Source organism: Diabrotica virgifera, chromosome 3 (genome assembly GCF_917563875.1).
Source record: "Diabrotica virgifera virgifera chromosome 3, PGI_DIABVI_V3a".
Lineage (NCBI taxonomy): Eukaryota > Metazoa > Arthropoda > Insecta > Coleoptera > Chrysomelidae > Diabrotica > Diabrotica virgifera.
Window position 1 is genome coordinate 207,084,985 of NC_065445.1, and position 133,046 is coordinate 207,218,030.

The 133,046-nt window shown below is 32.0% G+C and overlaps 1 protein-coding gene across 1 annotated transcript; it reads left to right on the forward strand.

Annotated features, from left to right (window-relative positions):
* Nucleotides 1–25,555: 25,555 nt before the first annotated feature.
* On the forward strand, nucleotides 25,556–108,785 carry LOC114329465 (uncharacterized). The gene is made up of 3 exons (XM_028278581.2): nucleotides 25,556–25,851; nucleotides 95,224–95,346; nucleotides 106,041–108,785. The coding sequence occupies exons 1-3, from the start codon at nucleotides 25,769–25,771 to the stop codon at nucleotides 106,177–106,179; spliced, it is 345 nt and encodes a 114-aa protein (XP_028134382.1). The 5' UTR covers nucleotides 25,556–25,768; the 3' UTR covers nucleotides 106,180–108,785.
* Nucleotides 108,786–133,046: the final 24,261 nt, after the last annotated feature.

Consider the following 133,046-nt stretch of genomic DNA (forward strand, 5'->3'; position numbering starts at 1 on the left):
ACGGACTATTGTGGAGTAATAAAATAACAAAAGAAAATAAAAGAAGAATGTATAAAACAATAATAGAAAGTATTGGGTTGTACGGCGCTGAACTCTGGGAAATCAACCAAAGAAACAAGTCAAAAATCAAGGCGATGGAAATGAACTATTGGAGACGATGTTGCCGACTCACTAGACTTGATAGGGTGAGAAACGAAGATATTAGGAGACAAATGGAAATCGATCTAGATATAATAGACACAATCGAAGCCAAAAGACTTAACTGGTATGGACACCTTCAGAGAATGCCTGAAAATAGATGGCCGAAAAAAATAGAAAAATGGACTCCACCCACAAGAAGAAAACGAGGTAGACCAAGACGATCCTGGAGAGAAGATGTCGAAGATGCAATGACCGCCAGAGACTTAAAAACTGAAGATTGCTTCGACAGAAATCGCTGGAGATTAGGATGCGAGAAGCGGCGAAAGCTGTAGAAGACTCGCTTATTATATATATTTGAAGTAGAACGCGCCACAAAAGAGTAAATTTGATACAGTTTGCAATTTGAGGCAATTTTGTGGCGCGTTTTACTTCACATTTAGCAACTATTATCGAAAAATATTTTAAAATAAAACTAAAATTTTATTTTGCATCAAAATGAAAATACATTTTCGCGCCAAGCAATATTCATATCAGATCTTTTGTTGCTGGAATATTGTATGCGCCACCCATTTTTACGGCGTTTAGCGGTTTTTTTTTCTTGTTTTTGACAACAACCATATAATTTACAAAATGTCAATAAAACTACAATTATAGAGTCATGTCACCTAAAACTATAAATCATTTAATAAATGCTGTTTTATTAAAAATAGACATAGTTTTATTTTTACAAGATTATGCTGAGACGGCATTATCTGAGTGTCAAAAATGAGGCTGGAATGAAAATTAGTTCGGACACGTTAAGGTGACACTAAAAATTTAAGCGTTCAAAAATATTATCCTGATGTAATCTCCTGAAAGTTTCTTTATCCCTGGTTCTCCTTGATATATTTTGTTCTTTATTTAATAACAAATAACTATGTTGATTTTTTAGATATCAACAATTTTGCCTTATTTCGTCGTTTTCGAAGAGACAAATTTATTTGACAGCTTTCAGAAATCGCCAATTTTAAAGCTTTTTTATGTTTTGTAATTTTGCCTCAAATATGAAACTTTTTGGTAGTATGCACAAAATCGGAAAAATTATATTTTTTTACACCAAATTGCTAAGAATAAAAAAAGATGAAGTCCCAATATACGAAAAGTTGAAAAAAAACATGAAGAATAACTCATTACATACATGTTATTACAAAACACACACATAAGATCACTGTAACTCCAATGACTACAAACAAAAAGTTTAATTTTGCCCCCACAAAACACTTGAAAAAGTGAAACGTTAGTGGCTCCTATTTTTTAACTGAAATATCTGAATGAAGTCAATAGAAAAGATGTACCGTCTCGTGGGTATCAAAATTTTTACTTCGTCATGGTTTTTGTTAACATTTAATAAATGTTCATCAAAGACCGTTGTATTATATCAAATATTTGATTTGAAACTTTAATATTATAAATTCATTTCAATATTGTGAAAACAACGAATTGTAAATACTTGCTCTTGAAAACGAGATTTTCTAAATAAAAAGGTTCATACGGAAGTGTGAATTTTTCAATGATTTATAATTAAGTAAATAAACATTAGAAACCTTTAACGATTATTTCACAATGTGAGTTTTTATATAGTTACTATTAGGTCTGGATCCCGCGTATGAAAAAAAAGTTGATTAATAGCAAGCTGAAAATTTGTTAATAGCTTAAGGGTGTCTAGTTGGACAAACTTTGATATATGGGAACACTGGAACAGGGGAAGTTTTAATTGTGGAACAGGTTAAAAATTTGGAACGGTCAAACCACAAAAACGGCACATGTATTTTGTCCGACAGAAAAGACTTAAACTCTGCGAACAGAGATTAAACTCTCATGCAGAAATCAGACTGCTATTTATCACCAAATGGGCGTTTTAATGAGTGGAACATGAAGAATATGTCTAATGACAGGAATTATGACAGGTGATATATAGCAGTCTGATTTTTGCATGAGAGTTTAATCTCTGTTCGGAGAGTTTAAGTCTGTTCTGTCGGACAAAATAAATGTGCCGTTTTCGTGGTCTGACCGTTCCAAATTTTTAACCTGTTCCACAATTAAAACTGCCCCTGTTCTAGTGTTCCCATTTATCAAAGTTTATCCGACTAGACACCTTTAAGCTATTAACAAATTTTCAGCTTGCTATTAATCAACTTTTTTTTCATACGCGGGATCCAGACCTATATATTTATGTATAAAAGCTTGGCCCGATCAGTTGAGTAGTTTTTAAACAATTACATATTTGTTTTTTCCCAGTTTATTAAAAAAGGTAATTTTCAAATTACTGTACAGTAGGAATGGGAAAAACCTACCGGTTATAACCTAAAACCGGTTTTTTCCTCGGCAATAATCGGTTTTTCCGGTTTTTCTTTGGTCCCGGTTATAACCGGTTTTCTCTTTTTAAAGTAATATCCGGTGAAAACCGGATAAGTGAAAAAATGCTGAATTCAGAGAAAAAATGGGAAAATTTTTCGCTCGTCGCGCAAAAATGTGAAATTTTCAGCTGACTGAAATCGATTTCACAACACTGATGACTGATTTCTATACTAATATAGACTGATATCGATTTTAATGGAGAATCGCAAACTAAAGCGCAATGTAAATATAACCTATTGGACATTGGCTATGAATAAAAAAACCGAACATCGTTTTATAAATTAACCGGTTTTTTTGACCGGTTATAACCGCCAGATTACACCGAAGATAGAAAAACCAGTATAACCGTATAGTATTAAAATTATAGAGTAAAAAACTATATATTAAAACTACTATAGTAGTAAAAAACCAGTATAACCGTATAACAGTAACCACTGTGCAAGTGTTTTGTTAATATCCATAAATATCCATAATATAAAGGCTCTTTTGATCTCATTCTCTTGTTAACATCTCATTTTTTTTATTTTTAATAAAATTTTGTACTAGAAAAAAATTTTTCACACCAAGTTCTTGGGAATTAAATAACCTACAATTTCATATTTAAACATTTTTTCGTATCTCTGATACTAATCTTTCTATTCTGAAGAAAATGGCACTTTTCACCAAACTACAAAAATTCGTTATTCGCTTTTAACTCCAGTTTTTTAAAAACTAATCATTCTAAGCCAGTCAAACTTCTAGAATCTATTAATAATACATAAATAAAGAATACGGAATAAGGCCAATGGTTAAAAACACCGATAACTTACGTTATTGTGCTTCAAATTGGATTTCTCCATTTTTTTTTTCAAAAAAATATTGATTTTTTAACCGTAACAATTTTATTTTTCATCTTAGAAAGTTGCTAAAAAAGAATTTTGTAGATTTTTATAAGATCTATAAGGCTATTAATATTAAATCCTTTTGAAAACCTTAGTCGCAAAAAGAGGTGACTTTGAAACGGTTAGTAAAGGTGGTGTTTGCATGTTATTATAAGTTTTAATTGTCAATAGCCCACTCAATTTTTGGCGCAGAAAAAGTTTTCAAACAACTATCTTGGGAATTAAATATGCTACAATTTCATATTAAAACATGTTTTCGTATCTCTGATGCTAATCTTTCTATTCTGAAGAAAATGGCATTTTTTACCAAACTACAAAAATTCGTTATTTGCTTTTAACTCCACTTTTTTAAAAACTAATCATTCTGACCCAGTCAAACTTCTAGAACCTATTAATAATAATGCATATAAATAAAGCAGACCAAACAAGGAAAATCACTTATTTTAATTAGGGTGGAAATTAGGAGGTTATTTTCGATCACTTTTTCGCTGAAAAAAATAGGGACTCCCTTACTTTTCATCATAAGTCGCTTAATTTTTGAGCCAGATACATTTTTTGTATTTCTGGAGATAAGTATTTTTAAATACTTTAAATTAGTTTAGACAAGTTATCCTCGAAAAATGCATAGTTTATCCGTCTTTTGACTTTGAAAGTACAGTATTTAGCATTTGACGAAGACGAGCTAACGTAATATAATAAAGCAGGTATACCTCGATTACCATTGGCCTTAAAGATAATTAAAAAAAAATCCTTTTGTTTATTTTTTCACCAGGTACATTTTTGTTAAGTAAATTTGTTTCGATAAAACGAAAACTTTTTGAGTTATTAGCAGAAAACTGATTAAAAACATTGATTTTTTCGATATTAAACTAACACTTTCGATAGCGAATAAACAAAAACTATTAATTTTTTCAAAAAAATGTATATTACATTTTTTTCTTAGAGTGAATGATTTTACCAACTTTTGTAGTTAAAATATAATAAAAAATTTCCACTCACGAGATGGGGTGGCAACCACCCCCATGGTAAAAGCGCCTTTCAGCATTATGTAGATTATGATCCTTGGACTATCGGCTACTTAGCCTCAAATTTTCAAGCAAATCGATTCATTCTGTAAAAATTGCGAGGTTTTTTCCTATTTTAAGTTTCATTACTTGGACTATATTTTAAACTAAATTATTATGTAGTTGCCATCAAATATAATAAATAATATTCAAATATTACCAGAAAATCGCTTCAAAACAAATTCTCAAAGCAAGGTTTAAATAAATTAAAAAAGACGAAACATTCGTACTGCAAATTGTTTTGTATCTTTTCCAGATACTTCTTTGAAGATGTTAACAATTGTTTATGCAGCAAGGCAAATATAAATTTGACGAAATAAATAATAAGATATATAGTATAATTATTTTGAAAAAAAAATAAGGACTTCAACAAAAAATCAATAAAGAACAATTAAAGACACATCGAGAACCTCATTTTAACTATCAGACTTCATTTAAGCAAACGGAAACTTTAATTTTACCCCAAGAAGCAAAGCCTAAAATTTCCTTGAAAAATTATCTACTGGCTGCTATTTTTTAAATGTAATGTCTGGAGGAAATCAAGAGAAAAGGTGTACACTCACGGGCATATCAAAATTATTACAGCGTCATGGTTTTTATTAACATTTAAGAAAAAAAATATGAAAAAAAAATATTTTTTTTAAGAAACGCTTTTCTTTAGTTACGAGTGACTAAAATTAAACATATTATAAAAAAATCAACTAAAAACCAAAAAATAAAAAAATTTTGAATAAATCTAACACATTCGTCAAAGAAAAGCGTGGCGCGTCTTCATCGAATAAACGGTTTTCACATCACGCTTTTCTTTAACGAATGTGTTAGATTTTTTCAATTTTTTTATTTTTTGCTTTTTAGTTGATTTTTTTATAATATGTTTCGTTTTAGTCACGGGTAACTAAAGCAAAGAGATTCTTAAAACTATTTTTTGCATAATTTTTTATTTTTTACTTTTTTGTTTTACACTTTTCAAACAATAAAATATATCGTAATGTTTATTAAAATATGTATAAAACATATGATGTACAAATATGAAAAGTAGTCGGAATTGACAAAAAATTTGAAACTTTATTGTTTGTTTATGAAGCATAACGTAAACAATTAACGTAAACAGTGAAATTAGGTATAGTTCATATAATTAGCTACAATCTGTAAAAGTTTCAAATTTCTTCATTGTAAAAAACAAGAGAATTTAAGCATTTTCCGTTAAAATAATTTTTTTATTTAAACAATTAATAAATAAAAAAAAATTATTGATTATTCGTGTATTGTTCTCGCGAATGCATATGTCTGCAAATTTTTAGTCATTTGCATTAAAGAAAAGGCAGTCAAATTAACGTCCAAAGATTTGACCCAAACAATTGAACTGAAGAAAAGCGTTTAATTAATTAATACGACAAAACGGATTCAAATGTTAATTGTAGAACAAAATGTCTCTACCGGTGGATTTTCTAAGACTACGATAAAAACACGATTTTTTTTAATTCGAGTGTTGGTTGAAGTTTTGTTTCTTATCGTATTGAAATTTGACACGAATAAACGCCGATTTATATATAAACAAATATATGAGCATTCAAAATTTAAAACTTTATTGTTTATTTAGGAAGCATGACGTAAACAATTAACGTAAAAAGTGAAATTATGTATAGTTCATTATCATTGACTACAATCCGTAAAAGTTTCAATTTTCTGCATTGTAAAAAACAAGAGAATTTAATCATTTTCCATTAAAATCTTTTTTTTTTACTTAAACAATTAATAAACATAAACATTTTTTTATTGACTATTCGTGTATTGTTTCCGCGAAAGCAATGTCTGCAAATTTTCATTTAATTGCGTTGAAGAAAAGTGAGTCAAATTAACGTCTAAAGATTTGATGCAAAATATTGAAGTAAAGAAAAGCGTTTAAAAAATGCACATCTTTTAAATTTTTTAATACTGTGAAAAAACTACGCATTGTGTATGAAAACAATCAACAAAATAATTGCTATTTTGAGTTTTGCTAATTTAAAAAATGTAAGTAACCAAAAACGTTATTGCTAAAGCTCGGATTATAGGCAAAATATTTTTTTTTTGCCTATTTTGCCTATTATAATTGTTTTTTGCACTTTTTTCGTAAATTCCGCCTATTTGTGCCTTTTTTAAAATTTCATGGTACTACCCATGATTACTAAACCATTCTATAATAAAATTTTGGGTCAATAATAAAATATCAATGGTTTGTTTATATAACAGATTTCTAGGAAAATGTACCTTATCGAGATTTGAGGGTTTTGGAAATCCCTAAGCTTTATTAGTTTATTATCAGTTGTACAGTCGGTTACTGTATCAGAGTTTAGTCACAAATTGCTATATCCTAGTTTAGTTTTGTTGCGTATACCGAAAAGCAAAGAACACGTTTTAAAACGTTTTAGACATTTGTGTGAAAAGATGACATCTAAATTAAGGCTATGGATCGCAACTTATTCGGAACTTTCTCTAGAAGGAGATGGAGCATTTTGTAAATCATGCGGCAAATCGGTAAGTTTTATTTTTTCTCTTTTTTTCTCGTCCCACAACATAACTAAATTCTAAAGCGGTTTTATAATTCTAATTATTTTTTTTAATTCTCAGATTTCAAGTAGAAAAAAGTACTTTATTGACAAGCATTGTGGAACCCCACTTCATAAACGTAATTTGGAAAAATTAAATTCCTCTAAGTTAGCCCAAATATCTCTGCGGGACAGTTTAAGCAGTTCAAAAAGAAGGAGGAAGACGCATTTAAATTTGATTTGTGCCAGATTATGATTGCATCCAACATTCCTCTATATAAAGTTAATAACCCTAGTTTTAAATGGTTTTTCGAAAAATATCTTAATAAATCCTTACCGGACGAGAGTACATTGGTACATTGAGAAAACATACTGTGGAAAAAAGTTATGTGGAATGTATTTCAAAAATTAAGCGGGAGTTAGAGGGCAATTTTTTGTATATTATCGTGGATGAAACGACAGATGTATGCGGCAGGTATACAGCTAATTTAATGATTGGAATTTTGAGCGAAAACTTTGCGAGAAAACCTTATTTAGTTGCCGTTAAAGAATTGGAAAAAACAAACAATTTAACAATAAGTTGATTTATACAAGATAGTTTAACAAACCTCTTTTTACCCAACCCTATACCAGTGAATCTTTAATGCTTTCAGATGCTGCGGCATATATGTTAAAAGCTGCTTTTAATTTAAAGATTTTTTATCCTAATTTAATTCATTGCACTTGTGTAGCCCACGGCGTAAATAGAATTGCTGAAGAAATAAGGAATCTGTTTCCGTTGGTAAATAATTTTATAAATTTTATGAAAAAAGTTTTGTGTAAAGGCTCCGTTGAGGGTGCAAATATATAAAAAAAAGACTTCCCGGTGTCCCTTTGCCACCTAAACCAGTAATTACAAGGTGGGGAACCTGGCTCAAAGCAGTTTTTTTACTTTGAACACTGCAATGAAATAGAATTAGTTATGTCAGAATGTGATGATGATTCCATTCGAGAAGCAAAAAAAATATTAAAAATCCCAAATTGAAACAGAAACTCGCTTATATCAATGACAATTATAAATTAATAGTTACCACAATTACCTTATTAGAAAAACAAGAGATAAATTTATGTGAGTCAGTAAAATTAATAGATAATTTAAAGACGAAAATTAAATCGGCACCTGGAAGTAACGGTCAATTAATTTTTAAAAAAGTGAAATATGTTTTCGACAAGAATGAAGGTTTTTCGTTTTTATCTAATGTTGCTAAAATTTTGAATGGGACATTTTCCGAGGAATTACAAATTATGCCAGATTTATTATCCGCTCTGAAATATGTTCCAATTACATATGTCGATGTCGAACGTTCGTTTTCAATGTACAAATTAATTTTAATTGATCGAAGCCATAGTTTTAAGACCGAAAATATTGAAAAACATTTAGTTGTTTCTATTAATGATAAAATTTTAAGTGGTTATAAATAATAAGTTATATTCCTTTATTGCCTACATTTTGTCTAAATATTAATATTCCTGCCTTTTTTAATAAAAATCTTTGCCTATATAGGCGCTTTTTTCTTCAATATTTGTTGTCTATAAATCCGAGCTTTAGTTATTGCAAATTACACCCGAAAGTAGGCATATTTTCAACTGTTTATAATTAATTAAATAAACATTCTATTGGTCGTAGGATATGTTTTTTTAAGTCTTTGTCTTGACTTGGGCCCCTAGAATCTATAAGTTTTAAATGTATGTAATATATAGGAAGCATTGTAGCTTAATTAGTTTAAAACGCAAAAGTCGACTAAGAAGAGAATCCGTTTAGAATTAGATCTACCTTTATAAAAAATTTCTGGCTCTGCAAAATGTATCAACATTTAAGAATTTTTATAAACAATTAAAAACGTATTTTTATAAGGAATTGACCTATCGGATCTTACGAAGTTTCATTTGATTTGTAATTAAAATAACTATAATATAATTATTTTTGCATAAAATAGAATTTTTATAAAAGTTAATGTAGGTATTTAAAAAATTAAAAATCTCGAAAAATTTACAGTTTTTAACATTTATCGTTCAAGTTTCATAAACATTTGGCTCAAAATTAATTTAACCTTCGGATGACTAAGCGGGGGAAATTGTGACCCCAGCGTATGTTTTTCTTTAATAAATTCAAAAGTATTTTCAATTTTTAACTCATTATTTTTTTATTTAACTTTAATATCATTCTAGATATCCTCATATTTTGAAATAAAAAAATATTCCCTATATTTTACGAATAAAAAATATATTCTGAAGTTGATGTTTAGTACAATACCGTCTATTATGTGTAATTCCAAGTAGTTTCACGCTAATGACGTCGATTTTGCAAAGTAACAAGACACTTACTCAACATTAGGGTGTATCATAATAAATACTCAAATAATGAATTTTCGAAATTCAAACGTTCAAGTTGATAAAAAGTTGCCTCTTACATTACTCTTTTAGGGAAAAAAAGTTTTGTTTTAATTAAAACATATGTAGGTCTCCCGGAATCGACTTAAACTTTAGAATTTTTTCTCAAAAATACGATTTTTTATCTTTTTATAAATTTTATATTTTTATTGTCAACTTAAAAAAAATTCAAACTTTCAAGTTGATAAAAAGTTGCCTCTTACATTACTCTTTCAGGGAAAAAAGTTTTGTTTTAATTAAAACATATTTAGGTCTCCCGGAATCGACTTAAACTTTAGAATTTTTTCTCAAAAACACGATTTTTCATCTTTTTTTTTTATTGAAAATTAAATTTTATATTTTTATTGTCAACTTAAAAAATATTAAGTACGTGATAACAGTGAACAATAAAAATTAGGATAATATCTATAACTAAGCATAAAGTCACCCGGAATCTTTATGAAAATCTCAATTGTCACAACGAAAAATCGAGGTACGAAATTTATTAAAGAAATACAAAAGTTTACTTAAATATTACAGATAAAAAGTTGACAAAGAAAAATCTTTAAAATGGTTCTTTATTTCATCTTGAAGGATGTTGGCTAAACAAATCCAGTTAGCCTTCAAAGCCACAGGTATTGTAATGCTTCTTCGATCTGGAACCAAGGGAATTTGTTAGGGCGAGTGTCAGATTGTAATTATAGTACTAATACTAAGTTACTATTCAAAATAGAATGCTGTGATGTAATCCTAAATAAGTATGAAATAAATCTTACCTGTAATTTATTTTTGCAATACAGCTGTAGCAGATGTGTACTGTCGCTTAGTTTCAAACGTAGGAAGATACTTTCTGTCCAATATTCTTGATCTTATAAAGCCTTCTCGTTCTTGAACACCACAAACGTGCTTAGAAGCTGCAGTAACTTCCTTTACAACTCGTTCTACCGCTTGAGTGTGAAGTGGTATTTTGAACTCTTTTCTATCACTGCTTCCTGAATTAACAATTATCTAAATCTCTTCTTTGCTGAAGTCAGCTATAAGTGGTGGTTCTCTAACTGTGGTGGATTGCCAGTCAATGAGATCGATGTAGTCTTCTGCCTCAAAATTAACTTGTGGTGGTTTGAAGACTCGATGTGCCCTTGTTTCTGTCTGTCGAGCTTTTTCTATCCGTTTGCCTGCCAAAGCTCTTATATGTTTTTGAGAGTCAAACAACATCCCTAAAAGGATGTGTTCAGGATAAAGGCGTTTCTTTGCAAGCAATACTGAGCCACAGCCTTCAGTTCACTGTCTAAAAACTTGGTGCGCTGTACGATGAAGAAAAAGTGTTGTGATGCGTGGATAATTTTGGGACGACATTTTATGATAAACCATGAGGTAGCATAGACTTTCATGACGAACTCAGCAAGCTTTCTAAGTTGTGGGGTTGGTTCAATAGTTGAAATATACAGACGTAAGATTCTATTTGCTAATGTCAGCCACCGGGCGTGGGACAAGTTTCCGGGTTTTCTACTGACCAACTCAGAGGGACATTCACCTTTGACTCAGCCTGACATATATCCCAAAGGTATTTCTGGTCCGTACTTAAGTCTTTACTATCGACTTCTGGGAAGGTGCTATCTATTTTGTCATAATTAACAACCGGGAAGTCTTGGCAGTTGCTCAAACCTTTGCCTGTTGGCCCACTGAATGATGTTGGTCCTGTGGTTGGACCGTCAAGAGCAACAAAAGCTTTCCTCAGAGGCAATTCGTTTAAGTGCAACATACATATTACTACTTGGACCGGATGTTTCAATGCGCGTTCAAACAACACAACTACTGCTTGCGATGTTCCAGTATTCGTTGCCGTACCATCACATCCAAGCGCTTTGATATTTGAGTTATCAATGGAGTTATTTCTCATGTAACTTAATATTGATGATACTATATCTTTCGCAGATACACTGTTTGGAGTTACATGACCGAAATATGCTGAACCTGGTTCCTCGACCAAAGATATGTGTTCTTCTTGTATGGTTTTACAGACAGATTTCCCACGTACAATTTCTTTGATTATGGTTTCATCCTTCCTACCATCGAAGTAAAGAGCAATTATTTCGTTTGTGCGAGTTGAATTAATACTTCGGCGTTACTTTAACCTTTCACGAAAAATCTTGGACTTGTCAATAACTGCGGCTTGGTTTTCTGGTGATATGACATTCAAATCTTGTAGAAGAGCACTTGCTAGTTGAGCACCTGCTCTGTTTGAAATGCCTCTGCGATCACATGCCCTAGAAAACAATGACAGATTCACTGGCAGGCCTTGTTTTACTTTCACGCTTGGACTTTCAATTTTGTTTCTTAGAGGAGTTATTTTAGAACCTTGAACTTTTTCATCAGGCATACTTGATTCTTCTTCCATGGATTCATCATCAGAATCACTACTAAGAATATCCACATTTATTAAATCAGGTGGAGTAGTTAGTTCCACATTCCTACTTAATTTAGATTGCAGGGACTTTTCCTTCCCTTTGTTACGTTTTTCAATTTTTTTAGTCTTTGCTTGGTCAATACCTCCGATAATCATCATCCTCAAGTTCCGTTGGTCTGTCAAGAATGCATGTTCTAATTTTGGTACTTTTCTTGGAGCTGGGCGCAAACATTTGTCTAGTTCACTACATTTGCATGAACAAATATCAAAAAGACTGTTATCAATGTCAGATCTGAACTTTTCAACTGCAACTTTAAAACTCTTGGCATTTTTTGTATTACAACCTGAAGATTTTTTAATCTTTTCACACATCTCATGCAATTGTAGAATCATAAAAACAATATTGTTAGTAGATGAAACAGGTATTGATGATTTTTTCCAAATTTGCTCTAACTTATGTGTCACTCGCATTGCAATTAACTTTTTCTGTGGTTGGTAGCATCCTTTAGATTTCAACTGACTTCTCACCCATTCAAAATACCTCAGCACGTCACTTTTAGTAGGTAAAACATTAATATCACTAATGTCAAGAGGCTGTCCGACTATAGGAATTTCAGTGCATTTCCTCGTTGTTATAGTGTTTGTCTTTTTACTCATGATAGAAAAACAACAAAACCACACGGAATTCACAAGTCATAAACCACACGCACTAAACAAAACACACTGAAATACATGTAATAACGCGCAAACCACGTGCTGTCAGATTGAACGGTGGAGTCAGACTAACAGAGACAAAGGATGTGAGTGAGTGGTGGAGGGGAGCCAGACGCCAGACATCCGGTGACTCACAAGTCAGTGCCAGCTGCCCGTCTCATTGACCCATTGCATTAAAATACAGCACTGTAATGATTGTATTAGAATTTTTTTTACTGTTTCTGATTCATGTCAAACTTGAATTAAATATGAAAATTGTGATATATTTAGGGTAATTCCGGGTTACCTAAATAATTTAACTCAGAACCAAAATGTTTACTATGGATAAATTAAATGTAAAAATACACATTTTTTAACTTGATTACATCATTTGTCATTTATAAACTGTGTAAATTATTTTTTCAAAAACGTATTTTTTTACAAAAAATTATAAACTTTTTGTACATTCCGGGAGACTTAAATATTGTTGGAATTCAAAAAGATTTTTTTTGGTAGATCTATGATGGTAGTAACAACTTTTTATCAACTTGAAAAATTAAATAATAAAAAAAAATTTTTGTGATACACCCTACTCAACATACACACTACACATGACACTAATACTCATGTTGTGACTGGCTGAATGGCATAAAGTCCATGCCATAAACAAAATAAAAAAAAATAAAAAAAACTTAATTTTTTTGTTAATTTTCATTTTTGACATTTTTGACCTGGGGTCATTTCCCCCCCCCCCCCCTTGGTCATCCGTGTAACAAGAAAAGGCTGGTCATCGGAAGGTTAAAAGAGCTCAAACGAAAGTTTTTTTATGTATTTATCCATAAGTGTGGTCATGTTTTCCTAAAATAATGATTTAATTCAATAAAAATAAAAATAATCAAAGTACACCGTTTTTTGTACCTTAAAAATGCCATAAAAAATATAAACAACAATTTCGAGTTTGTCTATTCAAAATTATTCAATTTGGTCTAGGGTTAATGACCAAAAACACCAAATGAAACGTGAAATATTTCAATTTTTACCAAAGATAAAATGGGATAACGCAAAAAACTAAAACTTTTTCATCAAGTTATCACAAAAAAGGATAAAATGTTAGATTTTTTCTAACTGCGCGACTGCTCGCGGGTTAACAGCATTATCTGTGAGTATTAAAAATGATATTTACAAAAGCAGACAAAGGTAACACTACTATTGCTATCGATAAAAGTGACTATAATAACAAAACAATAGAATTTTTAAATAACCAAAATAGTATAACACTAAACAAAGACCCCACAGAAAAATACCGAAAACAAATTAAACTAGCCATTGAAAATTCAAAATCAATACTAAATCCAACAGAACAGAAATACCTTAATATTATGAACCCACAACCCCCTAAATTATACTCTTTTATTAAACTACACAAACCTGACCACCCAATAAGACCTGTAGTTTCTTTTTATACAGCTCCGTCATATAAACTTTCAAAAAAACTGTCAGATATTATTACAGAATACACTAAATTTTCACCTAAATTCACCGTAAAAAATACACTAGAACTAGTTAATAAAATACAACATTTTCAATTGCCCAACAACTCCAGACTAATTTCATTTGACGTAAAAAATCTTTTTCCTAGTGTTCCTCCTACAGAAACTTTTGTTTTAGTTAAAAACCTTTTAAAACATAATAGTACAAATCGGATCATTGCATCTGAAATTTTACACCTTCTTGAAATTTGCATAAATCAAGACTATTTTGAATTCAATAATCAAATTTACACAAACAACAGTGCAGGACTTATTATGGGTAATCCTCTAAGCCCATTACTATCAGATATATTTATGAACCAACTTGAAACAACAATTTCTAAACACCCCTTATTTAAACAGTTCTTATATTGGTGGAGATACGTGGATGACATACTAGTCTGCTTTACAGGAACTAACAGACAACTTGACCAATTTCTATCATACATTAATTCACTTCATAGTAATATTGAGTTCACAATAGAAACAACAGAATAATTTCATAAACTTTCTAGATGTAACGATTACCAGACTACACAACAAACATGAGTTCTCCGTATATCATAAACCTACCCATACTGACACAACTATACACAATTCATCATCCCATCCTACACAACACAAATTAGCAGCCTACCATAGCATGATACATAGACTGACAGAAATTCCTATGACAAAAAATAATTTCGAGACAGAACTAAATATCATTAGACAAATAGCAGTAAACAATGGCTATAACGAACAAACAGTTAACAACATTTTAAACCAAAAACTCCATAAGAAAGCCTTGAAATTAGTGTATCCACCACCACAGAAAGAACCCAGTACCTTCTGCTCTCTCACATATACTGGCAAAATAACAACAAAAATAGCCAGATACATAAAAAAGAAAGGAATAACATCAGCTCTCAGAACTAACAACAACTTAAGCAAACATATTAAAAACAATAAAAGCCGAAAGAGAAAGCAACTACAGAGTGGTGTGTACAAACTAACTTGTGGTGACTGTCCGAAAACTTACATCGGTCAAACTGGCAGAACTTTTGACAAACGGATAGCAGAACACAAAAGGGCTTTCAACAATAGAAAAACAGACACTTCTACATACGCACTTCACCTTCTAGATCATAATCATTCTTTCAATGAAGAGTTTCAAATTCTACATATTCAAAATAAAGGCCTTAAGCTATCACTTTTAGAATCAATGGAAATTAATAAATTGAAAAATACAGATATAATTCTGAATGACCAACTCGAGACAAACAGCTCCCCACTCCTCAACCTCTTCAGTTAAAGACTTAAAAAGGCAAACACATTGTAAAATATATCACTTGAGAAAGGCACTTTGCCGAAACAGCTGTAGTAATAACATAGTTGTAATAAATTTTGTGGAAGTATAGAAAAACAAACGTTTTTCAGTGTTTTATTGTGATATTAAAAATGAGGCTGGCATGAAGATTTAATTAGTTGGACCGTGTTAAGGAGGAACTAAAAATTTAAGCATTTAGTAATTTAAAGTAATTAAAAATACTGTTCCTTTATCTCCGGTTCTAGTTGATAGATTTTGACCTTTTTTAATAACAAATATCGATGTTGATTTTTTAGTTATAAATTTTTAACGATTTTGCATTATTTGGTAGTTTTCGAATAAATAAATTTATTTTACAAATTCCAGCGACCGCTATTTTAAAGTTTTTTTACGTTTTAAAATATAAAGTTTTGTAATTTTACCTGAAATTTTAGCTTTTCCAATAGTAAGCAAAAAATCAAGAAGAAAATACATTTTTACACTAGGTTTTTAATAATTTAGAAAAAATCGCCGAAATATCTGCAGTAAACGTATAAGTTTCCGTTATATAGGTTTATAATAACTAAAAAAATAAGATACCTGAATTTGTCAAAGTCTCGAGAAAAAGCTTATTGTCCCGGGCTAATACTGCAGTTTACCTGGGATGTTCAGATTTGTTGTGTGAGAATGATTTTCGAAGTGAAATTGGAACTCTCAAAATATCCGGAATTTAAGCTGAAAATTTAAACTGGAAACTTTGTTTTAATTTTTATTATAAGACCTTTAAGCAAAAAAACCGCCTTTTTTCAATATTTCAATACTGTGAAAAAACTACGCATTGTATAAATATACTAGTGCAGTCATTAAGGGTATTTGGCTCAGAATTCCATCCTACTGCATGGATTCTAATGGAATTTTGGGAGTAGCCTCTACTTATTAGGGATGGCGGTTTTTGACAAAAAACCGGTTTTCGGTTATACCGGTTTTTTGCTTACGGTTTAACCTGGCGGTTATAACCGGTCAAAAAACCGGTTTTTGAATAAACCGCTTTTCGGTTTTTTTTAATCCTATATGTTACAAAGTTACATTTATAATACACTTTAGTTTGAGCTACTCCATTCGACTCGATATCAATATGATCAAAATTAATACTATCGAAAGAACATGTATTACTTTTAACACGTTCGTATATTTGTAGAATAGGTACATTTTAACTCATTTAATACTTCCTGTATGAGTGTATCGTTTTGAAAACGTAGGGAAATTCTTGGAGATTCGTATTCGTAATCAGTAATTCGATATTCATAGTCAGAGCATTATTTTTGCTAATCAGAAAAAGTCATTCACCTACTTTAAATGTCAAGAGTTAAGTGTGAAAAATAGATGAGGTTTGCGTCTAATTCAACCAGATCACTTCTTATGTAAATATTATGATTACAAATACCTTTTCAAGGAAATATTATAATAAAACTTAATAATTGTTTCTGGCTGATGTGAGATTGCACTTTCAGTTTGCTTCTGTATTTTATAAAATAAATAAAATTTGAATTATGGTTTTGTTTGGAATAATTACTTGAGAATAATAATTATGATTGGGATCCAAAATAATACCTAACCTAATCCTAACCACCGTAAAAACCTAATAACCGGTTTTTACTTTAAAAAGAAAAAACCGGTTATAACCGGGACAAAAAAACAACCGATAAAACCGGTTATTACGAAGTCAAAAAACCGGTTTTACGTTTAAACCGGTAGGTTTTTCCCATCCCTACTACTTATCTCCTAATTCAAAGCATACCCTAAGCCGATGTGAGCTTTTGTCTTGGGGGTGGTTCCCACCCCTTCTCGGGGGCGGGAAATTTTTTGAATCTTATAGAATCTAATTCTAAGCAAAAAATGTTTCATATTTTTTTTTAACTTATAACTTTTTAAGTTATTCGTGGTTGAAAATTTGCATTTTTATCGAAAAATGTCACCTTTCCGAATGGTTTTTTGCGAATACAGAAAATTTTGAAGAGAGAATTTTGAAAAAAAGTATAGAAAACATTTTTATAGATTATGAAGAATCAAACAGATTCATTTCTTCATAAATCTTCTAGTTATTACACAAGAAGAGATATGGTAGGTGAAAAATGATTTTTTGGTGCATGGCCAAATCAGTGTGTTCAACTTAAAATAACAGAGAAATGGCCGATTTTAGGGGTATAATGCTACAAATACCTTTTGTGGAGGTTGAAAATACCTTTAAAATGAGCAATGTTAAATGTCGATTACGTTCAAACTAAGCGAGATATGGTGTAACAAAAATTGATGACTAATGTATTTTAAGAAAAAATGAGAATTATATTCAACCCCTCATCTACTAGAATTGAAATGCATCGGTTTCCTTCTACAATACCTGTTATTATAGTGTTCTTTCTACGTTCAAAAAGTTTGGACGGGTTTAAAATGAATGGTTTTTGAAAAAAATAAGATCAAATTATCGAGCGCACTTTCAATTTTTTTTATTCTTCATTTCTCTCCATGTAACTCGAAAATGATAAGAGATACGAATAAAAGACAAAAAAACAAAAATGTAGGTTTTTTCTGGATTATAATTTTGTTTTGTCTTTCATTACTGTATCTCTTTATAATTTTCGAGTTACACGGAGAAAAAGAAATATTATTAACCCGGCACCTGCCACGTGGCTTTGCAAGGCATCAACTGCCACGTGGGGTGCTCACAGCACCCCTTAAAAATTTTCTGTGATCTACTTGTTTATAAACAAAATAATGTGTTGAGTTACACAAGAATATAAAAAAACATGTTTTATTAACTTATTAGCTACTAATATATTATAAAATTTAAAAAATAAAATTAAAAAGGTGTTATAAGCAAATTAGCAAGTACTAACCCATAATAAATGAAGTGATGTAAAATATCTAAGAAAATTAAAATTTATTGAGTATAGAGAATATATTAATAATTTAGATCAGTTATTACAATAAAAAAATGTAAATCTGACCTGTTTATCAAAAACATAAAAAAATTTTATATATGCGCATGCGCTCTATATTTTATTCTTATTTTTTTCAAAAACCATACATTTTAAGCCGTCCAACTTTTGGAACATAAAGATAACACTATAATAAAAGATATTATAAAAGAAAAATTATGCATTTAAATTCTGGCGGGTGACGGGTTAAATATACTTTTCATTTTTCCTTAAAATACATTAGTCATCAATTTTTTTATCCATATATCGCTTATTTTGAATGTAATCGACATTCAACACTGTTTATTTTAACCCGGCACCTGCCACGTGGCTTTGCAAGGCGTCAACTGCCACGTGGGGTGCTCACAGCACCCCATAAAAATTTTCTCTGATCTACTTGTTTAGAAAACAAAATAATGTGTTCAGCAACACAAGAATATAAAAAAACATGTTTTATTCACTTATTAGCCACTAATGTGTTATAAAAGTTAAAAAATAAAATAAAAAATGTGTTATAAGCAAATTAGCAAGTACCAAGCCGTAATAAATGAAGTGAAGTAAAATATCTAAAAAAATTAAGATCTAGTGAGTATAGAGTCTATGTTAATAATTTAAATCAGTTATTTCAATAAATAATGTAAATTTGACCTGTTTATCAAAAATACAAAAAAAAATTAAAACTTAAAGTGCCAGATGATGACACCCCAATTCGACTTTAGAGCTACAAGTTCAGAATGACACTAAATAACCACTTTAAACGCTAACACGTCTATGCTATATAATATTACAAGAATAAAAAACCGCTAAACGCCGTAAAAATGAGTGGCGCATAAAATATTCCAGCTACAAAAGATCTGATATGAATATTACGTGACGCGAAAATGGATTTTCATTTGATGCAAAACAAAATTCTAGTTTTATTTTAAAAGATTTTTCCATAATATTTGCTAAATTTGAAGTAAACGCGCCACAAAATAGTAACTTTGATACAGTTTGAATTTTGAAACTCTTTTGTGGCGCGTTTACTTCAAATTTAGCAAATATTATGGAAAAATCTTTTAAAATAAAACTAGAATTTTGTTTTGCATCAAATGAAAATTCATTTTCGCGCCACGTAATATTCATATCAGATCTTTTGTAGCTGGAATATTTTATGCGCCACTCATTTTTACGGCGTTTAGCGGTTTTTTATTCTTGTATCAGGAGTTTTTCAAAGTTATTTATAAATTAAATGTGTGAAGTTGAATGCAATGTTCCTCTATTACACGTCAAGCTTTATAAATGGTCACCTTTGTTGCATTATCTCCCAAATGATCTAGTGTCCATCGAATGTACACTAGATTTTTTTTTTATTCGAAATAGATTGAAAAAAAATTGAGATGGCCGGTAAATGAAGTCGGATTGCCCGTTGCCAGATCAAATTTAGCGTCGTAACCACTACAACTACATAAACCATTTCGGGAATAATCGTAAATTGGATTATACTTTTGTAGCTTAAAAACTTCTAAGCGGCTTAACCGATTTTGATCAGTAAACATGAGTTTGAAACGTATTGACCAGTAGTATCTGATGGATCTAAGGTCAAGTATGAAAATTGAAGCTACTACAGGAATTATTGAGCTTGAGAAACCGTTTTTCCCGCAGGAAATAGATTATATCATACTTATGAAGCCTATAACCTAAAAAATTCAAATTTTCCGGGATATGAGGTATACACCGTTAAATTCGTCTGGTGTACTTCTATAAACGCTAAGTTATTGGCGCAATTTGTAGGTTGAAATGTTGAGTAATTGTCGAAAAACCAAAATTTTCAAAGTTTAGTTTTTCAGTTTTTCGGCTATACTGAGCCGTGTGTATGTCTGATTCTGACGGCTTATACACCATTTGAAAGCTTAAGTCAACACTATTAATTTGATGTATTTGCGGTTCTCCTGGCTCTTCTTGATCCGAATATATATACCCCCAAAACATATGCCGTTTTGTACTTACCAAGTCCTATAGCTGGCTTATGGGTGGTCAAAAGTCACAAACTACACCGGTTCTAAATCGGCCCTGACCCCCTCTTCAAACACAGAGGAAAAATATCAAATCGGTTTAACTTTCAAACACACATACATATATATCCACAAACATTTTCCCTTTTTTAAATAAAAATTAAGTCACATTTCTAAGCTCTATAACTTTTGAATGGTATAACCGATTTTCAAAATTAGACATGCGTTGGAAAGGTAATGATCAGTACTGTTAGAAGCCGCAAAGGTCGGACTTAAATTTTTGAAGTTTTTGGGAGTTTTGGGGGCCAGAACGAAAAACAGACCTAAATAGGAAGGGCCGTAAAATCGACACCCTTGGACCAAAATGGATGGTTGTCATATGAATGGGTGAGTCTTTTTCTAAACTTGAAGATGGGAGTTGGCACAATTTTCAATTCAGTCAGATTTAGAAAATTGAAAATTTCGGGTATATAATAGTGTCGCGTGTAGGGGGGCGTATTTCTGCGCCACTGGCGAGAACTGCCGTTCTCTGGTAATTTTTTCGATATAAAACTAACAGCTTCGATAACCAATAAATCGAAAACTATTAATTTTATCAAAAAAATGTATAATGAACATTTTTTGCTTATAATTAATATTTTTACCAGCATTTGCGGTCAAAATATAATAAAAAATTTCCACCCTCGAGATGAGGTGGCAACAACCCCATGGTAAAAGCGTCTTTCGGCATCATATAGATTTTGATCCTTGGACTATCCACTACTTATTGTCAAATTTTCAAGCAAATCTATCCATTCTGTAAAAATTGCGAAGTGAAAAATTTCAGTTCCTGGACTAATTATACTTTTGGAGCTCTATAACTTCTGAACGGTTTACCTGATGTTGATCACTAAACATGAATTTGAAACGTATTGACAAGTAGTATCTGACCAGCATCCAAGATCGAGTATGATAACTGAACGTATTACAGGAATTATTGAGCTTGAAAAACCGTTTTTCCCGTAAGAAATAGATTTGATTATACTTATGAAGCCTATAACTTAAAAATTAGAATTTTCCCAGATATGATGTATACACTGTTAGACGCGTCCTGAGTCCTTCTACAAAGGCTCAGTTATTGGTGCAATTCGTAGGTTGAAATTTTGAGTAATTGTCGAAAAACCAAAATTTTCAAAGTTTAATTTTTCAGTTTTTTGGCTATGGCGAGCAGCGTGTATGTCTCAGCTTGATCGCTTAGGCGCCACTTGAAAGCTTAACTCAACCCTATTGATTTGTTGTATTTGCGATTTTCCTGTCTTTCCTTGAACCTAAGATATATACGCCCAAAAAATATGCTATTTTGTATCTACCTAGTCCTCTAGCTGGCTTACGGGTAGTCGGAAGTCAAAAATTAGACCGGTTCTGAATCGGCCCTCACACCTTCTTGAAACACAGAAAAAAAAATTCAGATCGGTGTAACTTTTCCACACACATACATACATACATACATACATATCCACAAACATTTTCCATTTTTTAAATAAAAATTGAGTCATGTTTCTGAGCTCGATAACTTTTGAATGGTATAACCGATTTTCAAAATTAAACATGCGTTGGAAAGGTAATGATCTGTGCTATCAGAAGCCGTAAAGGTCGGGCTTAAATTTTTGAAATTTTTGGGAGTTTTGGGGACGAGAACGAAAAACAGGCTTTAAATGGGAAGGGCCGTAAAATCCACACCCTTGGACCAAAATGGAGAGGTAACATATGGATGGACGAGTCTTTTCCTAAACTTTAAGATGGGATTTGGCCCAATTTTCAATTCAGTCAGGTTTAGAAAATCGAAAATTTCGTGTATATATAGTGTCGCTTGTAGGGGTGTTGTGCGCCACTGGTGAGAACTGTCGTTCTCTGTGGATGGAAAGCTACTATGACGCACAGCACGGCTCCCAAACTTGAAATACCAAATATTTGATAAAAATGTGTTATGGGGTGCTAGTAGCACCCCACGTGGCAGGTGCCGGGTTAAAAGTCTTCTCAACCACCATAAAAGGTATTTATGGCATTATACCCCTAAATTCCACCATTTTCTATTATTTTAAGTTGAACACACTGATTTGAACATGCACCAAAAAATCTTTTTCCACCTATCATATCTCGTTTGTATTATAACCAAAACGTTTATGAAGAAACGACTCTGTTTGATTTTTCATAAGCTATAAAAATGTTTTATATAGTTTTTTTCGTTGGATGCATAATTTTAAAGGTATTCGCAAAAAACCGTCCTGAGAGGTGACATTTTTTCAATGAAAATGGGAAATTTTCCACCACGAATAGCTCAAAAAGTATTAAGTTTTGAAAAAAAAATTATAGAACAGTTTTTGCTTAGAATTAGGTTCTCTAGCAATTTCCGTGGTTATTTTGACCAAAAAATTTTCCGACCCCGAGAAGAAGTGGGACCCACCCCCAAGATAAAAGCGCACATCGGTATAGGGTAGACTTTGAGTTAGCAGATAAGTAGAGGCTATTCCCAAAATTTCATTAAAATTTATGCAGTAGGATAGAATTCGGAGGTAATATCCTGTTGTTCCTCTCACTGACCGGCGTAATATGAAAACATTCAATAAAATAATTGCTATTTAAAATGAGCATTTCTTATTTAAAAAATATTCGTAACTGAAAACGTTCTTGCCAATTAAACCAGAAAGTAAGCATATATTCAATTGTTATTAAAGCAATTAATATTAAAATAAACATTCTATTGGTCGTAGACAATATTTTTTTTGACTTGAGCTATAAGAATCAATAAGTGCAAAATGTTTGTAATGTATAGGAAGCATTGTAGCTTAATTATTTTATAAGGCAAAAGTCGACTAAAAGAAGATAATCCGTTTAGAATTAGATTTTTATCTTAAAAAAATTTCTGGCACTGCAAAATATATCAACATTTAAGAATATTTATAAACAATTAAACGTATTTCAAGAAGCAACTAACTTATCGGGTCTTACGAAGTCTCATTTGATTTGTAATTAAAATAAGGTATAATATAATTTTTTTTGCATAAAAAATGATTTTTACAAATGTTATTTAAAAATTAAAAACGGCGAAAAATTTACATTTTTGGACATTAAATTGTTAAACTTGCACAAACAAACTTTGCTCAAATTTAATTTAGCACAGTTCATAGCTTTTTATGTACCTATTATAACAGTGTGCTCATTTTTTTCCTAAAATAATAATTGAATACATAGTACGTTCTTTAAAAGGTAATATTGCAAAACCTCTAAATTTTAAAGAACCGCTTGGATTGACATGAAATTTGCCATACACATAGCTAACAAGTCAAAGAAAAAAAGTGATATTGTGCCGATGTGTGCTTTTGCCCTAGGGGTGAGTTTCATCCCCCTTTTAGGGGTGAAAAATATAGGTTCCAAATAAGTCCGGAAATGGATAAAATAACTAATTCTAAGCAACTTTTGTTCTATAAAGTTTTTTCACCAAGTTAATACTTTTCGAGTTATTGGCGAGTGAATATATTCATTTTTTTACAAAATAACCACGTTTTCAGACGGTTTTTCGCAAATGACTCAAAAAGTAAGTATTTAGTCGAAAAAAATTCTTATCAAAAATATAGCACGTAAAAAAGTGAAAAACATGGTGTATATATTAGGTCACTATACCTAGTAGAAGCAGAGTTGTAGCTAATGAAAAATAGGTTCATATTCGTCAAATTCCAAATCGAATATTTTAACCTGCCATAACCAAAAAATGAAGCACTTTTTTGGGCAAAACTCATTTTAACTTTTTTAAAGTGTATAAAAAATGACTATTTTTGTTTTTAAAAAAAAATTTTATCATCAAAAAGTTTCATCGGTTTAAAGTCCTTATTTTTGAAAGATATCTAGTAAAAAGGGCTTGAACGAGTCACTTATCACGGTTTTATGTAAATTTAGAAATACCGAATCTTAACCAATTTTCGTCTTAGAGAAAAACAAAAAATACAAAGTATTCAAAAAAGCAAAGCCGACTTTTTTATTGTATAAAATTTTTGGTATCTCTAACAATTTTTAAGTTATTTCGAAAAAAAGCAATTTTTCAAAACTAAAATTTTTTAAAATTTTACTTTAAAACTAAATTTTTTCAAAAATAAGCACTTTGAATCGATGAAACTTACAGATCATATAAACACAACATAAGTAAAGTGACTTGTAAAGCGGTAACGATTAATTTCATTTAAGTTGCTAATTGGGGGGTGATCTTCCTGATTTTTTTTTTGCCAAAAAAAAAGGGCCAACTTTATTTTAAGCGTAACTTGGTTACATTTGATACTAAATTTTTTTTTATAAAAACAGAAGTAGAGCTTTTTTTAAACACTTTAAAAAAGTTGTATTGTGTTTTCCCCAAGAATGCTTCCTTATTTGGATATTTCACATTAAATTATTCTATTTGGAATTTTTCGAATATGAACCTATTTTTCATTAGCTCTGCTTTTGCTAGGTATAGAGACCTAGTATATACACCGTCTTTTTCACTTTTTTATAGGATATAGTTTTGGTAAGAATATTTTTTTCGACAAAATGCCTACGTTTTGAATTATTTGCGAAAAACCGTCTAAAAACGTAGTTATTTTGTCGAAAAATGAACATATTCACTTGCAAATATAGAACAAAAGTTGCTTAAAATTAGTCAGTTTATCCATTTCGGGACTTATCTTGGACATATATTTTTTCACCCCCGAGATGGGGTGAAACTCACCCCTAGGGCAAAAGCACACATCAGCACCATATCACTTTTTTTCTTTGACATGTTAGCTATGTGTATGCCAAATTCCATGTCAATCCTAGCGGTTCTTTAAAATTTACAGCAAAAACCGTGAAAGAATGTACTAACAGTAAAAATAAAAATAATCAAAATACACCGTTTTTTGCACCTTAAAAATGCCATAAAAAAATATAGTCAACAATTATTTCGAGTTTTGTCTATTCAAAATTATCCATTTTTGTCTCTACAGCTTGAATTAACAGGATTAGGTAATGACCAAATACACAATATAAAACGTGAAATATTCCAATTTGTACCAAAGATAATGTAGGATGACGCAAAAAACTAAAACTTTTTCATCATTTTTGACTTTTCCCGAGTTAATTCTGTAACCGAATCAGTGATTTCATAAGCCCGTCCCACACTCTCGTTTCAAGCAATCTCCTAATCCACCGCACTACATCCAACCAGCCTACCGCTCTGTACTCAGAGTGTGCGCTGCCCCATATCTCCGTTCATATAAAATAAGAAAGCGCGGGCCAGTTTCATCATTCAAAAAAGCTGCCAGTGAGAAAGTGTTAATCTGTATCAAAAGTTATCAGTGAGAGCGAGCGAGTTTTGTCTTTATTTTTGAGAGTGGCGTTGATTGGCGATAGAGAATTTATTTTTTGCGCCTGTAATTTTTTTTTAATTACAATATTTTGATTTTTTTATTTACGATATGAAGTCAGTGGTAGCCGTTTGTGCCGTGCTGGTGGTCATGGTTTTTGGTTTCAACCACGTGGTGGCTAGACCTAACAACAGGTAAGTCGAGTATTTGATTACATTTATAAATAACAATTTATTGTTGAAAGGTGAAAACTTTATTTTGCTTTAAAATTTACAAAATGTTCTATCAAATAAATAAGTTTATGGAAAAGGCAGTTTAAAGTAAGTTTATATTTTTCTATTCGATATAGTGGTAGTAGAATTTTTTCTGCTTTTACGTATTTTAAGTTACAGTTATATACAGTTTTTATGCCCTACTGTGCAATTTTTAAAGGTTTTTGCAAATTTTGGACAATATTTGTCAATATATTTCGTTGATTTAAAAAAGAAATTATTATGTTGTTTTGAAGCTACTTCCTTATTACATTTTTATAACTAACTATTTTCAATGGGAAATAAGCCACAATTTTACCAAAAAAATGATTTTATTAACGTTTCGACGCCCAAGTCGGGTGTTGTTGCCAAAATAAAAATAATACTAAATTAAACTAGAATGTTGTTGCTTGGTAAAAAATTCTTCTAATAATTTATTTAATCTGACTCATTTATATCGGCAATTCAGACATTTATTATACATTTTAAAGTAGAAGATTTTAGAATGATATTGCCAATATTGATGAGTTGCGTTCCTGGGACGACTTTACTAAAAGATAGTGACATTTGATTAAATATAAGATAACTTTGTTAAAAGGAATTATATCTAAGAGCTCATTTTATTACATACGCATTATTTTAGAGACTACCTAATCATTTAGTTAATCATAATTTTTGATAAATACTCTGAAATTTTGAACTAATGTGTCCAATTCAGTGTTATTTATTTCACATGTCATTTGAATATATTTTTTTCTTATTTAATGATTCGTGTATTATTTCACCAAGTAGGTACATATATTATATAGACCTGGATCTCGCATACCAAAAAAAGTTTATTAATAGCAAGCTGAAAATTTGTTAATAGCTAAACGGTGTCTAGTCGGACAAACATTGATCTACAGGAACACTGGAACAGGGGAAGTTTTAATTGTGGAACAGGTTACAGATTTCGAACGTCAAACTACGAAAAGGTCGGAAAAAGGTATTGTGTCGGACAGAACTTCGAATTGATCTGTTATTTTTCATTAAACTCTTATGCAAGAATCAGATTGCTATTAGGGTCGGTAGACTAAAGCACATAAGTCAAAAACTATAGATTTTCAGAAATCGAATAAAACTGTATTAAAAAATAATTCAATATTTCTTAAAAACATTTGTTGCATTTATGAGAGTGAGTATAAGATATTTACTAGTAGCTAAGTATGACTATAAAAAAGTATGGAAAATTATTTTTCCTGACTTATGTTAAAAAGAACAAAAGCATGTATGACTTATGTCTAAGAGCACAACTAGGTATTTTAGTTTGTTACAACACAATATTTTCTTCCATCAATCCATATTAGCTACATTTTCCTTACTAGACAAATCTATATAAAATTTATGGAAAAAATTAATTTGGTATTAATGTTAGTAGAGAAACTAAGTCATCTTTTTTTCTTTTGGTATAGGTAAAGGCAATAGTGATACAATTGGAATGTTACTAGGTAAAGGGTGGGTGCAGCCCAAAATATCAACTATCATCAATACGCCTAACTTCACGCTCAACTTTGATGTATCCAAAAAGCATAGGCACCAAGTTGGATAAGACCTATCATATTCACAGCAACTCGGATACATAATATATTGCGCGTGAAGTTCAGCGAGTTGATGACATTTGGGATTTTGGGGGTCACCCATAAAGGATGCCCTCCGTCTTAAATGTATCTTGTGAAATTCTGATTCCATTTGTACGGTGTTTTTGTAGGATACCATTCCAAATTTCGTATCATAGAGGAGCCACCTTTTATCCAACCATTTAATCTGCTTCCCATCTACATCTTTGTTTCTTAATACCAAAGTCAAAAGTCCAAAAATTCAGTATTTCCACAACTTGAAATTTGTTACTGCTGGCATAATAAGTTGACTCCAGTCATGAGGACAGTATATTTGGATTTCTGTTTACTTTTTCTTCTTTTCTATTATCCCATGAACTGTTCAACTTCTAAATGGCTATGTCCGGGAACCCTAAATTGATAGTCGATTCTCTCTAACTGTAAGTTAAAGCCCACGTAAACATAGAACCCACGTGAGAATTTCTATTCTGACCTCCACCACAGGTATTAGAGTCAAATATTACACTTCTTGTGTTATTAGGTAGGTTTGTTTGAAGATGTTTAAAGAGACAAGCTGCAATCTGATTCGCTCCTCTAGCAGAAGTAGATTCATACCACACATATCATACAGCTTTTCCGGTCTTATTGTCATGTATGGTCAAATTGAACGTCCACAACTGACGTCTATAAAAAGCTACCTAAGAAGTCAATGATGGAGTCGGTAAATACTGTTGTAAATCACATGTATACACTAGTACGGTACTATCATTTTGATACATCTGTGTGTCGTTTTTTTTTTAGATTCGTAAGCTTGATCTGCTGTCATTTTATGATGATCATGTTGCGAAGTTATTTCAGTTTTGGTTTGCTCATCTTGACAAAGTTGAATTTGTATTTTAAGCTTATCACGCATCAACGCGGGGTTTTTGAAACACTATCCTAATTTGTTAAATTCTTGGCTGTAAGTTTTTATTGAAGGGGGTTTGATAGACAAATAGTTGATATATTTTGGTAATTGTTAGGAGGGAAGGCAAATACTTCTTTGATGTATTCTTTTGTGACTTTCTCACGACGGAAGAAACAAAATATGGTTTTTTATTTCCTTCCTTTTGTCATCGGATATTTTATTTTTAGGTGCAATATTCCACGCATATCATTAAATTTTTGTACCACCTACTGAAGACTGTTTCTTCGTTGCCACCCCCTACAAATAGGCCAACGCAGTCTATCTATTACAATAAAATATGTATACGTCATCATATGAAATTTCTGTTTTTCAGGGTCTATTTCGCGTTGTCTTTGACAAGCTTTTTCTTCAATCTCTATCAATGATGACATGTAAGCAGACTTTTTTTTTAATATGTACCCATTAGCCAATATTCATTGAATATCGCTTCTATTTTAGCCACGTTATAAGTATGTACCTAAAGTTAAATATCTCTATATCCTTACACAAGTAAGACCACAACGTCAAGTACTTGAGGTACCTGGCAACTTAAGTCATACTTATAAATCAGCAAAACTGAATATATCAGTTTTACTTTTTCACATAAGTCAACTTATGTTCTTTATAACGTCTAAAGATTTATAGGAATTGAAAAGTTGAAAAAGTACGCTACTTAAAAATCAATGTGAAATAAACGTACCTATATGAGTTATTTGCTTGAGTCAGACGGTGGGGAAAAAATATATGGACATGTGCATGTACAAAAAGAAAAATCGGATTTTTTGACTTATGTGCTTTAGTCTGCCGGCCCTAGTTATTACCACCATAATTCCTATCATTTGATAACATATTATTCTACGTGTAGAATTTATTAGAATATGCAATATATTTGTCGAACACACATTTTTTTATATAATATACAGTCGGAAAAATGAAAGAATACCCATGAACGATTACATCAATCACATGTTTTGTATTTGCTGATTTTTTTCCATAAATAACAAACGAGGGAGTTAGATTATTAATATTGAGTAATACGTGATTGATGTGATCGTTCATGGGTATTCTTTAATCTTTCCGACTGTATATAAAGTTTGCTATTGAATAAAGTTCAACACAACCTGCTAGTTTTCACAATCCTAAACTTGTCAGGATGACAAATTCCACAATTAAAATCACGTTTCACAATAATTAAAACTTCCCCTGTTCCAGTGTTCCCATACATCAAAATTTATCCGACCAGAAACCGTTAATCTATTAACAAATTTTTAGCTTTTTAGTAATAAACTTTTTTTTGTACGCGGGATACAGGCCTAAGATGATAACTTTGTTAACGAGATTTTCTTAAATCAGTTCAAATATAGTATGAGCACATGTTCGTAAGTTTATGTTATATAAACATGCAATTGCTTCCGTAATTACTAATCGTTTAAGTTTGACTCTTTGATCCTTTGATTTTATAATAAATTATTAGTTACGTATTGATAGAGATATATATTATATACATTACAGTTCAAGTTGATTCTGTTAGAGTTAACTATTCCTAGTTCGAGTCAACTCCAACTAAAACGAGCAGTAAAAGTTGATTTGAAAAATTTAATTCAACTTTTACCAGTTTGAGTTGACTATTCCTGAATCGATTCAGTAAATGTTGATTATACGAGTATAATCTCACATGATTTTTTGGTGACAGTGAATCTCTTTGTTTTGACCGTTTCAACTACTTTTCATGATTTAAACATGTTGGCCAGGAAATGAAGCTGAAAAAATAGCAAAAGCTCGCAATTTTTTCGTCCAGCATCGATTTGTACAAAAAATATAAGATTAGGCTTATTTTACCCTCTAGTTCATTTTCTATATTGAGCTGTTGTACGCTTTTGGTTTTTTAAGGGTGATAACTACCCCAATTTTAAAAAAATTATAAAATAACATTTTAAACTTTAATATGGTTGACATTTGGTTTTTATTAGTTAAATAATGATTATTTATGCTTTAGGATATATCATATTTCAACTTTTAAAACCACCCTTGTTGGAGCTATATATAAAAAGTTTATTTATCCTAAAAAAATGATTTCGGCTTGCACCAATTTGCATAAAAATTTGGGATTAGGATCATCTCACCATGTACTTTATATTCTACAGGGTGTAACAAAATGCAGGTCATAAATTAAACCACATATTTTGGGACCAAAAATAGTTCGAACGAACCTAACTTACTTTAGTACAAATATGTACATAAAAAAAGTTAAAGCCCTTTGAAATTACAAAATCAAAATCGATTTTTTCGAATATATCAAAAACTCTTAGATATTTTTTATTGAAAATAGACATGTGGCATTCTTATGGCAGGAGTATATTAAATAAAAATTATAGTGACATTTGTGCAACCCTTAAAAAATTTAAGGGGGTTTTGTTCCCTTAAACCCTCCCAAACTTTTGTGTACTTTCCAATTAAATTATTATTGTGATACCATTAGTTAAATTAAATATTTTTAAAACTTTTTTGGCTCTTGGTATTTTTTCGATAAGGCAGTTTTTATCGAGTTGCGGCTACTTTTTTAATATGTTTATATAAAGATTTTATGGGGGGTGTTGTTTTTAAACCCCCCAAATAGTTGTGTCCGTTCCAATTAAACTATTACTGCGATACTATTAGTTAAACACAGTGTTTTTAAAACTTTTTTGCTTCTTTGTATTTTTTCGACAAGGCACCTTTTATCGAGATGTGGCTTCTTTTTTAATATGGTTCAAAATATACCTAAAAATGTAAACCTTAAATAAATTTTCCTATTATTACTGTCTCCATAATCGTACTTAACCATATACAGTGCTAGTCAAAAGTCCGTACCCCCCCTCTGATCTTTTGAACGGTTATACCTATAATAGTGAAATTTGGAGGGAGGAAATAAACGGATGTAAGCTTCTTAACTAGTCATGACAGGTGACGTAATAGTGACAGATGACGTTACAGAGCCACTGTGACCGATAATTTTAAATGGGACCTTATGGCAAGTGATACCTTGTTTGAGAGGTATTCAAAATACCTATTCAGTCATACTAATTTTTTTGAGTTTAAGTTGATTTTGATTTTGGTGAATAAATTAAATAAACATAATATTGTAGTTTCGCATTTAATTAATAAAAATTCAAATGTCCGCCTATGGTTTTTTTGTCAAAAAAGTTGATGTTTTTGAATTCTCTAGTAGTTTTTACGACCACATCAACCTTTTTGACAAGTAATCATAGGCGGAATTTAGAATTTTTATTAATTAAATGCGAAACTACAATTTTATATTATTTCATTTATTCATCAAAATTAGCTTAAACTCAAACAAAATTAGTATGTCTGAATAGGTATTTTCAATACATTTCAAATGATGTGTCACTTGTCATAAGGTCCCATTTAAAATTATCTGTCACAGTGGCGCTGTAAAGTCATCTGTCACTATTACGTCACCTGTCATAACTAGTTAAGAAGCTTAGGTTATTATAGGTATAATCGTTCAAAGGATACGAGGGGAGGTACGGACTTTTGACTAGCACTGTATATACAAATATGTGGTGGATTTGACAAATATTCAACATATCTCGATAAAAACTGACTTTTCGAAAAAGTACTGAGGCAAGAAAGTTTTTCAAATAGTGTGTTTAACTAATGGTACTACAATAATAATTAAATTGGAACGTACACAAAAGTTTGGGGGGTTTAAAGGAACAAAACCCCAATAAAATTTTTACGGGGTGTCTACATTTTACTATAATTTTTTCTTAAGATACTAATGCCATAAAAATGCCACATGTCCATTTTTAATAAAAAAGCTGTAATAGTTTTCGATATATTCGAAAAAATCGATTTTCATTTTGTAACTTCAAAGGGCTGTAACTTTTTTTATGTGCAAATTTGTACTAAGGTAAGTTAGGTTCAATCGAACTATTTGGGTCCCAGAATATGTGATTAAATTGATGACCTGTATTTTCGTTACACCCTGTATATCTTGCTCAAGGGCGTTTATTATTTTTAGGGGTGTAAAATACCCCTTATGTTCAAGAATTATATATACACATTGTAAATCTTAATATGGGCATTAAAGTATAATTCAGTTTGCAAAATGGGAAAAATGCAAAGTTTTCCCGTTATTTGGCATTGAATATTTCAAATTATACATTTGTCGAAAAAGCTAACTTTTAACATGCCATATCTCACTTTGTATTGGTTGCAGAAAAATTATAAAAAAGGATTTTGTTTGCGTTTTTAAAAGATAAAATTTTTAAAGCTACAGTTTTTTGATTAAATGTATATTTTTTGAGTTATTCTTACCCTCTAAAAGAGTCGAGCTCCTCGTCGAAAAACTGTTACCTTCAACCGCGAATAACTCGAAAAATATTAGTTTTACGAAAAAAACGTAAAGAGCATTTTTTTCTTAGAATTGCATTTTTTATCGATTATCATGGTCAAAATATAATGAAAAATTTCCGCCCCCGAGATAGGGTGGCAACCACCCCTAAACTTTTAGCGTACAGCGGCATGATATAGAAACTGATACTTGGGCTACTCCCTACCTTCTGTGAAAATTTCAAGTAACTCCATGCTGGACGAAAAAATTCCAAAATGCTTCACTTCTTGCCTTAATATCCAATAACATTATGTATTTAATTTCTAGAATCGGTTGTTTGTGTGAATCAAATTTTACTAAATGGCATTGTAGGCCGGGGTAATAAGACAAAAATATACCCTGTTCGTGACACTCGAGCAGCCAGGGTACTGAATCGTTTTTTCGACAAGTAATACCTATAGGAACAAATTGTAACTATTTCCTGCGTAGGATCTGGCGGCCATTTTTATTTATAAACAATTAACTGTCAAAAAATGGCATTTTTCCGTTTTTTTCAAATCAATGGAAAACAGTGAAACTTATGATTTTTTTAGTACAAATATCTTTGAGATTATGGAAAAAGCTTTAAAATGACATATTACAAAGTTTGATATACTCATTTATTGTTAATATAATTGCGAAAAAAGGTCGGAGTTGCAAAAAAAATTATTTTCGCAATAACTGCTGTAAAAATTAGTGTACAGGTTTGAAATTTTTGTCAAATGAGGGTTCTTTGGTGCTTAATATGTGATAAAAATTTCAAAGCGATTCATTCAATTGTTTAAATTTTATTCGAATTGTTTATCTCAGTGAGCATTTTTTTTGCACTAACATAAGTCAGAAAAAAATGACGTTAGAACCATTCCACAGATGTCAGATGGAAGAGCATGAACTATATTTTTAACTTGGTTTAAAAAAAGCGAATAAAAAATGCATTTATTAGTAATAAATAATTGTGCAAAAGTATCGTAAATCTTTCCTTATAAACTTTTTGAATAACTTTTTCAAAAAAAAATAACTTTTTTACCCTGTTTTAAGTGCACAACTACCAAGTAATGTTATTTATATCATAATTGATAAAAAATTGTAATAAATATATATAATTTCTTATATAACAAAATAAAAAGTTTATAAGGAAAGATTTACGATACTTTTGCATAATTATTTATTACTAATAAATGCATTTTTTATTCGCTTTTTTTAAACCAAGTTGAAAATATAGCTCATGCTCTTTCATTTGACACCTGTGGAATGGTTCTAACGTCATTTTTTTCTGACTTATGTTATTGTAAAAAAAATGCTCTCCGGGATAAACAATTTGAATAAAATTTAAACAATTGAATGAATCGCTTTGAAATTTTTATCACATATTAAGCACCAAAGAACCCTTATATGATAAAAATTTCAAAGCTGTACACTAATTTTTACAATAGATATTGTGAAATTAATTTTTTTTGCAATTCCGACCTTTTTTCGCAATTATATTAACAATAAATGAGTATATCAAACTTTGTAATACGTCATTTTAAAGCTTTTTCCATAATCTCAAAGATATTTGTACTAAAAAAACCATAACTTTTACTGTTTTCCATTGATTTGAAAAAAAAGGGAAAAATGCCATTTTTTGACACTTAATTGTTTATAAATAAAAATGGCCGCCAGATCCTACGCAGGAAATAGTTACAATTTGCTCTTATAGGTATTACCTGTCGAAAAAACGGTTCAGTACCCTGGCTGCTCGAGTGTCATGGAAAAAACCTTATTACCCTGGACTATTGGGAAGAGTATACTTTTCCTAGTTGGAGTCTACTTTTACTAGTAAATGTTGAATATAAATCTTCATTTTATATTTATAATCAACTTTTACTGAAACCAGATGTTTGAGTTGACTCGAGCAAGGAACAGTCAACTCCAACTGGATAATCAACTTGAACTGTAACATATACATGCAATTTACTCTTTTTTTTTTGGGAATAAACCACAATTTTACTTTAATATTATGTTTGTTTGATGTTTCCATTTCCACTTCGGAAATCGTTATCAAAACACAAAACATTACTAAATTAAACCAGTTTTGTTTTTGTTTCTTGGTAAAAAAATTGTCTAATAATTTAATTTTATCTAAACCATTCAGAGTGGCAATTCAAGTATAATGTTTTATAATATTTTAAAGTAGATGATTTTAAAATTATATTGCCAATATTTATGAGATGCGTTCCTGAGACAATTTTATTTCAAGATAGTTCATTCGATTACATGAAATCAACTTTAACTCATGAAAATCCGTCACAAAAATCCTAGCATTTGATTTATTTTTAAAACGAACTATAACATGCAATTATGGCAGTAACACTCTACTGTCAGTGATTCCATAGTAAAACATGAGGAAAGCAACTCATAAATTTGGCAAGTCATCTACTTTTAAATATTTATAATATTATCTCTGAATTGTCATTATGGATGAGTTATATAAAATTAAATTATTAGAAGAATTTTTTAGAATGGAACAAAAACAAAGTTTGTTTAATTTATTAACAATTTCCGAAGTGGAAATCTAAACGTCAAATAAACTTACTTCTTCTTCTTCTTATTTTTCTTCTTCTTCTTCTTTTTCTTCTTCTACTTATTATCATATTATTATATTAATATTATCTCTGAATTGTCATTATGGATGAGTTATATAAAATTAAATTATTAGAAGAATTTTTTAGAATGGAACAAAAACAAAGTTTGTTTAATTTATTAACAATTTCCGAAGTGGAAATCTAAACGTCAAATAAACTTACTTCTTCTTCTTCTTATTTTTCTTCTTCTTCTTCTTTTTCTTCTTCTACTTCTTCTTCTTTTTATATAGACATTACTCTGTCTGTTTTTCAATGTGCCTCCAGTAAGTTGTCATTCCATCTTTTTCGTGGTCTTCCCACTGATCGTCTTCCTATTGGGGAACCGTCTCTCGCCGTCCTTACTACTCTATTTGTTGTCATTCGGCTTATGTGGTCGTTCCATTCTACTCTTCTCCTTTTCACCCAGTTATTAATGTTGCCCACCTTGCATCTCCTTCGTATATCTGCACTTCTAGCTCTATCCCACATCGTCTTACCATCGATTTTTCGCAATGTTTTCATCTCTGCTGTTTCTAGCATTCTTTTTGTCTTTTCTGTATCAGGTCGTGTTTCTGCCGCGTATGTCGTTATTGGTCTGACGACTGTTTTGTAAATTCTGCCTTTCACTTCTTTTCCGATGTTTTTATTTCTCCATATTGTTTCATTCAGGCAACCTGCGGCTCTGTTTGCTTTATTCACCTGATCTTCCACTTCTGTTTCGAGCTTTCCTTAGCTGCATAGTGTGATTCCTAGATATTTAAACTCCATTATTTTAAATAAACTTAGTTTTAAAGTAAAATTATGGCTTATTATCAACAAAAATAGTAAAATCCAATTATATAGACTGTTTTTTTATTTCAATTTGTTACTGAAATATTAGGAAATGGTATATTCACAAAAAAACATGAAGAAAATTGCCAACGAAATTCACAAAAATGAAGTTATCGTGATAAATCAGTAGATTTTTCTGGCATCTCCATTGTGCAGCCTTATCATATCCACATGCCTTGAAAAATGTATTTTAGTATTACTTAAGAAATAAAAATCTTCCCTTGTAAATGGTATATAATTTATTTAAAAATTGTTTCTAAAAAACATTTAAGTTGGACTCAAAGTAGGTAAATCACAAGTACATCACAAACAAACATATTCGGACTAATCATTCCATTATCAGGTAGACTCCAGATGAAAAGCTGGTGAAACTAGCTACTGAGTTTATTCGAATGACCTTACAAATATAAGATTCTAGCCATCTAGGCTACATTTAAAACAACAATAAGTCGATGTTAACAGAATAAATTATTTTAAATCAAAATGGTGTCTTCATCTTGTCTTTAAATTTCATGGTTGGGTTGAAGACAGGAGGAAACAAACTAACTCAGTGGCTTAACTCAGTAAACTTCATAGTTGGGTTGAAGCTAAGATGGGAAACCATGTTGATTTAAAATATTTTATTTAACATCGACTTATTTTCGTTTTCAGTGTAGCCTAGATGGCTAAGATGTTATATTTGTAAGGTCATTCGACCTAACTCGGTTACGAGTTTAAACTGCTTTGGATCTGAAGTCTAACCTGATGATGGACTGATTAGTCCGAAAAAGTTTGTTTGTGATGTACTATGTACTTGTGATGTATCTACTTTGAGTCCAATTTGGATCTTTTTTAGAAACAATTTTTAAATAAATTGTATACCATTTACAAGGAAAGAATTTTACTTATTAAGTATATTTTATTATGGCATACAGCCAATGAGAGGGATTCATTTCTTTTTATAGTATTTTAGTATCTTGAATATCGCGTGGTGATTCAATATTCATCTGAAAATAAATGTCATGGAAACTATTGCAAATAACATTACTTATTGCAGGAATTGCTTGATTTTGCCACTAATCCTAATTACATTTATAAAACAGTACCAATAATAGTAGTACTGATAATGCGTAAGTATGTGCAAATAGTAACGTTTGAAAAACCTTTGATTTATATATTCTGCGTCCATGTGAGATTTGCATAGTTCCAATAGTACCTAAATATTATCACGAAAACTGCAAATTTTGCAGTTTTCGTAATTAACATTATCCTTTCATATACTTTTATTTATTTATATTTTGGAGTACCTCTCGCATTTTTGGTTCCAGTAGATTTTCTACTTTCGTCATACCTTCAAAATCTACCTTCAAAATACTCATCAGATCATTCCTGAAATATCGGTACTTTATTTATAAGGATGAAATTTAGTTTTACATTCTAAGAATATCACGAACTAAATTCACATTGACATAATCTTCTAATGTAATTTTTTGAATAACGCAAGAGTTTTCCACAAATGTTTGCACAAAATGCAAACGTCAATTCGTCTTAACTAATGACGATTGTTCTTTATTAGTTAAGACTTTTAGAAAGCGATTTTAATTAACCCACTTTCTCAAAAGTTTCATAATTTTCTAAACAGCAATTAGTTAAGATTTGGATACATATTAGACACTTAGCCATCTCGTTATGATTATAAGATCTTGTTAAATAAAATCTTCCCTGTTAAATATATTGAAATATTAAAGGTACATAAAAGCAATTATTAAACCAAAACTCCTCTTTTATTTTTTCTATGTTCTATAGATTAGGTATTTGTTGCCTTTTGTGACTTTTTTTGTGGCCAAAAGGATTTATAACAGTCACAATTAAACGATTAGGGTGGGACTTAAAGGGTAACAATATGGATGACCAGAAACTAGACCATCTTCGATATCTTGATAACATTGTTCCGATAAGAGACGACTTCGGAGAAGCCAAAGTTATATTAAAACAATTACAGCAAGAAAGTGAGTCGGTATAAGGATAAACCATGGAAAAACAAAAATAATGACCATTCTCATTCCCAATGAGCTTACGAAAAATCAAACGATTTTAACGAAATTAACGCGAGAAAATCAAACATGTGAGCTACCCAAGTAGCGCCGAAGAGGTTTATTAAGTATTTTAAGGATGCTTTAAAACTGTAAAATAAAACTAAAATTTAAACCATTTGGTTTTTAAGTATAACTTAAGGTTGCAATAAAACCGCTTTCAGCATAAAAGGGCCCACTCTGAAAGAGGTCAATAAAACCAAAAATAAAAACCTTCTTAAAACTTTGTTTTCTTAAGCAAATGGTTTTAAAGCTACTGTGAAGGTGCTTTTAAAACCATGTTAAAAAACACTTTAAATGCAGGCAGTTTTATAGCAAACTTAAAAAGGCTTCTTAAATGGAGACCTTTAAAGACAATTTACTATATTAAATAATTCTTTAAACCCATATACTCCATATAGGCCAACAAATTAATACATGTCTTATGATAGGGAGATACGCATTTGTAACCATAAAATAATAAAAAGTACTTGGTTATTTCGGACTGTCAAGGTAGAAAAACAGTTGCGCACCCAACTTTATTGATAATGTTAACAAAAATAGATCTAAATAACTCACGCGCCCTAAAATTTCTGATTTTTGGCGATTAAAAAATAAAAAATAAATAAATCCGAAAAATATTAATTTGAAAGAAAATAATTTTATCTGCAATTTTAGTGTTTTAATGTTAAAATAAATCGAATTTATGTCTTTAAGACGCTTATTTATAATTGTTATGTAAGCCTTATATTGTAATCTATCATGGCTTTCAGCATCTCCAGAAAGCAATATGGCTGAAATCCAAATAAAACTTTTTGGTCTATCAACAGAGAATTGTTAAGATGAATTAGTTTTATTTTATACCTTTCCAAGAGCATCTATCCTACATAAAAGCAAGGTTTCCTTGAATTAAAACCGTTTAGTTTCAATGCTGCTGTCAATAATGCCATTCGGTTATAATGTGAATCTAACCTAAAATCGAGGCGTCGTAGTGCTCTGTGTGTTGTATTTTTCTTTTAAAATGACCAGTTCGTTTATATTTTAAGTACTTGCGACTTATTTCTTCTATATTAACTGTACTTAAACTTTACAACACACTACACCATTGTTTCGCTCCAAAAAATTGGCCGACCATTTTGGACATGAAAGAAAAGGAGATGAGTTTAGTTTTATTGTTTCTAACAAGAAGCATAGTTTAATGTTTACAATAACCAAATTGATTCAGTTAAGAGCGTTTGGTTTTAATATCGCCTACTAATTGTTTTAAGAAAGCATTTTTAAAGAAAACTAAAAAAATACTTTTAAGGCATATGTTTTACTGACTTAGTAGTCTTGAGATCAAGTAGTTTTAATCATAGGTTTTATTAGTTATATTAGAAGAATCTTTAAAACTGCCATAAAACTAAAAGGTAACAAACTAGAATCTAATAAAACCAAACAGTCCGGAAGTTCTTCATAAAACTGATTAGTTTTAAAGTGAACTGAGAGTAAACCATTTTAAAACTACAATAAGACAAATTATCTATTAAGATTAATTAGACTTATTTGATACTCTTATTAGATACTTTATAACTAGTGACAAATGCTTAACAGTTTTAAAGTTCTGGTAGTATACCTACAAGGTTACTTTAAAACCATTATTTTCTTAGTTACCACAATAAAACCTTAATAAACTTTAAATAAAACTAAAATGTTTTTATTGTGCTACGTGGGTAGTTAGAAGAGTATGTTTAGGTTGGACTGCATTCGGAAAATAAGAGACGCACTTCAGAGAAAGCTTGAACCAGTGAGTTCTACCAGTCGTCACATACGAGGCAGAAACTCTCTCAAAGTCAGCGCAAAAATTGAGGACACAACGTAAAATAGAGAGACCAATTCTTGAAATAATCTTGATAAGTAGACTCAGCAATAAGAAAGTTCGTGAATGAACCGGAGGAAAAAACAATTACAACGTTGAGCGGGACATATTGCAAAAACTAAGGACGACATATAGACAAAAAACTGGTTACGTGGAGAATATTGGCAGATAAGCAAAGCTGAGGAAGGTCCCCAACGCGATGGACTGACCACCTCAAAATAATCGTGACTACTTGGATAGGAGAGTCACAGAACAAAAATAGATGTAAATATCTAGAGGATGAGAAGGTTTCATGTTCGACAGTGGACAAATCACGGAGGATTGCAGATGATGGCATAGAACTCGGCTCTATATCTTCTTCCCAAACTTCTGCATTATTTCCATTGAGTCAGCACAGTAATTCAAGAAAGAGCCAACAGACATCACGAGAAATTGGAAGACCACCCCAACCAATTAATATTACCATTACTGCAGCCACTAAACAACAGAAGATTGCGAAGATTATGGCCCATAGATCTTCGCTGAAACTGAGGTGAAACCGCTGGGTGATGTACCTCATAACGCCATTTTAGTGTACAATAATACATTGATATATGTTATTGTACTTGTTATCAAATTAGCTTATAGAATATGTAATTCTGATTGCTAATAAATGCTTACAAAAAAAAAAAAAAAAAATTATTTCCATTGTAATTGAGTGTGCGTTTTATTGGTCGATTTTTATCCAATCTTTTTATATGTTGTTTCCATTTTGTCCTTTATTGTTTTTTTTTCTGATTGATGAATTAGATATTTAGTTCTTGTTTTACATCTTTATTTCCCGGTCGCCAAAGTCTTGGAATGTCTTGCACTTTTCTGAGAAATCTAGCTGGCTTGGATTCTAAGGTTATCTATTAAGGGCGTAGGCGCACAATTTCGGGACAATGCTTTTTAAATGCATCAAATGCTGAGAAAACGAATAAGTAATTTTGAAAAATATAAACGGAAAATGAAGTAGTACATTATTACCGAGGGCTGAAATTCCCTTAGAATAAACGGAAAGTTTTTTTTGAATGAAATATTTCAAATTAAAAATCACACTCAAGTTTCTCTTCGTTTTCACCCCTGTTACTTATTAAAATAAACATTGTAGAAGTTTTCAGGGTCTTTCGGCCTCCAGTAATAATGAATTATTTCATTTTGAACATAATTTTTTTAAAAATACTTATTATTTTTCTCGGAATTCGAAAAAAGTTAATGCATTTAAAAAGAATTGGGCCGAAATTTTGCGTTCACGCTCTTAATGTCATTACCCAGCTTTGATTTCCGCATTTATCGCATCTTGACGTGTTATTTATTGTTTAGTTACTTTTTTTGCATACATACTGAAACATTTTAATTGTGCCATCAATATCTACTAACGACAACAACTAATGAAAAAATAAGCATAAAATTATTTGATATTTTGTCCATTCATTGGAAAATATAAATAAATCAGATAATGACAGAAAAATTGTCCACTAAAATGTTTATTATAGATATTTCTTTATAATTTTTATATCTTTTAAAAACAGTTAATTCGAAATCAATAGGGGACGTTTTATCCGCTTTTAATTGCCATGTTTTTAATTGAACACAATAATGGAGTCCAATAATGGAGAAATGATTATGGAATATGGAAAACATTTCATAGCATTATCGATGTTATTTTTGGATAATGGTGCAAACATTATAATTCTAATTTACTTATTCAGTTAACGTGGTCTCTTTACAATTGAAAACTAATTTTTATCTCATCAGCAAGTATTTTTTTACACATTGTATATTCATAATGTAATCATTTTTAATATAAAGCTATACTTTCTGTTTCATTATCTATATTTGCATAATAAAAAATTCTGCAATATCGTAGGAGTTTGCTACAATCTAAGACCTAATTTTTAGAGTTTAATAAATATTTTGTATATATACTCCTGCGTTTAATTTTAAAGTCATATTTTTTTAACCACACCATAAAATTTTTTTCTGAGTGATTGCTTTCTCTTCACTACTGACTTCGCATTAATCATTACCCTACAAATTCTCCTATTTTATTAGACCGGTTGCTCCCTAATCAAAAATTGGCAAGATTGTGTTTTTATGCATTAAATATTAAAACAGAATTCTATTTTATTATTTATGTATGATTATACAGGGTGTTACAAAAATACAGAGAATAAATTAAATCACATATTCTGAGACCAAAAATAGTTCGATTGAACCTAACTTACCTTAGCACAAATATGTGCACATAAAAAAGTTACAGAACTTTGAAGTTACAAAATGAAAATCGATTTTTTGTAATACATCGAAAACTATTAGATTTTTTATTGAAAATGGACATATGGCATTCTTATGGCAGGAACATCTTAAAAAAATATAGTGAAATTTGTGCACCCCATAAAAATTTAATGTGGGTTTTGTTTCTTTAAACTTCCCCAAACTTTTGTGTACGTTCCAATTAAATCCAGATTTAGCCATACGGCTTACACTCCCTCTAAGGGGAAAATTTACTCATCCCAGATACCTACGGTATCAAAAGGATTAAGCTCTGGTGGGACTCTTTCCCTGTTATCGAGCCCTAGGTGACTTGGTATGTTGGAGTTTCTCCCAGAAATTTTCGTACACATCTGGCGGAATGGGACGTTTCGATGCCGCCGGTTCATCGCCGGCCGTTTCGATGCCGCCGGTTCATCGCCAGTCCATTTCATCGCCGTCATATCTCGCATTTCCTAGAATTCCTAATTAATACTAAAAATAACTGATAATTGTAACTGTCGAAAATTCGGAAATATATCAGATAGCGATTAATTGACTGGCGATGAATCGGCCGGCATCGGCATCGAACTGGCGGCATCGACACGGCGGCGATGAAACGTCCTAGATCCACATCTGGCCATCGCGAGTAGTACAGCTTTCTGCATGGTCTTATAAAGGTGTTCATTTAGACCCAGCTTTTTTATGCTTTCGAGGAGGGTCTTCGGAATGACTCCAGAAGTAGACATAATAATCGGTATCGTATGGGTGCTTTGCATTCTCCATTGTCTTCGTATTTGAATTTCCAGATCTCTGTACTTGGTGATCTTGTCAGTAAATTTACTTCATAGATTATTGTTGTTAGGTATTGCCACATCAATTAGTGTTGTTTGTCTTGTTAATTTATTAACTAGTACGAGATATGATCTATTATGTGCCACTGTTTGGTCTGTGAGCACAGTGCGGTCCCAGTATAGCTTGTAGTTGCCATCCTCAAGCATACTCTCAGGGACGTATTGATAATATGGGAGATGGTCCGTTTGGAGAAGTCCCAGCTTGATCGCTATCTCTTGATGAAGGATTTTTCCCACTGCGTCATGCCGTTCCTTGTATTCAGTTGCAGCAAATGCCTGGCAGCCCCCTGTAAGATGTTGAATGGTTTCTTGGGTTTGACATCCATATCGGCATCTGTCGTTTTGAACCTGAGGGTATTTGACGATATATTTAAGGTAATTTTTGGTTGGTATAACCTGGTCCTGAAAGGCCAGTAATGAACCCTCCGTTTCAGGGCACATCTTTCCTGCTGTCAACCAATAGTTCGACGCTGCATTGTCGACATAGTCTTGGCTGACCTCATTGGGATGTCGCCCGTGTAGAGGTTTACCCATCCAGTTGCGCATTTTTTCGTCCTTAGTGAGATGGTTTATGCGCATTTCTGGTTCCCTCAGTTTAATCGGTGTTGTGTCATCTACTGCGCAGATAGCGCGATGTAGAGTAGATGATTCAGCTTGCATCTGAAAATAAGTTCTTAAATTAGCAATCTGCTTATCTAATTGCTCACCTATATCCATAAGTCCTCTTTCTCCTAAATACCGCGGTAATGTCGTTCGTTCTACTGCACTTTTAGGGTGGTGTTTTTCTGCTTTTGTGAGGTGTGTTCGTACTTTTCGCTGAAGATTTTCTATATCTGTTTTTGTCCTCTAATTTAAATTATTATTGTGGTATTATTAGTTAAACATAATATTTATAAAACTTTTTTGCACCTTAGTATGCGTTTAAATTTTTCAAAACTACTTCTACTACTAGTTTTCTTAGGAATCGAACAAAATAAATGCATTAAAATAGCATTGGACCAAGATTTTTGCGTCTACCCTTTTAACTCTCCCCACTCTACTAGGGGGTGTGGTTAGAGGGTAGTATTTGGAGTCATTCGATAAATTTTTGAAAAACATTGAACATGTGTTTTTCAAGTAATCGACTGCCCCGCTTCTTTTCATACATCCTGTATTCACCTCGATGAATACTATTTTTGAATTCAAAATTAATAATATTAAAATCAAGGTGAATTATATCTTAAACCAATAATTTTCAGCGCCTTATGACGAGACCGTCATCTCAGATTTAAATATGAATGGCCATCCCATTACTGAGTTATTTCTGTTCAAAAAATTTGTGGTTAATCACAGCTTTCTGTCAAACTTATAAATTAAAAAATTAATGGTATTTTTGGAACTGATCGTTAACAAGAAATGCGTCTATATTTTTTTGTAAATTAATACGAGTATGGATAATAGACTGAGTTTGAAGAGATGATTGGATTGTTTGTTATGATGTAATGTATCAATTTCCGTTAAACATATTTTTTATATTGTCGTCCTTTTTTACTTTTTACTTATAAATATCACGTAATATTCTAAATATTTCATAAAACAATATTATCCATGTATTCTTCTGATAATGATACCGAAATAAAAACGCAAAAATCTTTTAAGATCAATCCGTAAAATACGAAAAAAATATGATTAATAACAACATAAGTTATAAGTAACGAAAAATACTTTCAAAAATATGTGTAAATTAAATAATGTAAAACTACATACGAAAGTAATGTATGTATACGAAGGTAATGTATTTAACATACGAAATGTTTGAATTATTTAATAACAAAAGAGTTTGACAATTGAATGGTGGAACTTTTACACTGAGAATGTTGCTGTTGAGAAAGTTCTTGAATTATTGAAAAATAAAGAATGGTGTATGTATATGTACCGCAGCAACCGTAGGTGTAGTAAATATTATCTTTTATACTTTTTAGAGATAGAAACAGGCATTTATGAATTCACCATGTTCACGATAAAAGGAACTACAGAAATAAGTTACTAGAAGAATATACTTGGTGTTATTAAATATTTCGGCCAGCTCTACTTAGTATAAACACAACGAGGTATCTTCTTCTTCTTCTTAGCCTTCTATCGTCCACGTTTGGACATAGGCCTCTCCCAACTACTTCCATCATTCTCTATCCTGAGCAGCATATTTCCAACTTGTTCCGCCTACACTTTTAATATCATGAAACCACCTCATATTATGTGGTCTTCCTCTTGGTCAGTTACTGATAATACGCTTAAGATCATCAGTCGATCTGGTTGATGGGCCTCGTCTGCTCCGCAGTGCTTCTTCTCGTGACCTCCACTCGACAATACGTTTTATCCATCGGTTGTCTGATAATCTGACGACGTGTCCTGCTCAATTCCACTTTAGGGGCGCGATTCTTTCGACAGCGTCTGTTGTTTTTGTTCTACGACGTATTTCTTCGTTTTGGAGTCGGTCTCTCATCGGTCTCTCAGCGAGACATTCAACATCTGACGCTCCTGGTCCTCAGAGTTACGCTAATCTTGTTTATAACCTTTTTTGTGACTGTTAATGTTTCAGTTCCATTATGAGTACAGTCAACACATACTGGTCAAAGATTTTCCTTTTCAATCAAATCGGTAAGTCCGATTTAAATACATAGTTCAGTTTACCAAACGCTGCTCAGGCTAATTATATGGCACGTGTGAGCTCACACGTCTGGTTATCTCTTCCCAACCGCATTTCATGTCCCAAATACTTATTAGATGCAGTTTGCTCGATATAAATTCTATCAACAACAATATTATGATTTAGCTCCAGATTAGTCATTATTTGAGTCTTTTTTATGCTAATCTTTAGTCCGACCTCTAGGGAAGCGTGATATAATTTATTCAACATTATTATTGCATCATCGCTACGAGCAGCTATAAGGATGATGTCATCTGCGAATCTCAAATGATTGAGCTTCTCTTCATTTATGTTGATACCATATTCGTTCAGATCTGCCTTCTTAAATGTGTGTTCTAAAAACGTCATAAAGAGCTTTGGTGAGATGGTGTCTCCTTGCCGTACTCATTGTTGTATACATAATCTATTTGTTTCTTTTTCTGTTTTGTCAGGTGGGAATTATTTTTTAAGTACCTGCCCTTGTCTCTTCCATTTCGTCTTGCGTTTTGTCTGTATCTGATGAACATGGTTGAACGATGACAAACTTTTAGAGGCAGCAAACATAGAGGAAAAGCCCCCTTTATTAAATTAATTACCGAAAAATATGGTTTCCCTTTATACCGCTACAGCAGCTTTGGGAATATAGCAGGGTAGTCTACTATCCCTTAGGCGTACTATATACAAGATAGGTAACAGGGTCAATGCTACGCTTCAATCTCCTATATATTATTGCACCTGGTTTTTATCCAAGGTACTCATTTTATTCAGGATGAGTCGGCTTGTTTAGTAACAAAATGCGTTTTTCGTAGAGGGATCATGTAACGGTGACCATTCAATGATTTTTCAGATATTCAGGAAATATTTAATATTTTTAGATTTAAAAATTAACAAAAAAAGATATCGATTTGACTTAAAGAATTTTCTGCAACACACTTATTTGCCATTTCAATCTTGACACTGGTAGTTGTCAGTATTATTATAGCCGTATTAATACCATTAAATATATCAGAAAAATGGTCCATTGACAACAATTCTACAGACGATTGGTTACGGAGATAACACGCGTACACAAACCAGTTTTTTTTTATTTGTGCTGAAAGCTTACTCTACAAAAAACTCCCAAATTTACCGGCTATATCCCAGACTATAACAGTTTCGCGAGCCTGGACCTCTAATACAGATAAATAAAGCAGCCTCCAAGACAGTAAGTGTTGCTACCAAATTGGATATAATGCTGTTCTTTGTGGAAAATTCACATACTTTTAGTCTAAAAGCAACGTCAATGTTCAGTACCTACTTTTTAGTTTTGTTTGAGTTTGTTGTAGTGAGTTTCTGTAACAAAATAGTTTTCTTTACTTCATGTTAATTTTTACAACAAATCTGAAATCACAAAAAATTTTCAAAGGCGTTAAAGACAGACAAAGGGTATTGTACCTACTTGAAATATGTTTAGAATATTCTGAAGAATCCATCCATTAAACATTGGATAATATATAGGATGATATAAAATAAGAAACATGATACTACAATCATCAACAAGAAAACTCAAAAAACTGTAGAAATACAAAATGGTGCAGGTATAACAACGAGACATAAAGAAAAAAATACTTATGGGGAAAACCTAAAACAGCAGACGTAAAGACACGCCTCAAAACTAAAAAAAAGATGTGCCAAATGCACAAAGACCAGAAGTGGAGACATTGTAATGTAAAAAGATCAAAATGTCCATCACAAACAAAATAGAGGAATTATATTAAGCAAAGTGTATGTTCAAAAAGCATACGGTAAAGAGAGGTATTATACAGGGTGAGGCAAATAAAGGGCCTATTAGAAATATCTCGAGAACTAAAGGCAGCAGAATCATGAAAATTTTAATTAAGGGGTTCTGAAGAGTCATCTATTTAATGAAAATATTTTCATCTATTTGCTACTTCCGGTTATACCGGAAGTTGCTTATAACTTCGTTTTTTTAAATGGGACACCCTGTATATTTTTACATTTTTGGATTCTCTTCGATGTCTTATTTCTTAAAATATGAGATTTTGTAAAGTTATACAGGGTATTTTAAAAGTTAATTACGTTTTTTTATTAATTTCGTAGCAATATTTACACCCTGTAGAATTGTAGTAGTTTGACATCTAAAACTCTACTTACGTGCAAATCACTTTTAATATAGTCTACTATTGTTAAGAATCATTAGTATAGCTAAATTTTTAATTTTAGTATACAGGGTTGGTCGAAACCCAGAATGAGTATTTTCTGAGTTTTCTTAAATGGAACACCCTGTATTTTAGTATTGTAATGAAATGAAATTTTATGGTACTTTTTTATTTCTTAAACATTCCCTATACCTAACTGCTTTAATTTGTGCTTAATTGTTAGTCGCACCAACAATCTTAACTACGTAGGTATTTTGATAGCTAAACCATTATTGGTAATTTTAAGGATCAGTCTGGATTAATATATATTTATTTCTGAAAAATTATTTGTGATTGAATTTTTTCACGGCCAACCTAATAAAATTTTACGTATTTTTTGTTGCAATTAATGTTTAGATTGAATCACCAATAACTCACAAATTAAAGCAATTAGGTATAGGGAATACTTATAAAATAAAAAAGTACTATGAAATATCATTTCAGTACAATACTAAAATACAGGGTGTTCTATTTAAGAAAACTCAGAATATATGCATTCCTAGTTTCGACTAACCCTGTATACTAAAATTTCAAAATTAGCTATACTAATGATTCTTAACAATAGTAGACTATATTAAAAATCACTTGAACGTAAGCAGAGTTTATAATGTCAAACTATTACAATTCTACAGGGTGTGAATATTGCTACGAAATTAATAAAAATACGTAAATATCTTTTAAAACACCCTGTATAATATTACAAAATCTCCTATTTTAAGAAAGAAGATATTGAGGAAAATCCAAAAATGTAAAAATATACAGGGTGTCCCATTTAAAAAAACAAAGTTATAAGCAACTTCCTGTATAACGGGAAGTTGCAAAGAGGTGAAAATATTTTCATTTAATATATCATCCTTCAAAACCCCTTTAGTCAAATTTTCATGATTCTGTTGACTTTAGTTCTCGAGATATTTCTAATAGGCCAGTTATCTGCCTCACCCTATATACGCCCAATTAACTGTATCGTATTCTTTAGTTCGATCGATAACACATAACAAATGACTGCAGTATTTAATAAAATTTTCTTTACTTATTGTTAGGAAAGAATAAACCATATCATATTACTTAATGAAATTATAACAAAACAATTCTAAGCATTTTTTGGACTACGATATTTTCTGAATTCTCTGTTATTTGTACGAACGTAATTGATTATGTAATTACATTTAAAAGGCATTATACTCTACTACACTTATTTATTAAATGAAAGTTTAAATAAAGGAAAAGAGAACACCATTATGTTAACAGTTTTTTCAAAATTGCATTTGCTATAACACAATTATTACGGGGCAACTGAGTGTTTCTTACACCCTATGGATTATACGGAAACGGAGCTCTTCTTTATATCAACTTAGGATTAAAAGCTTTAATGTTATCGATCCTATTAAGTGCACAAAAACAAAAAATGCAATTTAAAATAAGGTCTTTGTTTAATTTTATACTAAAGGACTTATATAAAGTTTTTTTTTTATTTAAACTAACGTGTCTCTGCAATAAAGGCCATTGACACGGTTACAGTATAAAAAGAATTACAATGTGAGCAAAATAATAAGAACAATATCTATTTAGCGCAGTATAACTGATAGTCTTTGAGAAACATTATCACGTTATGAAAGTTACTATTTTCACTAAGGGTAGCTGTTAGTCTTTATCCAATTTAAGTAGTCTTCCAGTGTTGGTGTAAATTTTTCACTCAACTAGTGTGTGTTTGAAGGCGACATTGACATTTGACATGCTTATTGCAGGTATGGCACCAAAGAGGATTGCTTTGACTCATCAGGTTGCCCATTCGTAAGACGCCAGTGTCCAATTTCTAGTCTTCTTATGACAACTATGCCCTTTCTGCAAAGTACTGGATTTTTAGTAGGGATTGTGGGTTGGATGTCATGAAGTTTTGAGCTTGTTGTATTCCAGAGATTTTTGCTAGGGCACTCAATCAAGCTTTTATCGCATTTCTTAGTGTGTTCAAAGGATATATTTTCAGTCTATAGACTTTTTTGTTATGATTATTCTAAGGTATTCAAATCTGCACGTTTCTTCGAACTTGTAACTTTTCCTTTCACACTTTTGACTTCTTCTTCTTGGGTTATCGATTATGTTGAAGATTATATATCTTGATTAAAAGACCTTGACGTTATGTTTCGTTATTGTTATAGTAAAATGGGAATGGCAAAAATGAGCAGAAATGTGTTGCAAAGAAGAAGCAGGCACAGTGACCCCTGAAAAGGGAAAAGCTAAAAAAGAAGAAGTAGACTAAGAATGCTATAGTTCGATGTTGGCTGTATCTCATGTACTTCTTTTTTTGTGATGGTTATAATTGTTTACATAAGCTAATCCCTGGTCATGTGTACTGAGTTAAAAAGGTTTAACAGCGCAATATCTGAATTATTGTTTTTTCTTCTACTACAGCACTACAGCCCAAATTGAGCCTTGGCCTCCTTTATTTTTTGCCTCCACCCTTGCTTATCTGTGGCTGCTCTTCTCCATACACGGACTCCTAAAAGTGCTTGTGCGTCGCTGTTTACTGTGTCTTCCCAGCGCTTTCTTGGTTTCCAACCGGTTTCTTTCCCTGCATTCTAGCATTCAGTGCTCTTTTTGGTAGCCTATCCTCTCCCATTCTTATCACATGTCAGGCCCACTGCAATTTTTGTATTCTAATGAAGTCTGACAGGGGTGTTTCCTTATAGAGTTCATAAAGCTCGTTGTTATATCGACTTTAGCTATATCGGCATTAGCGGCCAGTTGAACCGTTCGGTTGGAATTATCGTTTACTACAATAATTAATTCAATTGGGATATTGTCAAGTCTGCTTTTTTGTCTCTCTTTCTCTCTCTATCTTTCTCTGCAGCGTTCCTTAGTCTAAATCAAGACTTTCATGGTCTTCCTTTTAATCTTGCGTGCTGCATTTTACTATTTAGAGGTCTCTTCGGCAATCGTTCGGTCTCTATTCTCACTACATCATCAGTTGCAGTTAAAGATCACTACATGGAAGTTAAACAGTTGGTAGAATTCATGGTTGCACCTGATCTTCATGCCCTTTTCTCGTTAACAGATCCAAAGATTTTCCTTAGAAGTTTTCTTCAAAGAAATATCAGCTTTCTTTTTGTGTACTGTCATCACCCATGTCTCGCATCCATAACATACTATTGGTCTGATAATAGTTTTGTAGACTCCGATTTTCGATGTCCACGGTATGTTTTTAATGGGGAACACATGATAGAGTGACAAATATTTTTGTTTCCATTTACTATTCTCCTTTTAATTAGTGGTTCTTCTATTCCGTCCATGTTAAATGCAACTAACAGATATTTGAAACTTTATACAGTTTCAATATCGTCCTCTAATGCAACTGTGCATCTGTTCCGCTATTTTTCTTAATTTTATAATCGATGTGATTGATTTGATCGACTTAATTGAGAACACAGACTCAAGGGATCCCCTCTTCCCAAAATAGGTCTGGTACATTTCGTCAACCTTTTCATTTTTTAAATGAGTGAAAAATACTTTCAACCACGAGTCCAGTAATCTGTTACCCGAGGTACAGTAGTACCAAGCGGCGCCGCTAGGAGAACACTCCAATAATGCGTCGCAGATTACTTTAATGGAACGTGGTCATTTTGTACGTGGACATACCCAGAAAAGTATGACAAAAAAGAAAATAATCGTTTTCGTTTTGATTCAAATCGAGTTTTTTGCCATCATCTGACACCTGATGTTTCGGAATCTATTCCTTGTCAAAGAGGCTTTACAAGAAGACTGAATTGAACCATAACGAAACGAAGAAGAACTGCAGATATTAAAATATTTGCAGCGGAGTGTGTTTTCATTTTTTTTTCGACATTTTTGGTTCGACATTCATTATTAACTTTCGGTCCGCATCATCCATTCATTCATCGTCGTTTAGTTTCATTTTATTCATAATTTTGACATTCTTATGGAATGGATGTTCAAAGAGTTATATTTTCTTTCTAGTTTTTCAACCTGTTTACACTAATTGGTTAACTACTCTTCCTCTGCTTTCTTTATTTTTCTTTTAATTTGCCTGTCTATCAGTTTTTATTTATTGGATCAAACATCAATGCCCAATGATTTCTTTGTGGAAGGGTTATCTTGCTTTGGGTGGCCCATTTTATTGCTTCTTTCATATTGCCCATTTGTTTGTTTATGTCATCCAACTTTTACTATTACACTTTTTACTAACAATAATTATTTTGTGTAAACACTCTATACGTTTACTTAACTTATTTCGTCTTCTGCTCGTTAAAGTATAATCTTTCCCCTGCAATTTGCATCATTTTTTTATTATTGGTTATTTAATTTGTTTGTACTTCTTAGTACCATTATTATATCTTCAACAAACAATATAGGCACTAGCTCTTCTCTTGGCAAACCTTGTTATATTTATTTCTGCTTCACTAACCATATTTTGTTGGTATTTCTCTATTAAATTTATAGTGATATAAAAAAGAGCATTCTAGTCTGCTCTTTGTTCGACTAGACTTACATTGATCTTCTTCAATTATGGTTTCCATCTGTTTTTACAAGATATTCTTGAAATATGTTGTCAATATATTTGTTATACCAAATTTAGCAAAGCTATAAAGTTTTTTTAATTTTATTTTTGTTTTATTGTATTATTTTAGATTTTATTTTACAGCAAATACTTGCAAATGGGTTGCAGAAATAAAATTGACTCAAATGGACTACTTGAACAGTTTCGGACACTACAATTTACTGTCCATCTTCAGGTCTTCGGTAAAGGTACAGTCAAAATGATGCCAGGTCAAGGAATATAGTAAAATATAGTAAAGTGGGTGCTTGCTACGCTTCTTCTTCGTCTTCTTCTTCTTTTCTTTTATATAGACATTACTCTATCTGTTTTTCAATGTGCTTCCAGTAAGTTGTCATTCCATCTTTTTCGTGGTCTTCCCACTGATCGTCTGCCTATTGGCGAACCGTCTCTCGTCGTTCTTACTACTCTATTTGTTGTCATTCGGCTTATGTGGTCGTTCCATTCTACTCTTCTGCTTTTCACCCAGTTATTAATGTTGTCCACCTTGCATCTTCTTCGTATATTTGCACCTCTAGCTCTGTCCCACAGCGTCTTACCATTGATTTATTGCAATGTTTTCATCTCTTTTGTTTCTAGCATTCTCTTTGATGTCCTTTCTGTATCAGGTCGTGTTTCTTCCGCGTATGTCATTATTGGTCTGATGACTGTTTTGTAAATTCTGCCTTTCAATTCTTTTCCGATGTTTTTATTTCTCCATGTTGTTGCATTCAGGCAACCTGCGGTTCTGTTTGCTTTATTCACCTGATCTTCCACTTCTGTTTCGAGCTTTCCGTAGCTGCATAGTGTAATGCCTAGATATTTAAACTCCATGACTTGTTCTATTATTTAACCCTCCAGCTCTAATTTACACCTTATTAGATCTGCTGTTATAACCATGCATTTAGTCTTTTTTTGGGGAAATTAACATGTTAAATTTTCTAGCGGTTATATTAAATTCGTGCAGCATACGTTGTAAATCATCTTCACTTTGAGAGATTAGTATTGCGTCGTCTGCATAGCAGATTATTTTAAGTTGTTTTTCTCTCATTTGGTATCTTTTTTGTTCTTACTTTTTTTATTATTTCGTCCATGATCAGATTGAACAACAAAGGACTCAGGGAATCTCCCTCTCTTATCCCATTGCCAGCTTCAATTGGGTCAGTTAGTTCTTCATCTACTTTTACTTTTATTGTGTTGTTCTGGTAGATATTTTCGATCGTTTTAATTATTCCTAGAGGTGCCTCTCTTGCTTCCAATAAATGGATAACGTCCTTTAATTTGACCTGTCAAATGCCTTCTTAAGGTCCACGAAACATAAGTATGCCGGTTTGTTGTATTCTAACGATTTTTCTTGAATCTGCTTCATTATAAATATAGCGTCGGTGCATGATCTTCCCGACCTAAAACCTTGTTGTTGTTCTTCTGCTGTTATAATTTTATTCAGTTTGTTTGTTATCACTTTGGTCGTTAATTTTAGTGTTGTGTTTAATAAATTAATTCCTCTGTAATTCTCCGGGTCCGATTTTTCTCCCTTTTTGAAGAGAGGTATTAGGATGCTTGATCTCCATTCTTGTGGTATTCTGTTTTGTTCTATTATTTTTTGGATTAGTTTTAATAATTGTTTGGTCAGGTCTTGTCGTCCATACTATAGGAGTTCATTCGATGTTCTGTCCTCTCCTGGTGATTTTCTATTTTTTAATTTCCTTAATGCTTCCGTTACCTCTGCTTCTTCAATATTTATTTATTCGTTTGTTGTCACTTCAGGTGTTAATGGTTCATTATCGTTATCTTTAGCAAACAGAGATCGAAAATAGTCTGCCCAAGTTTCCTTCTGAATGTGTTTCGTTTTTATTAGTTCGTTCATCTCTTTTCTTTGTCCTCTGATCATTCTCCATATTTCCTTTTGTGTTCCGTAGAAGTCGTGTTCCATCTGTTTTGAGAAACTCTCCCAGTGTTCTCTTTTTATTCGTCTGACTGAAGTGCTTGTTTCGTTTCTAATTCTTTTATAGTGGTTGTATGCCTGTTGTGTTTGTTGTGTTCTGTATTGTAAAAAGGCTTTCTTCTTTTCTTCACATTTTATCTTCACTTCCTCTCGAAACCATGGGGTTTTCTTTTTTGATATACTGGTATTCTTTACTTTCCGTGGATTCCGTACTTAGTCCTTCGACTTTAATTTTTGTTTGTGTTGGTGCCACTCTCTTAGGTGTGAAGTATTTCATGGTGATTCTAATTTTACATAATACTAGGCTGTGGTCACTACCTACATCTGCTGAGTTGAGGCATCTTACGTCAATTATTTTTGAAGGATGTTTACATATCTCTGTTAGTTACAACATAATCTATCATAGATCTTTGTCCACGGGTATTATTGAATGTATATTTGTGTGGGTCTTTGTGCTCAAAAGAGGTGTTGTTTATTCGAAGTTGGTTATTCGTGCAGAAGTTTATCATCAGTTCTCCATTTTAGTTTTTGACATTCTCATTATATTTTTGTTTAATTCCAGGTATTACTTGGTTGCCTATTCGAGCGTTAAAATCCCCTAGTATTATCAACTTTTCTTCTAACTGCTTGCTACGCGTCTATTTTAATATCTTTATTGAATCGACGTCCTTGTGCGTGGATCATTACCAAAGACCTGAAGATGAACAGTAAATTGTACTGTCCCACACTCGTCCTCAACAAAACAGATTGTAAGTAAGTCTGAACTGTATGTATACAAACCATTTGACATGGACTCACACATGCAACCCATTCATCGTTCAAATACTTTTACATGTCTTCGTCGTCAGTTAAAATTAATTTTCATTGATCTATAAGATGGCGTATCTTTACTCTTATAACAAAACTTAATATTCGTCATTAGGCTGTTGATTAATTGGGTACTTAACAAAAATTCAAAACCACGCTGACAGGTTTATTACAATTTAAAGTTCACAGCTACCCCAGATTTTAATTACACTCTAAATTATTTTGTCCTGAAGAAATTGAAATAAGAGATACAAAGTATGTTTTTATTATTTCGTTGTTTCATTACTGTGTATAGGATCATTGCAGAGCGAGAGCAACCTAATTTTATTTGAAATGAGGGAAATCAAATTAAGTAGTTTTGAACAATGGAAGATTTATAAGTAGGGATTTATTGGTAGATTTGAGGAGTAATGAAATTAAGGTTGAAGATTTGAAAGTCTTTTATATCCAAAAATGTATAAATAACGAAATGTATAAATAACAAAATCATTTGGTCCCAGATTTGGATTACAAGCAGAGTATACAGTGTGTCTGCGTAACTTGGAACCATATGGGAAACTTTTTTAATATCAATTTTACGAAAAAAGTTATTCTTTATAAAATGCTCTGAATTGTCTAAAACCTAAGAAGCAATCATCAGATATAACATTTTATCAATGGTATACGAGGTATGTATGTCAAAAAATATGAATTTCGCTCAAGAGTTTATATTTCACAATATCGAAAATTGTCATTCAGAAAAGTTGTTTGTAATTCAAAATTATGTTATAATCTGCATTTGCACTCTTCTAGTTAAAAATTTTTTTTTGAAAATTTTCCTCGAATCATGGACACATCACTTTTATTTATGATAGCTCCGTTATTATTAATTTTACGAAAAAAAGTTATTTCTTATAAAAATTTTTTCAGAGTCTCGTAACCAAAATAAAATTATAAGATATTAAATTTTGTCAATTTTATACGAGGTATGTCAAAAAATAAGAATTTCGCTGAAGAGTAAAGTACCTTTATTTTTCACAATATTGAAATTTATTGTTATAAAAAGTTCAGAATTAAAAACTATGTTTCAATATGCAATGGCATCCTTCTATTTGAAATATTGTGAACTATAAAGGTATTTTACTTTTGAGCGAAATTCATATTTTTGACATACCTCGTATAGAATTGAAAAACAATTAATACCTTATGATTGCGTCTTAGTTTTTCGACTATTCAGACATTTTTATAAAGAATAACTTTTTTCGCAAGATTAATAATAACAGAGTTATCTCAAATAAAATTAATGTTGGGTATCCGTAATTTGAGAAAAAATTTCAAATTTTTTTTTCAATTAGAAGAGTGTAAATGCATATTTTAACATAATTTTTTAATTACAAACAACTTTTCTTAATAAAAATTTTCGATATTGTCCAATATAAAGGCACTTTACTCTTGAGCGTAATTCATATTTTTGGACATACCTCGTATATTATTGATAAAATTTGATACCTGATGATTGCATCTTAGGTTTTAGACTATGCAGAGCACTTTATAAAGAATAACTTTTTTTCGTAAAATTGATATTAAAAAAGTTTCCCATATGGTTCCAAGTTACGCAGACACCCTGTAAAATTAAAACAGATTATTGGCTATATATAGCTATTCCTTCTTCCTCTTTATAAGTTATTCCGCTTATTCATCGGCGGCTTCATACCTTTATGGAATTGATGGTGATTTATATCTTGCTTCTTTGACAAGAGACACGGCCTACCACATTTTGCTTCTGCTTATATGGTTATTCCATGTTCTATTCTATTTAGTATACGCTTTCCATACGCTTATACACTGTACGTTACCAATTTGGTAAAATTGGCAAAAAAATAATAATTACTAAATAGATAGTAATTTTGCAAATTTTGGCAGAATTGGCAAAAAAAAGTTGCCTACTAAAATCATTAGCCAGTTATGTCTAAGTTTAGCAAACCGACTATATTAGCTATTTATAAGAGCAGTTTTACGGTAGATAATTAATTCTTTTCGCCAGCTAATCTCAGAACTTAGACCTGTACGAGGTTCTCTATTCCTTGTTTTAGATGGAAAAACTGAGAATTTAAACAAAACAAGTTTCTATGTTACGTGGATGTCGATCAGTATCATCATACTCTACTACTACCAAAAAATAAAATTACGGGGAAAATTTATTTCTGGGGCTGGTTCCAGAATCAGGTTGTTAGATGATCTTAATTAATATAAAATATACATAATAGTAGGAGAGCGAAGTATACTAAATGTGCAGTCACTCGAGCGCTTTGGGGACCTATTGGGTTGTGAAGAGTAGGTCCTAAAACCAAAAAAAGTTAAGTAAAGTTTTCCATTTTAGTGGGGACTTTCCATTTTTAATTTAATTTTTCATTTCCAACTATCGTTTTTTAGATTATAGCCCCATCTATCCATAATTTGAAAAATGTCTAGAATAAAAGTTACTTATTTTTACGCAAAGAATCCAAATCTGGAATAAAAATTTGGGGCTCCGATTTAAGAGTTTAAAGTAGCCCCTCACCCAACCTCCGTGGGGGGTCGTGTTTGGTACCATTTGATAGATTTTTCAAAAATATTGATTATATGGTATTTTGCAGTTCTTCGATCTAATGTTTATTTTGAGAAATATCGCGGCATTTGTATTTAAAACTTTAATTTACCCCCCACCTCCCCGTGGGCGGTGATGTTTGTTATCATTTGATAGATTTTTGAAAAATATTAAACACGAATTTTTTTAGTTTTTCGATCTAACGTTCATTTCGCGAATTACTCGCTTTTTTGTGAAACTCTTTAACTCGCCCATTTGTTTACACTGTTTGTTTACACCATACACTGTTTTGCATGTCCTTAACTCACCTTATCTTAATCTGACAATTTCGAGTATTTTTAAGGATATTTTTTTTCGGGCACCCTTAACCAACTTCCCTGTGTTAAGAGCCAAAATATGGTAGAGGTACATCTGCAAGGAACCAGATATTTGTTTTATTGCATCGTATATCAGACCATCTGACACGGAATTCATTATTATGTAAAAAACTATCTAAATAACTATGTATTTGACACGTTTAAATTGTTTCTCCTAAGAAGCACTACTTTATTTATTTAGTAGAATTACAAAACCATTAGCGAAATTTTATGTACCACTTGATGAAACTGCTACTGAATCTTGGAGCTGCTGCATTTAATTTGAGATTGCAACAAGTGCGCAATAAAATGTGTTAGTGTAACAGCCGTTTCCCTTATAAACACCCCTGAGGTGTTTTAGCAGAAAACATGATCTGAAAATCAAACTCCCAATAAAAGTTGAGTAAAACGAAGGATATTTCTCCCGGATACTGCGTCACCTAAAAATTTCATGAATCTCTATCCCGTATTTTTTCTTTGAGGTCGTTTTTATCTCGGTAATTTGGTTTGAATTTCTTTGGGGTTGGAAATAACGACTGCGATGGAGTTTGTCGCAATTATACATTAATAAGTAATGAAAACTTAGCACACCAAAATTTTCAATGTAATAATTTTAAAAATAAATTTTTCTTTTTTCTCAAAATACTTTTAACTTCAAAAATACAATTGCCAGCAAAAAAATCGATCCTTTCGATGAATTGTAGTTTATACTTAGTAATTTCATTTGTTGAATTAAAACAACTAACGCAAAAAATATTGTCTAAGTACGATATAGCTTTCAAGAAATATGTAAATTGGCAACGTCTTGTAAAAGCCTACTTATGCATGGCATATATGCTTTATAGACTACAACAAAGCATTCGATAAGGCATTCGATAAGGTAAAACATGACCGACTTATAATAGAAGTACTTATATAACAATAATCTGGATATGAGGGTTGTAACATTGATATCAAATCTATACTACAGCCAACGATCAAATGTAAAAATTGGAAGAGAAGTGTCAGAAGAAATGGAACTACTTAAAATACCTAAATCCTGTAACAACACCGGTCGAGCAATGTAAGCGAGAGCATACCTAAATTAAACCAAGGTATATTATTAAAATAACAAAACTTTAAATAGGTTATACGCTGTATATTTTCTATCGCAATTAGTAATTATTCAGTTGTTATTCGATATTTAAAGTATTAATTAAAATATTTCATTCAAAGTGAATTGGCACCACATGTTTATATGTTTCACATTTTCTATACAGAGTGAGCCAAAGAAAACCGTTCACCTCGATATTTGGCAGTATTTATTAGATTTTAAGGAAATGAAGAAACAGCTCGAATTTGGACCCAAGGGGGTCACATTTTTACGGTACACACATCTGTCATTTGTCAAACCCCTCCCTTCCATTTCCCCCACTCCTCATTTTTAAATAGGGAATAAGGGTCGTGTGCTACCTAATTTGAAAGTTTATTCAATTCTGTATTCAGTAACATTAACGTGGATATAATTATTTTTATTAGAAAGAAAAATTATTGTTAAATAAATTAATTGAAACAAAAAGAAGAATGTATGCAATTCATTTAACTCAAAATACTTTCCACTACTGACAAAAACAGAGAAAATATTTATTTGACAAATATAGTTTTTCGCTTAAATTCAATATTCAATCTACCAAGAGGCAGATGGGTGGCAGCTCGAACATTGAAATTAACCGAAAAGCAATGTTTATTTATCACAAAACATTTTTTTCTCTTTTGTGACAGTAGTAGAATGTATTTTGAATTAAATAAATTACATACATTGGTCCTTTTGTGTCAATTAATTTAATTAAAATAATAGAGAATTGAATAACATTTTAAATGAGCCAGCACACGATTCCTATTCCCTATTTAAAAATAAGGGGTGGGAGAAGTGGATGGGAGGGGGTTGACAAATAACAAATGTATGTACCGTAAAAATGTGTCCCCCTTAGATCAAAAATCGACCTGTTTCGTCATTTCCATAAAATCTAATAAATAATGCCAAATATCGAGGTGGACTCTTTTCTTTGGCCCACTCTGTATATACCTACGGCTGTCGGCTGTATACATACCATAAATCCTAAAAATGTATTAAAAAATTATTTAAATACCTTTATAAAGAGTTAGAAATGCTTTCTAGATCCTATTTTTTGGTAGGATCAGTCCATTTGCTTATGATGCCTTCTTAGCGACTTCTCTTCATTTTTTCTGCCTCTAATTTTTCCCTGCTATTTTCTTACTCCTGCGTTTTGTAAGTCTACTTCAACTTCTTGCGGCCACTTAGATCTTTTTCTTTTCTTTACTTCTGGATTCCATTTTATCATCGCATATCTTATGAGTTTATCTTTCAGTACTTTCTTTATCTCTGCATTTTTGCTTCAACAAATTTTGTTCTGGTTCGATATTGGTTCTTATCTTTTGGACCTGTGTTGGTCTATTATTTGTTTAATAGCAATTTTAAAATGATATTGTTAGTTACTTTACTATTTTTGTTGGGAATAACCAACAATTTTACTTTAAAATAAGTTTATTTTGACGTTTCAATTTCCACCTCAAAAATCGTTCCTAAACCACAAAACATTAGAAGATTCTGGTTTCACGTTCTGTAGATACCTAGAATTTTGTTTTTTGTTTGAATTTCTTTTGTTTTTAATTTAACACATTTTTTTCGATAACTGTTCTTCATTTTATGTTTTTTAAATCGTTTGTCAACATCATACATCATTTAAATGTATGTCAGTAAATCAAAGTATCTTATCAAATATTTAAATATTATGTAACTCTTCTATGATGTTAATGCGTAAGTATATATATAACTAGTATCAGACTGACTTTTTATTACAGGAGATAAATATACTTATTCCTGACCTAGATAGATATCTTAACAAGAATTTAAAATCCGATAGAGGTCATTTCTATGCGTGATTTTGAAATGACTATGAATAATTATGTAACTATTTTAATATAACTACATGAAATAATAAAATCCTTATTAGATTCAAAAAAGTACAAAAAATATTTATATTTTAGTTTTGTACAGTACAGTACGCATCAGATGCTGTATCGATAAGAAAAATCAATTAAAAACCAAAGTTGACAATAATCTGGACGAATGTCAAATAGGGTTTAGAGCAAACAAAATAGTATCTATTAGGGTAATTTTTTACAATCGTATCTCACAAGTTGAAGTATATTAGTACAAGAATAAAAAACCGCTAAACGCCGTAAAATGAGTGGCGCATACAATATTCCAGCTACAAAAGATCTGATATTAATATTACGTGGCGCGAAAATGTATTTTCATTTTGATTCAAAACAAAATTCTAGTTTTACTTTAAAAGATTTTTCTTAATATTTGCCCAATTTGAAGTAAAACGCGCCACAGAAGAGTAAATTTCATACGGTTTGAATTTTGAAACTCTTTTGTGGCGCGTTTACTAAATATTATGAAAAAATCTTTTAAAATAAAACATTTGCATTTGCATCAAAATGAAAATACATTTTAGCGCCACGTAATATTCATATCAGATCTTTTGTAGCTGGAATATTGTATGCGCCACTCATTTTTACGGCGTTTAGCGGTTTTCTATTCTTGTATCAGGAGTTTTTCAAAGTTATTTATAAATTAAATGTATAAAGTGGAATGCAATGTTTCTCGATTACACGTTAAGCTTTATAAATGGTCGCCTTTGTCGCATATCTCCCAAATGATCTAGTGTTCATCGAATGTACACTATATTTTTTTTCTATTCGAAATAGATTGAAAAAAATATTGGGATGGCCGGTAAATGAACTCGGATTGCCCGTTGCCAGATCAAATTAGCGTCGTAACCACTATAACTACATAAACCATTTAGGGAATAATCGTTAATTGGATTATAATTTTGTAGCTTAATGACTTCTAAATGGCTTAACCGATTTTGTTCACTAAACATGAGTTTGAAACGTATTGGCAAGTAGTATTTTATGCATCTAAGGTCAAGTATGATAACTGAAGCTATTACAGGAAATATTGAGCTTGAAAAACCGTTTTTCCCATAAGAAATAGATTTGATCATACTTATAAAGCCTATAACTTTAAAATTCGAATTTTCCCGGATATAAGGTATACACAGTTAGATTCGTCTAGAGTCCTTCTACAAACGCTTAATTATTGGCGTAATTTATAAGTTGAAATTTTGAGTAATTGTCGAAAAACCAAAATTTTCAAAGTTTAGTTTTTCAGTTTTTCGGCTATACTGAGCCGTCTGTATGTCTGATACTGACAGCTTAGACACAATTTGAAAGATTAACTCAACGCTATTGATTTGGTGTATATACTGTTCTCCTGTATTTTCTTGAACCGAAGATATTATACCGCCAAAAATATGCCGTTTTGTACCTACCAAGTCCTATGACTGGCTTATGGGTAGTCAAAACTCACTAACTACACCGGTTCTGAATCGGCCCTCACCCCCCTCTTCAAACACAGAAAAAAAATTCAGATCGGTTTAACTTTTCCACACACATACATACATACATATAATACATACATACATACATATCCACAAACATTTTCCCTTTTTTAAATAAAAATTGACTCATATTTCTGAGCTCCGTAACTTTTGAACGGTATAACCGATTTTAAAAATTAGACATGCGTTGGAAAGGTAATGATCGCTTCTATTAGAAGCCGCAAAGGTCGGAGTTAATTTTCAAAGTTTTGGGGAGTTTTGGGGATGAAAACGAAAAACAGACCCTAAATAGGAAGGGCCGTAAAATCAAAAAAGGGACCAAAATGGATGGTTGACATATAAATGGGTGAGTCTTTTCCTGAACTTTAAGGTGGCAGTTGGCTCAATTTTCAATTCAGTCAGATTTAGAAAATCGAGAATTTCGTGTATATATAGAGTCGCGTGTAGGGGGTGTAGGTGTGCGCCACTGGCGAGAACTGCTGTTATCTGGTAACAACTATATTGGAATAATATACTTGAAAGAAAATAGAAATATTTAAAAGAGAAAAATGTCTGGCGAAGAAGAACCAGTCACTAATTAATACGTAAAAATTATGAAAAACAAAAAATATTCGTTAAAATTCAGAGACTATGATCCCTGGGTAGTGATGTAAAATTTCCGGAAACTTTCCGGGAATATTGGAAATATTCGGAAACTTATGGAAATATTGAATTTTTATTAAAATTATTATAATAAATTATACAAATCAGTAGTTAGCTTTACTTATTATTGTGATATTACGATTACAGAAAAAAACTTGTTAGTTCTGTAAAAGTGTTTTCTTTTTTGTCAATAAACTCGAAATAATTGGTTAATAGCTTGTCTATACACTGCATAGCTAATATATTATGCTCTTCACCAGTAAAACTTTGTCCTATTAAAGAAGAATCAAGTAACTAAGTTTGCAGCATAGTGCACAGGCTTCACTACCATTTTTTTTCTTTTTTTTTTTATTTAGATAAGCATTCCTTTTCCTCAGACTTACTGATTAGTAATGAAGTAATGGAATATTCTCGGTAAAAATATTTTCTGTATCCTTAAGTGCCTCGACAACGAGGGAGATTTTAAACATATTGCCTTCCAATAAAGTACCTAATCCATTTCACAGTAATTGGTGTTAGCATAACTGCTATTTTTGCAACTTTATCCAAAATAGTTCATCATTCAGACAGCTCTGTTTAAAATTCCGTGAAAATTTTAAATTTTCTCCCTCTATGACCACAAGCATCGGTAAAGCACTTTTGGACGCAATAACGTTAGTTATACAATTAAGGATTTAACCCCATCTAGTTTTTACAGGAAGTTTTACTGAGATAACTTTATTGTAGTTTTGAATTTTTTCTTTCTATTTATTATTTTTTCTCTTTTGAAATATTCCTATGCATTATACCTACACTACAATCACAATAAAGATGCACTAGGAATAAACAAACCAAGACACATTGAATGTTCGAGGAGGACTCCCAAATCATGAGTTTATAAATTGTACATCATGATTCGGGAGTACTTTTCGTAACATTCAACGTGTCTTAGTTTGTTTATTTCTAGTGCATCTTTATTGTGATTTTAGTATAGCTTTAGGCATTTTTAGTATAAAAATAATGAAGGTAATGTTCATAACAATGTTTCCATTGTACTTGGCAGTGGTATAGGTTCGCCGTCCGTATGAATTAAATAGCGCTACTCCCATGTAAATTCAAATTACGTCACTGACTCTATGTCCAAAAGGCTCTTGGAGATATTCTCAAAAGTTATCGGAAATATTATGGATAGTTCTCGGAAATATTATGGAAAGTTCTCGGAAACATTATTGAAAGTTCTCGGAAATATTTTCGAGAATTTTCCATTGAAAGTTTCCGGGAATATTCGCTGTCAGGAGAATATTTCTATTTTTTATAGGCGAATATTCTCGGAAACTTTCCAATGTTCGCGAATATTCGCTTGGAAATATTCTCGGCTCACATCACTATCCCTGGGTCACTCACTTTCCCAAAAAAAGAAGAATTCCTGAAAAATTAGTAACAATAAGTCTGGTACAAATGTAAACCATACATACAGTCGGAAAAATGAAAGAATACCCATGAACGATCACATCAATCACTTATTTTTTATTTGCTGTCTTTTTAGCACAGGCAAAGACAGCAAATAGGGCTTTTCATTCACAGACATTTGTTTCGAGCTTCTGTCATGTGTCACATAATATTAATTTATCTACGTCGTACGTTATTGGTATGTACCAATGATACAAACCAGAGACGTATGACGTAGATATATTAATATTATGTGACACATGACAGAAGCTCGAAACAAATGACAATCGATGAAAAGCCCTATACAAAATAAGTGATTGATGTGATCGTTCATGGGTATTCTTTCATTTTTCCGACTGTACATACAACAAACAAATAAAAAGAAAAACATTAAAAAAAATGGATCGAGACTATCACAAAAGATCTGAAATTGTTTAGGTCACAAAACTGTAAAAATCTAGAAGAGGACAGAAAGAAATGGAACAAAACTACTAAAGCATTAGCCCGACCGCACATCAAAGAAACATGAAACGTAAATTACGTTTCATGGAATTAAACCGCTGCTAAACAAATATACGTCCGGCCATTTATGAAACTCTCCGAAAATAAAAATGTGTCATGAGCATGAATCACACTCGTTTCATTGGTAGGCGGTCTTTGAGATTTGTTTAGCAGTGTTTTAGTTTCATGAAACATGTTTTTCGTTTCATGTTTCTTTGGTGTGCGGCTTGGCTTAAGATGCTTAGACCTGTTAAGCTATATGCAAAGTAAATCTACCAGAATGTATGTACGGTAGTTTATATCTCGAGCTTTTAAATGCTAATCCACCATTTTAAAGAGTGGTTCAATGAAGCTTCATAACATATAAACATTTATTTTTGTTCGCTTTCTCAAAAATATAGTAATTTAACTTTAAAGTTTAGATTTCGGGTGAAGACTGTATACATTAGTCGCTTTAAATCCACATAATATGACGTCATTCATTCATTTTATCAAAAAGATAGTCATTTATCTTTAGGGTTTAGATTTTGGATGAGCATTGTATCATTATCCCCTTCAAGCCCACAAAATATGTCTTCGTGCACTCAAAAAACTAATTTTCAAATAAATATTTATAAAGACTAATGGTTTTTATGCTTCCAGAGAACTGTGATTCTGCCTCATTAACTTTTTCATTTACTTCTCTTGTTTTATTTTCTACTTGAACAACACCCAACTGAAGGAATTCGGATTTTCACGATACTCACTCTTCCGCACTAAAGTTTATTAGTAAGCACTACATTTCATATTTTCGAGAAAGCGTAGAAAATGATTATTTTTTACGTATATTAGACACATTCTGGCAGGCTTTTGTTTTTTGACTGGCAAATTGAAATTCATCTTGTGAGTTATAACTTATAACTGGCATTAACGTACCTATATAGCCTCGGATTATTGGTTTCTTTCTGTTAGAGCCAATTTATCCTCTATACTCAATCATCTTCAAAAATTTTATTCCTTTCGGTCTGTTCTTCATTATTATTTATAAACGACAAATGATAATCGCTTTTAATATAACAGCTGTTAACAAATATGTTAACAATTGATTTTATCTACTCTATCTCATATTATGTATAAGTTTTCAGTTTGTGAAAACTGTCATTATAGATAACAGTGCGTGAAGGATTTAAAGTGTATGTGAAGTAACAATGTATTTTAAATGGGATTTACTTTTTCGCACTGTTCTTGGCACACTTTCATATAATCAAATATCCTTAACTTTCGCGTTGTCGTGGTGATGACATTTGATCAATAAATTACAGCAAAAGTTTTGACAGTTTTGTGGTTTGAAAAAAGTTAGAATTTTTACATGTCACAATTCTAAAAATTGTAGAATAGAAATGAATTCTAGTGACGGAGAGTTACAGCTTTTTTATTTGTTTATCGCAGATTAAATTGTATGAAACTCTGCTTGAAATACTTTTTGCGAACTTACGCGAGGTATAATGTATAGCACTCGCGCCGCTGTCGCTCGTGCTCTAAATATCGCGTGCGTTCGCAAAAAGCATACTTCACGAACTGTTTCATAAATAACTATTTTCTACAACCGTGTTAAAAATGCAATTTTTAGCACTCCATACGAGCGTTAAAAATGCTACTTTAAGGCACTAGTGCTTTAAAATTTTTATGGCACTGCAGTTCGTATTGACCGTATGGGCAATATTGATGTAATGTCACAAAAAAAAAATAAAAATGAAATGTCAGTCGAGTTCAAGTAAAAGTTTTTGTAGATATTGTCCTGTAATTACGTTTGTAGAAAAAATATTATATGATATGCATATGCAATATGATATTAATATGAAAATAATTATTTATGAAACAGTTCCCGTAAGTTCGCAAAAAGTACTTCACGCACAGTTTCATACAATATTTTATCTACGATAAACAAATAAAAAAACTGTAACTCTTCGTCACTGGAATTAATTTATATTCTACAATTTTTAGAACTTTGACATTTAAAAATCGTAACTACTTTCAAACCACAAAACTGTCAAAAATTTTGTTGTAAATCATTGCTCATATTGTCATCACCATGACAACGCCAAAGTTAAGGATATTTGATTATATTAAAGCGTGCCAAAAACCCATTGAAAGTGTGCGAAAAAGTAAATCCTATTTAAAATACATTGTTACTTCACGCACACTTTAAACCCTTCACGCATTGCTATCTATAATGACAGTTTTCTCAAACTAAAAACTTACACATAATATGACATAGAGTAGATAATAGTTATTTATGAAACAGTTCGTGAAGTATGCTTTTTGCGAACGCACGCGATTTTTAGATCATGAGCGACAACGGAGCGAGTGCTATAAGTCGCGTAAGTTCGCAAAAAGTACTTCACGCACAGTTTCAAACAATATTTTATCTACGATAAACAAATAAAAAGCTGTAACTCTTCTTCACTGGAATTCATTTCTATTCTTCAATTTTTAGAACTTTGACATTTAAAAATTCTAACTACTTTCACACCACAAAACTGTCAAAACTTTTGTTGTAATTCATTGCTCATATTGTCATCGCCATGACAACGCAAAAGTTAAGGATTGTCACCATGACAACTCGAAGGTTAAAACAGTGCAAAAAAGTAAATCCCATTTAAAATACACTGTTACTTCACGCACACTTTAAATCCTTCACTCACTGCTATCTATAATGACAGTTTTCACAAACTAAAAACTTATACATAATATGACATAGAGTAGATAAAGTACATTTTTAAGGCACTCATGTGAATTGCAGAACTCGCTTCGCTCATTCTGCAAAACTTTCACATGCGTGCCTTAAACGTGTACTTTTAACACATATAAATAACTATTATTAATTTGATTTACCTATGTCACATTTTGATATATTATAAAACCAAAAAAGTATTTCGTTTAAAATGTGACCCAATTTTATCAAAGAATTGCAATCATTTTTCCTGTATAAATAAAGGAGTTAAAACGAGATGTTCATCTTACAATAAACTCGATTTTTGATGTATTTATCATTTTGCTGATAAACCTTGACTCGTTTTACCGATATATAACTGTATACCGTATAAAAAGCGCTCTATTGAATCAAATGACCAGTTGCCGATATATCTGCGCTCATAAATTGGAGAGCTACTTGCAGGTCTTCTAGACTACTTCTAACGTTATTATCTGCATTTTAGCCAAACCTATTTTCGTGTTTTTTGTTATGTCGTAAGAAAAATCATTTTTGTCTGCAACTTCAATGTAATTTCGAGCTAATAGGTCTGAGTGTATTTTAGAATGAAATTAATTAGGATATTTATCGAAAAAATAAGTAAATATTATATAGAAAAGAATTTATAGATGGACATAAAACAGCTTTTATATAATAATTCATTTTATTCAAACAAATAGTAGGGGAGCGAAGTATGCTAAATGGGCAGTCACTCGAGCGCTTTGGGGACCTATTGGGTTGTGAAGAGTAGATTCTAAAACCAAAAAAAGTTAAGTAAAGTTTTCCATTTTAGTGGGGACTTTCCATTTTTAATTTAATTTTCCATTTCCAAAAATCGTTTTTTCCAAATATAGCGCCATTTATCCATAATTCGAAAAAATGCTTCAAATAAAAGTTATTTATTTTTACGTAAGGAATCCAAATCTGCAATAAAAAGGGGGCTCCTATTTAAGATTTTGAAGTAACCCTCCACTCCTCCTCCGTGGGGTGTCGTATTTGGTGCCATTCGGTAGATTTTTCAAAAATATTGGATAAGTGTATTCTTTAGTTTTTCGGTCTAATGTTTATTTTGCGAAATATCGCGGGATTTGTATTTAAAATTTTAAATGTACCCACCACCCCTCTCTGTGGGGGCCGTGAGGGGTCATGTTTGGTATCATTCGATAGATTTTTGAAAAATATTGAACACGTATTTTTTAGTTTTTCGATCTAACGTTCCTTTCGCCAATTATTTGCTTTTTTTTGTGAAACTTTTTAACTCGCCCATTTCCTTACTCGCTCAAATCCTCAGATTTTTAAAATATACACTGTTTTGCATATCCTTAACTTACCTTATCTTAATCTGATAATTTCGAGTATTTTTAAGGATAGATTTTTTTTCGGGCCCCCCTTAACGAACCCCCCTGTGTTAATAGCCAATATATGGTAGAAGTACATCTGCAGGGCACCAGGTTTCTTCCCTTATGATAATCTGACGCGCTCGAGTAACTGCAAAAATCCCCGCTTGGGCTCCCCTACCAAAAATATTACTCGGCTCTCGAGGGAGCTTTACCACGCTGAGCAGATGGGACGTAAATAATAAATTTTTAAAATGTCCTCATCTTCTGATCGTCTAGGCACCCGCATGCCTTATAATTTTTAAAAGAGTCATAGGTTATTACCATAAAGGTTTTTTACTGTTTTCTATCCGGTGGTATGTAGAACGATATTTATTGTCCGTTAATGTATATGTATTACTAAAGCGAGAACTTATTTTGTTTCTTAGCAGATGTCGCTACGACACCCGAACCATTTCTTTCGTTGCAATCCGGGACGGCACGCGTCGAAGTATACTAGTTCAATAAGAGAGAAGAGGATACGTGTCTACTGATGAAAGGCAAAAAAGCTCTGAAACCAGTATAGACTTTTCCTGCACTCTCTGATTGAACTAGAATATAATGCTGCTGCATTTTCGGGTTGCAACAAAATTGAAAATGGTTATACATTTTTAATGTTTAATTTATTTACTTTTTTGGATTACTTAGAAAACCTTCTTGTTGGAGCTTTACAACGCTGAGAGGATGGGACGTGAATTATAAACTTTTAAAATTCCCTCCTCTTCTGATCGTCTTGGCACTCTCATGGCTTATAATTTTTAAAAGCCTCGGAGGTTGTTACCAGAAAGGTTTTCTACGGTTTTCAATCTGGTGGTATTTAGAAAGATATGTATTGTCGGTTTATGTATTACTAAATCGAGAACTTATTTTGTTTCTTAGCAGATGTCGCTACGACACCAGAACCATTTCTTTCGTTGCAATCCGGGATGGCAAGCGTCAAGTATACTAGTTCAATAAGAGAGAAGAGGATATGTTTCTACTGATGAAGGGCAAAAAAACTCTGAAACCAGTATAGACTCTTCCTGCTCTCTCTGATTGAACTAGTATGCAATACTGCTGCATTTTCGGGTTTTAAGAAAATTGAAAATGGTTATACATTTTTAATGTTTAATCTATTTACTTTTTTTTTTTTGGAGTACTTAGAAAACTTTCTCGTTGGAGCTTCACCACGCTGAGCAGATGGGGCGTGAATTATAAATTTTTAAAATTCCCTCCTCTTCTGATCGTCTTGGCACTCCCATGGCTTATAATTTTTAAAAGCCTCGGAGGTTGTTACCAGAGGGGTTTTATACGGTTTTCAATCTGGTCGTATTTAGAATGATATGTATTGTCGGTTTATGTATTACTAAATCGAGAACTTATTTTGTTTCTTAGCAGATGGCTCTACGACACCCGAGCCATGTCTTTCGTTGCAATCCGGGATGGCACGCGTCGGAGTATACTAGTTCAATCAGAGAGAAGAGGATATGTGTCTACTGATGAAGGGCAAAAAAGCTCTGAAACCGGTATAGACTCTTCCTGCACTCTCTGGTTGAACTAGAATATAATGCTGTTTCATTTTCGGGTTGCAAGGAAATTGAAAATGTTTATACACTTTTAATACAAGATTACTTTTTTGTTTTGTTTCTGGCTTTGGCATTGGTTTGGAGCCTTTAGCCACATAATTACATATAGAATATTTGTGGTTAGTTTATCACCAGCTCAGGGGAGTAATGTGTAGTATGTGTGTTGATAACATCATAAGAGCACCGAGACGTTTGAACGGTTTGGCCACTAACAAGAGCGAACTTGTGGGACTTGTGCACATTTCTTTTGGTTTTCAATATTAATGTTTAATGAAGATTTCATTTTCTCAAGTTTAGCAAAATTTAGTAAACTAAGAAGAAAACAGAGCCGTGCATAGCTTTTGGATAGTGCTAATAGATGCCATCAGATAATCAATTTTAGACTTACGTATTTTTCATACTAGGCCAACGATATCTGACTTTTGTTTAAAATACTACTAGGAGAAGGATACCAGGTAAAAGCGAAATTACACGGTTCACTTTTGTCTTCCGATTTGAATGAAGCAACTAAATTGATCCATGTAAACATAAAAGTGAATCATTTGATGTCATTGAATGTTGTTTTTTAATCGCATTGAAAGAATTGAACATGTTTAATTCCACTTCTGGTGTTCAATTTTCATCGCGGTTGAACGAGAAATGAACTTTTAAATACAAGAATTGAACATTGAACGATTAACTTTTGCAACCAGTCGTGCGCGTCACGGTTTCTAGAAAGAGCTGTTTTTGAACGAAAAGTATAATTTAAGATTTAAGATTTAAAATTTACCTACCTACTACTTTCCTAGACAATCGTTTTTAAATTTATGGAATTCCAAGATGGACGGATGTAAAAACCGAGATTGTCTTGGAAATGCTATTAAATCGCTAATTGAAGATTTGAACATTAGTGATATAACCGAAGAAGACAGAGAATTGAAAATTAAATGTATCTATGCATATTCGTTATATTTGCGACTTAACATAGATAAAACGATCGACCAAAAGCGGCTCCTAGGCTTGTCTTCTTAATACCTTGATAGGACCCACCAACGACTGCATTTCCTTAGCTTAGCTTCTTTTTACATAATTCTTTTATGCAACTCCTAAACGTATGACTTCTTTCGACGACATCTTTCGAAGAATATGTGTTGAATAGCTTACTTTTCAGAGATCGTCTAAATATCATTGCTTTCACTTCTGCTCCATTCAACCAAAGTGAATTTAATTCGGTTAAACCGTGTAATTTTGCCTTAATATCTTTTTAATAGATTTAATTAATATCTGTTGGTTTAGTAGTGACCATTCATTACCTAGACCTCGTGGAATAAGAATAGACTAAAAAAAAACAGGAAAAGTTCAGCGAGTACCAAAAAATAAAAAAACTTCCAATCATCGAATAGGAGTAAGATGCCAGAATGCTTTTTTCCACGGTGCCAATTGTTTAAAACTAAACGACAGCCAAAGCTCCTTTAAGGTGAAACAATAGCGATCAACAGGTAGCGAAAACGCGTTCCAAGATTGCGGCTGTAATTTTAAATATTTTTTCGAGATATTTGGCACACGTATTCGTAATATAATAAAGAATGGCGGTACAGAGCCCAATTTGAAAAATATATTAATAATTGGAAATTACTCTGTAATTAAATACAATATTAAAAAAACGAGCCTGTACCGCCATTAAGAAGAACAAAAAAATACACTTTCCTCAAATAAACTTTTTTACCCGATGCCTAGATTTTGTGTCATTTTGGAACTACTAATGAAATAAAAAATTTTCGTAGTTCCAAAATGACACAAAATCTAGGCATCGGATAAAAAAGTTTATTTGAAGAAAGTGTATTTTTTTGTTCTTCTTAATGGCGGTACAGGCTCGATTTTTTAATATTGTACTTAATTACAGAGTAATTTCCACATATTAATATATTTTTCAAATTGGGCTCTGTACCGCCATTGTTTATTATATTACGAATACGTGTGCCAAATATCTCGAAAAAATATTCAAAATTACAGCCGCAATCTTGGAACGCGTTTTTGCTACCTGTTGATCGCTACTGTTTCCTCTTAATGAATTTTCACAATTTTCACACAATTCCTCTCACAATTTAGTTTTGTATACACGCAAAATTAACGTTATTTTAGTGTTTCTATCTATCTATCTATAGCCTATTTCGACCATTGTTGAACGTAGGCCTCCCCTATTTCTCCCCAGGATTCTCTATGCTGGGCTATACTCATCCATTTGGAACCAGCGTGTTTTTTGATGTCATCGATTCATCTCATTTGAGGGCTTCGTCTTCCTCTTCGGTATTCCCTGGGTCTCCAGTGTAGCATTTTTACTGTTTATTTGATAAAAATAGATGAACTAGCTAAATAACGAAAATATGACTATTTTTATGATTAACTATTTAGTGGGAAATAAGCCACAATTAAATTGAAAAAATAATTTTATTAACGTTTCGAAGCCCAAATCGAAACGTTAATAAAATTATTTTTTCAATTTAATTGTGGCTTATTTCCCACTAAATAGTTAATCATAAAAATGCCATAAGGAAATAGCTTCAGAACAACATGACTATTTTTTTTACAAAATCAACAGATACCTACGTTTAAAACTTCCGCCGAACTCCGAATTCTTAGACTTAAATTTGCAGGTAAAATATTACATTAATAAGATTAGTACTTCAAAAGTTTTGAAAGTTATAACTGTCATGTGTACACAAAGCATATACGCTGTGAGCTCGTAGGTAGAGAGGATAATTAAAAATTAGCGAGCGCCAGTAGTGACAAGTTTGTAAACCTTTACTGGAAATTTGCTTTTTGACGTTCTGCATTAAGAGTTGCATATTATAGCTTTTAAATGTCTTACGAAAGTTGTTGTATTAAAGAGTGTCGAAATACTGGTTACAATAGTAACTGTGTATTCTACAACTTTCCTGTCGCTAAGCATAAGGTGATTTAACGGCAAAAATGGATTGATGCAATTAGAAAAAAGTAAGTAAACACAATTTTAATTTTAAAACGGTAGAAAAATTTGAGCTAAAGGATCAGTTAGCACACTCTCGAATTTTGACGGTTTCAACTTTACAATCCAATCCTGAAACAAAATTTGAATGCGTGAAGATAACGACCAATCACAGCAAACGTAGGATGCCGTTAACTGTCATTCATGAGTTAATATCTAAGAAGTATTATACTATAATTATATTAAATTCATTATACTTTTTTGCAGAATAATTTTTTTCTAAAATTAGTTGTCAACATAAACGTCAAAACGATAAGCAAAATCTTAAAAATAATCATAATGAATAATAAATTCCGTACTTACTGCTATTAATTATTGATTACAATCCAATTACTTCTTTACGTTGTAAATATTACACGATAAGAATTAAATAATAAGTTTGAAACAACTATTATTTGCTTTTCTACTGTCCTCTTTAAAATTCCGGCCGAAATAGGAACACTAGTCAATCGTTAGATGGCGATAGCAGCCATACCAGCGAAACTCACAGAGTATAGGCAACACTTTTTTCTTTCCAGAAAATTTCCGGTAAAAGTTATACTAGTAATTCTGTAGGTAGGTGGCGATACCAGCGAAGCTCGGAGCGGATATAATATGATTATTTTAAATTAAGACATGTACGAGCTGATTGTGATGAAGTTAATAATTTGCAGTTGGGCACTTCCAACATACCAAAGATACCAAAGTTTTATAGGGTTTGCTACTTTGTAGTTTCTTGTATTAGTTCTTATAACACATGTAATATTAAATAATCTCTAACACATACATACATTAACCTCATTATCACATATATATGTATTTTAATGCCGTTAGTAAATGGGTTTTATGATATTCCTGCTTAGACGTAATATAACCAAGCCGTACGTGATATTCACTCAAATATTCGCGAACTTAAATTCTAGCAATATGAAGGAGTGTCTAAAAGTTAGGTAAGCCGCAGTAAATTTGAATCCGTTACTATTTCGATTCTTGAATTCCAAATCTTAATTTACATCCTCATTAGAGTGAGAAAGTTTAATCTCTCGATATATTAAGTTGTGCTTTAATACTATCTAGAAATTTTCTGCGCTATTAGAACTAGTCTTATTTAGTCTTATTAAGATAGTTTCATATAAGAATATTGGGCACGCCCAAAGAAATACTTTATAACGCTCAAAAAATTACGGGATCTGGATTTCAATGCATATTTTTTATAATTCTCGTATCAAAGTTACCCGTGAAGTTGGATGTATTGATGACAGTGGAGAAAACGTGGGCGACCCAAGAATATTATGTAACATAAATAAAACTGGGAACAAGATATTTATTCTACTACTGGAAAACATTTTTTTGTTCTTAACAATTCTTGTCTCTTTCATTTCAGATATATTATATTTTGATACCCATTCCTGTTAGTCCTGTCGCCAGGGGGGGTACAACGGCCTCGTTAATTCAGATGGACTTACTCAAGTTTTTTTTATGTATTTTGACCCGTAGAACACGAATTTTTTGGGTAACAGTTGATCCGGATGTCGATAAGATTGTTATAGACCAAGAACTTGAGGAATCAAATAACAGCGATTTTTGGCAAAACAAAACAATATTTTGTATTTTTTGGGCCATTTTAAGTAAAAAATATTTCTACAAGTTTTTTCGTAGGATGCACAGTTTTCGAGATAAACGCGGTTGAACTTTAAAAAAATCGAAAAATTGCAATTTTTGAACCCGAATAACTTTTGATTAAAAAATAAAATAGCAAGTCTGCTTACCGCATTTGAAAGTTTAAGTCAAATTATATCGGTTTTGATTATTTGCATTGGTAAAAATTTATTTTTTTATTGTTTAACAAAGCTATAAACACGTAGGGTTTCCCGTGCTTTTACATGCGTTTTAACGCATGTAACGTAGAAATAGTCTTGATTGCACTAGTACCTATTCTACCTACTCGTTCGATTTTAAATGAGAAATCATAGAAACATCACTCACGCACTAGTTGTTTGTAGCTTTGTTTAGCAATAACACAATAAATTTTTAGCAATGCAAATAATCAAAACCGACATAATTTGACTTGAACTTTCAAAGGCGCTAAGCAGAATTGCTATTTTATTTTTTAATCAAAAGTTATTCGGGTTTAAAAATTGCAGTTTTTCGATTTTTTGAAAGTTCAACCGCGTTTATCTCGAAAACTGTGCATCCTACTAAAAAACTTGTAGAAATATTTTTTGCTTAAAATGACCCAAAAAATACAAAATATTGTTTTGTTTTGCCAAAAATCGCTGTTATTTGATTCCTCAAGTTCTTGGTCTATAACAATCTTATCGACATCCGGATCAACTGTTACCCAAAAAATTCGTGTTCTACGGGTCAAAATACATAAAAAAAATTTGGGTAAGTCCATCTGAATTAACGAGGCCGTTGTACCCCCCCTGGCGACAGGACTATGTGGCTAGTTTCAATTACGAATGTACTTAGACGTTCGTACTGATGACTGTCTGATATTACCGAAAACGTTCTGTGAAGTTTTTTACTAATCCATTTGGACAATTTAAAAATTATATATATAAAAATTTAATGTGCCGTTCACATCGTAAGTTTGTTACTTTTGTAAATTTAATCTTTTAAAAAAGTTACTCGTTTAAACTTTAAACAATTTATCGATACAATCATGTTGTTTGTGTATATCTAGGCTCAAAATATCAGGATGTAAGGTGGGACGAAAATTTCGTAGGCTGATACATAGATATGGCACTACTGGTATTAAATCCATATGATTTTTAGTCAACCGTAACCTTCAAAATATGCGTGTATAAATTTGACAGTTGTGGAACTATTAGTACATAATATGATTTTGAGTGAAGCAACGTGTTCTAGTTTAAAAAGAAATGGATAAACAGGAATTTAAAAAAAAATAGTGTTAAAGCCAAGTCTTGGCTTGATACATATTACTCGTTCTCTGCCCAGGAAAATCTACCGTTGAGAAGTATGTAGTTTGCTTAGAAGTAAACAAGGCGAAATGAGTACCGAATACGCAGTGGACGCCCCAAATAGGATGTTACCGACAAAGACATCAAAAAAGTCCACAAGATAACTATACTACACGTGATGAGCCGACTCCAAAGCGTGAAAAGTCGCAACAATCGGCTGGCAATGTTATGGCATCAGTATTTTGGGATGTGCATGGTATAAAATTCATCGACTATCTTGAAAAGGGAAAACCAACAGCGACTGTTATGTTGTGTTATTTGAGCATTTGAAGGACGAAAACGCGAAAAAACGCCATTTGAAGAAGAAGAAAGTGCATCAAGAAAACGCACCGTATCAGAAATCAATGGCAAAATTTCATAATCCCTGTATATATAAAACCTGTCATAATTCATGCCATTTGACATATTCTACATGTTCCACTCATTAAAACGTCCATTTGGTGATAAATAGCAGTCTGATTTTTGCATGTGAGTTTAATCTCTGTTCGAAGAGTTTAAGTATGTTCTGTCGACAAAATAAATTTGCCGTTTCGTGGTGTGATTGTTCCAAATTTTTAACCTGTTCCACAATTAAAACTGCCCCTGTTCCAGTGTTCCCATATATCAAAGTTTATCCGACTAGACACCCTTAAGCTATTAACAAATTTTCAGCTTGCTATTAATCAACTTTTTTTTCATATGCGGGATCCAGACCTAGAAGTTTTCGGCTGTATGTATTAAGAAGTTTTATAATTTATTTTTTTATAACCAAGCTAACTAAATCTAAAACATATATAATTGGGTAAAAATGAGTACTTATGATGTAGTTATTTAAAAACTCATTTATTTAGGAAAAGATCCATAACTTACAATAAAGAAGTGATCTTCGCAAGAGAAAAGCTTGGTTTTTATTGATAGGTACATACTTCTTTTTTACGTTTCTTTTTACGATTTAAATTAGCTGGAACTGTAATAAAAATCTTGTCAGAATTGTTTTTAGAGGTATTTACACACCAATGAATAAAACACCACTTTTTGGTTTCATTTTTACTAATTAAATACGTAAAGAACTGCCCACATTCAAATACACTTCGTAAATAAGTATACAAAACTAGTACTCGGTCAAAGACGATACGACTGCTGACGTCACAGACCGTTCGCTGCAGGGTACCGTTTTTCTAGCCTCCAAGAAAATCAACATTATGAACTCATTTATCTTAAAAAATATACATTTTTAAACATGACTGCTACGTTTTTATATACCTTATAATCTATTGAATTTAACTATATTTAAAAATTAGTGAACATCCCTATTCTATTGAAGTAGTATTGATTCAGTGAGTAAAATAATTTTGCTACTATTTGTTTGCTTTATTCTTCGCGATTTAAGAATTTCTACAAAGGTTGATCGTGATTTATGCCACTTATTTTAAATATAATTCAATACAATTATAATTCAACACATGCACAACGATTTTTATTTAAAAAAACCAGAGAAGAGACAGTTTTAGTGCGTATACAGGAGTAATTTTCCGCCCAGCTGAGGATTTTCGAATGCGTGGAACAGGTAAAATTCACTTCAAAAGTTTTCTATAAAAGGAAATGAAAAGGTAATGAACCAAAACTGTTCGTTATCTCTGACGAATATATTTGAAATGCCGCATCATTTCCGGTATTAAGAATTCAAAAAATTGCAAGAACGTATCTTGGCGTTAAAACAATTGTTTGATATCGAAAATATTTTTATGTAGGTGTTTTTGTGATCGGAAAAATTATGAAAGTGATACTAACAGTCAACGCATTCAACCTATGTATTGATCGTGACACTTTTTACATGACACAAAAGGCTTCATCATGAGAAATAAGTTTTTTTTATTTATAAACATTTAGTTATTATTAATTAATTTATTACAACAAAACTAAACCATATTTGGCATTTAGTAATGCGCTGGTTACATAGGTAGTCTTCTATGCGAAGCCGAGAAAATACATTTTTTTAACATATACCGGTTTTGAACTTTGAAATTATATTTTCGTCAACCTAGTTTTTGATTGGGATTTTGGTATTTTTGGTATTTCTCACTCGTAATACCGACCGTTTTTATTAGTATAATATACGTTGAGTCTCTTGAAGATATGAAAATATTGTATGGAGATAGAGGACCGAAATAAATAAGTAATGGTTTGAAGACTAGGGGAGAGCGGGTACAATTGTAACATTTTTTACTTGTAATTTTTTATTGAAAATTGGGGTCCATATAAGTGAGATATAAAAATAGAGAAATATAGGTTGAACATTTAACTTCAATTTCAAGTTTTATTTTGTAAATTTTATTGATTAAGTAACTAAATAAAAGCATCAGTTTAACTTAACAACAAGTGTTACATACTTACCCATTCGAGGGACAATTGGAACACATAAAGGGGACAAATGTATCAATATCAAGATCATCGAATTTTATTAAACCAAAATAAGTATTTATAAAAAGGTGTCTTGTAAACCAACAAAGAATTAAATATTATATAAAGACCAACTTACTACTACTTGAAATGAACATATAAATTAAAAATGTATTTCAAAACACACAAACATTTTATATAATATATACATATACATATATTACATATATATTTCACATACATAGTGGTACACATACATAGTGAAACATACATAATATATTGTGTATGTATACACTGGTATGAGTAATACACGTTGCAAATGTATCCGTTGCTAGTGTTACAATTGTACCACAACGACATTCCAATGGTTTATCAGAATTTTATAACACATCACAAAATGTAATCTCAATTTAATAAATATATCGATAAATGTATAATATGAGTCAACTCTCATGCCACCCTTTCTAAAAATAACTCTAAAACTAGAGCGATCATCCAAGGAATACAAAATTTAATTAATTTTACTCGCCAGGCATAAAAACCAATATGTTCATCTAACAACTTAACTCCCTCGCAACATCGCCAAACTACGGTCAACATTACATCACTAAATACTTTCTCACATGAAGCGTAGCCAGCCCTAGTCGACCAGAAACAATATGTTTATAAGCAATGTTACATTTGTACCGCTTTAAAATTTTACCCGCTCTCCCCTACTTATTGTTTATACCTTCGTCGCAAATACCGGTCAACTTTGACTGGTTGTATCTCAGGAACCACTCCTAGCAATTCAAGGTTTTTCTTTTAAAAGAAACCTCCTGCCACATCCTTCCCAATAGCGTTTTATTAATTTAAGTTGCCGAGATATTCTATTTGTTTATAAGCCAAAAAATTGTTTATAACTTTCAAAAATTTCAGAGTCCGCGCGAATATTAAAATTTCAATTTTGTAAATATAATCTACTACAAAAAGCTTTTATGTCACCGAGCTGTTTAATTATTGATAAATAATTACTTTTCTAAAATTGTACTTGTAAAGATTTGTTTGGGAAAACCCGGATTTTCCGAGGAAAAGTTTCGTCGAAACAAATAAAAAAAAATATAGCTGTGCAGCATTACATTACGGTGAATTTTTGTGTATTTTTGGTTTAAAGTTAAAATTTGCGGAGTTACAGAGCAATAATTAAAAAAATGAAGATTTTTGAGCGCTAATTTGTTTATAAACAAAATAGCACACTTTCGGCGGACTTTGCATACCCATATTACTAATATATGCAATCTTAAGATTTGATTCCAGCAATAAAATAGCTGGTAAATAACTTTTCCCAAAAATGAACTTTTTTTTCGATAATCTGCTCAGACTACCTGTATATTAACACCAAACAACAAATGCTATTTTTTAGAATTGCCGTGTGACAATCGAGTTACAGTACACAATAAAATCGCTGATTACCTAACCAGATTTTTCACACTTGCATTCGTATATAGAATACATCAGGGTGATTTTGACAGAACTCGATATTTCGAATATTGAGTGTATGGAGCGTATTGTACCAAAACTCGGTTATGATGAAATTTAATAATTTTTCTATCGAGAAGCCGCCGACAATAAATGGTATTTTGTACACAAAACTTATATTGCTATGAATAAATTTATTGAAGTTGAATGCTTTTGGTGCAGTTTGTAGGATACGTAACATACCTACTGCTCCCTTTACCAACGTTTGTTTGCATTTGATTTTTTTACGTCAACTAAGTAGAGCAATATTCATCTAGGTATATATTTATATTCCAATTCTTAACATTTTTTATTTCAGCTTAAAAAATGCAAAATTTTAAGGCCACACGTACTTCTGTAAGTGTTTCATTACCACAGACTCATTAAGTGTCCTAAAAATGTAAAACAAATAAGGCGCTTAGAGCAACAGTAGCCTAAGCCACAAATTGAGCATTTTTAGATTAATATATTAACAGCAGCAACATTAAATCTTCGGATTTACAAGAGTCTACAAAACCTACCTCTATATTTGGCTAAATAGCGCTACATTATTTGTAACGCCAAAAACTTTGTTTTTGTGATTAGGCCATTGTTGCTCTGAGCCCCTGAAATATATGCTACAAATCCAATGTTTGAGCAATAAAAAATGAGTTAAATACACTCCTCGGTAAAAAATTCCGCCACTTAAAATTTTTGATTAAGTTTGACAATTTATAACTTTATTATTTGTACCCCAATTTTTCAAATTCTTGCATGCATCAGTGTGTAGATACACAGGTACATGTATATTGTCATCGTTTCTCATTATTCCGGTAACATTTTTTTTGCTTAAATGACATTATACGTGGGTAAAAGGATACTATTTTTTCTGAATTTAAAAATTCTGTGGAAAACTGAAGGGCTCATTTTGTTTTATAGTCCTATTGTATAATCTCGGAGATATCCCTAAGAATTTTTTGAGTTCTCTGAATATCTCTTTTCTTGTAAAAGCTGTAAATATAAACACTGCTTTGAAAGTTTATTTAATTAAAAATATTAGACGCACTAAAATTAACAACACAAAACAAAATTAACAACAAAACAAAACAATTAAATAGCGGGTAAGTCCACCTTTTGCAGCAATGACTTCTCGCAATCTGTTTGGCATCGAATGAATTAGATGTGTTATCCTTACCTGGGGAATAGCAAGATATTCCTTTACCAGCGCCAACCTTAACTGCACCAAATTTTCTGTGTAAAAAATTGTGTAGCTCTTACAAGAAAAGAGGTATGCGGATAATTCAAACGCAAAATCTTAGGGATGCTTAGAGATAATACGAAAGGACTGTGAAACAAAATCACCTCTTCAATTTTTCCACAATTTTTTTTTAATTAAGAGAAAATACAACGCTTCTATTCACCCCCGTATAATGCCATCTAAGCAAAAATAGTTTATTACCAGAATAATAACAAATGGTGTCAATGACATGTAGCTGCAAACTGATGCAAGGATCTTGAAAATCGGAATACAAATAAAAAAATAATGTGTGTGTACTTTGTACGCACGTAAGAAGTTATACTTCTATTATACAGATTTTAACGAAATAAATATACTTTCAACAGGTTATTTGTATTTTATTTAAATATTAAACTAATTTTTACTAATTACTTTCCAAAATTGTTTATTAAAACAATACCAAAAATTAAAAAAAAATCAGAAAACACACGGATTCGAACCTGAGACCTATCGATCTGCAGTCGAACGCTCTACCACTGAGCTATACTCCCTTTGTTATTACCTGCTACAAGATTTCTCAGATATAGTGACAAATACACCAAGTGAAGTATAAAAATACTTTAAATATTACTTACTATCTTATTACCGAGGAAGACAAATCCAAAGACACAAAAATTATAATAAATATATTTACTAAAAACACTAATATATTCTTTTAACACCTTTTTTGGACTGATACATACATAACTTAGAAGATTTAGCAATGAACTCCATACTGTCTCTGTGCGCATGCGCCCAGAATAATAAAAATTCACTCCCAATCGCGCCTAAAGAAGTATAACTTCAAAAAAGTTTTACATTGTCAAACTTAATAAAAAATATTTAGTGGCGGATTTTTGTGCCGGGGAGTGTGTAATCCAATAATTTCGAAAAAAAAAGTAGTATTTATCTGGGTGCCTTGGCATGTAGGAATACACGAACATGAGAAAGTGGAAAATGCAATGGTTATAGCCAACCTTCCTTAGTGGAGTCGGCACTATAAGAAGAAGAAAAAGTAAAGAAAGAAGAAGAGAAAGTAAACAACATATCAAACAAAAGTCAAGTAAACTTACAATACACATCAAAACTTAGAAATTATCCATACACCGAAATTAAAAAACTAATTTAAGCTCGCTCTATGAATATAATAGCAAAACTACTGGAGAGATTCAAGAACCCAACTAAATGAAATCTGTTCTCATGTAGAGACCATCTGTTTTTGAAACATCTCATTTATTTTGCAATATGTACATTTTACAATAGGTAAATATAAATGAAAATAACACGACATTTAGGAAAACTACCCAGTGACAGTTTCCTTTGTCTTATAAGGTTTAATTTGGATCTAAAAACAATGAAGAAAATGAATAATTGAATTTTTTTTTTTTGAAAATGTCTGAAGATGATACATTCTGAAGTTACAATTCTCGATGACGCGTTCGAGCATTTCGATTGGTATTTTACCAATGCCTCGAGTAATATTTGCCTCCAATGCCTCAATCGTAGCTGGTTTTTTTATGTGGAATTTTTACTTTAGTTAGAGCCAATGGAAAAAGGCTAGAGGTGAGAGGTATTAACATCTAGGCGACCAGTACGAAGCGTGAAGTAAATTGTTCAGCGAATCGTTCTCGCAGTAAAACCATGCTTTCACGTGCTCTATGGCAAGTAGCGGTACATATCTTATTGGAACTAGATTTCGTTGAGGCGATGAGCTTAGTTTTCAGGCACTAAATTGTCTGTCATCATGGCGCAATGACGGTCTCCATTTGTTGTAATATTCTGGCCTACCTCTGTTTTAAAGACATATAGACCGACGATTCCACCGGTCCATGAACCTTTTTCAACACACCAAACGCCTAAACACCAAACTGTTTTTTGTTTTTTCTGGATGCAATGGCAACTCTTGAACCTTTTCGAATTGCTCATCACCTAAAATACAGGCATCTTGTTTATTCACATACCCATTATGCCAAAAATTGGCCTCATTTAAAAACAATTTTTTTTGAAAACAGTAGAACTTCTTATCAAGCAAGCTTATCAAGAGCCTATTGACTTAAACGGTGATGACTCAAAAGGTTGGTCGGCATCTTACACTAATTGAATTTTGTATGCTTTTAAACCAAGATCCTTACATATGCCAAGTTGTTGCATACGACAAGCGAAGCTGTTGAGAACGGCGATGAATCGATTCTTTATTATTTTCGCGTACAGTATCCGCTACCGCCATTATATTTTCTTTTAAGTTCACAAAACACATTCCTCGTAGAAGTCGTAGAAGGCCCATTTTTGTAATACAGCTGAATAATTTCTAGACGCTGTATGATAAAATATCAAACAATACTGAATAAAAACGCAACGCCAGGTGACACGATTCATGCACGATCTCCCATCAAATCCCCTCCAAAAAAAATTCCTCTAAATGAATCGCCTGTTGGAAAAAATCAAATAGTTGATTAAAAATATGCAGATTTTGGTTAAAATAGCGAAATATAGCTATTGGGAGAAAACTTTTTATACCGGTTTCAATTACCGCACTCTGTATATAAAATGCATCATCCTCCTTTACTGTTCACAATGAATAAATGTGCGTTTATTATGATCAAATTTGTTGGATGAATAATTCATTTTTCAAATAGTGACTATGTTAGCTTGTATATGACAGTTCGTGCTAATTGATAAACCGTAAACATCAGATAATTGTATTGAAAAAAAAGTGATACAAAACTTTAACAACATGGCATCGTTCAATCAATAGAATATTTTTACATAAATATATTAAATTACGTTCAAATTTACTTGAAGCGACAAAATATGTTGAAAATATAAAAGTGATTAGATTTTTTTTAATTAAATTTTTGACACCTTTATGTAAATAGTTTATTTTTTAGGATATTTTCTATAGTAACTCATGTACCAACCCAATAATAACACATCAGGGGAAATAAAAAGACGAATAATAATTGCAAAAAGGTGTTATCATTATTTATCAAAGTACTTAGCTAACAAACGTCTGTTTCAAAAAACTCGTATAAGGCTGTATAGAACATTGATAGTCCCCGTTCTCACATATGGATCAGAGGCATGGACGCTAACTAAAACAGATAAATCCGCTCTATCGATTTTTGAAAGAAAGGTGCTACGCAAGATATTCGGAGCGCTCGGAGAGAAGTTTGAACTGCAGAATATCTACAAGCATACATTTGGTGAAAAAGATGTTACCACTATAATTAAACAAAACCGCCTGCAGTGGGCAGCAAATGTAGCCCGGGCCCCTGAATCGAACATGATAAAAAATATTCTAACAGCGCAACTCGTGGGAATGAGAAGACGGGGTAGACCAAAGCTGAGGTGGATAAAACACAAACAATCGCCGATATAAGTTAATTAACATATGAAATGCAAAGACTGTCAAAATATCACAAATGTCAATAGTGTCAAAATTTGATAGCAATGAATAGTCTGGGCTGATTATCGGAGAATAGGCCATTTTTGGGAAAAGTTATTTACCAGCAATTTTATTGCTGGAATCGAATCTTATGATTGTATATATTAATAATATAGATATACAAAGTCCGCAGATAGTGTGCTACTTTTTTTATAAACAAAATGGCGCCCGAAAATCGTGTTTTTTTTAATTTTTGCTCTATAACTCCAAAGATTTTAACTTTGGACCAAAAATACTCAAATAAAAATTCACCGCAATTAAATTCTGCATAGAGACGTGTTTTTTCCGATTTAGTTCGACGAAAACTTTCCCCGGAAAAAGCGGGTTTTTCCAACCAAATCTTTAATTTTCAACTAAACTTTTAGATAAGTAGTTGTTAATCAATAATTAAATAACTTGGTAACGTAAAAGCCCTTTCCATATATATTATAATTCCAGAAACCGATGGAAAGTGAATGAACAGTTTAGCAACAATTGAAATGTTAATTTAAAATTTACGGTCGCTATAATAACGACAATAATTATGATGCATAAGAATAACTATGATTTTTTTATAAAAAGACACTATACTTATCTAACGTTCTTTACAGAATTGAAATTGGACTATTTAAGAGGCCTCAGGAATATTTTAAAATTATACACAATTTTTTGGCTTATAAACAAATAGAATATCTCAGGAAATATTAATCTAAATTAAATTGTGAAAACGGTATTCGAAAGGCAGCGGCAGGACGCTTCTTTTAAAAGAAAAAGTTTAATTATGACGAGTGGTTCCTGAGATACAACCGGTCAAAGTTGACCGTTTACGGCAAAGATCTAAACAATAGGATCATAATTTTCAAACCATCACCTTTTTATTTTTGTCCTCTTTCTCCACATCAATTTTCATACCTTTATAGTCCTCATAACATATATTATTATAATAAAAACTATGGATAATACGTGTGAAAATTGCCAAAAATAGCAAAATTCCAATCAAAAATTAGGTTGGAGAAAATGTAACCCTCAAAGTTCAAAATCGGTATACGTTAAAAAAAATGCATATTCTCGGCTTCCCATGGAGCAATTTGCTTCATTCTTTTTTTGTTCCCAAGTAACTCGAGTAGAGCCATCGAACTAACACATTATTAAATGTCAAACTTGCTTTTGTTTTGTTATAATAAATTAATTTATTTATTATAACACAATATTATAATTTGTTTAAATAAGAATTGTTTAAATAATTATACAGCTTTCAAATGAGAATATTTATGTATTTAACTTTAACAGGTACACTTGTAGTAAGTTTATCTAAAAAAAAGCCTACAACTGGAAAAAATATGTAATTTTCTGTTCTTATAAATAAATTAACCTATTATAACAAAATAAAAGCAAGTTTGACATTTAATAATGCGTTAGTTCGATGGCTCTACTCGAGTTATTAGGGAACAAAAAAAAATGAAGGAAATTGCTCCATGGGGAGCCGAGAAAATTCATTTTGATAACGTATACCGATTTTGAACTTTGAGTGTTACATTTTCTCCAACCTAATTTTTGACTGGAATTTTGCTATTTTTGGCTATTTTCACACGTATTATCGAGAGTTTTTATTATAATAATATATGTTATGAGGATTTTAAAGAAATGTGACGGTTTGAAAATTATGATCCTATTGTTTATATCTTTGCCGTAAATTTCGGTCAACTTTGACCGGTTGTATCTCAGGAACCACTCGTCATAATTAAACGTTTTTTTCTTTCAAAAGAAGCGTCCTGCCCCTGTCTTTCGAATACCGTTTCCACAATTTAATTTAGTTTAATATTTCCTGAGATATTCCAACCAAAAAGTTGTGTATAATTTTAAAATATTCCTGAGGCCGCTTAAATAGTCCAATTTCAATTCTGTAAAGTACATTAGATAGATATAGTGTCTTTTTATGAAAACATCATAGTTATTCTTATGCATCATAATTATTGTCGTTATTATAGCGACCGTAAATTTTTAATTAACATTTTAATTGTTGCTAAATTGTTCATTCAATTTCCATAGACTTCTGGAATTATAATACATACGAAAAGGGCTTTTACATTACCAAGTTATTTAATTATTGATTAACAACTACTTATCTAAAAGTTTAGTTGAAAATTAAAGATTTTGTTGGAAAAACCCGCTTTTTCCGGGGAAAGTTTTCGTCGAAGTAAATCGAAAAAAACACATCTCTATGAAGAATTTAATTGCGGTAAATTTTTATTAGAGTGTTTTTGGTCTAAAGTTAAAATCTTTGGAGTTACAGAGCAAAAATTGAAAAAAACACGATTTTCGGGCGCCATTTTGTTTATAAAAAAAGTAGCACACTATCTGCGGACTTTGCATATCTATATTATTAATATATACAATAATAAGATTCGATTCCATCAATAAAATTGCTGGTAAATTACTTTTCCTTGTATTTTGCTAATTAGCCCAGAGTATGTAGTAAACTTGCCCGAGGTAGGAAAAATTACAAACAAGCATTACGGCGCGTTAAATTTGAATTATTCCTTCTAGTTTAAAAGCAGAGTATAGCAAAATATTATATTTTTTAAATATAAAAGCAATATTGGCGTTATTATTCATTAATTGTTGTAGTTCTTTGCAGTTGCATTTCTTAAAAAACACACGCAACAAAAGTCATCTTCAGATTCAGATTTTAATAACTAATAGTTTAATTCAGATTAAACTAATAATAGTTATTTATGTATTAAGAGTGCAAAGTGAAACATTATTGCTTGAGAGTTTTTAGACAGATGGGAGAGGAAAATGCAAAGAGCAATATATGGAGGTGTGAAAATAGAAGGTCAGTGGAGAAGAAGAACCAATAAAGAATTGGAAGAACTATATCAAGAGCCAACGATCACGACGACGATCAAAGCACAGAGAATACGATATTTGGGGCACATCGAGAGAATGGGAAGTAAACGAATACCAAAAATGATACTCTCACGAAGACCAATACAAAAGAGGAGGAAAGCCAGGCCAAGGAAAAGATGGAAGGACAGTGTGTACGAAGACTTGAAGAAAAATAACATTGAGAGATGGAAAGAACTAGCATTGGACAGAAGGAGATGGAGGGAGGTGGTGAAGGAGTGTATAAAAAGACTGAAATGTAATTAAATAAAATTTATAAGTTATGTAAGTTATATTAAGTTATTCATTATTTATGTAATCAGAAATGTAAACATTTTAGCCCTAGGCCTACAAAACCTGCTGCGCTTAATAAATAAATAAAAATATTGCTTGAGAGTAAGAGTTAAGTTTTAACATAAAAAATACGCTTTACGAATATTTTCCCATTTTTGTAATATACCTTTTTTATTATAATATAAAGGAAAACTTTCCTAATTATAATATAAAAGACAATTTCATGTTCAATGAATGTAATACGATACATCTGAGATATTTTTGTCCTGTTGAGACCTTTTTTAAATTTTCGGTAGCTTTATGATTCGGAGTTAATATGATATCCCTTTTGAATATTAAAAAAAAAAGATTCAACAAAGCATGCTGGTTCCTCAATACAGAGATTGCTAAATGAGATTTATTGGTAATATGATTCAATCAAAATTCACACGGAAATGAATTTCGTGTAGTCTGGTGTACACGATAAATCACAAAAATTTAATAAAAATCTTTTATAAAAGGTATATTATTAAATAGAAACTTTTACGCTTAATCGCAGAACGTTTTCGGAATGACAATTTCATCATCAGTGCTAATTACAAGGTATAAATTGTGGAGCTACTAAAAATATCTGGGTTAATATTGTTGTATTTAAAATTATGTGGTATTTGACCTTTTACTGGATTTCAACGCATACTCAACATCATATCAACACAGTACTCCCAAGTAGGCTGCTAGCTCTGAGAGGAACCTCTGTAAATGGACTTTAGATAGCAACTAAGCAAAAGTGATGTTGATTATAGTTACTTTCGAGTCATCGTTATAAATCGTTACTTTGGTATAAAATAGTCATTTAAAGTATTCGTTACTTTGGTTACTTTGATTACTTTTGTGTTTGAGTACCGCTAATCATATGGAGAATCGCATTTCTCAGTACGGTGCATTCCATGTCAAATCACTCAGGCAAAAAATTTTGGATCTCTGATTTGTCTGAAAATTGGTATATAGCTTCTGCGGGACGTAAAAATAAGATACTTAAGGTCAAAAAATCTTCTTCTTTTTTTTTCTCAAAATGTTATTTTATGCGATTTTACGGTGATTTGGTGTTTATTTAAACAAATTTGCATTTTCTGTCGTAAAGTATCAATGAAAAACCGGAATGGGACGTTTCGATGCCGCCGGTTCATCGCCGGCCGTTTCGATGCCGCCGGTTCATCGCCAGTCCATTTCATCGCCGTCATATCTCGCATTTTCTAGAATTCCTAATTAATACTAAAAATAACTAATAATTGTAACTGTCGAAAATTCGGAAATATATCAGATAGCGATTAATTGACTGGCGATGAATCAGCCGGCATCGGCATCGAACTGGCGGCATCGAAACGGCGGCGATGAAACGTCCTAGACCCATGAAAAACATAATATTTTAATAGAAGGGACTCAAAAATGTCATTATATGGCATTATAACAAGTTATTTTGAATCAAAACAAGTTTTTGATCAAATTTTATAGTGTAAAAAACGTTAAAATACCGTTTTTTAGTAGCCAATACAAGTAGCCAAAAGATAGGACTTTAAGCGATTAGAACGATTGGAATTATATTACAATACCAAAAAAGTTACATGCAGTAATATCAGACTCAAAAGTATATATTAGTCCAGTCGGGATAGCATTTGGCCTTAAATGCCGAGCTGCCCAAAATTTTAGTTTTCTGATCTTCAGGGGAGTCAATAGTAGCCTAAATTTAAAATCACGAATGAATGCCTCCGTTACGTTAGCCGCCATCTTGATTTTAAAGGAGAACCTGTTTTGCTCAATATCTCCGCCATTTTTAACTTTTCGACAAAAACGGTAGGAACTGAAATTGCTCCAAATAAATCGTATTTACAAATATTACAATTTCTTTTTAATAATTTTTGTCGTGAGGTCGATATTTTCGATTTAATTGTACTTACAGTAGACGCCTATATTTTGGACTATAAAATTGCATGTAAATTTTTTTGTATTGTAATATAATTCAAATATTTCTCACCACTTAAAGTCTAATGTTTTGTCTATCTGTGAGCAAATTTTCAGCCAAATCTATTATAATTTATTTTGGGAATGGAGAAAAATGTAAAAAAAAAACGGTATGTTACCGTTTTCTACACTATAAAATTTGATCAAAAGCTTGTTTTGAATCAAAGCAACTTGTTATAATGCCATGTAATGACATTTTTAAGTCCCTTCCATTAAAATATTATGTTTTCCATTGATACTTTACGATAGAAAATGCAAATTTGTATAAATAAACACCATATCACTGTAAAATCGCATAAAATAACATTTTGAGAAAAAAAGAAGAATATTTTTTGACCTTAAATATCTTATTTTTAAGTCCCGCAGAAGCTATATACCAATTTTCAGACAAATCGGAGGTCCAAATTTTTTTTGCTCCAAAATTGAGTGATTTGAAATGGAATGACCCGTACATATTTTGTATTAGTAGAGTACTTTGATTACTATGATTAGGTACTTTTGTATTTGAGTACCGGTAATCATATCGAGAATCGCATTTCTAGCAATAGTAGAATTAGTTCGCTCGTCCTCCAATCTTCCGGTATTTTATTGTGTTTTATGATATTGTAAATTAATGTTGTTAATTGTTCTGTCATTGCTGCTCCACAATATCAGTAATCTCGAGTAATCTGTTTGCATCAATGAAGTGCCAAAAACAAACCCTTGAAACTCTAGATGACGTACCTTAGCACTAACCCTGGACATACAGGTGCTTCGGAAGTGGTTTTAATTGCATATTCGTGTTCAGTGATCCCAAATACCCCGAAATAAGAAAATCTGGCCCTTAATATACTGATTAACATGTTTACTCATTTCTCGATGCGTTTTATACACTTTAAAATGTAATAATCCATTTCCACCCAATTTTGTATTGTAGACTTTTTTCCAGACCTCATCCTAATCCTAAATACAATGCAAAAAGTTGCAAGTCTCTAGGTACCTACTATATTTAAAAATATATTTATTCCTGTGTTTTTAGTGTTAAATGCCCTGGTCTGATAAAAACAATACCATACCTACATGTAAAATTAATGTTGATGATCATAGTGTAGAGTCTAGAAATATTATCCGTTCTACATTTTTTCCGGTCAAACTAAGCTAGGTATTTTTTTCTAGGCCTGATAAGAATAGTGTGTATTTATTATTAAAGTCTAATGTGTTGCATTTTTATTTTCAAAGGAACAAACATCGTATTTTATCGTATAGATATCTGTTTCTGGGTGCAAGCTTTGTTAAATGATTTACCTCCCTCTGTTTCGGCTACTTCTCAGCGCCCTTTAATCCTGTAAAACTGTTCATAGCCTTCGCCTTTCATAGATAGAATTTTAGTTAATTGTACTTATACCGTATACTCGATACCGGTCCGATTCCGATATCAACCGATTGTAGATACAATACTCAAATAGGTACTCGCTCTGACACGATTGGTAAGAAGTAACGAAGTAACCAGAGTAATCAAAGTAATCAAACTAACGCTTTGCCTCTCTGTATAGTAATCGTTACTTTCGGTATTCGTAAGTAACGAGTACTTTGTAACGAATAGTTACTTTTTCAACATCACTACTAAGCAACTGACATGTGGCATAGCAGACATAGAAAACATGGAAATACTTATTATCCCAGAAAAGGTAAAATGTCGAAGATCACAAAGAAGATTTCCAACAAGATGGTTCGGCCAAATATTACAGGAATATGCAAAAGATTTAGGCATGAGTTAAAAGAAATGACCAGAGACAGAGATCTTTAGAGACGGACATTACAAGACATCACGATGATCACTACACTCCCTCCGGGGGTCAGAACTGAAGAGAAAGTCAGAATTATCTGTATATTCTTTCCTGTGACTAATAATACCAATCAGATATAGCAGGTTATCGTGCTAGTTTTCAACAGTATTTAGTTTTTTTTCAGTATAGATATTTTTTTTATTTGAAAACTTGCAAATTTACAATCTGCTTTGTACAAAGCAGTATTAAGTAAAACTGATAAATTGTGTAATGTTTTGTAGGTGTTGCCGGCCAGTGCCGGTTCACCTTATTCACCACTGTATTCATTAACACAAATTATGTCACTCACACAAGTCTTCTGGCCACTGTCTCTTGAGTCTCCGAACTGGTAATGGACGATTGTAAAGCGTGGAAATCAGCTCGTTGTTGTGATTGATACTTCTTTTTTTATGGTCGCATGCAGTCCTAGTACGTCCTATGAATGGTATTTTTAAGTCCTCATGTAATGTTTGGTTAGAAATATACCAGGGTGCATTTGCAATGATTCTTAAAGTTTTTGATCGGTATATCTGCAGAATTTTGGTGTTTGATGGTTTCGTACATCCCGATAATTCAATCCCGTAGGTCCATATAGGTTTTAGTATTATTTTGTATATTGCCAGTTTATTTTCTATGGATATTTGTGACCTTCTACCAAGAAGCCAATAATTCATTTGTGTGGTTTTTATTTGTAGTTGTTCTTTTTAGCTTTAATGTGCGCTTTCCATGTTAGTTTCTGATCAAGGTGAATACCTAAATATTTGACTTCGGTCTTCACTGTGATAACTTGGTGATTTATTGTAACATGTGGACAATTTACATGTTTGTTCGTAAATGTTATGTGAGCCGATTTTTCGTAGTTTACTTTGATTTTCCATTTTTGGAGCAAGTTTGGTAATCGATCTAAATGTGTTTGTAGCTTGTTAGAGGCCGCTACTGGACCATGGTCAAGCGCAATTATTGCTGTATCTTCGGCAAAAGTGACGATAGTTGTTTCGTTGGTAGTTGGTATATCAGCAGTGTATAATAAGTACAAAAATGGTCCCAAAACACTGCCTTGGGGTACTCCTGCCCTTATGAGTTGGTAGCTTCTGTTATCTTTTTCCATTTTGACATCGAAATGTCTGTCGGACAGGTATATGTCATTGACATATTCCCAATATGTTTCTTTTTGTTTTCTAATTTGTCAAAGTTGGTACTTTCTTTTTAGTATTTTATTTTATGCTGATATCTAATGTCGCTATGTATTACTAAGAAATTTATAAATCCATGAAATTAACATAAGTGCGGTTTTTTACTTTTTTTTGCCATTTGAAGCAAATACACAAAAATTAAATTAACTAATAACGCTTTGGTGGTTTAGAACTTAACTGTTCATCTGCTATTTTAATTGAAAATTAAAATATACCTAAATCTACGTAAATTGAAATACACAACCTGAATAATAAATTGTCAATATCCTCTTTTGAAATGACACAATAAAAATAAAGCAACTGATACTCCCTTATGCATATTAAAGGCAATGTTTGATTGGCAGAATCGGGATTTGAATGACTATACCGTGGATATATTTGTAAAATATAATCACAATACACAATCGACACAATGATGCTATGTGTTGTATTGAGAATATTAACAACAAATAATTCAAAGTGCGACGTGTATATTCAAATGTATAAATTATAAAGTAATATAATAATATAATAGTTGGATCAACTGTGTTCTCTGATATATAAATGTAAATAGTCGATCGGATAGCTCAGTGCGACTAGCGGCTGACCCACACTTCACTTCGCCTTGAGGTATGTGAGTTCAAGCCCAGCCCAGGTCATCGGAAAAACAAAAAGGCTAACGCGCCAGTATAAAATTCTAAATATGAATCTGGCGCTTAGACTGGAATATGTGGGCATCTGATCGACCTATGAGGGAGCAGTACGGCAAGGGATAAGGGCTTGCGGCTCGGTGATACCCCCCATAGATCCCTACCGAAGGGCGTTGACGCCTAAGAACGGCGTAATACATAAAATATAAATAAATATTAATATAGTCGGTTCTCTAAACTCAGACACAACTGGCTAGTGATTTTAGTAAATAATTTTGTCAATTTGGTAAAATTGGCAAAAAAAAATAATTACTAAATAGTAAATAATTACTAAACAGTTGGTAATTTTGCCAAATTTAGTTATTATATCAAATAAATAATATGTTTAAAAATAAAATTTGACGTATAGTTAGTAGAAAGAAATTTATTAACAACTGACGTTAAAAAGGTTAGCAGAAATATATGGGTTTTATAACTAATTGAAATTTTTAAATTTGTTTAACTGACATCCCTTTTTGAGTAAATTTTTTTGAGTATAAGCTTCGCTTAAAAAATTATGAAAATAATTTTAACGTGTTCTTCGACAGAAAAGACTATTTGGACCGTTCAAATAAATAATAACCTTTTTGAAAATTTCTTTTGAAATGTAATACTTGACCTGATGTTTAGTTTTTAAGATATGTAGGTAACACTTTTATACATTGATCCTTTTACACAAACACAGAGTTAATATGAAATATCATATTATCCTAATATCTTATTAATATCATGAAATGGGCTAAAAATAAACTTTTTTTCAGAATTAAGAGGGTCTCAGATTCACACTTAGCAGACTTAGAGACCAAAATTGCAATGAATAACAGGATTAAGGGATTCGCCATTACAATGCCAATCGGTGGAGGAAAAATAGATCCCTTACAGATGTAAGTATACACAAATGTCTTAAAGTTTTAGAAACTCAATTTACTCAATACTTTATAGCCATTGGCTATAATGCGCAACTCTATTCCATTCATTTTAAATAGGAAGGATGTTAGTGTCCCTTTTTTGTACGCTTTACGTTTTCCAAAAAAAACCTTGTTAATACGTTTTTTCAATATACCGACAAACTTTAACGGATCTTTTGAAATAGAATACCGTTACGACCCTTCTTATAGCAGTTTTACGAGACTGAATAAGTTTTAGAGTGAAATTTTACACTGTTGTTATACTCACATGCTCTTCAATACGGAAAGATTTTCTACTTAATTTTCACCAGCGGTTCCCAAACTGGGCATAAAGTTCCCACGGGACATAAAGACATGTAAGGGGGGCGCGATACAAATTGAAGATTAAATTAAATTTAGGTAGTCTTTCTAAAATTCTAAATTAACAGCTTGTTAAACCGTGTCTGTTAAAGTCAGCTGATATTATTCTGAGAATGCAGGGTAAGCAAAAGTTATCTCAAATACCTCTTTCTGACAACACTCTCAAACGTCGCATTGATGATATGGCCGAAGACATATATAAAACCAGGTAGTTGATGCAGCAAAACAATCTCCATTTTTTGCTATTCAGCTAGACGAGAGTACAGCCATAGCACTATGTTCTCATTTAATTGTTTATGTTTGGTATATTGAAAACGAATAGAGTTGGAGACCACGACAAAAGCTATTGATGTTATGAAAGCAGTGTCAGAGTTTTTTGACAAGCATGATCCCTCTTGGCAAAAACTGATTGGTGTATGCATAGATGGCGCGCCTTCAATGCTTGGTTTTTGCTCAGGCTTTGTGCAATTAGTAAGAGAGAAAAATGCTGATGTGACTGGGATACATTGTTTATACATTGATAAGCCTTGGCAGCAAAAACCCTTACAAATAAACTCAATGTTGTTTTAAAGTTGTGTATTAAATTAGTGAATTACATAAAAAACAGTGCGTTGAACACTCGACTGTTTACAATGCTTTGTGAAGATTTAGAAAGTGATCACAAAACACTACTATTCCATGTACATATATGTACGATGGCTCTTAAAAGGAAACATGTTGGCAAGATTATTTGACCTTCGAGATGAAGTAATCACCTTCTCGGAACATCAAAAGCAAAATGAACTTAGCGTGGCCTTTGACAGACATCTTTGACTCGTTGAACAGCCTTAATCTAAAACTGCAGGGTGGAGACTCAAATAGAGTTACTCATCGTGATGCGATCAAGATGTATATTCAGAAATTGCAACTTTGGAGGCATAAATTATCAGCAAACCGCTACAATGATTCAAATTTTCCTAAAGTAGAGTCAACCTTAGAAGAAACATGATTGAAGGACATTTATGAAGGATCAAGTTTGAAAATCCAAATTTTAAACCATTTGGAGAGCCTCATTGGAGAGTTTCAGAAATACTTCCCAAACACATGTCAATAATTGACTCATTCCATGTCAACATAGACTCCCTGCCTGAATCAGTGTAAGAAGATGCTTTGCAAATACATACAAATTATTTCTTGCATGATTCCTCTTCCAAATACAACTTTAACATGATGAACAAACCTTCATGTTTGTTGTTAAAATATTTCAAAGTACATTCTAATGTATCACGGGAACCTCTTCATTTATATTTGCCCTTTTCAAGCACCTATTTGTGCGAAAAAGCATTTTCAACACTTGTGGCAAGTAAAACAAAGTATCGGAGTAAACTTGATGTTGCTAGTGACTTGCGTTCTGCACTTATTAAAACTCAGCCAGGAATAAGCATACATACTATACCCCATTCCACGAATATACGACCCTCTTGGATTATCGCGACAACGAATATTTTACTGTGAAAAATATGAAGAACGAAAGTAAATTGCAAATTATATTGTTGTTCATTGGAGTAATTATTAGAGTAAAATACTTTCGTAATTCCTATGTTGCACACTAAAATATTCATTGTCGCGATAATCCAAAACAGTCGTATATTGGTGGAATACACCATATTAAATAAAATGCAAGCCCATCCATCTCACTAACCAACCGAATCTACTTTTGTTTTATTAATAATTTTTGTATTGTATGAAAACTGATATTGTTGTATCTGATGACATTAAAAATAAATGCTTTGTTTTCACGGTAATACTAAAAATAAAAAAAAATTATTGTTAAGGTGGGGGAGGGGGAGGGGAGAAGCTTTCAATTCAACAAAAAGGGGCGTGGTACAAAAAAGTTTGGAAACCCCTGATTTACACAATTTGTTAAGCGAATTCTTGTCAATTTTTTGTTTCTAAATTGCTGTTTTCACAACCAAAATTTGAAAGTAATAGAGTTGTAATATCATATTAAATAACATTTAGATTTTGCACAATTATTTCAGTTTGTTCTACAATAATTTCTGTTATCCATTTAAAATATTTTTGTTCGTTTTATAAAGACAATTTCAAATTAGTGGACACTATTACTTTTTTACCATTTTCTTATTCCATTCATTCTTTATTTTGTTGTACATTTTTAAATGTTTTTACAAATTTTCTTGGCTATCATTTTTAATTATGCCTTTTAATTTTTTGTATTAACGCCTTTGACTACTTATTGGTACCAATTTTTTGACATTTTCAAACCTATTTCAATTATCTTATTTTTTTTTTTTCGTAATTTCAATAATTCTTAATTTTTTATTCCAATCTGGGATCTTTTGAACCTAACTTACCTTAGTACAAAAGTGCACATAAAAAAAGTTGCTGCCCTTAGAAGTTCCAAAATGAAAATATATGGTATTTTATATTAAAAATGGGCATGTGGAGTATCACAAACCAAAGCGCAATACAAATTTAACATTTTAACCTATTGGGTATTGCATATTGATTCAAAAAACCGAAAACCGGTTTTTGGAATAACCGGTTTTTTTGACCGGTTATAACCGCCAGGTTAAACCGTAAGTACAAAAAACCGGTATAACCGAAAACCGGTGTTTTGACAAAAACCGCCATCCCTAGTCTTAACATACTTTTCTGAGGAATCTCCGGTATTCGTTTGTCAGGAGAGTTTCTGGACACCCTGTATATAAATATTTAAAAAGTTGCTAACTTCATCGCAAATTTTTTAATAATTAAATATAATATAAAAGCTTAATCAAAATCCATTTGCACCATTTAATCTCTTTAGTTTTATGCATTAAAATATATTTATTATTGGGTTACCCTTAATTTAATATACAGATATATGTATAATATTGTTTCCTAAAAGTAGGACAAACGTACATAATGCTGCTTCTGATGTTGAATAGACTTATTCGAGAACTCCAGTTTATGTGTGAAAACCTTTTGGTCGCTAAATACTTGCTTTTACTTGCATTTTAATCATCCTCTATATCTATACCTACTACCACTGAAATCTCCGGAACTAAATTAGATTTAGTTTGGCTTTTAGTTTCCGGATATAGAAGTAATAACTTCTATTCAACTATCATTTTGTTGTATAACATTTCGAAAATAAACATATGAGGACTGAACTATATTTTAACTGATCCCATATAGGACTGGATCACGCGTACCAAGAAAAAGTTGATTAATAGCAATATGAAAATTTGTTAATAGCTTATCGGTGTATAGTCGGACAAACTTTGATGTATGGGATCACTGGAAGATGGGAAGTTTTAATTGTGGAACGTGATTTTAATTGTTGAACGTGTCATCCTGGCAATTTTATGATTGCGAAAACTAGCAGGTGACTTTTAAGTTGATTCAATAGAAAACTTTATATTATATATGAAAAAATGTTTGTCCGACAAAAAATATGTTGGGTATTTTATATATAGGGTGTCCCGAAAAGATTGGTCATAAATTATACCACACATTCTGAAGTCAAAAATAGTTCGATTGAACCTAACTTACCTTAGTACAAATGTGCTCATAAAAAAGTTATAGCCCTTTGAAGTTACAAAATTAAAATCGATTTTTTTCAATCTATCGAAAACTATTAAAGATTTTTTATTGAAAATGGACACGTATCATTCTTATGGCAGGACCATCTTAAAACAAAATTATAGTGAGATTTTTCTACCCCATAAAAATTTTATGGGGGTTTTGACCCTTTAAACTCCCCGAAACTTTTGTGTACGTTCCAATTAATTCATTATTGTGGTACCATTAGGTAAACACAACGTTTTTAAAACTTTTTTGCTTCTTAGTATTTTTTCGATAAGCGAGTATTTATCGAGATGCGGCTTCTTTTTTAATATAATCACATAAAATTTTTATGGGAGTTTTGTTCCTTTAAACCCCCCAAATGTTTGTGTACGTTCCAATTAAACTATTATTGTGGTACCATTAGTTAAACACAGTGTTTTTAAAACTTTTCTACCTCTTAATCTTTTTTTGATAAGTCACGTTTTATCGAGATGTGGCTTCTTTTTCAAAATATACCTAAAAATGTAAATTATAAGTACATTTTCAGATTATTAACAGGTCTCTACAAATATGTGGTGTATAATCGTACTTAACCATATACAAATATGTGGTGGGTTCGAAAAATATTCAAAATATCTCGATAAACACTGGCTTATCGAAAAAATCCTAAGAGGCAAAAATGTTTTAAAAACAGTGTGTTTAACTAATGGTGCCACAATAATAATTAAATTGGAACGTACACAAAAGTTTGGGGGGGTTTAAGGGAACAAAATCTCCATAAAATTTTTATGGGGTACACAAATTTTATTTTAATTTTTATTTAAGATACTGCTGTTATAAAAATGCCACATGTCCATTTTCAATGAAAAATCTCTATGAGTTTTCGATATATGAAAAAAAAATTATTTTCATTTTGTAACTTTAAAGGGTTGTAACTTTTTTTGTGTGCACTATTGTATATAGGTAAGTGAGGATCAATCAACCTATTTTTGACCCCAGAATCTGTGGTATAATTTATGACCAATCTTTTCGGGACACCCTGTATAATACAATAAGTCCGACACGTAGAACATGTAAAATGGCAGGAATTACGTCGGTGGTAAATAGCAGTCTGATTTTTGCATGTGAGTTTTGCAAGTTAAAGGGTAACAAATCAATTGAAAGTACTGTCCGACAAAATACATGAGACGTTTGCATAATCTGACTTTTTAAACCTGTAACCTGTTCCACAATTAAAACTTCCCCTGTTCCAGTGTTCCCGTACATCAAAGTTTGTCCGACTATTAGACACCGTTAAGCTATTGACAAATTTTCAGCTTGCTATTAATCAACTTTTTTTTTGGTGCGCGGCATTCAGACCATTCCTAACTAAGTAGATATATTATAATAAGTTGTGAGTTGTTTGACCGTTTTTTATTAATTTTTTTCAATAGAGATTATAAAACAATCGAGGTTACAATAATATTGTAATTTTAACTTATTCCAATATTATGATAGGATTTGATATTTTCAAGATTCACAAAATATCTTTTGGAAATAACTTTCTGTCCACATAATTTACTATTTATTAATTAGAATTATCTTAAAGTCTTATGTAATATTCCTTGCAAAATCACTGCAAGATTAATAGAAATTATACTCACTGACAGAGTATTTCAAGCAAGTATGGGATCGAAAATAAGCACCCCCAGAAAACTCAAGAAGGGTTTGCCACAAGGCTTGTTACTCGCACCACTACTTTATAGTATTTACATAACAGACATGCTGATAAGATTAACATAGCTTGCCCATTCCGATAACTGGGCGTGATTATCGCAAAAAAAATCCGCTAGAAGAAACTGACCGCTAGAGATTATGACGGTAGACCTAGAAGTTATGGGAAGTTACTTTCGAAAATGGAGACATAGACCTAACGCTTTTAAAACCGAAGTAACCCACACCTAAACAACAATTTAGCTTCAAGGACACTTCACGTTCATTTTGATAATATATGACTCAACCACAATAAACACCCAAAATACCTAGGCATGACTTTATACAGAAGGTTAAGCTTTAGAAAAAATATTTAAATACAGTTGTCGAGAAACTGAAACCCAGAAATAACATCATTTAGAAGCACTGAGGCACAAAACATGGGAATACTGGCATCCATAGATCTCCTTAGATCTTCAAACTTGGCTCAATTTAGATTACTACGCTCAATAGATTTATGTCCAGCTAAATAACAACATGACAATGATCGATGAAGTAATCAAATCCAGACCAACCGATTGGCTACCATTGCTGAGCTACATTCCACCACCACAAATTCGCTGACTTAAACTTCTGACCAAGGAATATAAAAAGATCCTTAACAACGCGGTTCTACTAATAGATAATAATTATATATAAAATGCAACCAAAGCTCGACTGCGCTCCAGAATATCTCTCATGGAAACCGCAGAAACGGCTGCAGCCATCGCGTTCAACATGGTTACCAAATAGATTCATGAATAGTCGAAGGCTCAACATGGAAGCTGGTGTTTGCCTTACATCATTGAAAGATCTCCTGGATTTGACCTACCACGTAAGTTCTCATTTAACCCCATCTGAACACAACATAGTCGATCTGCGTTTTTTAATATACCAACAATAATAAAACAAGCTTTCCTAACATACAAAAGAGTGAATACACCGGAGGCACGAGACGACTACGTGACAATCAGGAATAGAGTAAACCAAGAAATAGATAACATCAAAAAGGAACACTGGGAGAAATTTACCAAAGATATGGAATACGACCTCTATGGATCCCAGAAAAAGTTGTGGAAGATGATAAGGAGAAAAAAACAGAAATAAATGAATTTATACGGATAGATAACATTACGGAGACACAATGGACTGAGCATTTCGCGAAATTATATGGAGAAGGAGAAGAAGAGAACAGAGAAATAAACATTAATGAAACCCACGATAGAGTACTAATATCAGAAGAAGAGCTACAAGAACGAATAAAAAAATTAAAAAATAGAAAAGAACCTGGGCCTGATAAGATAAATAATGAACTGCTAAAATATGGAGGAAGAACACTACTTAAATGGCTCCTAAAATTATTTGTCGATATAATAAATATCGGAGTAGTACCAGCGGAATGGAAGGAAAGTCTCCTGCTACCGATACTCAAAAAGGGAGACTCGAAAAATCCTGAAAATTATAGAGGCATTAGTCTGATGAACAGCACATTAAAATTGTTGACGGCAGTCATAAAAGATAAAATCGAGGAAAAAGCGAATATGGCAGATGAACAGCAAGGCTTCCGGAAGAACCGCAGCACAATAGATGCAATTTTTATTATCAGGCAAATAGAAGAAAAGTCTATTGAATATGGAAAACCAGCATACATGTGCTTTGTAGATTTAAAAAGTGCTTTTGACAGGGTGAGGCGAAATGATATCTTAAATTTATTACAAGCTGAACAAATAGACCACCAGATAATAAGGCTAATTAAGGAAATTAACAAGAACAACAAGACCAGAGTTATAATGACAACAGGAGAAACAGAACGCATAGAAATAAAAGGAGGAATCCGCCAAGGAGACTCGCTCAGCCCATTTTTATTCAATATGATGATGAATCAAATAATTCACGAAGTCAGAAAACGACATGGATACCACATGGGAGCGCATAAAATCACGATACTATGCTATGCCGATGATGCAGTACTAATTGCTGATAACCAGGATGACCTACAAAGGCAGCTCCACGCTTTCAATATCACAGCAAATAAATTTAATATGAGAATATCGGTAGAAAAAACTAAATGTATAGTGATAAGTAAAGAGCCGCATAGATGCAAGTTAGAAATAGACAGCAAAATTGTAGAACAAGTAATGAAATTCATTTGCCTAGGAGTAGAGATCACTAGTGACAGGAATATAAGAACAGAGACCACAACACAAGCGACAAAAGCGGCAAGAGTAAGTGGTTGCCTCCGAGAAACCATATGGAGAAACACATATCTGACCACGGAAAGCAAAATAAAATTATACAAGACAACAGTAAGACCTATCCTAACATATGCAGCGGAGACAAGGACCGATACAAGAAAGACGAAACAACAAATCAACAATATCGAAATGAAAGTATTAAGATCAATAGCGGGCATACCATTAAGAGACAGACAAAGCGACAGAAGTATACGATAACGTTGCAAAATTCAAAACATTAACAGGTGGATAAAAACAAGAAAGAAAAACTGGAACGAACATGTAAATCGAATGGAACCAGATAGATTAGCGAACATCTGTAAAAACAACAAGCCGTATAGCAGAAGACCCGTTGGAAGGCCGCCGAAAAGGTGGAAAGACAATGTACAGTCAACAACAACTGAAACAGAATAAGATGCAGACAGACAGGATTAATCCTAGTCGCGCGAAGAAGAAGAAGAAGAAGAAGACAACAATAATGAGTTAGTAGAAAATCAGAGATAGGTAGGTCACCCACATCATTTCTAATTAACTACATAAATTTTATAACATCTAAATATGTTTTGAAGAAGAGTTTCGAATGGACTTTCCACAAGAAATCAATTTCAAGGAGAATTTAAAAGCAGAATTAGGTGAATATGTAGACCTTAAAAATTTCATGAAAGGTCCCTTATAAAGGTCACCTCTACATCAACTAAACCTCTGTAGAAAGAGTGAGTCACTACAACTACCTCGGCATAATAATAAATCAAGGATGGACCAAAACCAAGAGATAAGAGCGCGCATCGGAATAGCTAGATGCACCTTCAACCGTATGGGGGCCTTTTTCAAGAGCCACAACCTTTCTCTCTTGGTATAAAAGTAAAAATGCTGAGATGCTACGTTTTCTCTGACCTTTTTATGGTGTTGAATCATGGACATTGAAAAAAGATATGTGCCGAAAATTGGAAGCATTTAAGATGTGGCTATATTGGATAATTCTTAAAATCCCATGGACTGATCGGATCACAAATAAGGAGGTCCTTAGAAGAATGGGGAAGAACCGAGAAGTACTAACCACAATCAAATCTAGAAAGTTGGAATAATTTGGACACATTATGCGAAATGAATCCAGATATGCCCTCCTACAAGCCATCCTACAAGGAAAAATATTTGGAAAGCGAGGTCCAGGAAGAAGAAGAACTGCCTGGTTAAAGAACACCAGAAACTGGTTCAACACAACACCTGTGCAGCTTTTCCGCGTTGCGGCAGATAAAGTGAAGATTGCCATGATGATCGCCAACAACATTCGGCACGGATATGCACATATAGAAGAAGAAGATAATTTTAATTAGATGTTTATTTGAAACGCGCACTGTAAATTAGTAGAGAACAAAAAACATAGGTACTAAAAACTAAAATACTAGAGAAGTCTTTGCTAGTTACTATGAATAATACTTCTAATTTTGATTGTTTTTCAATAGAAAATTTATGAAAATCGAATTATTTATTGAGACTGCCCTTTCACTTCCAATGGAATCACAGTCAGATTAGGGTTCAATCCTCTTTCTAAAGGTTTAGTTAGAAGGACCATATTATGAAAATATAATCTATTTATTAATTTCTTTTAAAGGGAGATATACAGAGTGTCCCGAAAAGATTGGTCATAAATTATACCACACATTCTGGGGTCAAAAATAGTTCGATTGAACCTAACTTACTTTAGTACAAATGTGCTCATAAAAAAAGTTACAGCCCTTTGAAGTTACAAAATGAAAATCGATTTTTTTTAATATATCGAAAACTATTAAAGATTTTATATTGAAAATGGACTTGTATCATTCTTATGGCAGGAACATCTTAAAACAAAATTTTAGTGAAATTTGTCCACCCCATAAAAAATTTATGGGGATTTTGTTATCTTAAACCCCCCCAAACTTTTATGTACGTTCCAATTAATTCATTATTGTGGTAATATTAGTTAAACACAACGTTTTTAAAACTTTTTGCTTCTTAGTATTTTTTCGATAAGCCAGTTTTTATTGAGATTTGGCTTCTTTTTCAATATATTTACGTAAAAATTTTATGGGGGTTTTGTTCCTTGAAATCCCCCAAATATTTGTGTACGTTCCAATTAAACTATTAATGTGGTACCATTAGTTAAACACAGTGTTTTTAAATCTTTTGCCTCTTAGTCTTTTTTTTTCATAAGTCATCTTTTATCGAGATGTAGCTTCTTTTTCAAAATATACCTAAAATATAACTTACAAATAAATTTTCAGATTATTAACAGGTCTCTATAATCGTACTTAACCATATACAAATATGTGGTGGATTCGAAAAATATTCAAAATATCTCGATAAACACTGGCTTATCGAAAAAATGCTGGGAGGCAAAAAAGTTTTAAAAATAATGTGTTTAACTATTGGTGCCACAATAATAATTTAATTGGAACGTACACAAACGTTTGAGGGGGTTTAAGGGAACAAAACCCCCATAAAATTTTTATGGGGTGCAAAAATTTTACTTAAATTTTTTTTTAAGATGTCGCTGCCATAAAAAAGCCACATGTCCATTTTCAATAAAAAATCTCGGAGAGATTTCGATATATGCAAAATAATCTATTTTCATTTTGTAAATTCAAAGGGCTGTAACTTTTTTTTGTGCACTATTGTATATAGGTAAGTGAGGTTCGATCAACCTATTTTTGACCCTAGAATCTGTGGTATAATTTATGACCAATCTTTTCGGGACACCCTGTATATTTAAAAACGAAGAAATATACAGTACTAAAAAACAAATTTTTTTTTCAGTGGGAGACGCAGACGATCAGGGGCAGAATCCAGGTTCCTGAAACCGCTATTCCAACAAGTTTCATCGGAAGAAGACACCGGTGAAGATTATGAATACCCATACAGTAACTTCAACGGTTATAATAATTATCTACTGTAGAAACAAACTAAGCATAATTCAGCAATGTTTCAGCAAAATATATCATTTCAAAGCAATGAATATTCAAATAACCCAGATGTTATAAAAATGTTTATGTAATATCTTTAAAGTAATATGTGATCGATTTCAAAAATCGATTGAGAAGGGAGAAAGACAAGTAATTGTTAGATATATTTATTTGATATAAATTCATTTATTATAAATACTTTTTAAATTTTATAAAAGTTTAGAAAAGGTTTAAAGTATTAACAAATAAATTGTTTGAAGCAATTTTTTTGAAATCAAAATTTAGCTTTAATAAATATTTGATCATTAGAGTTAAATTTTGATTTTAAAAAATCGCTTCAAACAATTTCTTTGTTGATACTTTTTCTAACCCTTGTAAATAATGTACTAATTACTTTTAAAAGTAATGGTCTTGTAGAAATCTTATTTAGAGCGTAAATCATTTAATATCAATATATATTGTTTACAAATAGTTGTTTACAATACTTTTCCTACAACTACAAATTTCATTAAAAATATATAAATTCTTAGAGGTTGCAAAAGACAACGCACGCTTATATTTTTGTGCTGGGAAATATAAGTTTTTTTTTTAATACTATAAAGGTAAGTATAGTGCAAGCAATATCATTAAAAATTATGCATTTATTCTATAAAATGTGTAAAGTTTTAGAATATGCAAGCGCTATTTAATAATATTTTTTAATGGAATACTGTACAGGGAAATGAAAGTAGACATGCTTTAAGCTTGACAACTACATAATCTATGAACTGTTTTTAAACGAAAAATTTAGATAGAAAATTTTTATTATCAGGTTTATAGATTTCTTATAAATATATCTTAATAGATTAACAAAAACAATAACTTAGTGTTTGTCCCTTCCAAATATACCTACTTCTCGTTAAAATTATACATAAGCAAAAGTTTTGTTTCCACAACGTTTTGCATGGAACAATTTATAGAATATCAAGATTAAATCAGATATATTCAATCAGGCAAATTCACACATACAGATTCGGAAAAAGTTTATGGTTGGTATTACAAAATTAGCGAGCTTTCTGACAAAGATACTAACATTACGTTTTTGTTTAATAGACGAAGGTCACACCCATATTAGCTTCTAGTCTCCTTTCCACATTCTGTATGAACGCCCATCAGTTACGCCGAACGATAAAGCCGATTTTTTCCGATCCAATTTTACTCTTCAAAGTAATATATCTATCTATGTTTTATTTAATTTCATTTTTATAGAACTAATCTTATATTCACACCTACTACTTCCAAAAAGTCTAAATTAAAATATTTAGGCCTGGATCCCGCGTACCATAAAAAAAGTTGATTAATATTTGTTAATGGTTTAACGGTGTCTAGTCGTACAAACTTTGATGTATGAGAACACTGGAACAGGGGAAGTTTTAATTACGAAAACGTCCCATGTACTTTGTCGAACACAACCTCCAATTTATTTGTTACCCTTTCATTAAACTCTCATGCAAAAATCAGACAGCTTTACTAACCAACATGATTCTTGTTGTTTGATATGTTCTTCGTGTTCCACTCATTAAAATGCCCAGTTGGTGATCAACACCAGTCTGATTTTTGCATGAGAGTTTAACGAAATGGTAACAAATCAATTGGAAGTTCTGTTCGACAAAATACATGGTACGTTTTCGTAGTCTGACGTTTAAAATTTTTAACCTGTTTCACAATTAAAACTTCTCCTGTTCCAGTGTTCCCATTCATCAAAGTTTGGCCCACTGGACACCGTTAAGCTATTAACAAATTTTCAGCTTGCTATTAATCAACTTTTTTTGGGTATCCGGGATCCAGGTCTAAAGATATATCTTAAAGGTATTCTTTGGAAAATACCAAATAATATTTTTAATAAAAGACGTGATTTTTCGCCCACGTAAATCTTACTTCAGTACATCCTGCCGTGAATGATCAGAAAATACTGAATTAACATTTAAAATTCATTTTTAGTAACAGAACTAAAAGACCAGTGGCCCCTCCTATCAAATCAAGCTCTAGGGGAGATCATGACTCAACGATGCCATTTAATATTTTTCGGTAGCTTTTTTTCTGTGGCATCAAATCGTTCTCAGAGTTCAAAACACTAACAAATTGTACTTATTAGTGTCGTTAATGAATCTTCTGAACGTTCTTGTACAAATTTTTACCTTTTTAATGACTGACTATTTCCTATAAACCTTTGCTTAACAATTAACTAGTAAAATACAAATATTCAGATTTCTGGTACCAGAAAGTTTCAAGTGTTACTAGTGGGTTAATTTTGACAAGAAGTACAATTAGTAAATTTCAGTATTATATTGTAAAATCTCTAGTCCATATATTTATTTTTATCAATGTAAAATGTTAAAAATATAAGTATATATTATTATTAGCTAATTTATTTTGTCGTATTGTGCTTTTTGTAGATAATTTTTTAAGGGGGAGGTTGGAAAATAGGTATTCAAGTCAATATTTTTTTTGACTGTATTATTTTTTAGGTTTTTTAAGTACTTTTAATTAAGTATGTTTATTTAATTAACTTATATTTTTTATAATTTTTGTATGTAATAAAATGTTTTATTAATATCAATCGGACTATTTATTGCTGTAAATATTTGACTGTTTTAACAAGTTTAACCAATAACCTACCTAACTTCGTTTTTTCCGTTCTTTCCGATGAGGCTCCAATAAGAGCCGAAAATCGCGATTCAGAAGACTAGACTGCGTTCCGTATTCTAATTGAAAAGTAAGATTGTTTTGCCTTCGCATTGCAACTGAATAAAAATGGTATACATTTTTATTTTATAGTCGTATTACTCCGTAGAGTAACCAGGTGCATTTTCCGTTGGAACTTTACCGAGCTGCAGACGGGGGATGTGAATTGCATAGGGAAGAATTCCTTCTCTTTGTCTTCACTGCAGCATCCATTTGGCTTGCAAATTGTAGAAGCCTTGGAGGTGTCACCAGGGAAATGTACCAATAAGTTTTCAATTTAAAAATCTTTTAGTAATATTTTTAATATTTTCAATATTATTAATTTTGCTATAAGGATTGAAAATTTATTTCATCTTTCAATTGCCAGGTGACGCTAGTCACCTAATACCTTCACTTCGGTTGCAATGGGTGGTAAAAACTCTCGACGCTAGTCAATTAGGGTATGGAAAACAGTGCCTACGTTCTTTCTGATGAGGCTCCAATAAGAGCCGAAAATCGCGATTCAGAGGACTGGACTGCGCTCCGTATTCTAATTGAAAAGTAAGATTGTTTTGCCTTCGCATTGCAACTGAATAAAAATGGTATACATTTTTATTTTATAGTCGTATTACTCCGTAGAGTAACCAGGTGCATTTTCCGTTGGAACTTTACCGAGCTGCAGACGGGGGATGTGAATTGCATAGTGTAGAATTCCTTCTCTTTGTCTTCACTGTAGCATCCATTTGGCTTGCAAATTGTAGAAGCCTTGGAGGTGTCACCAGGGAAATTTACCAATAAGTTTTCAATTTAAAAATCTTTTAGTAATATTTTTAATATTTTCAATATTATTAATTTTGCTATTAGGATTGAAAACTAACTTCATCTTTCAATTGCCAGATGACGCTAGTCACCTAATACCTTCACTTCGGTTGCAATGGGTGGGAAAAACTCTCGACGCTAGTCAGTTAGGGTATGGAGAACAGTGCCTATGTTCTTTCCGATGAGGCTCCAATAAGAGCCGAAAATCGCGATTCAGAGGACTGGACTGCGCTGCGTATTCTAATTGAAAAGTAAGATTATTTTGCCTTCGCATTGCAACTGAATAAATATAGTATACTTCGTTCATTTGGAAGAAGAGGGTTACATCTCAAAATGTTAAAGTTTTTTTTTATTGCATCAGTACCTTCCAAATAATGACTTCTACTATGGAAAAAATACTTACATGTGTAAGTACACTAGTCTCCGAGAGATGGCAGATGTAACTCTTTGGTTTTCCCCTAACTTTCTCTACAGAACGTTAATCGCTTTAGAGAATACAGTTATATCTTGAAATATAATAGACAAAAATAAGTTAGTTTAATTAAAAGGGTGATTTGTTTTTGGGATATAGAGTTATAACCATTAGATATAACCATAAGTAAAGATATAACCATTTTTCTTAAAAATTGTAACACTAAAAGTTAATAGTATGTTGTAATAGAAGGATACTTTCTTAGTTGTAACTTTTTTTTTGATAATTCATCATAAAAAAGAAGCAATAAATGTGCGTAAAAAGTAGTTTTGTGAAAGGTAACCTTATTCTTCAAAGTTATTTTGTTATAGGTATGCGAATTATCTTTTTTTGCATTGGGTAAATTATTATAAATTAAACTGTAGTATTATTTAAGGATTAATTTAATTTAACAGCAAATGCTTTTTGTCTTTAATACAGAAATGCAATGTTTTCCTAAATACCATTTAAGTTTTCACAAAAATTTGTAAAGAAAAACAATTATTACTATTATTCCTTTATGTTTCATTTTGTGTTGTATAAGGGATACGATTTTAATGTTTTATTAATAAGCTTTATTAAATCATAATTGATATAACAGGTAAAAGGGGGAGAAGTGTACTTTTGAAGTGTGTAAAATTAATAATTCTTAGCTGAGCGCTTTCGGCTTATAAAGCCATCTTCGGAGCTATCGTCAAAAAGGTCAAAATACCACTATGAAGCGAGATGGGTTCCATTTATGATATGAAATACTTCTGTTTCTTATGTAGTTTTTTATTGGTTGGAAAAAACCTTGTCTGTCTGTTTAAAAAATTGTTCAATTTGCTGTTGGTTATTTTTGTATCCAGAAAAGTTAAACATCAAGAACGAGCACAAAGGACTTTCACACGAAAATTACATTATACAGTGCTAGTCAAAAGTCCGTACCCCCCCCTCGTATCTTTTGAACGGTTATACCTATAATAGTGAAATTTGGAGGGAGGAAATAAACGGACGTAAGCTTCTTAACTAGTCATGACAGGTGACGTAATAGTGACAGATGACGTTACAGAGCCACTGTGACCGATAATTTTAAATGGGACCTTATGGCAAGTGATACCTTGTTTGAAAGGTATTGAAAATGCCTATTCATTCATACTACTTTCGTTTGAGTTTAAGCTAATTTTAATGAATAAATGAAATAAATATAAACTTGTAGTTTCGCATTTAATTAATTAAAATTCAAAACTCCGCCTATATTACTTGTCAAAAAGGTTCACGTTGACGTAAAAACTACTAGAGAATTAAAAAACGTCAACTTTTTTGACAAAAAAAAACCATAGGCGGACATTTGAATTTTTATTAATTAAATGCGAAACTACAATATTATATTTATTTACTTTATTCACCAAAATCAAAATCAACTTTAACCAAAAAAAATAGTATGACTGAATAAGTATTTTAAATACCTTTCAAACGAGGTATCACTTGCCATAAGGTCCCATTTAAAATTATCGGTCACAGTGGCTCTGTAACGTCATCTGTCACTATTACGTCACCTGTCATAACTAGTTAAGAAGCTTAAGTCCGTTTATTTCCTCCCTCCAAATTTCACTATTATGGGTATAACCGTTCAAAAGATACGAGGGGGGGTACGGACTTTTGACTAGCACTGTATATAAAACGAATATTTGATCATGGTAAGGTCAAAAAGACCTTACCATTTGAGTACTGCGGTGTCAGATAGCAGAATCTGCTATCATATTCTGCTATCTGACACCGCAGTATTCAAATGGTAAGGTCTTTTTGACCTTACCATGATCAAATATTCGTTTTATATATAATGTAATTTTCGTGTGAAAGTCCTTTGTGCTCGTTCTTGATGTTTAACTTTTCTGGATACAAAAATAACCAACAGCAAATTGAACAATTTTTTAAACAGACAGACAAGGTTTTTTCCAACCAATAAAAAACTACATAAGAAACAGAAGTATTTCATATCATAAATGGAACCCATCTCTCTTCATAGTGGTATTTTGACCTTTTTGACCACAGCTCCGAAGATGGCTTTATAAGCCGAAAGCGCTCAGCTAAGAATTATTAATTTTACACACTTCAAAAGTACACTTCTCCCCCCTTTTACCTGTTGTCATAAGTGTGTACAAAACTATTTCAGTCTTTACATTTATAATTGATATAATTGCATTTTTAATAATACTTTATTAATAAAATTCCTAAAATGTAACTTTATAAGCAAACATAGTGTCTTAAAAAGATAATATTTCTTTATTCAAGAAGGTTATATCTAAGTTCTTTTTTCTAAACCTGATATCTTAAAAAAAAATTTGTCAGAGCGATAAAAAGATCAGAAATCTATCATACTCAATCAATAAATCGTATAATATCAATAAACACTGCACAAAATAAATAAAATAAACTAATATAAATCTTAAAACCTTTCTACTGAAAAAGTGAAAATTCTTAGTTATAACCCTCTTCTTCCAAATGAACGACATTTTTATTTTATAGTCGTATTACTCCGTAGAGTAACCAGGTGCATTTTCCGTTGGAACTTTACCGAGCTGCAGACGGGGATGTGAATTGTATAGTGTAGAATTCCTTCTCTTTGTCTTCACTGCAGCATCCATTTGGCTTGCAAATTGTAGAAGCCTTGGAGGTGTCACCAGCGAAATGTACCAATAAGTTTTCAATTTAAAAATCTTTTAGTAATATTTTTAATATTTTCAATATTATTAATTTTGCTATTAGGATTGAAAACTAACTTCATCTATCATAATATATTGTTTACAATGCTTATAATTTCTTGGCCTATAAACTCTTACTCGCTCGACCATTGCTATATGACTGAAATACGGACATTAATGACATTTTCATCGGAAAATGTAACCCTAAACCAAAAGTTCTCTTCACGGTTTATAAATTTATTACAAAATGCAACTCGTCTTCTCTTGGGATCCTCAGTCAAAAAAGGTTTCTTTGCAGCTGCACAATTTATCAGTCCATTTGCTTTAATTCTTCTACGTGCAGTGCAAATACTGCACGGAAAAGCTGTCTCTCCGCTAGCTATTTGAGCTGTGGCAAAAGAGACTCTCTCAAATAATCTACCAACATATCATCCTGTTGATCTATGGAGATCTTTTACCTCTTGAACCGCCCACCTGTACTATAGAGTGAAAATTATCTCATCTTTGTTTGATTTTCTATATGCACATATGGCTCACGTTCGAATCTGTAGCAACATGTCTTAGTGACCAACCTTCTTCGAGTTTGTCAATTGCTCTTGCGTTTTGCGCATCATTCAAATGTATTCTAACCATTTTGGAGGATTTTGATATCGTTTTATTTTATTTTTCAACGCTCACAAAAATTTTGACAAGCATTGAATTTTTAAAATTGTTTGATTTTGACATTACCAAATTCGTACGATACTCCAAATTTACAGTATTACAATATAAAAATTAAGGTGTAAACTCTTCTGTGATCGTAACTGTACCATTTCTGCGAATCTGATATGGCACTTCGGGTTAGAACTAACGGGAAATGATATAAAAACCAAAAGTATCCTGTTCTTTTTCTTCTTCAATTACCGTCTCCTCTCGTAGGTTGGCTACCTCCACAGCAATCTTACCTTTGTTGGCTGCAGCTCTGGAGGAGCGGTATTGAGGTATTAGAGTATGAGCGCAATTAAGGAGGAGAGGTATTGATAACAGAAACAACAGGTATAAGCTATCATGGAGCTACTAACACGGTGCAGATACATAGGAAAAAACACATCTCCTGGCCCTTATGGCATCTATAGAAGAAGCCTCAAAATACTTAACGATAGTATCATCCCTCTGCTTACCAATACAATCAATGTTTGTTTTAAGTTAAGCCACTTTCTAACTTCATGGAAAGTAGCCAATACAGTCATGATTTATAAGCCTAGGAAGGCCCCCACCAGCACAGAATCCCACAGACCAATATCTCTTCTAAACACGCTAAAGTATATGAGAGGATCCTCAAGGAGAGACTCATAGAATTTCTAGACGCAAATCATATTCTCCCGCTTTTCAATTTGGATTCAGAGCTTAACATTCCACCAATAATGCATCTTCTTCTTCTTCTTCTTTTTTTGGGTTTCGATTTTTTTTAATCATTTACCCAGTACATGTTATTGGTTATGCGCGTCTTGCTCAAGGCAATGCACAACCAGGTGTCCTGTCAACTTCAGATCTATTTTTTTATCTTTGGTCCTGTGTGGCCCTTGTCCTTCTTCTTGTTTTCCTGTAGATAGAGGGGGAAAAGTGTTACATACATTTAAGGTTAACTTAAGACTTTTCTCGTTTGGGGGTAGCTTCCAAACATTTTCACATAGGTTTAGGGCTGGCTGCCTTCGGTTAGGATTAAGGATTTTAAGGATACAAATATAATTTTTGACATGTTAGGAGATTCCCTGTATTTTCTGAAGTATTTATTTATTGTTATTATTATTATTATTATTATTTTTGAAAATTCTATACATCTACTTGAAAAAATTTGATAAATTTATTGATTAACTTAATAACTTTATTCGTGGGTTTATATAAAATGCTCTGTAAAGATATTGGACTGTCTATTCCAGCTTTTATTAGTTCTAGATACAAATCCATATCTTTATGTTTATTTATGGGGCACTCAAAGATGATGTGTACCAATGATCCCATAGTACCGCATTCGCATATCGGTGTTTCCGTTTTGCCTATTTTGTGGAGATACAAAGGAGTTTTGCAATGTCCACTTCGTAAACGAATAAAGTTAGTAATATTGTTCCTACCCAAATATCCACATTTGTTATAACAAGGTTTAATAGGGAAACTATTCCGAGAATCCCTTCGTTCAACCCCAACTTGTTGGAATTGTGATGTGATAGGGCACACTTTTCGTGTCTGTAGAAATCCCAAGAGAACGTTTTGTTTCGGTTGTGGCTCGAAGGATATAACTATTGCAGAATGCATGAGGTGCTCAAAAAACGACCAGCGAGGACACGCTTCGACAGACAGCATGCCTCAAAGCAGTCAAACGTCTGTCCCAGGAACATCGAGCAAAGGCAAGGATATTCCTTTTAAAAAGGGTCGAACAAAAATCAGTAAACATTTCTAAACCACTTCCATCTAAATCTACTTCTACTTTTTCTTCAGTACGATCTGAAATTTTACCTTCTTCTAGTACTTCTGTTTATTCTAGTGATTTATCTAATTCAAAAGTATATTTCAATTCCGGTCCTTTATTAGATATTCATAATATAGTTCCAGAGAGACCATATAGTAGAGACCATATAGTTCTGTTTCTATAGGTAATGAAACAATTTCTGCACTCCTTGATAGTGGTAGTAATGTCAGCATAATTGGTTCTCCTTCTCTATTTTTACTTAAAAAGCTTAATTTAAATCTTAATTATGATGTTTCAATTCAACTCACTACTGCTGATGGAAACATTCAGAGTACTTTAGGATATGTTTGGTTACCTGTTACTTTATTGAATAAAACTCAATCACTTAAAGTGTTAGTAGTTCCTTCTATTTCACATAAAATGATATTAGGTATGGATTTTATTCAGTCGTTTCAACTCTCTTTGGACTTCTCTGATTTTTCTTTTAAGGCAACAAATTTTTCTACTTGTGTAGTTAATACTATTATTAGTTCTGAAAATCTGTCTGATATTCAGCAATCTCAACTCAATTCTGTTGTTAAACTTTTTAAAGAAATAGGTCCTACAGATTGTATTGGCAGAACTCATCTGTATACACATCATATAGATACTGGCAATGCTAAACCTATTAAACAGAGACAGTATCCATTATCTCCTGCTATGTAGAAGGTTTTAAATGCTGGAGTTGATGAGATGCTTAAACTCAAAGTTATAGAGCCCTTAACTATTAGTACACCGTGGTCTTCGCCATTGTGACTCGTACCAAAGAAAGATGGTTCACATCGAGTTTGCTTTGATGGTAGGAAACTTAATTCAATTACAGTTCCTGATAGTTATCCTATGCCTTTAATTGACACAATTATTTCTAAAGTAAGAGATGCCAAGTTTATATCTTCTATTGATCTTAAACAGGCTTTTTATCAAATTCCTTTAGATGAAGAATCCAAATTGAAAACTGCTTTTTCTGTGCAAAATAGAGGTTTATTTTGTTTTAATGTTTTACCTTTCGGTCTTAATAATAGCGCACAAGCTATGTGTAGAGTCATGGACTCTGTTATAAGTCCTTTATTAGAACCTTATGTTTTTTATTATCTTGATGATATTATCGTTGTAACTCCAGATTTTGATACTCATGTCAAAACTTTGAAGATGCTATTCAAAGGTTTGAAAGATGCAAATCTCACTGTAAATTTTGAGAAATGCCAGTTTTGCAGATCTTCATTGCAATTCCTTGGATTTGTAGTGGATGATCAAGGGTTAAGAACTGATCCTGGTAAGGTCCAGTCTATTTTAGAATATCCTGTACCCACAAATACAACCCAGATACGTAGGTTGATTGGCTTAATTGGTTATTACCGTAGGTTTTTAAACAATTTTGCTACTATTTGCAGTCTCATTTCTGACTTATTGAAAGGCAGGAAGAAAGGTCAACCTATTACTTGCACTCCTGAAGCTGATGAAGCTTTTCATAAAATTAAACAGGTTCTTACAACAGCTCCTGTTCTTGCAAGTCCTGATTTTTCCAAGCATTTATATCTTGCTTGTGATGCAAGTGACACTGGTGTGGGTGGTGTTTTATTTCAAAAGGATGATGGATTAGAATATCCTATTGCTTACTTCAGCAAAACTTTAACTAGAGCTCAGCGAAAGTACACAACTACTGAGAAAGAATTATTAGCAATTTTGCTTTCAATTATATTGAGGGTAGCGAAGACTGTACTGTGATTACAGATCACTCCTCATTGCAGTGGTTATATAGCATGAAGAATCCTTCTCCTAGAATTGCTAGATGAATAATGAAACTGTCTTGTCACAAATTTACTGTTGTTCATCGTAGTGGTTTTTTGAATGTAGTAGCTGACTCTCTTTCAAGAATTCCTGAAGCATCTCAAGTTTCTCTATTGAATTTGTCTGATTTAAAAACAGATGCTTGGTATAAAAATATGATAGCAAAATTTACAGATATTCCTGATTTATATCCTGCTTTTAAGGTTCAAGATAATGTTCTTTATAAACATGTTTTTTCTAAATCTAAATTTTCTGAATCTACTCCAGAATGGAAAATTTTTGTTCCTGCTCCACATAGGAAGGAAATTTTACATATGTATCATGATGATCCTACAGCTGCTCATTTAGGTGTCTTTAAAACCCTTTCTAGGATTTCAGAACTTTATTACTGGCCTAAAATGAGATCTTTTGTTGTGAACTATGTTCATAAATGTAAAGTTTGTGCTTCTTGTAAGCCTAGTAACTTACCTCCAGCTGGTTTTATGGGACAATATCGTGATATTAATTTTCCTTTTCAATTTTTATCTGCTGATTTACTTGGTCCGTATCCTAGATCTAAAAGTGGAAATCGTTTTCTTTTAGTTGTTGTTGACTGGTTTACAAAGTTTATGTTTGTACATCCTTTGACTAATGCTACTTCTAAAGCTATTTTTAAGTTTATTGAAAATCAAGTTTTTCTAATTTTTGGTGTACCACAAATCTTTGCAATTGATAATGGAAAATAATTTATTTCCAATGATTTTAAAACTTTGATGGAAAAATACAAGGTACAAAAAATTTGGTATAATGCTAGATACTTCCCTCAAATTAATCCTACTGAACGTGTTAATAAAACGATTGTTACTGCAATCAGATCTTTCATCCAAGACGATCATAAAGATTGGGACAAGGAAATTTTTAAAATAGCCCAAGCCATTCGTCTAGCTCTAGCTAAACATGAAGTAACTCAATTTTCTCCTTAATTTTTGACGTTTGCTAGAAATATTCCTGTTGATGGTTCATTATTTGGTGCTATTAAAGAAACATCTAATAATATTGTTAACATCAATAATAAATTGTTTGATCCCAAGCCTTTAGAGAATATGTCTCCTATCTTTGATGAAGTTCAGAAAAAAATACGTCACTCTTACAATATCAACACTAAACGCTACAATCTTCGTTGACGTGATGTAAGATTTCATGTAGGTGATAAAGTCTGGAAGAAAAATACCATTCTTTCAAAAGCTGTGGATGATTTTTCTGCTAAATGAGCTCCCAAATTTATTCCATGTATTATAAATAAAGTTTTATCTCCTTTGGTATATAATCTTAAGGACCTAGATGGTAAGGACCTTGGCAATTTTCATGTGCAAGATATTAAGTTGAATGTTACTGATTCTAGTGATGATGAGTCTCAATAATTTTGTTTAATATGGTAAAGCAATATTTCTTATTATTGTATATCTTTATATTATAGCATTTTGTCTGATTATGATAAACATATTAACCTTTTTCATTTGACAATACCCTTGTTTAGATTGGTATTATTTTACCTTGGGTAATCTTTTTGATTTTAATACAATTAAAAGCCTCATCCGGCACTTGTAAGTTGTTTATGGCATATATATTGCTGCATAGACACCTAGTGTTTTTATTTTCCCAGGATACATGATATTCTGAGGATATTATGAGCCAGATCATATGAATCTGTGTTCCTTTTTTTGTCTTCAAGACAGTTGATATACAGTTAAACCTGTTTATATTTTTTAAGGATGATGTGTTTTTTCTTATTTCTTTTGGAGTTAAAAAAATTCTATGCATATCTACTTTTAGAAATCTGGTGTAGAATTGTGGCGCTTTGAAGTATGATTGTAGTATACCTACTTTCACTTGTTTTCTTCTATTTTTTTTTGTAAACTATATTTATGCAGTATTTTACTCTTTTGTGTAGATCCCTGGTTTATATTTAGTGAGAATAACATTTATTATGTATCAGTATCTTTCTTTCATTACTAACCTACTTTTAGTCTTTTAGGCCTTTTTTTATGCAGTTACTGTAACTCTTTTGTGTAGAACTTAGTCATATTTGACATATCAGTACAGTTAGTACATTTTTTTTTGAGGTGTTTATCAATAATTACATTTGCATTTTATTATTTTTATGCTTTTACTCATATTGGTATGTGATTATTATTATTATTACCTGACTTGAGGTACTTAACCTATTCAGAGTACTTGGTATATTTTTTGAGATTCATTCAACATTTTGTTTCGACAGTCTTCATTTTGACTATTCCTTTATTTGAGATATTATCTCTATTTTATATATTTGCCTTACTTTATGTATTTGCCTTTAGTATATATATACTTACTTGATTTGACTTTAATAATTATAAATTAGACTTCATACTATGTGTATAGTATGTTGTCTTGCAAAGGAAGTCGTTGTACTTCCGAAGAAGAATTTCTGAAGACAGAATTCTTCAGCAATGCATATCTGAATATGTCAGATGCATTGTCCTCTTTGTTATTTTTTTTATTGTGGGCCTGAGCTTTGGTGCAGATGTACATTCGTACCACTGGATCTTCCTCCAATGGTAGATTGTCTCCAGGGTATGGCGTCGGGGGGTCCATGGCACCATAGGATTGTCGTCTCTGAGGAGCGCTGTCGTGGTTTAACCGTGGGTTATGGGCTACTGCGTTCGTGCCAACATGGTTTCAATCGCTCCTTTGGTATGGTCCATGTACAGTACCAAGGTCTCCAGATACCCGATTAATTTAAATTTATCCCTCCAATATTTTTAGTTTGATGGATACTAAAATCCATTGGGTAATATTCAATGTTGGATAATTGAATATTCCCCTGAGCGTTTCCCTCAAAAACTGTATATTATATTAATTATTGAATTTTATTTTTAAAAAAACATACTGAACCATTTTACTGGTTACGTTATAACAGTACCTTATTTAATTTCAGTGTAATGAATACTAAAATTCATTGAATAATTTTTTATTTATTTTTTTTTCTCTCCAGAGATATTCTCTGTAGTCATTATTAATTATAAATTACTAATTTTAGTGTGATGAATACTGTAATTCATTGGGTAATGTTTTTTATTTTCCCCAGAGTAACATCTGAAAATTATCTTTATACTTTAAAACTTTTTGATTCATAATTTAAATTCAATATATTCATTAAATTAATAAATTTATTATGAGTATTTATTTTTGATTTGTTCTTAACGATTACTACTAGATATATTTATTCCTGGTTAGAAATTTTTGTTCTTGTTTTCTTTGAGAAAAATTTCTCAGCTGTGTTCGAAATTTTTCTGATGGGTGGTAGGAGTGTGTAACGTTACGAACGTCACATCTTTGCTATTTTATTTTCAAATAATTATTTTATTCTATTTTCTTTAATAATTCTTTAATAATAATCCCTTTCTATTTGTTTTACCTTTTTTCCCGTTAAAAATTGGTTGGCGCCCTCTTTCGGTATTTATAGGCATATCTCAACATTCTTGTTCTATCTCAGAATTCACATTCTTATTCAATCGTTCTGTGGTTCATGACAGTGACTTCGCACTGTCGTTTCTCGTTTCAAATTTTAAGCCCCCACTCACCAACTCTGTCAATGTCAAGTGAACCTTTCCTCTTTGTCAAAATGAAGAATATTTTTTTATTTTAATCTTAAAATCTACTTAAGGCAATGTCTGGCTTCACAGTCACATTTTCAAACAGACGTTCTTATTTGGGTTTTCTGGACAAATAATAATCTTCACCGGACAACCCTTCACCTCGTGGGAGGACTCCCTGAACCTGGAGCCCCCAATATCGCCGGCGATGCTGCAGTAACATAGCATAGACACCACACCATCAATTAACACCTTCAGGCCTGGTGGACAGAACATCTACAAGCCCCCAGAGCCCGTTGCAGAACAACAGCAAGACACCAATAACCCGCAGACAGATACCAAGTGCCATCGATAAGTATAATCTCTGATCTGTAAAGTTTCGGCAAGGTCTTGTAAATTATTTTTTAATACATTGATTATGTCTTTTATGAAAAATAAACATGATTAGTTAAATATTATTGTTTTATTTGCTCCATTCTGCATTTTCATTGTTCATGTTTTAATTAGGACAAGGTGGACTCACAACTTGGGAGATTGAGCTAGTCTAGGGTAGACGATAGCTATCATAGTTGATTGAAATATTATTCTCGAATATTATTTCAATTATCTGGGGTAGTTTATCGCCTCATAGTCATGGGAGATTTCAATGCGAAAATAGGTAACGGAAAAGAAGGGCAACATATTGGTCCACAGTCCACATGGATTACGAGAGAGAAATTAACGCGGAGAAACAATGAGTATCTTTGCAGCTGAGCATGACATAATCGTGCTAAATACATTTTACAAACTACCACCTAGAGACAACGGAGAAGACGTTATTATAGGAAATCAAATAGACTATATTAAGGCGGGTTGACATTACTAGTGAATAACGAACGTGGCTCACGCTTACGTATTTTGCCCGTGCTATTGTTAGATATTTTATTATCCATTTTCAAACTCGAGAAGTATATGTGTGTATATACAATGCATAGATACAAATGTACTGCTCGAGTTTGAAAATAGATAATAAAATATCTAACAATAGCACGGGCAAAATACGTAAGCGTGAGCCACGTTCGTTATTCACTAGTAATGTCAACCCGCCTTTATGCTTGTTAACAAAAGATATCGAAATAGTTTCAACAGTGTTGAAACCTACCTAGGGGTTGATATTCAATCCGACCACAATCCGTTAGTGGGCGTGTATAAAACCAAGTTAACGAAAATACGCGGTAATTACTAACTACTTACGCGGAAAGTACTAACTAAACCTCCGAGGCTTCTACAATTTGCAAGCCATACGGATGCTGAGACTAATGAAGATGAGGGAATTCTACAATTTACAATTCACGTCCCATCTGCTCAGCGCGGTAAAGTTCCAACGAGAATGGTTCCCTTCATACTCCACACAGAGTAAATGTAAATCAAAAATGAATAACCATTTTCAATTTCGTTGCAAAACGAAAACACAGCCGAACCATATTCTAGTCCAATCAGAGAGTGCTGCAAGCACCCCTACCAGTTTCGAAACTTATTAGTCTCTCATCAGGAGGCACATATGCTGCTCTCCCCGATCCAACCAAAACAAACCAAACAAACCAAACAATCCTAAACGTTTTCTAATAAACTAATAAGTTTAATAAACTAATAAGATAGATTAGAAGGTAGTTGTTGTGAACGCACGTGATTTGGTTTGATCGTATAAAATTGTCGTTTTGATTGGGTAATAGTAATCCTAGTTTGGTGAAATTTTTACACAGTGTCTGTTACCCCAAGATCTACAAGTGTGAGTACTTATTTTGTTCTTATGCATCGCTAAAGTTAAAATATTTGCGATTATTAAGTTTCCATATTGGAATATGTACTTGTCTATCAGCTATCGGAAAAAACTGGTATAAGCAATTTATCATTAACGAGCTTCCAAACAGTTTACTATATTTATTTTCGTTCACGTCAACAAGTTTAAAGGAAGATACAATGTCTTTATGTCCGAATTGTAAACAATCTACTGCCAATTCGCAAACGATAAAATGTTCAGGTTGTACAAAATTACTGCATACTTCATGCATTGGTTTGCAAAGTGATGACGCTAGTCGTATCACCCGTATGAGAAGTAAAAATATAAAAGTAATATGCAATATATGTGACACCGCTGATGACAAATTCGAAGCATTAAAAGAATTTCTTACAAATCTTATTGAAAATAAAATGCAGGAATTGGAAAAGAAATTTGCTTCAGTTAATTCATCGGTAATATCAGAGGCTCATGAAGACATAATTCAGGAGGCAGTTGATCGCATAAATCGTTCACATAATATAATTCTACATAATGTCCCAGAAACCAACTCTTCTCTTGAAGACAAAAAAAAGGTAGATGAAATACTAACGTCAATACAAGGTAATGATGGGAATCAATGCAACTCAATAAATTTACACAGAATTGGCAAACCTTCTAACAAAGCACGTCTAATTAAAGTGACTTTTTCATCATCATTACATGCCAAGTTTATTTTACGTAACAAGAAAAAATTAGCAACAACCGCACACTGAAAAATTTCTATTTCTGATGACAAAACACCTACGCAAAGAGCTAAGTTAAACGAACTTCGTACTGAGCTGAATCAAAGAACGGATAACGGAGAAAAGGATCTGACTATTAAGTTTATAAGAGGCAAACCCACCATTGTAAAGAAACAGTTAAACTGAATATCTCCAACAGCTCTAGGACATCTGATCTAGGTCACCGAGAACTCACCTGCTACTACCAAAATGTTCGCGGTTTAAATAGCAAAATTCATCTGTTTAAGCGTAATATAAGTGACTGTGAATATGATCTAATCGCTTTAAGTGAAACTTGGCTACACAGTGATGTATTAAACTCTGAATTATTTCCTAGTAATTATATTGTTTTCCGAAAAGATCGCAAATTTCAGGAGGTAAATAAGAAGCGGGGTGGTGGTGTATTGCTTGCGTTACAAGATTTTATTATTTCGGAAGTTATAGACACCTCTGCATTTGATTTACAATTTCCGTTAATTGATTTGCTTAGTGTTAAATCTCAAATTAAATTTAAGAAATTTTATGTACTCGTTATTTATTTACCAGACAAACTGAGTTTACAAGAATTTGAATATTTTTTTGAGTGCTTGGAACAACTTGATTATTTACATAACGATGTCTTTAGTGTTAGGTGATTTTAACGTCCCTAAATTTATAGAAAATGACACTTCCGATGATAAAACTTCGATAATTTTAAGTTTCTTGCACTCTTTTGGTATTGGTCAATTTAATGGGGTTGTAAATCACTTAGGTAGATCGCTAGATCTAATAATGTCACATTTTGCCTGCGAAGTAATGCGTGACATGTCCCCGTTAGTCTATGAAGGTTCCCACCACCCAGCTCTTATAATTAATATTACGAATATTTTTGTAAAGGAGTCTAGGTTCAGGTTTGGTTCTGACCAGGTAACTTACAACTTTAAAAAGGCAAATTTTTGTGATTTATATACGGAATTGTATGAGACGGATTGGGCTTTTCTAGATGAATCTTCTCAAGTTGATAAAATTGTTGACAGTTTTTATAATAGAATTTTTCTTTTATTTAATAAGTATGTTCCTGTCTACAAAAACTTCAGCCACACATATCCACCTTGGTTAGATGCCGATATTATTCGCTGTATCAAACTAAAGGTTAAGCACAGGAACAAATTTAGATTACATAAAAACCACTCTGATCTGCTTGAATTTCAGCGCTTAAGACATCTTTCAAAACTAAAAATTAAATTGGCATACAATGAATACATCGAAAATATACAATTATCCCTTTCTGTAAACCCTAGAAAGTTTTGGTCATACGTAAATGCTAAAAATAACACTTCACGGATTCCTGGTGAAATGAAATATCAAGGCATTGCTACTTCTGAACCACAAAATATCGTTGATATCTTTGCTGAATACTTTAATGATGTTTATCAAGCAGATAATATACTAACCAGTAATAATGTCTTAGCGGTCAACACTGAATGTCTAAATTTTTATCCTGTTCAAGAAAATGAAATAATTCTAGCCAGCAAAAAATTAAAAAATAAGATGACTTCTGGACCTGATAAAATACCCTCTTTTTTTATTAAAGATTGCATGGGTGTTTTAGCTAAGCCATTATTAAAAATTTTCAATTTGTGTTTATTATACAAACAGTATCCAAGTATCTGGAAGGAATCAAAGGTATGTCCTGTTTATAAAAATGGGGAAAAATGTTGTGTAGAAAATTATAGGCCCATATCTATTATATGCAATTTATCCAAAATTTTTGAAATCATACTTTATAATCGTATACAGTCGGAAAAATGAAAGAATACCCATGAATGAACATATAAAACACGCTGTATTTTCCTGTCACCATGTCACACAAAAAATTGGCCAGCGCAAGTACATGTAATAATTATTTTAAATGTACTTGCACTGGACAATTTTATTTGTGACACGGTGACAGGAAAATACAGCGTGTTTTATATGTTCGTTCATGGGTATTCTTTCATTTTTCCGACTGTATACTCTTTCACTCGTAATCAAATTTCACAATATCAGCATGGATTCATTGCTAATCGATCCACAGTTACAAACTTATTGGGAATAACACAGTACATATCTGAAGCGTTGGATAGGAGATCCCAAGTTGACGTTATATATACTGATTTTTCAAAGGCCCTTGACAAAATTCATCATGGAGTTCTTCTTTCCAAATTGTCCCTTTTTGGTTTTTCCAAAGATGCTGTCGTTTTCATAAAATCCTATTTGTCTGGTAGAACTCAATTTGTATCTTATAATGGTTATAACTCTTACAAATACATACCTTCATCTGGAGTCCCACAAGGATCAAATCTAGGCCCACTCTTGTTTGTGTTATTTATTAATGACTTATGTGAGAAAATTTCTGTACCCTGTTTGTGTTATGCAGATGATTTAAAAGTTTACTTAGAAATTAACGATATCAATGATTGTCACACTATCCAGAATGAACTGAGTGGTGTGCGAGAATGGTGTAAAGAAAACTATTTAAATCTTAATGCAAATAAATGCAAAGTTGTAAGTTACTCAAGGAAACATAATAGTATAAACTATGTTTATGCTATTGATGGTAGCGAACTGGAACATGTGAATAAAATTAAAGATCTTGGCATAATCTTCGACTGTAAACTTTCATTTACTGAACATATATCTTTAAAAGTTTCTGAAGCACTTAAATCATATGGATTTGTAGTCAGAAATAGCCGAAATATTACTAACATAAAAACTGTCAAATTACTATATTTCTCTTATGTACGTTGTAAATTAGAATATGCGTCTATAATTTGGTCTCCATTTTATAATTCACATGTTCAGTTGATTGAGAAGGTGCAGCGTAAATTTTTGAAATATTTATCATTTAAGATTAACGGCATATATCCCGAGAGAGGTTACATAAATAGTGAGCTGTGTAATAGTTTAGATATGGTTTCATTAGAAATGAGGCGAAATTGTGCTTCACTAATATTTTTATTTAAATTGCTGCATAATTTAATTGACTGCCCCGATATTCCCAAACAAACAAATTTTAATGTACCTTCTTATCCTGTTAGAAATGTTTCCACGTTCAGAACTACACAAGCCAGAACAAACCTGATATTAAACTCCCCCATATTTGTTATGTGTGAAAATTATAATTGTTTGGTAAACTATTGTGATATATTCAACTGTAGAATAAGTCAACTTGTCAGAATGGCTAAGTCTCATTTGAATTCTTAATTCACTTGGTAATTATCTTTTCTTTTTTCTTTTCTTTAAAATTTAAAATTTAGTTTATAATTAGTGTAAAATTGTCCTATAAATGGATACCTGTTGGACAATAAAGCTATTATTTATTTATTTTATTTATTTAATAAGACTAATAAGTTTCGAAACCGGTAGGGGTGCTTGCAGCACTCTCTGATTGGACTAGAATATGGTTCGGCTGTGTTTTCGTTTTGCAACGAAATTGAAAATGGTTATTCATTTTTGATTTACATTTACTCTGTGTGGAGTATGAAGGGAACCATTCTCGTTGGAACTTTACTGCGCTTAGCAGATGGGACGTGAATTGTAAATTGTAGAATTCCCTCATCTTCCTTAGTCTCAGCATCCGTATGGCTTGCAAATTGTAGAAGCCTCGGAGGTGTAACCAGAGAAGGTTCCCATTGTTTTCATTCTGGTGGGGTGTATATACATTCATTCATTCTGGTGGGGTGGTTGTTTTATAATAATATGCCATTAGAGTGAAAACTTAGTCTTTTTGCTAGCAGTTGCCGCTAGGGCATCTATGCCGTTTCGTTCGTTGCAATCCGGGACTGCACGCTGGGGTTTGTTTTGGTTGGATCGGGGATAGCAGCATATGTGCCTCCTGATGAGAGAATAATAAGTTTCGAAACCGATAGGGGTGCTTGCAGCACTCTCTGATTGGACTAGAATATGGTTCGGCTGTGTTTTCGTTTTGCAACGAAATTGAAAATGGTTATTCATTTTTTTTTAAATTCCCATTTTTGACACTTATTTGTTAATAACTAAATTTCTCTTCCAAATTGTGACGGGCATTTTTGTATTTATAATGTATTAGGTATATAGTACCCAAAAAACCCATTTGCAACCTGGCTGCTCAAGTGTCCTGAACATGGTATATTTTTGCCTTATTTCCCTGATGTATTACTGTTCTAACGAAAACAAGCAAATAAATATTAATAAATGTTCTGAAAAAATTAGAAAAGAAGGCAAAATATTTTGGTCTAAAAATGAACCAGGAGAAGTCATATAGTATTTTTACTACAAAAACGTTATTACGTAGGTCAAAATTTTTGACGTAAGAGAACTGTCAAAACATTAGAATGTGACTTTTCATTATTGCCGTGTTTATAATAAACATAGCAATAATGAAAAGTCACATTCTAATGTTTTGACAGTTCTCTTACGTCAAAAATTTTGACCTACGTAATAACGTTTTTGTAGTAAAAATACTATAGTACATGATACTCGGAAATACAGAGCAAACAGAAGAGGAAGAGTTTACTTTCATATTTAATGAAGCAAGGTAATATAATTTCGAGAGAGTGGTCCATTTTACGTACCTGAGGTTTATTATAGATGAGAAAGCTCCGGAAGAATGGAAACTAAATGCCAGATTAGCAAAGGGAAATAAAAGGCTGGAAAGCCTAGGACCACTAATAAAATATCGAAAAAAACAAAGCTAAGGATATATAAAACGGTAATAACGACAACAGTGACGCTTGGTAGCGATGCATGGACAATGAAAAAAGCAAATACGGAGAAACTGGAAAGATGGGAAAGGAAAATACTAAGAGCTCTATATGGAGGTAAAAATATGAAGAAAGATTGGGTGTGCTGAACAAACAGGTAACTAGAGGAACTGAATAACGAACTGATCATCAGTCGCTTCATAAAAGCACATAGAGAGAGATGTATGGGACACGGGATGAGAATGGAAAGGAAGAGGATGCCAAAGATGATTATAAAACTAGGCCTAATCACGAAAAGGAGGAAAGGAAAACCCAGACAAATATGGTTTGATAGCGTACAGGAAGAACTCAGAAATAAAGGAATTATTAGTTGGGAAGAAAGGGTAACAAACAGGGGCGAATGGAGGAGAATAGTAAGTCAATTTAGTAGACAAGGAGCCTGATTGGACTAGAAAATACCCAACTTGATAAAAGTTTTGTAATATTATAATATTGAATTATTGTATTTTATTTTAATTATATTTTTAGCCAGTCAACGGAGTCAGCGGAGACAGTAGCAGCAATGGTCACCAAAATAACAAACGAGGAAGTGGCTCAAGCGCTTCAAAAAATAAAGAAAGGAAAAGCGGTAGGACCAGATGATATAACAAGGTGCCTAGCAGGTTTATTTAATAGAATTATGGAAGTTGGGCAAATGCCAGACGAATGGAGAAGCAGTATAATACTACCTGTCTACAAAAACATGGGAGATATCGATGGCTTAGTGTGAAAACCTCGTATCTCATTTTTTTTTCGAAAATGACATTTTGTTGGTTTTAGTTTGAAAACCTTGTATCTCACGATTTACAACTGTTAAAAAAAATCCAAATACACCAGACTTTTTTCTACAGCCGAAAAAAGAAACCACGTATATCAATTGTCCTCTTGATTTAGTGTGAATACCACGTATATTTGTAACCAAGAATTTGGCACTTAATTTGGAGTGTTTGTTTAAGAAATTCGACTTGGAGAAATGTTTTTTTGTAAACAACAAAAGGTAGTCCGGCACATAGAAACATTTTATAAACCTTAAATCAAATGATTTGTACTGTATCAACCTAGTATTTGGAGGTCGACGCTGTCAAGCCAAAACGGCATAAACGACATTAGCTTGATTTTTCAGGAAACACAAAAAACTGATTATTTTTATTTTTACCAATTCTGCTTATCTGCACAGTGATTCAAAAAAATTGCTGATTTTTTTTTCAAATTTTAATATATTGTGAACATTAATGTGGCTGAAAATACAGTCTGAAATAAATTAAAAACTATAAAATGGCTCTTATGTCCAATCAAGATATAACATTGGTGAATATGCCAAACTTACCTCTGGCGTTTGTGTCGATCGCATCGTTGTAAGGTTAGTCAATATGGCGCTTAAAAGGGATATATGCCATTAATGAAAAAAGAAACGAAAATCAAAAATTGTCGTTTATGTCAACAAAAAAAATGATGAAATTACGAAGATTTTTGATAGGGTTTATTTTTTATTAATCAAAAATACATTCTAAGTTAAAAACAAAACCTTAAATTCTTTAAACATGTTTTGGTGCTAGGATGAAATACTTAAAAGTAAATATGAAATACTTAAAAGTGGATATCTAATAATAAGTAGTGGATTCTAATTCATAATCACTGTCAATATTTGATTCAACATCCGTGTTATTTTGATCCGTATTATTTTGATCACTACTTATACCGGCATCCAAACCATTATCTGCTGCTAAGTTGAAACATGATGTCAGATCGTCACTAAATGTTTCTTCTTCTACTGCAACGTCTGGTGGTTCCTCAAAGATGATAATGTCATTGCTAAAAGCTTCTGCAGTATTGGCATTATAACTGTCATAAACCTCTAAGGGAAATATAGGGGGATAATTTTCAGTCAGTATATCATTTTGTACTGATTCGGTATATGTTTTATTTTCATTTAGTAAGGCCATTATTTTTTTACTTCTGCTATTCATGTGCAACAAAAAAATGGCATAAACGCAAAAAATCGATCGCCATTTTTAGCTATATAAAATTGATTGGACTCTATGCTGTAATACAAAATGAATTGTTCATCACACTAGTACAAAGTTACAATAGAATATTTTAAAATAAACTTTTTATTTGCGCAATTTTTAAATAAGAAACCTGCATAAGAATACCATTGAGGAATGGCACTTGTGTCAACCACGATGTAAATATGTGGTTTTGGCATAAACGCCTCATAGTTTTTAAAGAAATTCAGTGTGTTTACGCTTCAAAAATCAATACAAATTGAAAATATTGCAAAGGTAGATAATACCATGTTACTTATCCATAAAAATTGTAAAAATACATACCTTTACTATTATTACTGGACCGAAATGTACACAATGATAATCTTACGGGCATTGGCGATTATGTCAATCGGTGTTCACGTCGGTGTTCACGTGCGTGACTAGACTGGCGTTTATAAAAATTTTAAACCTATATTACACCTATTTCACTTTTTCTGCGGTTATTCCGCGTTGACTGTCTGGTGCGGAAATTAAAATCCTATTTTTTAGTGCAGCTAACTAAAAAGTGGTCATTTGGCGTTTATGCCGTTTTGGCTTGGCAGCGTCGAGGTGTGCAATAAGCTATGAAGAATGAAAACTTCGTAATATAAATAATCATGAACACAACCTCATTTTAGATGAAAAACACGTATATCAAGATATACGAGGTTATCATAGTTACTTGGGCAAAGGCTCTATATACTGCAAGGATATTTACGTGTTTTTCATAGTTAATATTTGTATTTTTCAATTTAATAGCAACATTTAACACTTTCAGCTCTGAGCCAAGATCAAATATTTGTCTCAATGTGCTCAAATTAAAATACGTAACAGTAGTTTTTGTTTTTAGATTATATTATGCAAAAAATCAGTTTTTTGCCTCTTCTGTAAAATTGTAATTTAATGAGATACGAGGTTTTCACACTAAGCCATCGATATATAACAATGTACAAACTACAGGACTATAAAACTGCTTAGCCACACCATGAACATCTGGGAAAGAGTAATTGATAGACGGATACGTGAAGAGAGCGAAATATCCGAGAATCAATTTGGCTTTATGCAGGGCAGATCAACAACAGATGCAATTTTGATTATAAGGCAGTTCATGGAAAAATAAAGGAGTAAAGAAACAAACGCTCATATGGTATTAATTGATCTTGACAAAGCATATGATAGAGTTCCTGGAGAGATTCTGTGGTGGACACTCAATAAGAAAGGAGTCCCTGGTGAATATGTAAATATTGTGAGGGATATGTATGAGGGAGTAACGACTAGTGTTATGACAGGTGTGGGAGACACTGATAAATTTCATGTGAAAGTAGGATTGCTTCAAGGCTTGGTGCTTAGTCCGTATTTATTCTCATTAGTTTTGTACCAGATAACAGCGAAACTATAGGGTAACATTCCATGGTGCTTAATGTATGCTGATGATGTCGTGTTAGTAGGAAATAGTGACAGAGACTTAGAACAAAAACTGGAACAGTGGAGACAAGCTCTTGAGTAAAAAAGTTTAATACTTATTAGGACAAAGACAGAGTATTTGGAATGTTCATTTAAAGATGGAGTTACTACAAATAAAGTGGAATCTTTGGATGGTGAACTGATTGTAAAAAGCAATAGTTTTAAGTACCTGGGATCGGTAATACAGAGCAATGGAGAAATATATGAAGATGCATGCAGTAGAATTAGGGCTGGATGGTTGAAGTGGAAGGAAGCGAGTGGTGTGCTGTGTGACAGGAAAATTCCAATGAAGTTGAAGGGAAAATTCTATAAAACAGCCATAAGACCGGTTATGATGTACGGAACTAAATGTTGGGCAGTGAAAAAGAAAGAGAAACATCGAATGCATGTGGCGGAAATGAGAATGCTTAGATGGATGAGTAGAGTGACAAAAAAGGATAAAATTAAATATGAATATACAGGGTATTTGGTAAAGAATGGGCCATGGCTTAACCTTAGCTTCCTGACCTTTGTACCTTAGTACAAAAGTTGATAATAACCGAAATACAGGGTGTCAAAGTTAAACTTTTACTTTATTTATTTTTGAATATTTTCTGACAGGCATGGGCCAACAACACAAAATTTGGAAAGTGGTGCTGGTATTGTACAATCTACTAAATTATGTTAAACAAACGTTTCTGGCTACTACCAGAGGCGTCCGAGGGGGGAACGTGAATGGTTGACCCTTTCCAAAACTGGCGAAATTGATATTTTAGTGCAATTTTTTGATTCTCCAATACTTTCTATGTTAAAAAGATACTCATTATTCGTAACGATAAAGCCATTAGTTTTCGAGATATTTGAAGCTAAAAGCGAAGGAGCATAATATATTAATCAAAATGAGTGTGCCTTTTCATTTTTAACTTCAAATATCTCCGAAAACTCATTACTTTATCGTCACGAATGAAGAGTATATTATTTGCATAGAAAGTACTGGAGAATCTAAAAATTATGCTAACATAGCAGTCTCATCAGTGACGTAGAGTTTGGGAGGGTCATCTATTCACTTTCCCCTGTCGGACGCCTCTGGTAGTAGCCAGAAACGATTATTCAACATAATTTAGTAGGGTGTACAGTGCCTACACTTTGTGCCAAGTATTACAAGGATATGTCAAATTATTTTAAAGTATTCTTTTTTTTTAAATAATTTATTCTTTATTAAAACTTTAAGAAACATGTGTGCCCGATATTATAAAACTATTTGACATATCCTTAGGGTACTTGGCAGAAAGTGTAGGCACTGTACACCCTACTAAATTATGTTGAATAATCGTTTCTGGCTACTACCAGAGGCGTACGACAGGGAAAAGTGAATGGTTGACCCTTCCCAAATTCTACGCCACTGATGAAACTGCTATTTTAGCATAATTTTTAGATTCTCCCATACTTTCTTTGCAAATAATATACTCTTCATTCGTAACGATAAAGTCATGAGTTCTCGAGATATTTGAAGTTAAAATGAAAAGGCACACTTATTTTGATTAATGTAGTATGCTCCTTCGT

What these genes read in the sequence shown, in the direction of transcription:
- LOC114329465 (XM_028278581.2), top strand. Translation starts at nt 25,769, where the DNA reads ATGAAGTCAGTGGTAGCCGTTTGTGCCGTGCTGGTGGTCATGGTTTTT. An exon ending in GTGGCTAGACCTAACAACAG is followed by an intron (nt 25,852 to 95,223) that starts GTAAGTCGAGTA and finishes ACTTTTTTTCAG; the next exon opens with AATTAAGAGGGTCTCAGATT. An exon ending in AAAATAGATCCCTTACAGAT is followed by an intron (nt 95,347 to 106,040) that starts GTAAGTATACAC and finishes TTTTTTTTTCAG; the next exon opens with TGGGAGACGCAGACGATCAG.